Raw genomic sequence first — 105321 nt, 5'->3', positions numbered from 1 at the left:
ACTGTGTTAGGCCTAAAGTAAATCAAAGGTACCAGGCTCAGTATAATATTTTCTATGCCAGACGCGCGTTTCGTCTATACAAGATTCATCAGTGATGCTTGAATAAAGGATATTCATTAGCATACCAAGTGCTAACTCTTCGTCTTGTCTTTCGCAAAGGTTTAGGGTGATATAGTCACAATTATTGCACTTTTAACTTAGGAAAATATCTCATGAATTAGTCAGAATTATGATATGCTATGTGCTTTATGTGATAAATCAAATAGTTTTGAACTTTGTTAACTTTGTGATGCAACCCAAAGTGGAGAGTGCATATATATACCAAATAGTTAATAATCATTTTCATGGTTCATTAGTCAGTTCTATTTTTTTCTTGTTTGTCTGTTTTTCAATACTATAAGTAATAGATACACTATATTTGGTTTATGGAATGATAGGAAGGTGTATATATATGTTTGGCATGTTTCATCTGACTGTGGTTTATGGAATGATAGGAAGGTGTATATATATGTTTAACATGTTTCATCTGACCTTGACCATATTTTCATGGTTCATTGGTCAATGTTGAATTTCTCTGAATTGTTCTGTTTTTTAAATACTTTTTAAATAGCTAACAACTCTTTGAAACTGCACTTTTTTCATATTAATGTAAACACGGTTTGACGTTTCGAATTCATACAGACAATTCAAACTTCATTTAATCAATTTCCCACCTACTGCACAATGAGTTTCGTGTCAAAATAAAAGTTAAAAGAGTTATATTTGTATATTTGTCAGCATGTTATTCATAAATTAACTTGATTGCTTTGTGTATGATTAACCCTTTTTTTAGAAAGAATAAATTAAATATTCCAAAACTGCGTCTTTTGTCTCTTTTACAAAAGTATCTTTGACAGCTACATGTATAGAATAAAGAATGGAAACGGGGAATGTGTCAAAGAGACAACAACCCAACCAAAATATACAAGTCAACCCCAGGCCACCAATTGGTCTTCAACACAGCGAGAAATCCCACACCCAGAGGCAACCCCGAGCAGGCCACGAAACACAATGTACACAAGATCAAGAATATGGACGCCATTCTATGCTCCGAAACAAATAGATGAACCAAAATTATAAAAATATACAAGACCAACAAAGGCTAGAGGTTAGGACAGACGCAAAAATGCGGCGGGGTTAAGCAGGTTTCATGAGCGCTCAATCTTTCCCCCTTCACCTCTAGCCAATGTAAACATATATAACTTAAATGTACACAATTTTGAGTGTCACTGCCAAAGAATAAATTTTGGAGTACCTAACAAATACCTCTGCAGCTGCCCCAAAGAGCCCGCTCTTAACGAAATCTGCAGAAGGGGTCTTTTACATATATGTACTATAGTTTAGTTGCTATCTCCCTTTACGTTTAATATGACGGTGCTAGCTATGAAATTGAATAATAATTAAACTACAAGCCATCCGCTGAATTTCAAAAGGCTTTCTGTTTCTTCAGAAAATAACCATACTTTGCGTAGTTATTATATAAGCAATCCATTCATTTTTTTTCACACCAGAGGTACACCAAAAAATTAAAACAGATTTCCCCATTTTCACGCAAATCTAATTTTGTAACTCGCAATACGACTTTTGTAACTCGCAACTCGACTTTCGTAACTCGCAACTCGACTTTTGTAACTCACAACTCGATACTCGACAAGAAGTGAATCTCAAAAAATAGATCTGCCTTGATATTCAAAATGATTCAAGATAATGATGCTACGAACTTTTGACCAAAATTTCTCTAAAAAAAATGAGACCTGTTAGAGTCAAGAGTGTTTAAAGAGTTGAATGAACATCTGCATTTCCATGAACCCACGTTTTGCTTCGCTTAGGGAGACAATTAAGAATATCTCATTTCAGTAATCTCTAATATATATATTCAAACAAGAGGACACACGCTGAAATGTCTCCCCTGCATTTTTTTTAATCATAATTGAATGAAAATTATGAGGTAAATGTCAAATGAACCCTTCCAGACAGACATGTTAATAAATGAACCATGACAATGAGGTCAAGGTCATATAAACCCTGCTAAACAGACATGTACACCTTACAATCATTTCATTTACCAAATCAGATTGACATTCTGCTTATTGTATCTGAATAACTGACAAAACCATGAACAATTAACATTGACCATTGAAATATGAAAATGAGGTCAAGGTCAGATGAACCCTGTTTGGCATTCTAATTTTAATGGATTGCAGGTGAAAACAGTATATCTAAAGTCTGGCACAACCTCCGAAAATCAAAAAGGTAAAAACAATATATTATGAAAAGACAATTAAAAATCGCTGGTTAAAAAAGTAAAATTTTCGTTTGCAAAAACTAATATTCGTCAGGTCAGCTACTGTCATCTGTCTCGTCTCACTTTGCGTCCGTCGGTCCGCCCTTCTATCTGTCAACTCTTTACATTTCCATCGTCTTAACTAATTATGGTGCTTTAAGATTGTTTTCAGGGGTGGATTTAGGCGGTTTTAACTTGAAACTTTAATTTATCGTAAATGGGCGTATAAAAAAGAAGATGTGGTATGATTGCTAATGAGACAACTCTCCACAAGAAAACGAAATGACACAGAAATTAACAACTATATGTCATCGTAAGGCCTTCAACATTGAGCAAAGCCCATACTGCAAAGTTAGCTATAAAAGGCCCCGAAATAAAAAAAATCAAACAATTCAAACCAGAAAACTAACGGCCTTATCGAAGCATGGACAAAACCATTTCTACAATTGTCATTTGTTATTATTCACATATCTCATATATGCAACTTCACATCTTTTTTTTAGTTTTCAATTTTAGTGATTCCACCATTGATTACCATAATCTCAATACGTTTCATTCTCTTTTTTACACTTTAACAAACATGGCTTGTCTTGCATGGATAGATGGTTCTGATAAGCAAATGAGTAGGTCTGGTAAGGGTCGATTTTTGCCTCAAATTTCAGGTTCATCCAACGAAAGATTTTAGACACTTTTTAAACACTTAAGTGTCTATTGTAGTTGATTCAATAAGTATATGTAAAAGATTTTACTTGATTTACTCATTAAAAACGCCCCGATTCTAGCTTAAATATGAAAAATCAATCAAATATGCCAAAAAATGTCACTTTTCGGTTAGTTTGTGTCAAAAATGAAAGTGGCCGCATCCGTGTTCATCCTCAACCTTTATATATGTTATGTATTATCACCAAATACAACTTACATTTCAATATTAAGAATGAACACGAATGCGGCCACTTTCATTTAGGACGGAAACCGTCTTAAATATAACTAAAATGCAAAAATTGTGAAGATTTCAGTAATTTAGCATGACTTAATGATGCTAGTACCTGATATATGTGCATTATATTGTCAAACACAGCTCATATTCATTTAGCAGAACCATTCTACTGTCCAATAAATAACTAGAAGTATATCTTTTAACAATTTTGTAAAACTGTTATATTTTGGGGCCAAAAAGGGGTCTTACTGAACCTACTCCTCTAAAATTCTATCGGGATAAAATATCATCAGGCAGATCAAATGTTAAAGATGATATTGTTAATTTTTTTCCGTAGGGCGGATCCCGCCATTTTTAAAGGGGTTTCAACCATATGTCCCCAATCAAAAGCACTGATTGTGACAAAAGTAGGGATTCTAACCCCTGAGTGAGGAAGCACTAAATATCACTTTCCATGATGTATGTTTGTATATATTTTTTAAATTCTTAGGAATCCTGTATAAAAGATATAAGGAGATGGGGTATGAGTGCCAATGAACCAACTCTCCGTCCAAATGCCCTTTTTAACTGGTTTGCAACATAATTTCTCTGTTTAATGCTACATGTACCTGCTCAAATTGGCTTTCTTTTTTCAAGTTATAAGTACATTTATTTACTAAAGAAGAAATTATTGTACCAAATAACATTTTGCCAATTAGCCTTATTAGGGTAAAAATATTGTACAAGACAGCTGGTACAAGAACTATCCTGACTATTTGTCAATTTGAATTTATTTTTTTAGTATAGCCTGATTTTAATTAATCTACCTTGTCGACTTTATTAATTCTATCCATGAAAAGTTAACTATACTGTAGTAAAACATGTACGGTTAATAAATGTATATCTTTGTCAATTTTTTATTTATTCTGCTGCAAAGTGAATACAATCATGACAAACATTTTATTATTGTGCTTAAACGTTAACCATGATTGTGATGACATACATGTAGGATAAGTGTGAGTTGAGAGTCTGCTAAGTTTTCATCCATAAGATTTTATATGACAGATTTTTATATGTCAATATTTGTGTTTCAATATAAAGGGAAGATGTGGTATGATAATTGATTGTTAATGAGGAAACTCTCCGCAATAGCCCAAATGACACAGAGGTAAAAAACTACAGATCAAAAGTCGTTTTAATTTTTGCAAAGACAATAGTCAGCTGTAAAAGGCCCTGCAATGACTAATGTAAAACAATTCAAATGAGAAAACTGATGGCCTATTTATGTACAAAAACAAATATGTGACACAGCAACAAAATACAACCACTGAATTACAGGTTCATGACGTGGGACAGGAACATACAGAATGTGGTGGGGTTAATGTTTGAAGGTGCCAACCCTTCCCCTTAAATTGAGACAGTGGTGTAATGGTACAACATATGGGAAGGCTTTTATCAATTTGTATTATTCGAGAAAAATGTGCGAAATGAGTTGAACGAATAGTCATGAATAGTCATGATCCTTGTCTAACAATCTTTATGAAGCAAAAAAAAGTGACGAGCTTTGTACGTACATAAAAGTCTGTCATAAAATTAAAGATTTCAGTAAATTTGCATTTTACAAAACTTTTGTTACTGCTGTATTTCATATGTTATCTTTTATTCTACTGTCAAATACATGCCTATTTAGACTAAAATTACATGCAATAGAAATTAGCCCCAAAAAAAAGGAAGCTATAGATGCAGTATGCATTTTATAAATGTAAATACAATGTATGTACTAGGGCCTAATTTGACCCTGAATTATTTCAAGTGTTTTTTGGCCTAGGACTTTTTAAAACTATTAAACTATTACAAGTAATATACTATGCTATTTGTAATTTCCTTTCTATTTAAAGTACATTTTGTACAAGTCGGAGGATAATGTATTTAATAAAAACACTTCAAGTATTTTAAATTGCTTTCCAGTATTAAATTTTTATACAAGCCCCCCCCCCCCCCCCCTTTTCATTCAAAAACCTTAAGAGGCACATACTCATTTTTTTTTGTAATTTTGACGTTTGAATAATTTTTATACAACCGACATGTCTGGATCATCAAATAAGTATTCTATTGCTTTAAAAACATGACACATTTAATATTAGGGCATTTAAGATATATTTATTATTTAAATGTTGAAAGCTCCAAATTTTGATAGTTGTAATTCTTCAGTTCCAAAGTTGAATATATAAAAGTAGTCATTTTGTCTATAATATATAGCTCATTGCCCTGAAACCTTGTTCACAGGCTTTTAATTTAGAAAGCTCTGGTCACACTAAGTTGGTTAAAATCCGTTAAGTCCTACTATCCTATTAGATTTACTTTGTTTACAAATATAGACTCTAGTGTGAACATTACATATCTTGCCATTTTTGTTCATACACCTTTAAAAAAAAGTCTTAAAAAGGAAGTACATTTTGTATTTAAAGAGGTTGAAATTACATGTACACTGTAAAAAAAACTTTTGGTCATGAATGGACCAGCTGAAAAAGGTTAAAAATAAGTATGTCTGAAGCTGTCGAGAGAATATAACACCCACTTAGCGTAGGTACAATTTTTAAAAGTTTTCATTTATTGTTTTTAACATGTTAAAGAAATGCACTCGGTACGAAATAACTGTGCTGAACAGTTAACAGTAATATGTTGAACAGAGGCCTAATAAGCTTTTAAAATTTAAAAAAAAAAATTTATGACAAGACCGCTTTTCCTGTTAGGTAGTAAAAGTTTTGTTTTTCTCTCATGAAGGTTCTGTAGGATCAAATACATTGTAAGAATAGTGAATGATAATAAATGCATGTAATATGCACAATACATTTGTAAATAAAGAAAATAGACATGACAATGAAGAATAATGGGGTGTTAAATTATAAGAAATACAGAAAAATGAAGAAAAAAAAGTTTAATAGAGATAAATGGTATAAAGAATTAGATAAGAAAGAAATGAAGGACACTCCATCCAGACCATCATGCACCAGTAAGAAAGTTAGTTTTGTAAAATGATTCATTTTTAAAAAATAATTTAAAGTCTAGACGGGAAATGTTCTAAATTTTAAGTGTGCATGCTTAACAAAATCACCAGCATTCGCATTCAAATATTCTAGGTTTACAACAAGAAAATTGTGTTTGCATATATTATATTACTCCAAGATTACTCTCACGTCCAACAGCTGTTTTGGCAGAAAAGCTTGGACAGTCCCACATCTCAGAGTAGTCTCGGACTTTCATAGGCCATTTTTCTAATAGAATTGCCATATAAATCATTAAGACCGAAGTCCAAATTTCTATATTGTTCAAAGAATCTGGTTTCTTATTAACCACAGTCAGGGCACCTCCTTTCAAAACAAAATCACCATCCAAAGTTGAATCAGACCTGCAGCAGATTTTAACAATAAACCTAAATGAATAAACTCACCTCGCCAAATTTTTTCCTTAATGGAGTATGGCAATTATCGTAGAGGATGAACTTTTTGACTCTTTATAATAACACAATATTGCAGTGGTTGTGTCAAGTTATATCGTGAACTGTTATTGCGATTAAATGTTTTTCCGAATGCTTTATAATTGAGGATGAAACATTCTTATATAAATACTTGATCCTGATTTGAAACAGACAGTGTTAGTTTTTACACATCTTATAAAATGCTTATCTCTTGATGGTGGGCGTTTACTAACAAAGAAAGGAGAAAACTTTAATTTCTAGAATTCAACTGTAAAAGCATATAGATATATGCGTTTCCAAAAACTAATTTCTTTTTAATGCATTTTGATATTTTTCATTGTTTGTTAGTATTATCTTTAATAAAACAGTTGTCGCAGTACTGGTGCAGTGGCGGGATCTGGCAAGATGACAGGGGGGTCATGACCCTATAATTCTACGTTAGACCATATGCTAAAATATTCTACTGTGGTACCACAGGGAAGTTGTGTTTTTTATAAACGGCTTTCTCTTGTTTACCAGAGCGGCCGGTTCATCACTGTTACCAGTTTTGAATTTTATCCTCCGAGTACCGAGGAAGCGTTATTCAAGTTATGGCCTAGCGTCAGTGTGGGGTCGTGCTCCTCATTCACTCTGATTTTGCTTAGAAGAACTTTTGATACTTCTGTTACCAGAAGAACACCTACTTGCCAATATTAAAAATGACGGCGGTTTGTATCGACTTGCCAGGCCTCGTTTACTGTTTTTCCCCTGCGGCCGATTTGATTCCACATAAAGATTTCTTGAATTATTTATTATTAGGAGTTGCGGAATGATTGCCTATGAGACAACTCAGCTGTAAAACAACGTTGGTATTAGCATCTAAAGATAACCGTACAACCTTCAATAATGAGCAAAACCGTTACCATATGCGGCCTTTTTTATTCCACACAATATTTCTTAAATTATTTTAATCTTTAATTAATAACATTGATGTCTTTCCGTGTGTTTCATTTATCCCTGTGCCTGTTATATTGAATCTTATTGAAGCAGCATGTAGAACAGTATGTGAACTTCTATTATGATTTTTATTATAACTTGCTCCACAGGAGGCCTACATTAGCGACGTCAGGAATCTTAATTAGAAAACCTTAAAAAGTTATAACATCCTAAATATACCAAAGTGTCAATAGATAAAAGAAAACGACGGAACATGTCATGAAGTATCAGTCGTTGTGTAATGCATATAAAAGTACATTGCCTAATGATTATTTTAATTATTACCAACATTTATGCTTATTCCCAGTGCGAACTCAAAAAATGTTGATGCGTGTTGAATGCAATAATAAATAATTAAAAAAAAGAATCAATGATTTCTAATTCAAACAAAGTAAGATTTGAAACCTAAGACATTTAACCTGACGCATATACACGAGCAAATGATATTGCATAAGTATGACGTGTTTGGTATTTTAGAAGCATGTAAATATTTAAAAGTATATATAGATTATAAGGGAATGAATGCAAAGCTTGAAAACTGGAAAATGCAATATTAAAGAAACGGTAGACAGTGGCAAGGTTTTCATTTTATTTTGTATGTGTTAAGCCTAAATTGGTCCGATTAAGCTTTCGAATATGAAGGTTCATTATTTTATTTTCTTGACGAGCTGTTTCCACTTCGTTAAGACACATAGAATTGTGATAAATAAAGCATCATTTTCCGTAAAACATAAAAATAGGATCGTAGTTAGTAAGTTCACTACAGACCATGTTGTTGCCACGAAAACGATGTGTGTCATTAGATGTTTGTCACATGAAAAATGCTGTGAAGCTAGCTATGATATATTAAATTCTATTTGTCGTCTTGATACGTCTGAGAACTGTTGTGTTGACATGGAGATTGTTGACGGATGGGAAACCTTCAAAACAGATATATATGGTAAGATCACATAAATCTTGCTGAAATTTGTAGAAGAAAATGGTTAATTTGCTTGGGTAGGAAGTAATTTCTAAACCCTTACTCATCATAGATTGAGTGGCACGGTATTTTCCCTTAAAACACAATAGTTAACATGGTCAACCTAATGAAAGTAAATAAAAACTGTAAACATTAGTAATCTATTTCTCCAGTTTAAAATTTTTATGACAAATAAAGTTCTCTTTTTAGTTTTGGTAGTGGATATTATGAAATGTTCACAGTTTTTGATCAGATCTATTAGTATTTTTGTCTGTTGTGTTGTATGTCTGTGACGAAAGATTGAACTGTTTTGGCAGCTGTTGTACAATGAAGGTCACCTTAACCAATGATGTCTATTAGGGTTGCTCTTTCAAGTATGTAAAACATCGGAACTATAAACAACTACATGTTTACATGAAGTTATTTTAATTGAATTGTGACACAGTGGTGACTGTTGTGCTTCCATTCTGACAATTTAACCTATTATGTATGTTTTGTTCACGCATCGTTGTAAACATAATGAAGTTTGATGCGACTGTCATACAAGTGAGAGGTTTATCGCTACAAAACCAGGTTCAATCCAACATTTTCTACATTTGAAAATGCCTGTAACAAGTCAGGAATTCAAGTTGTTGTCCATTCGTTTGATGTGTTTTATCATTTGATTAGGGACTTTCCGTTTTGAATTTTCCTCGGAGTTCAGTATTTTTGTGATTTTACTTTTTATAAAGCAAACATGAGGTCAAATTCGAAAAAAAACTATGCATTTGTGTCTGTAAAGAATATTATATAACGATCAATTTAGTAAAAGCACGGTTATCGTTATAATAACAAGGACAGTTGTTATGATTGCAAATGAGACAACTATCCACTAAAGTTCAAATGATCTGGATGTTGTAAATAACTACCGAGCACACAGTTAAGTTGTCTAGATATGATTAAATGCACCTTGTAAATGACTTAACTTACAGTTAAACAAACAAAATTCATGTATTTTGTATTCAGCAAAATTATTTAATTCTATTTTTTGCAGTTAACATTTTCCAACAGAATAAAATCTTGCTTATATTCAAGAAATTCAAATAACAATACGCCATTAGCACGGCAAAAAAACAAAGCTACACAGAACCCGAAATCAAAACAAAGGTAAATATCAGGTGCTCTAGAAAGGTAGGTAGATTCTTATCCATACAGACACCTGTCATGTAGCCCATGGCTAGAACAAATATTGAGAAAAGCCGCAATTATGATAGCGTCTGTAAATAGTTATCAAAGGTACCAGGATTATAATTTAGTACGCCAGATGCGCGTTTCGTCTTCATAAGACTCATCAGTGACGCTCATATCAGAAAAGTTAGAAAGGCAAGCAAATACCAAATTGAAGAGCATTGATGATCCCAAATTCCAAAACGTTGTCCCAAATACGGCTAAGGTAATTAATGCCTGGGATAAGAAACCTTTTGAAGAGATGATACCCACAAAACGCAAGCTCTGGAATATAGCCATTTTTAAACGGGACTTTTATTTTTAACTGTTCTTTTCAAAAGCAGATGAAAGCACGTTTCAAATATTTTTATCCTGCGTAAAATGTATTAAATCATCATAAATAAAATATTTGACATTGTTTTTCTTTCTTTTTTCTTTTTCTTTGTTGACATATTTGTTTATTTGTATTATAGTTACTAAGACTATAACACAATGGAGACTACTGTATCCCTATTTTGACATTTAAACCTATAATGTGTAGTTGTTTTTTACGCATATTGACTTTTATGCGACTGTCACACAAGTAAGAGATTTGGCTAGCTATAAAACGAGGTTTAATCCACCAATTTCAACATAAAGAAATGCTTTTACCAAGTCGAAAATGACAGTTGTTTTACATTTTTTTGATGTATTTGGGCTGTTGATTTTGCCATTTGATATGGGACTTTCCATTTTGAATTTTCCTAAAAGTTTGGTATATTTATCATTTTACATTTTAGTAGATAAGACTCAATATTTTCAATAATGAATAAAAATTTCAGGTCTAAGTCATTGTGTAGCATTGTTCACTAGATAAGATGTTTTAAACAACTACACAACAATAGTCTTTGAAATCTCAAAACATATATGCTGTGATACTGTAATTTTGAGTATCGGTAACATGACTGCATACAAATGGTAATTTTGGTCTTTTCCTAGAAAGCTAAGACTTTTTTGTTCATGCCTCAGCAATTATGCATAATCTTCACTCAATTTCAGAAACGCCATGCACTGGTTGCGTCAGCTATGGGACGTCATCTTACAAATTCTCTGTGGACAGTAAATCCTGGGCTGACGCTAAGGTAAGTCTCTCCGTTATACTTTATATGTATTACGGATTATCTTATATGTAGAAAAGTTTGGCCTTAGTTACAATGACACAATTACAATTACTTTATTGTTAGGTGTAACATTTAAATTCTGATAAAAAATAAAGCATACATAACACATAAGCTAAATAAAATACACAAAATAAAGCAAAAGTTTATATTATTTTGAAAAATGCAATACGAGTCCTTAATCTTAAACATTGATAACTGTTGTATATTTCGACATCTTAATGTGTAGAAAGGTAACATAAAAGTATAAATTTTTTTTCAATATCTTGTATTGTATGTGTTACCATATAAAATTATTTTTATGGTTTGGAGAAATAATCACATAAATATTGAACACTAACATAAAACAAGTTTGATTTTCAACGGTTTTAAAGGATGACCACATACAGATTTTCCCAAGGAATCTACTTGTATATCGTATGATATCCCTTTGATATTTAATCTGTCCTTTCTTAGCCATATCAATGATTATGATTGTGTAAACAGTCAAAACATTTATACTTTTTGCGCATAGCATTTTCTACACAAGGAAAGGTCTGTACCAAGTCAGGAATATGACAGTTGTATTCAATTCGTCTGATGTTTTTGAGCTTTTGATTTTGCCATTTGTTAAAAGCCTTTTCGTTTTAAATTTCTTTGGGTTCGGTATTTTTATTATTATATTTTTGAAATAATTTAAGACTATACAAAATACTTGGTCTTCTCAATTGATCATTAATACCTTACACTGCCGAAGGAACAGGTGCATGCATTACTATAATTCAACCATTTAAACAATCTACAGACACATGATCTCAATTGTATAATAACATATTAAGAGAAAGAACAACATGATTGTTTGAAAAGTCTGTATGTTATACAACTTAATTATATGTGGTTGACTTGACACTCGTACTAATTCCACAAATAATAGAAAAGGCAAATATAACAGAGGACAGTGGACAGAAAACAGTAAATTGGGTATATGTGCACACTCTGATTGAATCTGTCTTTTGGGGTACATACTCATCGAAACGTCACGAAAACATTTTTTTTATACAAAAGTCAAGACATTGTTAATAATATATTCCCCATCGAGGGAAGTGTTCTAAATAAATTATGATATATCATAACTCGTGTAAAACCTCATCAAAGATACCTTGCCTATGATTTTGAACCTAAGATGCGCGTTTTTTCTACAAAAGTCTCATCAGTGACGCTCGAATGAAATCACTAAAAAGGACAAATAAAGTATGAAGAACAACATCGAAGCCCAGAAATCTCAGGTGCTCCGGTAAGAGGGACAACGGATACCAGAGGGAAATTCATATGAAAATTAACTGACAACGCCATGGCTAAAAAAAAAAAAGAAGACACACAATAGTACACAAAACAAGGGTGATTTATTTCTTTAAGATTGAGGAAGTGTATCGATGCTTCCATTGACCTTTTATAAAGAACCCCCCCCCCCCCCCCCCCCACGTTAGCTTTTCTTGACTAGTTTTATTTTTCCTCAGTTATAGATCAATGGCTGGCCTGGGTTTGAATCCCAGTTACAGTTACATATTTAGGAGAAAGAGTAGGCTAATGCCGACACAAGACATGGCTCGCACCAGCAAGTGGAAAGGGTTTAATATAAGTTGGTTCCCAATCCACTATACATAAATATGGTTAAACTTAGTGTAAGTTTTGGAACAAATCATGCCCAAAGATTACTTTGTCTTCTAAAGGAAAAAATCACGGCGAAAAAAAACATTAGTTAACATTGGTGTGAGTTGGAAGTCTTCTTTATGTTACAATTACTATTGAGATTAGGAATGTGAATCGGTGCATTCCTTTGTCTAGTAAGGATTCATAAAGTACCGGGGTTTCGTTTGGACCCAAAAGATCCAGCGTCAGTTTTGAAAGACAAATTGCAACGAACATAGGTTTTTACCAATTCATAATGACTGTGTATACAATATGTAAGTTCTCAATCGCAACCAGTCTAGCTATAGATCCATTGTTCTATTTATAACTGATAATTTGCAATTTAGAATTATCGTTAAGGTAGTTAAGACTCTTTTTTATGTCTGTTGTGTCGCTATAATGGGAAACATATAACTTTTTACAACAGATAAGCTGTGTGTGCTTGAAAGGTAAATTCCTGGAGGCTGAAACGAGAGAGGAAAACAATTTTATCAAAGCTGAACTGAATACGATGAATACAGGAAGTAAGTAAACATCACAGTTGTAAACACAACTATCAAATTTGTTCATAAACTCATATTTTTGGCCCTAAAATCTAAAATCCTAAAAAAGGTTTGATGAAAACATTTATTAAAAACCCATAAGGTTCAGCTTCACCAACTGCGTCATTAGTGACGTTTTTGTGACATCATAATGTAGGTAAATTACTTTAAAATTATTTTTTGCAGGATTATGCAAAACTAATGACATTTTTTTTTTTTTTTTTTTAGATTACAGTGCCGTCATTCTTCTATATTCTAAAAATGTACTAGTCCTTTTATTTCTCTTTGAAATTACTAAATTTACACGGTTATAAATTGATTTTCATCTCTTTTTTCCCTTGTTTTTGTAAATTAACCCCCACTTTTGGTATGATGTTAGGTGAAATATCTCCGTTTTCATTTTCACAAGGATATATGGCTACTATATGGTGTTCCTCCATAGTGAAAGTATCCAAATGTCACCGTACCTACAAGTTTAAGTTTGCAAATCAAACGCTCTATATGATATATATTGTTTTGCAAATAAAATATATTGAGATGCTTCATTTACCTAAAAAATATAGGCTATCATTTCAGTTCCCTCGAAAACTTTCAGAATTCTTATCAAACATGACAGAATCAATACAATCTTCACGTTTTGCGATTATATCAAGCAATACTATTAGTTGCTGTGCAAATTTTGACGTGTGCACAACATATCTATTTAAGGAAAATAATTTTAACATAAAATTTCGTAATGATGGTGAGATATAATGACAAGGCTGATATTTGTCTCTACAGTAGTTTCATTGAATTTTTGCGTTAGACATAAGATGTGTTTAAAACCGCGACTTTGTTAGTAAGTCTTACAGCAGAATGTTTGTCTTTTTACCTATTATATAGTTATATAATAATGTCTGTCTTTTTACCAACAATATTGTTATATAAGAATTTCTGTCTTTTTACCAACAATATGTGATAGGAAGTAAGGGATATAAGCCGATAATAGTCCATTCTGTAAAGTATTAGACAGGTCTGCGGCCACAGGCCGAAACCTGTCCAATATTTTACAGAATGGACTATTAGAGGCTTATATCTTACTTAAAACATTGTTTAACACGTCGAAAAGGGTAGAACAAAAGAAAAAGCAAGCAAAGATTTTATTTTCATCATTTCTGAAAAGTTTTTGTGAAGAAACTTTCTTTACATTAAAAAATATCCTATATGTTGGCCACTTTAAACAGAAGCTCAACTTAAAAAACGGTAGACAAAAAGAAAGTACGGCTGAAGGTAAACAACATGTACTGCTACATGAAGAATAATACACAGGGTATGCGTATCATGATTTTTGCGTGCTCAAGGACTATTCATAGTTTCTGCTCATAGTTTCCTAATTCCTATTCTTAATGCAAAAACGAAAAAAGAGATGTCGTTATAAGTGATTGTGTTGTTTTAAACTTTGGATTAAAATCAAATATGTATTCAGAATCTATTCAGATACACTATTTTAGTATGGATTACAAAGAGGATATAGTCAAAGCAGCTTATAATGGCAAGTTTTATATATTATATTTCAAAATATTTCTCTCCTGTTAGTTTCCTGTTTCTTCTCTGGTTTTATTTTATAATTGGTGACTGAGAAAAAAGAACAGCATATGAAGACAGGTTCTAGTTGAACCATATCGAGTGCACCGCAGTCGATTTTATTTCAAATATATAATTAATATGAACAAAAGAAAAGATAACAACATGTAATCAGTTATTTTCTTTTGTTAGAATTTTCAAGAGACTGTTATTGTCGAACTCATACATAACCACATGAATATTCCCCTACCCCTTTTCTGGGTTTGTTTCTGCAAGGTCGTGTCGCTCTTTTTTCCCCGTTTATTTGTGTATTGAGTCCCTTGTATTTTTTAGATGTTACCAAACGTAATTTTGTCTCGATTTTCTTTTTGAAAACTTTAATAAAACGATCACTGCGAACATGTGCGAATCGGTCACACGATTGTTTAACTTGTAAATCTACGCCAAAACCTGAGAAAAAAAAATCTTATAGTTCCCTAGTTCATGAAGGAAGTTCTAAATTCGTACTCTGTACAACGGATAAAGTTTAGGTTGTTCATGCCCCTTGTATTTCGGCATGATCTATCAAATTTTAGAAGCATTACTATATTGCTTTTTTCATTTTAATTGTAATTGAAAATGATGTTAGGAAGAATAAGAGCAATATCAGAGGTCATTTTGATTACCTAAAGACGGACGAGAATAAATCAACAGTTACTTATTGAATTAGTGCTTAAACAGACAACACAAAAACATGAGAAAATGGCTGAAATATAAGTGTTGGTAGTGTTAAAATTCAATTTGAAAGTGATTATTTTACTCAAGAAACCGTCTTGATGAGTGACAAAATTATTGTATTGGAAGGCGACTTTAATAAAATGTTTTTTTAATTGTCATTTGTTCTTTGGTTGTATTTTTGTTTACATGATGAAATCAATTGGGGGTATTTACAGCTAATTTCCTAATGCTTGGAAAGTAAAGCTTTGGTTGGATTGCTTGCTTTTTTTGAACAAAATTTAACCTAAGCTTTGTAATTAAGATTGACATCTGTTTACTATATATATATATATATATATATATATATATATATATATATATATATATATATATAGGCATATCTAAACCTGTCTGCCATGTTATGATGTGATTGAACGTTATCCCAATTACAATTGTTCATTATACAAACAAAGCAATCGAGCTAACCAAAGTCTTACTCTACAACATGTAGGAAATTAGCTGTAATAGGTTTTTTTCAGTGATTGAACTATCATTTACCTGTAAGAATCAGTTATGCTACCTTTAGCTATCCAATATTTTTAAGAAAGAAGAGGGCTATTCTTAAACATATTGGACAGCTAAAGGTTACATATTGGTTTCTTACAGGTAAATAATAGTCCAGTCACTTAAATAAAGAACAGGTAAAACAATAGAATGACGTCACAACAATTTTTTAACTGTGCATAGTATATTGGTGTTTTTTTCTCGATCTAATAATATCCTTTGAACGTTGAACCATAAACGTCAAAATCATTCAATCGCGTAGTGGAATTAACTATTTGTGGATTCTTATAAATTCTATATATAACTTGTGGACTAGTTAAAATCTCGGTCTATTTCTGAAATTTATTCTTACATACTTTTTATTTTTTAACCCTGTATGCTAACATTGCCTAGGTAAATTTTTAAATTGTTTGTATGCTCATTGAACGACAAATCCATGTGACGTATGCAATTTTCTGACGTCAGACACACAAATCAATGATTGTGTTTGTAGATAGATGTGTTTGTGTTCTGTTAAATTGTTCCATTTAAAATTGTTATACGATAATGACTGATGTATCCATATTCTGACTATTGTATTTATTGTGTCTGTTTAGTTAACGCATCAATGTAAATATAACGGAAATTGATGAGACTTTCATCAAAGGGAGAGGGTTAGTGCTATAAAACCAGGTTAATCCACCATTTTCTACATTTGGAAATGCCTGTACCAAGTCAGGAATATGACATTTCTTGTCCATTCGTTTTTGATACGTTTTGTTATTTGATTTTGCCATGTGATTATGGACTTTCCGAATTGATTTTCCTCTTAGTTCAGTATTTTTGTGATTTTACTTTTTTTAACACCGGTATACTACTGTTGCCTTTATTTATGCTTATCAACGATATCATATGCATTAAGTTTACGCAACAAATGATATATGATACCAAATTACTCTTATGATATAAATATTGGCACTATTGGTTTTGTTAATATAAACATATCACATACAGGATTTCAAGAATTACAAGCATATTCAATAACCGGTACTATCTTTATATGGGATTATACTCTTGAAGTCAAGATTTGTCTATTGCTCAAAAGGTTACTGTTTCCTATTCAACATCTATATGTAATTTTATAATTCAAAATAGTTCTGTTGTTGTAAACCATCATGCTACTTATGAACATTAACTGTCCAAATTCTACTGCACCAAATCTGCATTTTGACAATTTCTGTCTCTTTAGTGATGTTACAAGATACAATATAGTTCTTAGTTGTAAGTATAATGCTATTGATTCATATTCTCAACACTTTTTTAATTTGTATAAGTTTCATACTCTCAAGCAATTCACTTTTTAAATTGACAAATATATTTAGCAGCTATTCTAGAAATGTAACATTTAAATATTTTGGCCACGAGCATCACTGAAGAGACATGTATTGTCGAAATGCGCATCTGGTGCAAGAAAATTGGTACCGTTAATTTTATTACTACCACTGGGTCGATGCCTCTGCTGGTGGACTATTAGTCCCCGAGGGTATCACCAGCCCAGTAGCCAGTACCGAAGTACTGGCATGAAAATACGGATTGTTTGTGTTATTAAAATTTGCTGTTACTAAATATTAGAAATTATTTTAAATTAAGGAATGTATCTCCCTCATGCAAAGCTCTGATTCCTTTCACTGATTTGGCTATACTTTTTGGACCTTTTGGATTATAGCTCTTCATCTTTTATATAAGCTTTGGATTTCAAATATTTTGGCCACGAGCATCACTGAAGAGACATGTATTGTCGAAATGCGCATCTGGTGCAAGAAAATTGTTACCGTTAATTTTATTACTACCACTGGGTCGATGCCTCTGCTGGTGGACTATTAGTCCCCGAGGGTATCACCAGCCCAGTAGCCAGTACCGAAGTACTGGCATGAAAATACGGATTGTTTGTGTTATTAAAATTTGCTGTTACTAAATATTAGAAATTATTTTAAATTAAGGAATGTATCTCCCTCATGCAAAGCTCTGATTCCTTTCACTGATTTGGCTATACTTTTTGGACCTTTTGGATTATAGCTCTTCATCTTTTAGATAAGCTTTGGATTTCAAATATTTTGGCCACGAGCATCACTGAAGAGACATGTATTGTCGAAATGCGCATCTGGTGCAAGAAAATTGTTACCGTTAATTTTATTACTACCACTGGGTCGATGCCTCTGCTGGTGGACTATTAGTCCCCGAGGGTATCACCAGCCCAGTAGCCAGTACCGAAGTACTGGCATGAAAATACGGATTGTTTGTGTTATTAAAATTTGCTGTTACTAAATATTAGAAATTATTTTAAATTAAGGAATGTATCTCCCTCATGCAAAGCTCTGATTCCTTTCACTGATTTGGCTATACTTTTTGGACCTTTTGGATTATAGCTCTTCATCTTTTATATAAGCTTTGGATTTCAAATATTTTGGCCACGAGCATCACTGAAGAGACATGTATTGTCGAAATGCGCATCTGGTGCAAGAAAATTGTTACCGTTAATTTTATTACTACCACTGGGTCGATGCCTCTGCTGGTGGACTATTAGTCCCCGAGGGTATCACCAGCCCAGTAGCCAGTACCGAAGTACTGGCATGAAAATACGGATTGTTTGTGTTATTAAAATTTGCTGTTACTAAATATTAGAAATTATTTTAAATTAAGGAATGTATCTCCCTCATGCAAAGCTCTGATTCCTTTCACTGATTTGGCTATACTTTTTGGACCTTTTGGATTATAGCTCTTCATCTTTTATATAAGCTTTGGATTTCAAATATTTTGGCCACGAGCATCACTGAAGAGACATGTATTGTCGAAATGCGCATCTGGTGCAAGAAAATTGTTACCGTTAATTTTATTACTACCACTGGGTCGATGCCTCTGCTGGTGGACTATTAGTCCCCGAGGGTATCACCAGCCCAGTAGCCAGTACCGAAGTACTGGCATGAAAATACGGATTGTTTGTGTTATTAAAATTTGCTGTTACTAAATATTAGAAATTATTTTAAATTAAGGAATGTATCTCCCTCATGCAAAGCTCTGATTCCTTTCACTGATTTGGCTATACTTTTTGGACCTTTTGGATTATAGCTCTTCATCTTTTATATAAGCTTTGGATTTCAAATATTTTGGCCACGAGCATCACTGAAGAGACATGTATTGTCGAAATGCGCATCTGGTGCAAGAAAATTGTTACCGTTAATTTTATTACTACCACTGGGTCGATGCCTCTGCTGGTGGACTATTAGTCCCCGAGGGTATCACCAGCCCAGTAGCCAGTACCGAAGTACTGGCATGAAAATACGGATTGTTTGTGTTATTAAAATTTGCTGTTACTAAATATTAGAAATTATTTTAAATTAAGGAATGTATCTCCCTCATGCAAAGCTCTGATTCCTTTCACTGATTTGGCTATACTTTTTGGACCTTTTGGATTATAGCTCTTCATCTTTTATATAAGCTTTGGATTTCAAATATTTTGGCCACGAGCATCACTGAAGAGACATGTATTGTCGAAATGCGCATCTGGTGCAAGAAAATTGTTACCGTTAATTTTATTACTACCACTGGGTCGATGCCTCTGCTGGTGGACTATTAGTCCCCGAGGGTATCACCAGCCCAGTAGCCAGTACCGAAGTACTGGCATGAAAATACGGATTGTTTGTGTTATTAAAATTTGCTGTTACTAAATATTAGAAATTATTTTAAATTAAGGAATGTATCTCCCTCATGCAAAGCTCTGATTCCTTTCACTGATTTGGCTATACTTTTTGGACCTTTTGGATTATAGCTCTTCATCTTTTATATAAGCTTTGGATTTCAAATATTTTGGCCACGAGCATCACTGAAGAGACATGTATTGTCGAAATGCGCATCTGGTGCAAGAAAATTGTTACCGTTAATTTTATTACTACCACTGGGTCGATGCCTCTGCTGGTGGACTATTAGTCCCCGAGGGTATCACCAGCCCAGTAGCCAGTACCGAAGTACTGGCATGAAAATACGGATTGTTTGTGTTATTAAAATTTGCTGTTACTAAATATTAGAAATTATTTTAAATTAAGGAATGTATCTCCCTCATGCAAAGCTCTGATTCCTTTCACTGATTTGGCTATACTTTTTGGACCTTTTGGATTATAGCTCTTCATCTTTTATATAAGCTTTGGATTTCAAATATTTTGGCCACGAGCATCACTGAAGAGACATGTATTGTCGAAATGCGCATCTGGTGCAAGAAAATTGTTACCGTTAATTTTATTACTACCACTGGGTCGATGCCTCTGCTGGTGGACTATTAGTCCCCGAGGGTATCACCAGCCCAGTAGCCAGTACCGAAGTACTGGCATGAAAATACGGATTGTTTGTGTTATTAAAATTTGCTGTTACTAAATATTAGAAATTATTTTAAATTAAGGAATGTATCTCCCTCATGCAAAGCTCTGATTCCTTTCACTGATTTGGCTATACTTTTTGGACCTTTTGGATTATAGCTCTTCATCTTTTATATAAGCTTTGGATTTCAAATATTTTGGCCACGAGCATCACTGAAGAGACATGTATTGTCGAAATGCGCATCTGGTGCAAGAAAATTGTTACCGTTAATTTTATTACTACCACTGGGTCGATGCCTCTGCTGGTGGACTATTAGTCCCCGAGGGTATCACCAGCCCAGTAGCCAGTACCGAAGTACTGGCATGAAAATACGGATTGTTTGTGTTATTAAAATTTGCTGTTACTAAATATTAGAAATTATTTTAAATTAAGGAATGTATCTCCCTCATGCAAAGCTCTGATTCCTTTCACTGATTTGGCTATACTTTTTGGACCTTTTGGATTATAGCTCTTCATCTTTTATATAAGCTTTGGATTTCAAATATTTTGGCCACGAGCATCACTGAAGAGACATGTATTGTCGAAATGCGCATCTGGTGCAAGAAAATTGTTACCGTTAATTTTATTACTACCACTGGGTCGATGCCTCTGCTGGTGGACTATTAGTCCCCGAGGGTATCACCAGCCCAGTAGCCAGTACCGAAGTACTGGCATGAAAATACGGATTGTTTGTGTTATTAAAATTTGCTGTTACTAAATATTAGAAATTATTTTAAATTAAGGAATGTATCTCCCTCATGCAAAGCTCTGATTCCTTTCACTGATTTGGCTATACTTTTTGGACCTTTTGGATTATAGCTCTTCATCTTTTATATAAGCTTTGGATTTCAAATATTTTGGCCACGAGCATCACTGAAGAGACATGTATTGTCGAAATGCGCATCTGGTGCAAGAAAATTGTTACCGTTAATTTTATTACTACCACTGGGTCGATGCCTCTGCTGGTGGACTATTAGTCCCCGAGGGTATCACCAGCCCAGTAGCCAGTACCGAAGTACTGGCATGAAAATACGGATTGTTTGTGTTATTAAAATTTGCTGTTACTAAATATTAGAAATTATTTTAAATTAAGGAATGTATCTCCCTCATGCAAAGCTCTGATTCCTTTCACTGATTTGGCTATACTTTTTGGACCTTTTGGATTATAGCTCTTCATCTTTTATATAAGCTTTGGATTTCAAATATTTTGGCCACGAGCATCACTGAAGAGACATGTATTGTCGAAATGCGCATCTGGTGCAAGAAAATTGTTACCGTTAATTTTATTACTACCACTGGGTCGATGCCTCTGCTGGTGGACTATTAGTCCCCGAGGGTATCACCAGCCCAGTAGCCAGTACCGAAGTACTGGCATGAAAATACGGATTGTTTGTGTTATTAAAATTTGCTGTTACTAAATATTAGAAATTATTTTAAATTAAGGAATGTATCTCCCTCATGCAAAGCTCTGATTCCTTTCACTGATTTGGCTATACTTTTTGGACCTTTTGGATTATAGCTCTTCATCTTTTATATAAGCTTTGGATTTCAAATATTTTGGCCACGAGCATCACTGAAGAGACATGTATTGTCGAAATGCGCATCTGGTGCAAGAAAATTGTTACCGTTAATTTTATTACTACCACTGGGTCGATGCCTCTGCTGGTGGACTATTAGTCCCCGAGGGTATCACCAGCCCAGTAGCCAGTACCGAAGTACTGGCATGAAAATACGGATTGTTTGTGTTATTAAAATTTGCTGTTACTAAATATTAGAAATTATTTTAAATTAAGGAATGTATCTCCCTCATGCAAAGCTCTGATTCCTTTCACTGATTTGGCTATACTTTTTGGACCTTTTGGATTATAGCTCTTCATCTTTTATATAAGCTTTGGATTTCAAATATTTTGGCCACGAGCATCACTGAAGAGACATGTATTGTCGAAATGCGCATCTGGTGCAAGAAAATTGTTACCGTTAATTTTATTACTACCACTGGGTCGATGCCTCTGCTGGTGGACTATTAGTCCCCGAGGGTATCACCAGCCCAGTAGCCAGTACCGAAGTACTGGCATGAAAATACGGATTGTTTGTGTTATTAAAATTTGCTGTTACTAAATATTAGAAATTATTTTAAATTAAGGAATGTATCTCCCTCATGCAAAGCTCTGATTCCTTTCACTGATTTGGCTATACTTTTTGGACCTTTTGGATTATAGCTCTTCATCTTTTATATAAGCTTTGGATTTCAAATATTTTGGCCACGAGCATCACTGAAGAGACATGTATTGTCGAAATGCGCATCTGGTGCAAGAAAATTGTTACCGTTAATTTTATTACTACCACTGGGTCGATGCCTCTGCTGGTGGACTATTAGTCCCCGAGGGTATCACCAGCCCAGTAGCCAGTACCGAAGTACTGGCATGAAAATACGGATTGTTTGTGTTATTAAAATTTGCTGTTACTAAATATTAGAAATTATTTTAAATTAAGGAATGTATCTCCCTCATGCAAAGCTCTGATTCCTTTCACTGATTTGGCTATACTTTTTGGACCTTTTGGATTATAGCTCTTCATCTTTTATATAAGCTTTGGATTTCAAATATTTTGGCCACGAGCATCACTGAAGAGACATGTATTGTCGAAATGCGCATCTGGTGCAAGAAAATTGTTACCGTTAATTTTATTACTACCACTGGGTCGATGCCTCTGCTGGTGGAGTATTAGTCCCCGAGGGTATCACCAGCCCAGTAGCCAGTACCGAAGTACTGGCATGAAAATACGGATTGTTTGTGTTATTAAAATTTGCTGTTACTAAATATTAGAAATTATTTTAAATTAAGGAATGTATCTCCCTCATGCAAAGCTCTGATTCCTTTCACTGATTTGGCTATACTTTTTGGACCTTTTGGATTATAGCTCTTCATCTTTTATATAAGCTTTGGATTTCAAATATTTTGGCCACGAGCATCACTGAAGAGACATGTATTGTCGAAATGCGCATCTGGTGCAAGAAAATTGTTACCGTTAATTTTATTACTACCACTGGGTCGATGCCTCTGCTGGTGGACTATTAGTCCCCGAGGGTATCACCAGCCCAGTAGCCAGTACCGAAGTACTGGCATGAAAATACGGATTGTTTGTGTTATTAAAATTTGCTGTTACTAAATATTAGAAATTATTTTAAATTAAGGAATGTATCTCCCTCATGCAAAGCTCTGATTCCTTTCACTGATTTGGCTATACTTTTTGGACCTTTTGGATTATAGCTCTTCATCTTTTATATAAGCTTTGGATTTCAAATATTTTGGCCACGAGCATCACTGAAGAGACATGTATTGTCGAAATGCGCATCTGGTGCAAGAAAATTGTTACCGTTAATTTTATTACTACCACTGGGTCGATGCCTCTGCTGGTGGACTATTAGTCCCCGAGGGTATCACCAGCCCAGTAGCCAGTACCGAAGTACTGGCATGAAAATACGGATTGTTTGTGTTATTAAAATTTGCTGTTACTAAATATTAGAAATTATTTTAAATTAAGGAATGTATCTCCCTCATGCAAAGCTCTGATTCCTTTCACTGATTTGGCTATACTTTTTGGACCTTTTGGATTATAGCTCTTCATCTTTTATATAAGCTTTGGATTTCAAATATTTTGGCCACGAGCATCACTGAAGAGACATGTATTGTCGAAATGCGCATCTGGTGCAAGAAAATTGTTACCGTTAATTTTATTACTACCACTGGGTCGATGCCTCTGCTGGTGGAGTATTAGTCCCCGAGGGTATCACCAGCCCAGTAGCCAGTACCGAAGTACTGGCATGAAAATACGGATTGTTTGTGTTATTAAAATTTGCTGTTACTAAATATTAGAAATTATTTTAAATTAAGGAATGTATCTCCCTCATGCAAAGCTCTGATTCCTTTCACTGATTTGGCTATACTTTTTGGACCTTTTGGATTATAGCTCTTCATCTTTTATATAAGCTTTGGATTTCAAATATTTTGGCCACGAGCATCACTGAAGAGACATGTATTGTCGAAATGCGCATCTGGTGCAAGAAAATTGTTACCGTTAATTTTATTACTACCACTGGGTCGATGCCTCTGCTGGTGGACTATTAGTCCCCGAGGGTATCACCAGCCCAGTAGCCAGTACCGAAGTACTGGCATGAAAATACGGATTGTTTGTGTTATTAAAATTTGCTGTTACTAAATATTAGAAATTATTTTAAATTAAGGAATGTATCTCCCTCATGCAAAGCTCTGATTCCTTTCACTGATTTGGCTATACTTTTTGGACCTTTTGGATTATAGCTCTTCATCTTTTATATAAGCTTTGGATTTCAAATATTTTGGCCACGAGCATCACTGAAGAGACATGTATTGTCGAAATGCGCATCTGGTGCAAGAAAATTGTTACCGTTAATTTTATTACTACCACTGGGTCGATGCCTCTGCTGGTGGACTATTAGTCCCCGAGGGTATCACCAGCCCAGTAGCCAGTACCGAAGTACTGGCATGAAAATACGGATTGTTTGTGTTATTAAAATTTGCTGTTACTAAATATTAGAAATTATTTTAAATTAAGGAATGTATCTCCCTCATGCAAAGCTCTGATTCCTTTCACTGATTTGGCTATACTTTTTGGACCTTTTGGATTATAGCTCTTCATCTTTTATATAAGCTTTGGATTTCAAATATTTTGGCCACGAGCATCACTGAAGAGACATGTATTGTCGAAATGCGCATCTGGTGCAAGAAAATTGTTACCGTTAATTTTATTATTAAGGTAGCACAATACAAAAAAATTATACTTCCAATTCCCCAGTTTTAAAATGCTATAACTTTCTTTATAATACTTGAAAATTTATAAAAGTGGTATTTATGGATAGCTAACAGATTACTCTTTCAAATTAATGCAATGTTAGTATTATACAATAATTATGTAATCAACTATAATTTTAACTGTGACAACAAAATTGTACAAGACATTTCCAGTTTAATTGCAATTAGCTTCTTCGTGGATACCCCTAGAGGTTGATTTTATTATACGTTGTTCCTAAAGCCATTATCTACAAAAGGGTGTTCTCAGATTTCACAAAGAATGTCTAGATCAAATTTTACACCTACTTAAACATTATCTACTTTTATGTGGTAAGGATGTTTTCACTAATTACAGATTTAAGAGAGAATGGAATACATAGCGATAATTTGAGACACCCTTTTGTAGCTCCTGCTGTGTTGCTTATGATTTCGTTAACATTTCCTGTATAGTTATAGAAATGATAGAGCTAAATTCATTCAAGTGAACTGATCAATATTTTGCCATTAATTGCATAATAATTGATTACATAATGATTGCATAGCAAAAATATTGCATTCATTTAAAAGATTAATCTTTTATCTATCAATGTATACCTCTTTTATTAGTTTATATGCAGTATTAAGAAAGTAAAAGAAAAAATGTATGTAAAAATCCAAATATAAAAAAAAAATAATACAAAAATCCAAATATAAAAAAATAATCAACGTTTGTCCGAACTAATCATAAATTTGCGATAACGCGTAGCGCATGGTTTAACTTTTACTGTTGTTCAAAAGAGTATATTTTTGGTTAATTCGTGGATCAGTTATTCTTTTCAATACATTGACCAAGGGCGTCATCTTTGAGAGTACTCACGAAGCTCTGCAAACCACAGAAATTTTTGTGCGTCTCCCCCAAAGTCTTGTAGACTGTTTCTTTCCATCTTCTAACAGAGACGAAGTTGTGTCGCATCCGGTAAGAGCATGTACAGCAGACATCAGTTTACAAATTATTGGGGGAAAGGTAGGCACATAGTTGGTGAATGAGTAAAATTCTTCGCTTATCCTTTACAATGCTAATGTTTCCCATCTGCACCCACGACTCACTTGTTTTTGTCATCTGTTTAAAGTAGTGAACATACAGAGGATGGGATTCCATATCAAAATGATCAGTCATGGTTTCATTCAGATGGTTCACAATGGCAATAACATGTTTTTTTATTGCTGTTGGTTTTGTTTTCGTGTGTGAATTTGCATTATTTTTAGCAATTCTAACCCTTTCCAGCATTACACCACTAAGGGATGCTAGGAAATGTCTGGTAAGTCAATCTAACAACGCAGACTTTGGATTTGCAAGTTATGCCTACGATGCCACTTGATCTCTTTTTGTTTTTTATAACGGTTCTGTTGCCTGTATTTTTGATTTTGCAGTATATATTTTGTTTCAATGCACAAGTCGAAATAATGCTTCTGAGATAAATGGGTTTGATTTTGTTGTTTAATTTAGTAATTTAATATCATAAAAATGAGGATTATTTTATATTTTGCATAAAAATAAATGATTAAATTAAATTGAAACGTATTCTATTAAATGCAAAATATTAGTAGTGTTAAACGTTACAAAAACTCTTCATTAACGGAATAATTTTGCTAAACTTTATTTGAAATCGTTACAATTATGTGTAACAACAATGTCTATAATAACAGAAAGCATATCACGAATGTTCTTGTAAAATGTAGAACTAAAAACAAGTCAGGAATATGACAGTTGTTATCCATTCGTTTGATGTGTTTGGACTTTTGATTTTGCCTTTTGATTTTTGATTTTCCTTTTTGAATTTTCCTCGGAGTTCAGTATTTTTGTGTAGTTACTTTTTAAAGTCAATTTTTCTTTAAAGTAAGGTAACGGACTTCAAAGCCTATTATACAAAAATTGCACAGTACGATTTTTTTACGACAAGTCAAAATGTAAAGTTCAACCTGTTAACTACTAATACTGTGATTTATAGCCGCATAGTCCGAATGACAATTAAACTCTGTAAATAAGCGTCCTTTCCTTACTTGGTCACCGTACTACTATTTGTTGATATGCAAATTTTGACGTGTGCACAACATATATATTTAAAGGACAATAATTTTCGTAATGATGGTGAGATATAATGACAAGGCTGATATTTGTCTCTGCAGTAGTTTCACTGAATTTTTTCGTTGAACATAAGATGTGTTACAAACTACGACTTTGTTAGTACGTGTTACAGAATAATGTCTGTTTTTTTACCTATTACATACTTTTTAGTTATATATTTATGTCTGTCTTTTTACTAACAATATAGTTATATTATAATTTCTATCTTTTTCCAAGCAATATTTGATAGGAACTGTGAATAGTATATTGGGGTTTTTTTTCTCGAGCGAATAATGACTTTTGAACACCGGTATACTACTGTTGCCTTTATTTATGCTTACTAACGATATCATATTCATTGAGTTTACGTATCAAATGATGTTGTAAACCATCATGCTACTTATGAACATTAACTGTACGAATTCTACTGCATTTTGACAATTTCTGTCACTTTAGTGATGCTACAAGATATAATATAGGTAATCTCAGATTTCGTAGTTATAAGTATAATGCTATAAATTCATATTCGCAATACTACTTTATTTTTCATTAGTTGCATACTCTCAAGCAATTCACTTTTTAAATTGACAAATATATTTAGCAGCTATTCTAGAAATGTAGATAACGCGTATCGCATGGTTTAACTATCACTGTTGTTCAGAAGAGTTGCATATTTTTGGACAGTTTTATTCGTGGATCAGTTATTCTTTTCAATACATTGACCATAAAGTACTAATATCGAAATAACGAAGAAAATACAAAGAACTTCATCTTGTCTACTTATTTTCATTTTTGTCTATCGTAACGTCAAAACATATATAAAAAGCAGGTATTCAGATCAAAAGTACATATTTGTTTACTTCTAAATTTCTAGAAACCAGTGCGTCTGATATGCAAATTAGAGGTATGTTGAATTGTTCAGCACAAATAAAGGCAGCATTATCATACTGTTGTTCAAAAGTCATACATCGATCGATTGAGAGAAACTAAAATAAAAGAAACGACAGAAACACGGTAATGTCAGGGAAAGGTAAAGTTCTGTCATAAAATGGTTGTCACTTTATTTGAAAATTAAGACCCAATAGATAATACAAAGCAATGGGCTATGAATCACTTGTTTTCTTACTTATATATTTTGTTTCAGTCGATGGCTACTGGCTAGGAGGTTATAACTTCAACAAGGATAGAAGTCTTGAATGGATCAGTCACCCTGACCAGCCTATGACATATAGTGACATGTACCCGGGAGAACCAAATGGTCCGTCTTCACAGCGTTGTCTATTATACTGGAGGCAATTTGGATATGCTTGGGGTGATGGGTTTTGTACTGCAAAATTATCTTATGTGTGTGAATTTATCAAAACATAAATAAGCATGAGCATATATTTATTGTACGCTGTCTTTCTTGCTTATTTATATAGTGTCCAAAGCTGAGATCAGGGGAACTTTGTAATAACAGTCAGATCCAAAATTTTGTGGCAAAAGGCAGGCTGAATATGTCAAAGCATGGATGAAAATGTTAATATGTAAAAGTGCTGCAAAGACGACATTTTAATAACAATCGATGGCTGGATGATTGTTAACGTTCTATCTTCGACTTTTGAGTGCGATGTAAAATCGCTAAAACGTTTTTGAAGCTTTGCTAAAATACCATTTCCAATAGCATCACTGAAAATACTTAGTTTAATTTCGAACAATATTTTTGTGCGTAGAGTTTTTTTTTGTTGTGTTGTTCTGTGTGTTATGATTGTCTATGAAACACACTGAAAATGAATATATAGTGTTATCTTAAATGAAAATTCACTACGTTCTATCCCAAATTCATTTATTTAGTTTTGGTGTTATATTTGTTATTGTCATCGGATTTTGTCAAATGTCTTAACGTTTGTAGTTGTAAATCCTATTTTTTCTGTTGTATTCGTGTGATATGGTAAAGATATTTGATCATATAGTTCATTTATTGCATTTTAGTTTGGATCTACGAAACTTAGACGATATATTAAGTTTTATATATAGTGTATTTCAGAAGAAACACCGACATAACTAGATAATACTATTAATTATCTAATTACTACTACAATTTGATATTTATTAGTATTGTAATTTTCATGGTTAATAATTAATGTTAGATAGTCATACAAATCTAATCTTGAATTCCATACAAATTCTTGGGAACTTGTTTTACAAATTCTAATTTGACGTCATTTTGAGCGTTACACTGGGGTTTGGCTAACACGGATGTGTATTTTTGTAATGTGTCCGTTTTTATTCTATAGCTAGTCACCACTTCTGTTGATTCATGTAGATCTATTATATAGTCATTTTATAAAATTTACTGTTTACAAAAATATGAATTATTATAAATTGTAAATAATAATGATGTTCTTGTCCCAGGCGTATTGGTTACAACTTTTTGAGACTTTTGAGCTGTTCATTTTAACTTTGTACTTGTTTTGGCTTTCAAACTTAGCGTCACTGGTTAGTCTTGTGTGGACGTAATGAACGTTAGGCGTATTAAAATTTTAACCTGGTACCTTTTGTTGGCTATTATTCATTTGTTTCTCTGTCCTATATTTTCTCCAATTTATTTGTATTGTAGTCCTGTCATGTAATGTTGTGATTTTAATGTTATATTTAACATCGCCACAAAACCAGGTTCAACCCATCATTTTTATTTTAAAATGCCCTGTACCAAGTCAGGGAAATGGCCATTGTTATATTAAAGTTCGTTTCTGTGTGTGTTACATTTTAATGTTGTGTTTCTGTTGTGTCGTAGTTCTCTTATATTTGATGCGTTTCCCTCAGTTTTAGTTTGTAACCCGGATTTGTTTTTTTCTCGATCATTTATGAATTTCGAACAGCGGTATACATTGTACTACTGTTGTCTTTATTTAGAAATTTAAACTGCTGAAATTTTATATATTAAATGTTCACACTTATTTATTAGTATATATAAATAGTTATATATCAGAAATTTGGATTATCAAATGAACTATTTGGATGTGTGCATCTAAAATGTAGTGCAAATTACAAAACATGTCACTTAGATTCATAATATGTCCAAATTCTGTACCATCTTGAAATCAGGAGTGATCAGATAGAAACCGAATACTACCAACATAAGTGGGATGCTAGCTAAATGCCAAAAAATATCGCATTTCCCTGTCTATCAACAGGGAGAATAACAGATTAATAATGGAAGCAACTGAAGACTGTTCTAGTAAACGAGTAAGGCAGTTAAGAGCGAAACAGAGGAACCAAAATTGGACTCCCAGATAAATATTGAATCTGATGTGGATGAAAAAGCACCCACAATGATGATTTTGTCTATTATTTCCATTTACCAGTGGCATTCTGTCCTAATTTTCCAACTCGTCGGAGTATTGTTGATGTAAATAAAAATGTAATAAACCTTAATACTCTTATAATTTTACGAGAAATGTAGTCACGAATGTATTTACGTTGTTAGTTTTTTTCTATTTCCAAATAACTTTATTCCTCCAAAAAAATACGATTGGCGCTGATTTTCGATGTCTTCTGATAAAATCACTCTCCGATTAGTAATGTAGGCGTTAGAACACTAAGATATTGAAATCCGTTTTAACCTATGGAACTCGGCTGAAGTATCGATTTGTAAGCCTGGTATCCTTGATTATTTTAGCTACATTTCTGAAGGACAAAATTCAAAGAATAACCAATCGGTACTGATTTTCGAACTCATTCATGACATTGCTGATAATAATCTTATTTTTTTCTCAATTTGCTGTAAAAGTGGAAACAAAATCGATTTCTATAATTTTAATATTTTTGGGGATATACCTAATAAAATGATTTGAATGGACATCCGCATTTCTATGAACCCACGTTTGGCTTCTCTGAGAGAAAAAAAATAAGAATATCTCATTTTAGTAATCATTTATATAAAAACATACAAGAAGGCAAACACGGAAATGTCTCGCCTGTGTATTTTTCAATTATACTGTCGATTCATTATTATTCGTTGGATAATAATTTTCGTGGATTTCGTGGGTACAAATGAACCACGAAGGTAAATGTTCAACGAATGACATTTTTTTATATAGACGTGTATCCAGACTTCCGCAAAACCACGAAATTATATATCCACGAACATGCAAGGTTTCCGAAATCCACGAAAATTGGTACCCATGAAAATAAATGAATCCTCAGTAATTGAATAATAATGATGAGGTCATGGTCAAATGAACTCTGCCAGACAGACATCTTAATCTCCAATCGTTCCATTCACCTAATATAGTTTACCTTCTGCTTAATGTAACTGATAAACTGACAAAATCATAAAGGTCAACATTTATCAATAAACCATGAAAATAAGGTCAAGGTCAAAGTAAACCTGCATGATAGACATGTACACCTTACAATCAATTCATTCACCAACAAAATTGACATACTGCTTATTGTATTTGATTAACTGACAAAACAAGGATGACTAACGAACTATGTAAATGAGGTCAAGGTAAAATAAACTTCGCCAGACAGTCGTGTACACCTTACAATAATTGATTACACTAAACATGTATGATCTTTTGCTTAATAGTGTACCTGATAAATTGACAAAACCTAAAAAAGTTAACATTTACCAATGCAATGAACCATGAAAATAAGGTCATGGTTAAGGAAACCTGTATGATGGACGTGTACAAATTCCAATCATTAAATACACCAGATAAAGATGATATACAGCTTATAGTATCTAAGATAGGGACTTGACCACAAAACTTTAACCTTAATCACAGATCAATGAAATGAGGTCGAGGTCAGGTAAACCCTGCCAAACGGACAAATAGGCATTGCACGGAACTCATATATCAAATATATACTTTTGTCGCAGGCTAGTTAAAAATTACTTACAATGAAAGGCCAATGATGCTTATTCACAAATGTGAATTTAAGAAAAAATAACTTGTCAGAATAACAGTTGCATGTTGCAGCTTTATTTTGTCATCTAATAAGAATGGGATGAAGTCATTATCAAAATGAATTAATAGATAATTGGATTTCTTCTAGTGAAAATATGCGACATCTTTGTCGATAGGCTGACAATAACAATCTTCTAGAGGTATATGAAAATGCCTGGACTCAAGATGTGAAGATTAATATTTGAAAAAAGATACAGGTTTAATATACAATAATATATGTTGAGAGTATTTTTTTCACTCGTTTACATTTTCCCAGGCTAATAAGATACTTTAAATAAAAGCTTGGACCCCTCTGTCAGCTGCCATAAAGTGATGAGTGTTTATGTTTACCAGGTGATATGAAATAAAAGATATTATTCAAATTGTAAAACAAATTCTTTCTTGAAGAAGTCCAAATCAATACAACTAGAAATTTGAGCATATATTGTCCTATAGTTACAGAGAAGATTATAAGTTAAAACTTATGTTTTTTACTAATACATCCTTGTTTTAAAATTGGCTTTATGAATCAATTATAAGAAGTGTTATAGAATTGATGAAACATGAGTTTAACAATGTAGTTCATTCAGTACCGGGAAAAATTGAATGTAAAACTTAATTCGAGCATATGAAGAGTTGGATTTGAAGGTAACCTCCTTTTTGTGAGGTTGTTACATTCGTTTAAAATATCCTTACACTATGTTAATTATATAATGTTCTATATTAAACATCTAAAAAATCACTTTAAAAACGTAAAACTTAATGAATTGTAAAATGTACGCCTGAGAACGGAAGTGAAATGAAATTTAATACTTCCATGGTCTGCATGACCTTTAATGCAACCCTATTATACTCATCTGTGAAATCTGGTCTCCAATCCTTATGAATATAGTGCATTCAGTATTTGATATCTTAACATGGAAATTAAGAAATGGAAGGATAAAAAGGGCAGCAACCTCTATTGGAAGAGATGCTGATGTACTCTCATATTAAAGTTAGATATAACTTGAAGAGATTTGAAGATGTGGTATGAGTGCCAATGAGACAACTCTCCATCCAAATAACAATTTATAAAAGTACTTATGTATTTGAGAAATTACTATTGATGTGGATGTTGAGGGTATTCTTACAGTCTCATTAACATCCTTAAAGCAAAGAAAAATGTTTGATAAGAAACAAAAGTTGCTTCTAGTAGCAGAATATTGATATGAACTACCTTACATGTATATAGCAAATTTACAGATCTAACATTGTTGGGTTGATGTTTAGACGAGTTGTATATACATAATGTACACAGCCATGTATCACCATCATTGCTGGTGATCCGATGGATAAATCTGTTGTAGAGTTGTCACTGACTCAGACGTACTTATAAATATAATTATTTTCTGTGACTGTATCTTGCATTAATTTGTAGGATCCTTTACTATAGATAATTGAGCTGATCTGTGACAATAACATCTCCATGCCTTATATATCATGTACTGTAGTACGACGCTAGATTAAAACTGATGAGGAAAGGTAACACACGGCCACCGAAAGCTTTATTATTGTGAAGCCCAGGTGGTCGTGTGGTATAACGGGATGGCTGCAGTGCAGGCGATTTAGTGTCACGATATCTCAGTAGCATGGGTTCAAATCCCGGCGAGAGAAGAACAAAACATTTGCGAAAGCAAATTTATAAATCTAACATTGTTGGGTTGATGTTTAGACGAGTTGAATTTACATTATGTACACAGCCATGTATCACCATCATTGCTGGTAATCCGATGGATAATCAGTTGTAGAGTTGTCACTGACTCAGACGTACTTATAAATATAATTATTTTCTGTGACTGTATCTTGCATTAATTTGTAGGATCCTTTACTATAGATAATTGAGTTGATCTATGACAATAACATCTCCATGCCTTATATATCATGTACTGTAGTACAACGTTAGATGAAAACTGACGAGGAAAGGTAACACACGGCCACCGAAAGCTTTATTATTGTGAAGCCCAGGTGGTCGTGTGGTCTAACAGGACGGCTGCAGTGCAGAAGTTTGGTGTCACGATATCTCAGTAGCATGGGTATCTATAGTAAAGGATCCTACAAATTAATATAAGATACAGTCACAGAAAATAATTATATATTTATAAGTACGTCTGAGTCAGTGACAACCCTACAACAGTTGTATCCATCGGATCGCCATCAATGATGGTGATACATGGCTGTGTACATAATGTATATACAACTCGTCTAAACATCAACCCAACAATGTTGGATCTGTAAATTTGCTTTCGCAAACTTTTTGTTCTTCCCTCGCCGGGATTCGAACCCATGCTACTGTGATATCGTGACACCAAACTTCTGCACTGCAGCCGTCCTGTTAGACCACACGACCACCTGGGCTCTTAAAAATAGAGCTTTCGCTGGCCGTGTGTTACCTTTCCACGTCAGTTTTAATCTAGCGGCGTACTGCAGTACATGACTCAGAAGTACTTATATATATATAGATAATATATATATTATTGATTGATCGATTGATGTTTAATGTCACTTTCAGCATTTTGTGTTTTTCTCTGTCAATTTTTATTGGTGGAAGAAGACTTGCCAAGAGAGAACCATCTACCTTCGGTAAGAAAACTAACAATCCTTGTCAATTAAGATTGGAATTGAGAGCATCTGGTACTTGAACGGAAAACCTCAGTGTTGACATGCTAGTGGTCCAGCATTTGGACTACTTAAACCAATCAGGAACCGAGTTAAGTTTATACTAGCCACAGATATTCTAAGGAGATAATGCATATCTGAGCCAGAAGTTAACTTCAAACCTTAAGCAGAGGCAATTTAAAACATTTCCCATTACTATGTTGTGTCCTCTTCCAACCATGAATCGATAAATATGAATAAAAGGAAATAAAATCAAGAGAAAACAATACATTGTATATATTTAATGGTGTAGCTCAATATAAAACATTCACAGAAATGCTTCAGTAAGGCACATTTTTTTCTGCTATAATCTTACTAAAAAGCATTTTTTAACATGATATAGGATTTTCACATGTGCTAGCTGTTATAAATAGAATCAAAAGCATAAGACTATTAAAGTTTCTAATAAATAAACAAATGTGTGCGCTAGAGCAAAACAAAAATGTAGAAAGTGACATACGACTTTTGTTTGGCAAAAAAAAAAAGGCTTTACATTAAGGTTCAAAACAAAAAAAAAGTTAAAATAACAGTATTAGACTATTTATTTTTGACACATTTTTTTTCTATAAATTTGACCTCTTTTTCCCTTCTTCCTTGTGATATTTCTTCCTACTTCTGCTGAAAGTCTGAAAGAAGTTAACATAGGACTTCAATTAATTGAATTTCTCTGTCAATGCATAAACCTTAGATTTATAGCTAAAAAAACATGAAATAACTATAACTTGAAGAAAGTTACATAGATGAGGGGAGGAGGGGTTGGGATATCACTGAGCACTATATTGTACCTGCTCACTCCATGGCTTATAAATATACATATATATACATATATATATAAATAAAATGAATAAATTCAACAATAAAAATATTTATTGCACTACATTGTATTACCTTGCTGAGAAAAAAAAGATTACAGAAACTAAGGTATTAATGCTTTCATTTGATCTTGAACTTAAACCTTGTGCTGTTTGGTTCAAACACAAAAACAACAAACAAACAAACAAATAAATAAATAAAACATCTCTTCTTGGCAGTGGCTACCATAACTTGCATTCTACCCTAGCAAAAATAATCCTGACCTTGCAAAATATAAATTTAAAAGTTTAATCTATTCCATGTAAAGGAGTATTTTTCTAATATATTAATATAATAAATCAAAAATCAAATTCTGTAACAGTCAAGGCACATTTAACAAAAAATAATAGTTCAGTATATTGGTCCCTACAGAAAGGTTGGATAAAGACAGCAACCAAACAATACAAAAACAAACAAAATCTAGTGGTCAATTCAAAGTCTGCATCATCAGACTGGTGTCTAAACAAAATGCCAAGTTTTGAATCACCCTATGTCTAACAAATATGTGCTTGCATTTAAAAAAAAAATAGATATCATTCTATCTCAACTTTATCTACTTGTGATTTTACTTAAAACACCCAAACAAAAAATCAAAAATCAATACAAAAATATTCTGTTACTGTTTTTACTCAAAAAATTGTAAAGGCACTGTTTATGTTAATAGTACATGTGTACTGCGTTTTTCAAAATGCATAGAAATAGACTCATAATATTTTTAATCCATGATACTGTAATATTATTCTTGTAATTCTTTAAAAGACTTCAATAACATAACAAACATGATTTTTTTTTACAATATACTAAACCAAATTTAAAATACTAAATTCAATGCATATAGTGCAGGCCCGTAGCCAGGAATTTCCAGGGGGGGGGGGGGTTCGTTGGACTCATAAACTCTACTTTAACAGTCAACATTTGAACAAAACGTTGACTTTAACAGTGCTTATTTGATTTCAAGGGGGGGGGGGCGTCCAAACCCCCCGAACCCCCCTGGCTACGGGTATGTGGTGTAAACTCATAATAATCTTATTTGAATTTTATTCACTTTGCTGAATTTTGAAGAAAAAAAATCATCAGACAAAAATTCTACTAAGTAGATAAAAAAAAGGAAATAATCTAATGCCAAAATAAAGTGACCCTGCCATTGAGTTGTGTAATTGTAATCTTTTTTTGCTTTAATTATTATAATGTATATAAATAAATGAATGAACAATTGTAATATACAATCTAAATTCAAAATTAAATTCATAATAAAACTAAAGAGGTTTTGTATGTAATATTATATTGCATATATAATAAACAAAGTAAATGATGTAATACAATTTCTTTGAACACTAATAACAATATCTTTTAAAGCTGACTGTCGACTGGTGACTGGTATCTACATCTTAAGTAATGTTCTGGAAAAAAGTATAAGAATCATTATTAGTCAAGAACACATTATATCGCAACTGTTGGACAGAAAGTCACAGTACATAAAGTCATAGACGAAAAGTCATAGACGAAAAGTCATAGACGAAAAGTCACAGACGAAAAGTCACAGACAAAAAGTCAGACAAATAGTCAGACAAAAACTTTCAGACAACTAGAGGCTCTTAAGAGCCTGTGTTGCTCACCTTTGTCTACAATGTATGTGCATACACGTATTAAACAAAGGACACAGATGGATTCATGACAAAATTGTGTTTTGATGATGGTGTTGTGTTTGAAGATCTTACTTTACTCAACATTCTTGCTACTTACAATTTTCTCTATCTATAATAAACTTGACCCTTGACCCTTTAGTTACAGAGGAAAATATTTTGTACAAATTTACAAAAATTTACCAAATTCATAAAAATTGTTTAAAATTGACTATAAAGGGCAATAATTCCTTAAGGGGTCAACTAACCATTTTGGTCATGTTGACTTGTTTGTAGATCTTACTTTGCTGAACAGTATTGCTGTTTACAGTTCATCTCTATCTATAATAGTATTCAAGATAATAACCAAAAACGGCAAAATTTCCTTAAAATTACCAATTCAAGGGCAGCAACCCAACAACCGGTTGTCCAATTCATCTGAAAATTTCAGGGCAGATAGATCTTTACTTGATCAACAATTTTACCCCCATGTCAGATTTGCTCTAAATGCTTTTGGTTTTAGAGTTATAAGCCAAAATCTACATTCTACCCCTATGATTTATGTTTAGCCATGGCAGCAATCTTGGTTGGTTGGCCGGGTCACCCGACACATTTTTTAAACTAGATACTCCAATGATGATTGTGGTCAAGTTTGGTGAAATTTGGTCCAGTAGTTTCAGAGGAGAAGATTTTGGTAAAAGTTAACGACGACGACAGACAACAGACGACGGACGCCAAGTGATGAGAAAAGCTCACTCGGCCCTTTGGGCCAGGTGAGCTAAAAAATCACAGACAAAAAGTCACAATTCAGTTTTGAAAATTATTTTTCTTTTAATGAAAAAACTCTTATTTTTAAAAACATTTTTTGTATTTTTCTTGAATTATTACATATACTGCAACATTGTAAACAAAGTTTATTTAAAAAAAATCAATAATGATCAAAACAATTGTTCAAAGTGTCTTGGTACTTACATGGCCACGAGAAAAATAGGCAAAAAAGAATAAAAAAAGAGAATAATGGGGTGCCAAAATATAAAACAAAATGGACACTGGCCAATTCAGATGGGGATGGGGAACCACCCTATTTTTTGGACGATCAATGCATTTGGATGGGGAAATATGGTTGGACCAACACCCCCTTTTATTCTGGGTTTGAAACCCCCTTTAGAAAATGGCTGAATCCGCCCCTGAAATATATGAGAAGAAATACAATGAATAATGAATAACAAGCAACAATATACAAAATACAGAAAAAATTCTCTTAATAATTAAAAAATATATAAGGGACCCCATTTAGACCCTCACAAATGGTGATACATGTAAACAACAAATGTTATTTCATAAATTAGATCAAAGTATGATAAAAATAGTCACTTAAAATTTTTTTTAAAAATAAACCAAATTTGGATGAACCTTGATACTAAAAAGAATAAATTTAATTTCTAAACACGCTTAAATAAGAATTTGTTTCTATATTATGACAAAATCTCTTATTCTATGTTTATTCTCTTTTAAATTTGTACTTTCTTTTATTCTTTATGGTGTGATGTACTTACTTATTTAAAGAAGGTATCAAATGGGTCATTGGCAGGTGGTGGCGCCTGTAAAATGGCATAAATTGGTTAATAAATACATAGTTTAAATAATAAAGTTGACTCAGTTGTTCTATCTTCATTGTAATTATTAGTTTACTTTCTGTTATTGTAATGTTCTCACAAGGGGTGCCACATGTGGAGCAGGATATGCTTAAAAAGTTCCATTCCACAGCACCTAAGATCCCCTCCCCCTGGTTTTGGTGGAATTCGTGTTCCTCAGTCTTCAGTATTCCTTCTTATGTTTTGTATACTTTTGTTTGTATTTTCCTTGTTTTTTGGTTTCTTGCCATAGCATTGTCAGTTTGTTTTCAAATGATGGCATAGAATATTCATTTGGTTTCTTTTGCCTCTTTTTTAGTGTCAATAAACTCATCATAGATACCACGACTAAATTTTGTGTTTACGCCAGACGCGCGTTTCGTCTACAAAAGACTCATTAGTGATGCAACAGCTTGCACTTAAATATGGGTTATTTATCAACTGTCTAAAATTAATTGGTCTGCATACTTTAAAATTGATAAGTGTTACAATAATCATAATCCAGTCTTACACTGCTTATATCCCAAACCAAATATTATGTACATGTATCATTGTTTCTGCACTACAATCAATAAACTTTGTAATTAACAAAATATTTCTGAACATTAATCCAATCCACTTTTGAGCATTTACTTTACTATTTGATTGATTATGGGATTTTCAATTAAATTTGATCAAAATAAGAGGTGCCACTATGTAAAAAGAACTGCTTTCACATCAGGAGTATTTGAGTTCACCTCTAATTCTGAGGGGTTTTGCGTTTTCTGTGGATGTTTTTGTTTTGTCCATACTCCTTCTGTCTCTCTTCTGTCCTGATTTTTATTGTCTGTTGTTATCTTATTTCCCACTATTTTATAAATGTTATCAATTTACAAAGAAAATATACCGGTATACAAATCTATTAAGTCATAATTAAGTACCAACCCCTTTGGTATATGAAAACCATATTGATCATAAAGATAGTACTTTACATTTATATGATAGTAACATAATATTCTCAACAATTCTTTTAACTCTTTTGATTATCACTATAGTGAAATTGAAAAGCTCTTTACACAAATGTCAAAATGTTAATTACTGGAAAATTTTTAAATGTTCTACTGTGTGATCAATCACCTCCTTATTTCTAAACCATGGCTTTCTACAAAGTTTTCAGTCTGACAAAGCATAATTAAATTAACATTGTATATATAAAACTATAAAAATTTGGGCCCCCCTTCACACTATGTACATCCATGTTAATATTTGTTAAGTGTTAAACCAATATCCCAATATATAAAGGAGGATCACACCTGTACAGAACAGAATATTGTGCAACACAAATATATTATCACAATAAATACATTTTTTTAAAGATCATACTTTGGAGCCAAATGTCAAATTTTGGAAACTTGTTTTTTCTCAACTCATTTGCCAATTGTTTTTGATTGGTTAATTCAATCTCCAAAATAGATAAAAAGTTCTATAATAAAGAACTTGGTATGTATCAACTGTTTGAAAAGAACTAAACTAATATTCAATACAAGAATATGTGACCATAGGACAGACTGACTGCTTTCTCACTATCATATGTTTGTTTTCTGTGATAAGCAAATCTGGGTCAAGTTCCTAATTAGGCATATATTTTCAAAAGTTAATTTAATAAATAACATACATGTATCTGTACTAAGATTTAAGTTGATATGATGCATGACAAACTTCGTTTAACATAAACTTAAACCTAAATTTTAACCTACCCAAGGCACAACTTTAACCTGATATGAACTCAGACATTTTGACAAGAAAAATCAAATGCCTTCTGCTACTAAAGGCGGGGCAGAAAAATACTGTATGAAAATAATATATGGTGGAGGATATGGAATGAATGTATATTTGGTCAGTTGCATACATTGTATATAGCAAAAGGGCAATAGGGTTTGGAAATTGGTATATGTTATACATGCTATAATAAATATAAAATTTATGCAAATTATTTTTATAGGTGCTATTCTACTTTAAACAAATTGACAAAATTGATAGTTTTGGACCTTTTGTACACTTAAGGATCAACCAGTTATATCAAGTCTACAATTGTTAAATGTTAGTAAGCACACTTCAAGTTCCAATGTTTGTATTCTATAAAGTATACTTACTTTTGGTTTGTTACTGCTAGAATCTGTTGAAACTTTAATATTTTTTTGAACACCATTACTCTTAAAATCAAAGGCAAGAAATGGATCTGTGGATGAATCTAAATGCTCACTTTTCTGTCCTTTTGTTTGAATACTAAATGGCGAAGAAAATGGATCAGTGGAATTATTGTCAAAAACTTTAGAAAATCCATCGGATGAATTAAAAGGATCACAGTCTGCAAAGGGATCATTGCTCTGAAACGGATCTTCAATCACAAAACGACTACTTGACCCGGATGAATTTGAAGATTTGATACTCAATTTATCATCATCGGCAGATGAAGCATTTAAATTATTATTTTCTTCAACTTTCTTTTGAGTATTTGCACTTAAGTTACTTTGACTAGACTGAAATTCTCCAAGAGATTTTTCATTCAGACTTCTGCTCTGAGGTCGGGGTCGCGGAACAGGTATTATACTTGTCTTTTGAGATTCTGATGACATATTTCTAGGTGGTAATGCTGGTACAGGTTTATCACAGGAGTGCTGTTGGTGGGATGTGCCTGATAAGGGGCGTGGTGGGGGTGCAGGGGGTATTGCAGCAATTTTATCAATTTTCCTCTCTGGTGGCAGTGGCGGTGGAGGTCCTTCCGGAGAAGGCATATCAAAATTGTCACTGTCACTATCTCCATTGTTTGCAGACGACACGTGCAGATGATCTGGTTTATTTTGAGTATTGGCATTGTTTTTGCAAGCAGGAAATGCAGCATGTTGCATTGCTTTGAGAGGATTGTTAATAAAGGATGTATCAAAAGGATCATGACTTGCTGGTGTTGTCTTGAAGTTTGCAGCATCTGGTAGAGAAAAAGAATCGAAAGTGCCAAAAGGATCTTCTGAACTTGCCTGTACTTGTGGTTGATTAGCTTTTGCTAATTCGTTAATTGGTTTTTTGGTAGCAGCACTTTGTTGGGCAAACAGTTGTTTTGGAGTCTTGTCTGTGCTCTTGGTTTTAATTTGACAAAGATCTCCAAAAGCATCTGCTGGAGGTTTAGGAGAGTCTCTCCCTCCTTCACCTTGCATCTTTTGCGGAGCTAAAAGTGGTTCCCCAAATGGATCATTGGTAGGTGCTGGCATTCCTGAATTTGCAGCTCCCCATGGATTAGGTTGATTAGGTGCTGGACCTCCAAAGCCAGGTCTCTGTGGAACAGGTGGAAAACCTCCCTAATGAAGAAAAAAATAATATACGATAATCAAATGACAAACAGTTTGTTATGTTTCAGGTTAAAAACAGATGCTCAAATCTTTATAAACTGTCAATATTTGGTGCATATACTTTCAACTGTTTTGCAATTTTCAGTCTAGGCACTACAAAATTAGTCAATTCAACTATCAAAATTAAAATTCCCTCCTAGCTATCTGTCTGCATACTTAGCTTAAATAACTATATCAAGGTTGCCCTTTTTGACTGTAAATCAAACATTATTTCATATTAAGAAAAAAATATCTTATATTTGGTCAATAAAGTGTTCACCATTCTTCATGATCAAAATCTTTCCTTTTTTGGTCATTGATACTGATATTCATACATAATCAATATCCATTAGTTATTGCCCATTTATTCAAATGTTGAAATCTTCTACGAAATAGGTTAACTATTACAACTAAAATTCAAAGTAAATAAATTTTGTTGGACAGACAAAGTGAATGCAATTTTCTTGGTGTAAGTCTAACAACGCCGATACCCGCAATCACTGGAGATATGGGATGGTATCCGGTTCATCATAGAATTCAGGTCAATATTGTGCGTCTTTATTGTAGACTAGTTAAATTACCTGACACTAGAATATGTCGTAAAGTTTTCGTCTGGGATCAAAATATATCTACCAGATATCGTGATACGTGGTTCAATCACGCAAAGAAACTGTTTGATTCATGCGGACTCAGCGATGTATTTTTTCTAGAGAATCAACATATTATAACGCCATACTTAATCAATTCTGTGAAAACGCATTTAGAAAACGAACATAAACAATCTTGGTTAAACAATATTCAGCAAATGCCTAAACTGAGAACGTACAAACTATTTAAAACAGAATTTGAAACAGAAACCTTTCTAAAACGTTGCTTAACTAGAAGTCAGCGATCTTCTATTTCACGTATGCGTTGTGGGACATTTCCTTTAGAAATCGAAAAGGGACGAGTTAGAAACATTCCAGTAGAACGCAGAACTTGTAAAATGTGCGATACAAACTCCGTTGAGGACGAAATACACTTTTTGATCCACTGTCCAAAATATACAGAGAAAAGAAACAAACTGTTTGAAAATATTTGTGTAACATTCCGTAATATATCTGGTCTTTCTGACACTGATAAACTGTGTGAGCTTCTTTCTAACCACAAACTTAGCAAACTCGTGGCAAATTTTATAGCAGACTGTTATCATATCAGAACTTTAACACTATGATCATTTGATTTGAAATTATTTATCTTATCTTTTTTGCGATTCGCTTATATAGTATAACATGACACTAAATTTTATGAACAATGATAAAGTCTCTTAATTATATGTATGTTAAATAACGATTCAAACAGTGCATCATAAGCCTATTTGGCTGGCTGAAGTTTTATATTATGTATTTAATGTAACGATATACTTTATATTCAGGTTGCACTATAATAAACAATTCTTCTTCTTCTTCTGCAATGATTGTTTATTACTGTTATCGAACTGAACTAACTAATCAAAGTAATGTAACATGTCTTCTGATTGGTTGAAAGATTTTTGTTTTTCAGTTTATAGACATAATTGTGTCATTTGACCTTGACATCATCAAAGTTTTTTCAGGATTTATTCCTAATAAAATGGAATTTATAATTAAATTATACGGAATGACATATCTTTATTGTCTCAAAAGTGTGATGCAGACTTGCTATTTGAGTTAATCAGTGTGCACCACATTTAATAGATCATAGACCCCAAAAAAATAACAGTCTTTCCTTTAATAAATAGTACCAAGTTATAACTTGCCAAAGAGACTAAATCAAAGAAAATTACTCCTTTGAAATTGTTTATATGATACTGTATAACTTTTAAATTGTTAAAGGGATATATTTTTTTTTTAAAAAGATTATAGCATTTGAATATTGGAAAATTTATTGGTTTACATGTCTTCTGAGGCATTCCATCATAGATATCAATTAGTAGTTTTATCTTAATCCCTCTGATCTTTTCATACTAATCTGTTAATGTAGGATTATAAAAGCTATACATTTGTACATCAATTTGTGTTTAGTTCAAATACATGATGATAAGTGAAAAAAAGTCATCAAAGATACCAGTCAAGGTCGTTAAAAACTTCCATCATCAAAGATACTAGGATTAAAAATTTGTAAACCAGATTTGGGATTCATCTACAAAAAACTAATGGCTAAGTTGTTGACTTTATTTTCCTTGGAATTTCTCATCGTTAAGACGTGTGTACAGCATCAAATTCATTTGAGATAGAAAAATTAGGAGATTTGGTATTGTTGCCAATGAGTCAACTATCCATCATAGTTCAAATAAAGTTGATGAAAGCAATTATAAGCAACTAAACATCATTTAACAATGTCAATATATCACATCACCAAAATACATATATCTGCATTTCAATCAGTACTTAAAAATATGGTTTCATCACTTATTTTTGTGACTTTGAAACTATAGTCTTATTTCACTGACTTACATGTATTGTCTCAACTATTTTAAGAAATGGTACTTTTTTACACTGTTTGAAATTGAAATTGAGGTTTTCTGCATTCTGCATTATTCAGTTATTTATAATTTGATGAGCTGTTAGAAATAAGTAAAAATATCGTTGTAACCTTAAAAGTACATAATATTTGGCTGTCATTATTGAAAGACTCCTGGACCTGGTGTAAAATAAACTCAGAGGAAGTTTGGTTGCATCCTTCATAGCATCCTTGAAATTTCATATCCTACCTACTGCTTTTAATTAATTATCTAAACATATTGGAGAATCATTACCGCAGGTTGTCCAAATGGATTTGCAGCAGGAGCTCCAAAGCCTGGCTGAGATGTTGGTACTCCAAATCCTTGTTGACCTGGTGCTCCTCCAAATCCTTGTTGTCCAAATCCAGTTTGAACTGTAAGTGGTGCCCCTGGTTGAGCACCAAACCCTGCCTGACTTTGTGCACCAAATCCTTGCTGAGGTTGACCACCAAATCCTTGTTGTTGAGGTTGAGCACCAAATCCTTGCTGAGGTTGACCACCAAATCCTTGCTGAGGTTGACCTCCAAATCCTTGCTGAGGTTGAGCTGCATAACCAGCATGCAGCATTCCTGGATTTTGTGGCATTGTAGGCTGATTTCCAAAAAGTCCTAGAATAGCATTTTTATCGACTGGAGAAGCTGGTTTATTACCAAACAGGTCAATATCTTGAAGGTCAGATGATGTGGACGTGGGTTCTCCACCAGCTGTGGAGGTAGATGTGGGAGAACCCCATGGATCATTGGATGGAGATGATGTTGGTGGATTTTCACTTTCAAAAAATGTTTCTAGCTTGTTCATTTGCTCTATACCCTGTAATACAAAAATATGTCTTATTTAGGGTTTTTGAATTGCCTCCCTTGATTCAGCTTTGCTGTCTTGTAAACTATCATTACTAGAATCTAATTTAGCATCACCAAAAATACAATTGACACTCCTAATCCTCTTTCTGGTAGCCTTTGTGTTATAACTGACAGAATTTTCCTTTTAATGCTTTTTGGATTTCTATAAAATGAGTTCAAACTTCCAAAAAGAAGTTTTCTAATTTTTCTTTCCTTTTTTGTTTGCATTTTATTAAGAGCAGCAAAATTGAAGCAAATTTTCCAAAAGTTTTTGTTTTTTTAAATAATGTGTTGTCAATTCAACTCAATTCTTTATATAAATGAATTATGTTGGTTTTTTTTTATTTGGGAATTCTGGTGCTGAAGGAAGCTCTTTTGATAGTGCTGGTTAAATTCATCAAAAATTCTTTTATTTGTGGAACTATTTAGATATTGGCGTATTGTACAGACATATCTATTGTTAAAAACTGTAAGTTAATCTCTAAATGTTCTTACTACTTCTTGTCTTTAGGTTGTTGTCTCATTGATGTTTACCCCACACCTCATTTAACATATACATGTATTTCAAATTAATATCTATAGTTACCTGACCAATAGTCTCAAGTTCACTTTCTAAATCGACCAAAGAACTTCCAGCTCTCTCTTTGACTAGTCTGTTGTTTGTAGGGACCTATGAAATATGAAATACATGAAAGTTTAAAAACATTAATAACAGCCATTTTCCGGTGTTGTGCAGGAAAGGGTCACCAGTGGAGACAATGAAAAATGTTGTGAATGTGAAAATGATTCAAAATAAAACTGATATCTGTGAATTAATGTTGGTACCAAATTTCATAGTTTGCACAACAAAATAACCTAAAATTCTGTTTTCAGAACTTATCTTGATGGTTTTAGATCATTTGCTTGTATCACTACACCAAAATACATAAAACTCCTTTTCAAAGAAAACATATTTTTAAAAGCAATGAATTATCAAAAAATCCCTCTTCACCATATAAAATGTCAATATGAATGCTGACAGCAAAATGGTTTAAAAAATTGTATCCACAAGTCTTAATTATATCATATACTTAGAGTTGACTGGGCATCTAACTTATTTTCAAAACATCTGTTTGACATAAAACACAACAAAAAACTAAATGTGTTAAACAACGTGAAGATAATAGAACAAAAAGTTTGCAAACAAAGGTAACAACAGTAACTAGCTAGAATGTGCAAAATCAGAAAGCTGTACAGAAATGGTGTGTCCTAGTTCCTAATAAGAACTTAATTCCACATTGAACTAACAACAACTTCTTACAACAACCAAAATCACCACAACATCATGACTTACTTCATAGATAGGTTCTGATATTTCATCATATCCATTATAAATATATAGTTCCTAGGAGTGCAAATATCAAAGTAATAAAAAATATCAAATATGATATACATGTAACATTATTGAGGCAACATAAAAAGATATACTGCAAAAAAATCATAAAGTAAAAATAAATTGTGTATGATACAACATACATATCACAAAACCTTTCTGACCAGGGAATAAGTTAGAATTAGAAATGGTAATATTGTGTCTTCTAAACTTCATATTAAATAAAAACACAAATTGTCTCCCCTTTTTGGGAAACATGAGTTATCTCCCTTTAACAGTGTCATACTATTTCAGTAAGAGTCTAAGACTAACATTTTTCTATTTCAAACCATTACTCATGTATAAAAACTTATCATAACGTTAACTATATCACAAACTAAAGTATCATGAGCTTAAAACATAATATGCATCTATTGGCCTTATGCAAAACCAATGTGGCCTACAACTTCAAAGCTTGAAATCAAACAATTACATTTTTACATTTTTTTAGCATGGAAAGTTATTGACTTTGATGTTATCTTGTTTAGAAAGAGTCTGCTTAATTTAGTTTTTTTTTAAACTAATGCCTTTGAGTAATTGTAATAGAACTTACAAATTATTCATCACTTTACAAAATATTTCAGTGCTTTTTTTTCCAAATCTTTTGATGTTTGTAATGAAAGATCTGCAACAACAGCAACTTGTTTTTTTCAATTGAAACCATTTTTAATTCTAAATTCTTTTGATTTTAAATTATTATGACACTCGCAGAGAAAAAAAGCTAATTCATTACAACAGTATATTTTTAAAGTCTCCAGGCATTAGTATTTAATTTTTTATACATATTTTGATTTGATTTGATTTGATTTTCATGGTAATTTAATTTGTTGATCAATTTACAGAATGAAAAAGAGTCTAAATCCTAAATCATGTAGATCTAATTGCCTTATGGGCCAAGGGTGGATAAATTTCTTGGGTGTTTTTAGTTGTTTGTGGGTTTTTTACAGAACACTTACGACAAGGTTAATTACAAGTTTGTCATTTGAATTTTGAGATAAAGAGCATCCTCGATTTTAATTCCATTGCCCAACAGAGTTGGAAAGGGAATATATCATGAAGATTTTTACACTTACTTATAAAAAGAGATAGTGAACCGTTTCACTTGTTGGTCAGATGATTCCTGTGTCTGTCTCTTTAAAGTTTTGCATGAAAGTTCAATGGCAAAAGATCATTTTGGGGCTTTTCTGGTTTTATTAATGACCATTATTTGTTAAATTTTAACCTGCTGAATAAAGTCCTCTAAGAAAACTTATAGTGGCTATCAATTTGCTTTAATTGCAGAAAAATTGAATACTCATGGTTTTGCTTAAGTCTGCATAGAATCTGCATACAAGCCTCCTGAAAATTTCTACTTGTTTAATTAAATATTTAAATAAGTGGTTCACCTTTATCCAAGAGTTCAATAAAAGTTAGTTTACCATGTATAATGTTATTCTTGATGAAAAAATTTAACAGTGAAGCCATACAGGGGACTTATTTGATTTTACCTGAGAAAAAGTCTAAATTCAGGAACATTTTAAAATTGAATCACACAATTTTATGTGATATGCATCATTATTTTGGCTACATGATTTATTAAGTCAAAATGAATGATACTTCAATTCAATATTTTATTTTATTTTGCACACCCTGACATTGTTTTCAACAATCAGTAGATATTTCAGCATAGACAGTCATAGATAGCTTTTGATTAGTTTTATCTGAACTTGCCTTATTGACAGAAGGCTATTTAACAGGTAGGAATAAATAGCATAACCTAAAAATACAGGCACTTTAGCACTAGTACTATACATTACACACACAAAAAAATTGACAAAAATGCATAGTGCAATTTTTTTAATGATAAAAAAATTGCACCATGCATTTTTGTCAATTTTTTTGTGTGTGTAATGTATAGTACTAGTCTAAATATATATCCAAAATTCAGAAAGATTGAAGCAATCACTTTTACAAATTTAGCCAATACACATCCATACCCCTGTTGACAAGTCCAGAGATGTTCCGAAAACTGTAAATATTACCTTTTTGCACTTAGCCTAATCACTCATTCCAAATCAAAATCAGTTTAAATACAACATTCAAAAATTTATTTCACCTCTCTTCTTTCATTTCCACCAAAAAAATTATAAGAAATGAGTGAGGAAGGGAAAGAAAAAAAATTAAGGAAAAATACACTCTAATTAAAAGGAACTATATTTGTGGACAACAAAAAGCTCATTAATTGTGGTCTTGTGCATAATCAAGGTTACCTCCCTTTACTCATGTAATTTTTTTTTTGCATAAAAAAATTTAACAAATACTAAAAAAATAATTAAAAATAAATCAAGTATAGAGAAGCAATATAATACATGTTATCAGATTAAAGTAGAACTTTCAAATTTCTGTATGCAGGCACGCTTAGATGGTGTAGTTCACACATCTCATTAAATAGAAAGTCAGAGATAGGTATTTAATGGCAAGATATTGCGCACCACCTGCTTATATCCAGCAACTTACATTCCCTTGCAATGAATAAAATTGATATAAATTCAACGTAAGCATGAAAAAGTGACTATATTACTAGCATTCGAAAACTTTCTTGCAATGTGCAAGCACAGGGGAAAATGTTAAATCAAAATCAAGAGCAAGAAGGTATCAACATATAACCCGAAGTTTGAATATTAGATCATTCACTCTATATTTTTTTCAATCATTAAGCATGCATATAAAAAGTAAACATAGAAAAGAGTAGAATTTTTTCTGCTTCTTTAAAATCTGGGATAAAATTTTTAGAATGTTAAAGATGTGATAAGAACCTGACATGACACCCATCTCTTCAACAAAGTAGCAAGAGGTAAACAACTTACTAGTTAACATTTTAAAATTGCTATAAAAATAGTTGGAGAAAAAGACATGTTCTTATCTTTAACATGTGTGTTCTCAGAGGTCTTGATAAGTTCTAGCTCGAAGCAAACATCCACATTAATCTAGAAAAATCTATTTGGGACCTGTTACAAAAAACATTTTGGAAACCCAAAATGTTAATAAAAAATTAATTTTCCTTTAATGTTGATTTAATCGTTAGTGTTATCCAACAAGGAAAAAATGTTGTTTTTCATATACATGCATTGTCAGGAGCGCAGCCTAAAAATGTTAGAGAGCTGATACACTGTAATAAGAAGGCAAAATTATGAAATCAAGCATGAACTTAAATTTCTAACAGACTGAAGAAAAAACAGTCTTTGCATGAGTTTGTTCAGAAGAAAGCAATATCATATGTATGATCTAAATTGTTCTGAAATGCAGGAAATGTCAAACCTTTTGGTCAGTCCATGATGTAAAAACCTCCTTTTTGTGTTGATGACACTTTCAAGGAAAATAAATTAAAAACAATATATTGCCTTAAATCATATGAAATTAATAAAATGTCTGGTGATTGAAAAATATGGTTTTAATTAAGTCAACTTTTGTTTCTTCAGTTTTCTGGCTTGATTTTCAACCAACTATAACATTTTTTCAATTTGTTCTTTTGGCACTTAGATATTGGACATTCATCCATTTTTTTATATTTAGACCACACAAAGCAATGAATTTAATAACTCATATTATGAAAACCCTCATTAAATTTGGTTTACTGGTTCCATATTCATCAACACAAGGCTTGCTTGGAGTAAAATATATATGACTTACTGAATAGACAGGTTCTTCATCTGTATTTGATTCTGTATTTAATTCTCCATCTAATTTGATGACTGTAAGATAAAAAAATTATTTATAGACATTAAAATTAAAAATGGAAATGCAGAAGGTGTCAAAGAGACAACAACCCGACCATAGAGCAGACAACAGCCAAAGGCCACCAATGGGTCTTCAATGCAGCAAGAAACTCCTGCACCGGGGGAGTCCTTCAGCTGGCCCCTTTTTCTAGGAATGCATTATTGCATATTGCCCAGAAACCCCCTTTATTTCTCAACATTTTTTTAAAAACAATAGTATATAAGATACAACTGGACAAATGGTAGAGAAAATAGGTTTTAATTGGAAAATAAAGACCAGAGGGTTTGGCCTATATCATTCCCTTTCAAAAAACAGACTACACATTCCTCATGAATTGTTCATGGGAGGTTTTTCTTTTAAGATAACTGTTTTGCAATGAAATCTATATGCTAGCTTTTTACAGCATCCAAATACCAAATATGGTAATGAAGTTCCTTTACTTTCAGAAACTTCAGATTAAATTAAATTTTGTTCATTTTTACGTGATGCTCCAATCAAATTTCTTTTCCCTGTGTCCCAAGTCTGCAAAATAGTAATTAAGGTTTATCAAGTCAAGAAGATTAACCTGGAATTATGTCACCACTTACATCCTGGCCTTTACACCAATCATGTGATCATTTAATTTATGTGATAATGTTACAGATTCCTGTGTGTAACAATCTTAAGAAGCTTCATATTTCAGGTCCTCAATCTCAACTTGTATTACCTAAACATGTATATAACTGGTGCATTCTCTCTCTTTACCATTTTGTTTCTCTTATCAAAGCAAAATATCCCTTTAAAGATATCTTACCATTTGGATCTTGTTTCTCTTCTTTATTTTCTGGGGATTCTTGCTGCTTTTTTGCTTCCTCCATTTCTTTCTTTTTTCTTTCAAATATTACTTGAAATAAATCTCTCAGTGTCAAGACAACAGCTTCAGACTATTTAAAATATAATGAAACATATCTTTTATTCATTGATCATATTCTATCAAATATGTAACTGAATATGCACTAGTTTTTGCTTTTCTGTCTGCTTTTGTATTATAATAATTTTAAAGATTTAATCTAGATGAAAATAATCCTAGATCTATAATATATACTCTGTTACCTCTTTCAAAGGCTGCATAGTTTTGTAATGGTTTTTTTTTAATTTCATCAATTCGTAGTTGTAAACTTACCATGTGCGATTTTTATCAAAGGGAGATAATATTTGAAAAATTAATTTGTATAGTTATTCTCCAAAGTTCATTTGAATATCAAGAAGCTCAATTTCATGAAAAAAACAATAAAATCAACCTACAACCAAAAAAACTTCTGAATAGATATTATCTTTAAAGGAAAATCCCTCTTTTATTCATAATTGATGCCAGCTGACAGATCTATATTCTTATGTACTATTTTCTGTCAAATCATCAAATGTACAGGTTTTTTTTATGAGTATGACAAAAGAAGCTTACTTTCAGTCATACCTACTATTCTAAACTAGAGGCTCTAAAGAGCCTGTGTCGCTCACCTTGGTCTATGTGACTATTAAACAAAGGAAGCAGATGGATTCATGACAAAATTGTATTTTGGTGATGGTGATGTGTTTGTACATCTTACTTTACTGAACATCCTTGCTGCTTACAATTATCTCTATCTATAATGAACTTGGCCCAGTAGTTTCAGTGGAAAATGTTAGTAAAAATTTACAAATTTTATAAAAATTGTTGAAAATTGACTATAAAGGACAATAACTCCTTAGGGGGTCAACTGACCATTTCGTTCATGTTGACTTATTTGTAAATCTTACTTTGCTGAACATTATTGCTGTTTACAGTTTATCTCTATCTATAATAGTATTCAAGACAATAACCAAAAACAGCAAAATTTCCTTAAAATTACCAATTCAGGGGCAGCAACCCAACAACGGGTTGTCCGATTCATCTGAAAATTTCGGGGCAGATAGATCTTGACCTGATAAATAGTTTAACCCAATGTCAGATTTGCTCTTTATGCTTTGGTTTTTGAGTTATAAGCCAAAAACTGCATTTTACCCCTATGTTCTATTTTTAGTCATGGTGGCCATCTTGGTTGAATGGCCAGGTCATCGGACACATTTTTTAAACTAGATACCCCAAAGATGATTGTGGATAAGTTTGGATTAATTTGGCCCAGTAGTTTCAGAGGAGAAGATTTTTGTAAAAGATTACTAAGATTTACGAAAAATGGTTAAAAATTGACTATAAAGGGCAATAACTCCTAAAGGGGTCAACTGACCATTTCGGTCATGTTGACTTATTTGTAAATCTTACTTTGATGAACATAATGGCTGTTTACAGTTTATCTCTATCTATAATAATATACAAGATAATAACCAAAAACAGCAAAATTTCCTTAAAATTACCAATTCAGGGGCAGCAACCCAACAACAGGTTGTCAGATTCATCTGAAAATTTCAGGGTAGATAGATCTTGACCTGATAAACAATTTTACCATGTCAGATTTGCTCTAAATGCTTTGGTTTTTAAGTTATAAGCCAAAAACTGCATTTTACCCCTATGTTCTAGTTTTAGCCGTGGCGGCCATCTTGGTTGGTTGGCCGGGTCACCGGACACATTTATAAACAAAATACCCCAAGGATAATTGTAGCCAAGTTTGGATAAATTTGGCCCAGTAGTTTCAGAGGAGAAGATTTTTGTAAAAGATTACTAAGATTTATGAAAAATGGTTAAAAATTGACTATAAAGGGCAATAACTCCTAAAGTGGTCAATTGACCATTTCGGTCATGTTGACTTATTTGTAAATCTTACTTTGATGAACATTATTGTTGTTTACAGTTTATCTCTATCTATAATAATATTCAAGATAATAAGCAAAAACTGCAAAATTTCCATAAAATAACTAATTCAGGGGCAGCAACCCAACAATGGGTTGTCCGATTTGTCTGAAAATTTCAGGGCAGATAGATCTTGACCTGATAAACAGTTTTACCCCATGTCAGATTTGCTCTAGATGCTTTGGTTTTTGAGTTATAAGCCAAAAACTGCATTTTACCCCTATGTTCTATTTTTAGCCATGGCGGCCATCTTGGTTGGTTGGCCGGGTCACCGGACACAATTTTTAAACTAGATACCCCAATGATGATTGTAACCAAGTTTGGTTGAAATTAGCCCAGCAGTTTCAGAGGAGAAGATTTTTGTAAAAGTTAACGACGGACGACGACGGACGACGGATGACGGACGCCGGACGCCAAGTGATGAGAAAAGCTCACTTGGCCCTTCGGGCCAGGTGAGCTAAAAATGAATTTATAATGATAAATAAACTATTTATTAAAACAGTTTATGCAAACCCTGTCTATTTAGTATTTGTATTCTGAATTGAGCATTGAAAATGAATGAGTTGTGTAAGTAAGGTAATGAATAAAGTGCTGATATATATTTTACATACTGCTTTTTCTGTTTTGATGCCATAGAATAAATGTTTTTTCTCCTCTGTACTGAAGATATAACCAAAGGCCCTGGAATCGCTCATATCTCTGGATATGAAAGATACTTTGTGTACTGGATGCGAGTGTTCTACTACCTATCATATATAAAATAATTTCATTAAAATATTATCCAAAATACAATGCACATGGAAGCACAAAAAATCACTTGTTACATAAAATATATTTTATTATCTAGCACATTGTAATATTGAAAAGAATGTTTGAAAAAGAATAATTTGACAACAACAATGTCATCGGGTATTCAATCTTATATATATCATGTATATTGTACGAACTTTATAATGTGCATCCAGACATCTTCCAAAATGTACACAAATATAAATAAATACAGAAAGGCTCAATGAGGTATATGCATATTCAAATTGACAAACTTAAAGTCTTTTTAGACCATTTTGGCGTTCAACAAATAATTAGAACTTGATTAATTAGCGTGTTAATAATTCTAAACCCCTAATAATTACTTTTTTAGGTTTCTCAAAGAACTTAAATCTTTCTTTTCATATTACAAGTGTTACTTTGTCTTTGTTTACCATAACCTACATATGTACACCTGTCTTAAATACAGTGATGTGTGACCTTTAATTTTGTCATATCTTTTAATTTATTGAAACTAAAACAAACATGTTCAACTATGATTCTCAATATATTTCAAACTGATTTGTACATTAAATCAAGATAATTACATGTCAAAAACCTTAAATTTGAAACTCTCTTTTACCCATCTAGAATTTTAATCTTTCTTTTACTCACTCCATGTCTAACATCAACAAGTTTTATTCCTTCCTCGGAAACATTGACAATAATTCTTTGTTTGTGTACACCTAAAGCTTTGATTTCTGCTTTTAACTTCTGGATTTTGTCCTGGCACATTTTGTCTCCTCTTGCCTCAGGGACCTCCTCAGTTCCTATCATCTTGGCATTAAAGCTAATTCCTTCCCCTTGAAATCTGAGTGGATCATTTTTGTCTGTAAAAAAAGAATCATATTTTTAAAAAAAACATTGGACAATGGACAAAAAATGATGGAAACATGGGGACATTCAGAAATCATAAGTCACAGAGAAACTAACAATGCCATGGCAAAACACTATAAAACAAGAATGGCATAAGTAACAATTATTTGTGTATTAAGTTTCAAGTTGATTCGTCTTCAACTTCATCAAAAAACATCTTGACCAAAGAATTTGACCTGAACATGCTGAAGCAGGACAGACTGATGAACGGACAGACAAAAAAAAACCAAAGGAACAAATACACATACTGAAAAACATAATGCACCTAGGTGGGGCATAAAAAAGACAATACATTTCAAAAATCAAATATTTCAAGGTTAAAAATAAACAAAACTTGTACCTATTTTTCTATTTACTCTGAAAACAAGGGCGGGTTTCTGAGGTGTTGTTGTAGTGGTGGCAGCTGTTGTTGTGGTTGGGTCTGTGACTGTTACCGTGGTTACAGTAATGGTTTCTGTGGCAGGAGTGGCTTCTTCTGCTGTCGACATGATGTAAGATGAAGGCTTAAAATATGAATTTTCCTTAGTTTACTTTGTGCAGATCAGAATCTTTCTAAAGTGCCTAGAAGAAAAAAAGGTACCATTTATAAACCAAACTAAAACTTCAGAATTAATTAGTATCATTATCATTGTTATCATATTTTCATACTGATAGAATAACTTGAAACCTGGTACCAGAAGTCAGATTATCAAAACTGGCAGGTTTTTTTTATCAAAATTGTTTCCTGTATGTACATGTATAATTTTTATAATTGGGACTATATTAAGAAGAGCCTTTCATACTTGTTTTACAGGGAAGCTGTGAAACTGACTTCCTACACACAATTAAACAATTCAGTGGTGGATCAAGAAATTTTCATAAGAGGGGACAGTCCCCAGCTCCAGCAAAACTATTATAACTAAATGTACATATATATCATGAACAAATATTGATTTGATAGAACTTCACAAGAGTAGAGTTTTGAATCTCAGATTACGACTAATCCTGAAATTCCACTATCTTTGTCTCTAATTGATTTTTTTGCATGGGTCTTACCGCAATCAATTTTTCATATATTTATGGAATACAGTTAATTATGGAATTATAATAGTCACAATTGACTGTTGGTAAAATACGGCTAGGTAAAACTCTCCTCTTATATCAGGGTTACCGGCAAATATTAGGTCAAAGTTACTTTGGTTTTTTTATCTATATATAGATATATGGAATTGTTTTCATCTTTTCAACATATTTTTTCCTTGAGGGAGAGTAAAATTGAAGAAGGGTCTCTAAGTGCAAACAATTCTTCCAAAAACAAAAACAAAAACTTTAATAATACTACTGACGTCTTCCAAGTATATCATTAAATATGAAAATATATTTTAGCATACTATATATAGCTATTAATTTGACACATGTTTATTATTTAATCAGGTCAATATTAACACAATAAATAATTAATCCAATTTACACAGAACATAACATTTATAGCCACAGGGGTATCAAAGTAGTTGTTTCCGTACATTCCCATTAGAAATAATGTATTACAATACATACATTTTTGCACATATCTACTATAAGAGGCATACATTACACCTTAAATATCTTGTTTTAATCCTTACTTGTTTAAAAGATTGAGAAAATTAGTATGTACAGTCTAAAATTTGGGTTTTTAAAAATGATGATGTCATTTATCATATTCATTTATTTCATCGTTCAAAGTTTTTGTAATTTTTTTTGTAATTTTTTTTATTATTGAAAATGTTGCATTTCTAATTACATTTTTTTTTTACAAAATCCAAAAATTAATTTGGCATCTTCCAACAGCGAATAAATAAACCTCGAACACTGAAAACTATTGAAAGCGAAATGTACATGAATATATATGTATATATTGATATGCTTTTACCATATATATGAAACTTCAAGAATGATTGTTATAAAGCCTTTCATACTTGTTTTGCAGGGAAGCTGTGAAACTGACTTCATACACACAATTAAACAATACAGTGGTGGATCTAGAAATTTTCATAAGAGATCATGACAAAATGTTTAACAAATTCATAAAATTGAAACATTTTAAGTATTTTGATATCCACGTATGAAGTTTAGCTAAAGGACCGTTAGGCAATTCACTTATCCTAAAAAAACACTTTCATAATCATGATAATAAAATTTTGAACACATATGACATTTATCGGTATGTTAATTTATTCAAACATAATGACGCAAACAGACTGGCCTTGAAGCATAATATGACAAAATTTATCATCTAATAAAAGTTTCTTTTTCAAGGAGAAAAAAAGTGAAATAACAAAAAACCTTGAAATCCAAGGAGAATTTAAAACAGAAAGTCCCTTTATCAAATTGCAAAATCTAAAGCTTTAAAACAAAACACATCAAACTAATGAAAAACGACTTCCATATTCCTGACTTCGGAGAAATGTATTTAAAGCCAACTTTGATCTCTTAGAAGCATCAAAATTATTGCAATAATATTTTGAATTATTCAAAAATGTTGATTTGATTTTTTATGCAGCATGATATATTGATATATTAAGAGTTCCTATAAAAGTATATAGAACAGGCTATTATTTGAACTTGGAATTATTTTTAATTATGGAATTCGCATAATTTCTTGTGTTTAAATTTTTTTATAAATTCCATGTTTACTTTGTATTATCATCTTTTGAGCGGTTTTATAACACTTTCCATACAATGTATTTTGGTTAGATAGTGTTGTGCGCAGCACAGTACATTCTATTGAAAATATACTATTTTCTTTGTAATAGAAAGTGAATTGTGCACAGCACAGAACATTTCAGTACAGAATAATCATGGAATTTATTAAATATTTCAATAACAAGAAATCAAGCAAATTCCATAGTTAAAAATAATTCCAAGTTTAAATAAAAGACTGTTATAGTCACTTATACACATTTTTATGTAGGGGCCAGCTGAGGTCCACCTCCAGGTGCAGGATTTTCTCACTGCATTGAAGACCCATTGGTGGCCATCAGCAGACAATTGTTTGGTCAGGTTGTTGTCTCTTTGACATATTCCCCATTTCCATTCTCAATTTTATTAAATGATATGGCATTGTAAATTTAGAAGAGTAGATCAAGAGTTTAAACATAGCAGACAAGGCCAATGATGAGATACATACTATGATGACAATAAATCATACTATTAACCTGTTTGGACCAGGTAAACAACAACAGGATGCATCTCTCTACTATATACTTGTAATAACGGGATTAAACCCATATACAATACAATAATGCATTCATAAACAAATAACATCAGTTGGCAAACTTTCATATTTCAACGTATTTCAGTTTATATACATATATGCATGTATCTAATACTTCCTGTAAGAAGACAAGTACATGTATATTTGTATGTAACTTTTCTTCTAATTATAGTACTTCATCCCAATATTGCAAAGTCTGATTGTGTAAACACTTTAAAATACTTTGATAATAGCAAGTTTTGATACATAAATTTGATTTAAACTACATGAGAATTTGACCTTATTAGCATTTTACCCACTTTTAATGAGCACCAAGTATGGGTGAAAGTGGTAGGGGTCTCTTGGTAAGAGCTGAAATACAAATTTTACACAAGACAAGCACGATAGGATGAAAATGAATATTCTGCATCAGAAAATTCAAAAATCAATCATGTATAAAAGTGCAAATAAATTGTTGGTGCAACAAAGCAGCATAAAAAATACATCCATAGCAACAGCCTCATGAAAATAAAAATTCAATATACAAAATATTCTCCTCCCCCTGACCCCCTCCTCCAATTATCAAATTTTCATCCCCTAAACACAAACTTTAACATGTAAACTAAGCAAACGTTTAAAAGTCAATAGACCATGACAGAGGGGGCAGAGCCAATTAGTAATCTCCATGAATATGAGATGGACCAATACTTATACAATTGAATACCAACTATCATGGACCATCACTGACCTTATCCCAAGCTAGTACATTGTTCAGTATGACACCACCAGAAACAAAACCCCTAGGTCTTGCTTTTTTTACTTCATGGAGGTGTGACAAAAAGGGGTATGCAGTATATCAATAGGACAAAACACGATAATCATCAATGCAACAGTCAGGGTAAACTTCAATGGAAAAAAATAGGGACAAGTAGGAGTCAATATTAATGTAAACAACACTTGAGTAGCCACCTATTTAACCTTATGAACATCCATGAAATATTTGCCACTGGACATTAAGCAACCAATAATCAATTACAATATAATATTCTGAAAATTCTTATAATTTAGTACAACCACAAACCTTTTTCTGGTACAATCCTAGGCTTCTTTAGGGGAAAAAAGTGTTACATGTAAATAAATCCTATGTAATTTTACATGATAAAAGTTTTATGCATGGACATGATGAAGTAGACTAGAGATCGGAGATAATTGAGATAAACCACATAACTCTTCCTCGACAATCAGAATTAAATCCTTTATCATTAAACAAAGATTGAAGGTTCATTTGATAGTGATTAAAACTGCATAATATATCTATATGTATCTGTAACAATTGGGCGTTCTGGTGGGTAACACCGAGCCAAATTTTGAGGGTGTGCTTCTTTTGATATATGATAATGTTTCAACAACTTATAAATCATAGAATTTTAGGGGATTAGTAAAAAAAAAAACCTAAACCATTTGAGTTTATTTTACGTTTTCTTCATTCTTTTTCAAAAAGAATCCTAATCACATTTTGAAGTTGGTCTGTTGTATTCTTGGCCTAAATACATGTACAAAAAAAATGGTGTATGTGGTCGTAGTTTTCCTTCATGCTTCACAGATATAAAATAAGTTTATAACATGCATATAATGATTTAATTATACATCTCTTTATTATCTGATAAACTTAATACAGTCACATGTATATCTATTTATAAAGATAAATGTCAATGCATGTCAAGATTTAGTCTAGTGAGCAATGCAAATGAAAGTTGCAGATGTAGGTTAAGAAATGCACTTAAACAGCACAGGTTGAAGTTAAAAGCAATCCACATGTCATGCATGTCCATGATAAAAATTTATTGAAAATGGACATTTTTTTTTTAGATATGATCCCTAAATGTGACCACAACCATGACCACACAAAGAGGACATACCATCTTTTTTCATAAAAGTCATAGGACATTTTATTTGTTTGTTACATGTATCTAGAGTGACAGTAATCAGCCATTGGTTAAGCTTCCAAATATATACCATTATATACTTATATGACTGTTGATTCATTATCATTCACAGGATACCAATTTTCATGGATCTTGTGGGTACAGGTGAACCAAATGTTCTAAGAAGTACAAATTTTCTATTGGCTCAAATGCAGACTTTTGTAAAAATGGGTTACAAACCATGAAACCAAATATCCACTGAAAAATGATTTTTTTATCATCAACAAAAATGTGTACAAACAAAAATACCAGTAAACAGTCAGAGCTCAGACATAAACAAGTCGATTTTTGTTTTTGACTTAAAGAAGTCAAAACATGTATTTATTGAAGACCTGTTGGTGACCTTCTGCTGTTGTTTTTTTCTATGGTCGGGTTGTTGTCTCTTTGGCACATTCCCCATTTCCATTCTCAATTTTATACATATATTTATTATAAAAATTTGTTTTCAATTTTAGACTTATCTAAGTCAGAAAATGACAGACTTATTTAGGTCTGTTTATGTTGATGAAAAAACTTAATTTTACTTGGTGGCCAAAGTACACCACCTACATGTATGACAGCAAAAACCTGTCTGAGAGTTCACAAGGACTTGAGCTATCTATATTTAATTACCTAATTGAATATCATTACTAATAAAGGGCTGCGCTTTAGCGCATGATACGCCCGTTGCTCTTTTAACTTGTCTTTTATGCTTTAAATGAATTTATATGATCAACTATAAATATATATACAAATCAAAAGGGATGTTACATTAATATATTCACCAAAGTTTCATAAAATCCCCCTTTTTTAAGTATAAAAATTCATTACTTAAGAAAACGTAAAATCTAAAATTTATAAAAATGGAAAGGGAGCTTACATCAATAGATATAAACAATTCACCAAAGTTTCATGGACATTGGTGAAAGCCTTTTTGAGTTATTGTCCGAAGTGTTGAAAATCTCCCTTTTATTTATGAATAAAGCCCCATAAATCCAAAACTTAAAATCTGAAATTTATAAAAATTGAAAGGGAGCTTACATCAATAGACATAAACAATTCACCAAAGTTTCATGGACATTGGTGAAAGCCTTTTTGAGTTATTGTCCGAAGTGTTGAAAATCCCCCTTTTTTTAGCTCACCTGGCCCGAAGGGCCAAGTGAGCTTTTCTCATCACTTGGCGTCCGGCGTCCGGCGTCCGGCGTCCGGCGTCCGGCGTCCGGCGTCCGTCGTCGTCCGTCGTTAACTTTTACAAAAATCTTCTCCTCTGAAACTACTGGACCAAATTAAACCAAACTTGGCCACAATCATCATTGGGGTATCTAGTTTAAAAATTGTGTCCGGTGACCCGCCCAACCAACCAAGATGGCCGCCATGGCTAAAAATAGAACATAGGGGTAAAATGCAGTTTTTGGCTTATAACTCAAAAACCAAAGCATTTAGAGCAAATCTGACATGGGGTAAAATTGTTTATCAGGTGAAGATGTATCTGCCCTCAAATTTTCAGATGAATCGGACAACCCGTTGATAGGTTGCTGCCCCTGAATTGGTAATTTTGAGAAAATTTTGCTGTTTTTGGTTATTATCTTGAATATTATTATAGATAGAGATAAACTGTGAACAGCAAAAATGTTCAACAAAGTAAGATCTACAAATAAGTCAACATGACCAAAATGGTCTGTTGACCCCTTTAGAAGTTATTGCCCTTTATAGTCAATTTTTAACCATTTTTCGTAAATCTTAATTATCTTTTACAAAAATCTTCTCCTCTGAAACTACTGGACCAAATTAAACCAAACTTGACCACAATCATCATTGGGGTATCTAGTTTAAAAATTGTGTCTGGTGACCCACCCGCCCAACCAAGATGGCCGCCATGGCTAAAAATAGAACATAGGGGTAAAATGCAGTTTTTGGCTTATCACTCAAAAACCGAAGCATTTAGAGCAAATCTGACATGTAGTAAAATTGTTTATCAGGTCAAGATCTATCTGCCCTGAAATTTTGAGATGAATCGGACAATTCGTTGATAGGTTGCTGCCCCTGAATTGGTAATTTTAAGGAAATTTTGCTGTTTTTGGTTATTATCTTGAATATTATTATAGATAGAGATAAACTGTAAACAGCAAAAATGTTCAGCTAAATAAGATCTACAAATAAGTCAACATGACCAAAATGGTCTGTTGACCCTTTTAGGAGTTATTGCCCTTTATAGTCAATTTTAACCATTTTTCGTAAATCTTAGTTATCTTTTACAAAAATCTTCTCCTCTGAAACTACTGGACCAAATTAAACCAAACTTGGCCACAATCATCATTGGGGTATCTTGTTTAAAAATTGTGTCCGGTGACCCGGCCAACCAATCAAGATGGCCGCCATGGCTAAAAATAGAACATAGGGGTAAAATGCAGTTTTTGGCTTATCACTCAAAAACCAAAGCATTTAGAGCAAATCTGACATGTGGTAAAATTGCTTATCAGGTCAAGATCTATCTGCAACAACAAAAGAAAGAAAGTTTTTAACGACCTCAGCTGGCTATACAACCCTTGCACAATCAACTGAATTTTGCAGAAATCATGAATAGGATAGATTGCCCTTATATGATAATTTTTTATTACCTTTTTGCTTTTTTTGGCAAAGTGGGGGGGGGGGGGGGTTGCGCAACAACAAAACTACTTCACAACTTTCTCATTACTTTGCATTTCTTGTTAGATAAATTTTACAAAAATTCTCCCCTGAAACAACTGTTGAATTTAAACAAACTTGGTTTAAATCACCACTAGGATATCCAGGGACCACTGTGTATGATGACCCTGCCTGCCCACATGGCTGAAATAAAACATAGGTTTCAAATGCACTTTTTAGTATTATATCTCTGAAACTAAATGACAGTACAACAGTTGCATTTATCATGCAACAATTGTAAATAAAAATATCAGGTGAGCGACACAGGGTCCTTGGATCCTCTAGTTATGAATAAAGCCCCATAAATCCAAAACTTAAAATCTGAAATTTATAAAAATTGAAAGGGAGCTTACATCAAATAGACATAAACAATTCACCAAAGTTTCATGAACATTGGTGAAAGCCTTTTTGAGTTATTGTCCGAAGTGTTGAAAATCCCCCTTTTTTTTATGAATAAAGCCCCATAAATCCAAAACTTAAAATCTGAAATTTATAAAAATTGAAAGGGAGCTTACATCAATAGATATAAACAATTCACCAAAGTTTCATGGACATTGGTGAAAGCCTTTTTGAGTTATTGTCCGAAGTGTTGAAAATCCCCCTTTTTTTATGAATAAAGCCCCATAAATCCAAAACTAAAAATCTGAAATTTAAAAAAATTGAAAGGGAGCTTACATCAATAGATATAAACAATTCACCAAAGTTTCATGGACATTGGTGAAAGCCTTTTTGAGTTATTGTCCGAAGTGTTGAAAATCCCCCCTTTTTTATGAATAAAGCCCCATAAATCCAAAACTTAAAATCTGAAATTAAATAAAAACGAAAGGGAGCTTACATCAATAGATATAAACAATTCACTTAAGTTTCATGGAAATTGGTGAAAGCGTTTTTGAGTTATTGTCCGAAGTGTGGACGACGGACAGACAGACGGACGGACGGACAGACAGACGGACGGACGGACAGACGGACAACGGTATACCATAATACGCCCCGTCTAAAAGACGACGGGCTTATAAAAACAGATGTTTTACCTCATTAAGTGTGGTTCCAGGTGGTTGCATTGTAAGGTTAATTAACATTATCAGCTCCGACTGTTTTTGCCTCTTATTCATATTTTTCTTTAGAAGACAAAGCATTGTCTTTCAATGTTGTCATTATTTGATTTAGATGCATACCTTTTTATAAATATGCGTGGGTCTTAAAGTTAACCAATTTTGATAACTTATCGACTTGTAGGAGTCGATATTTGCAACTTTTTGATTCTGGTCAATTATTTCTTGCTTAACAATATTTGACTTATTAAAGTCGTATTTTGTCTTGCATTAAAGGGAGACAAATCCTAAAACTTACAAATTTAGACCTCTATGAGTCAAAAGCAGATTCAGACTTATCTATGTCTGAGCTCTGACTGGTAAATGAATCCACAGGAGCTAACTTCCTGTAGTGGCTAGCACATTTTCACTGTGCATCCAACATTATGGCTAATCTTTACTTCACATGTTTAATTAGTTATCAAAGATACCAGGATTATAATTTAGTACGCCAGACGCGCGTTTCGTCTACATAAGACTCAACAGTGACGCTCATAACAAAATATTTATAAAGCCAAACAAGTACAAAGTTGAAGAGCATGGAGGATCCAAAATTCCAAAAAGTTGTGCCAAATACGGCTAAGGTAATCTATGCCTGGGATAAGAAAATCCTTAGTTTTTCGAAAAATTCAAACTTTTGTAAACAGGAAATTTATAAAAAAGACCACATTATTGATATTTATGTCAACACCGAAGTGTTGACTACTGGGCTGGTGATACCCTCGGGGACAAAATGTCCACCAGCAGTGCCATCGACCCAGTGGTGTAAATAGTTATCAAAGATACCAGGATTATAATTTAGTACGCCAGACGCGCTGATCACTGTGAAATTTTTAATTGTCTGTTTTGAAAGATGAACAAAAGTGGGGAGGGGAGGTGCTCATATAAAACAGGTTCAACCGCTGTCATATGGTATTTTGAACCCCATGGTAAATTGACCCCGGGGTCAAAATACCGCTATGGTAAATTGAACCCCCCCATGGTAAATTGAACCCCCCCTGTATGGAAAATTGAACCCCCATGGTAAATTGAACCCCCCTGTTTTTTTCATCCTAGATGATTATTAGAACATTTTACATTATTCTAAAGCTTATCATAGATTAAAAAATCATTCATACAAGAAGGGAAGGTACATTTTCCATGCTTAATTAAATGAAATATCTTTCCTTGGTATAACTGCTCTGAAGTCTTTACCAACAAAATGTCATTCAAAATACTTATTGACACATTATAACTAGACCATATGTAGCTTGAATGCTTTAATTATTTGTAATTATAACATATGTATATATAAATATAAGGGTAGTTTTGATTTTCCATGGTAAAAAAGGGGGAGGGGGTCAAAATACCATGGCAAAGTAAAATTTTCAAAATGTCTTTTCCAGCAATTTAAATACATACAAACTACTTATTGGTGAATTGTAACTACATAAAAGAGTAAGAATTGCCAGATTTTTGGAAATTAAAGGTCTAGAGTAGGGGTTCAATATACCACAGGGGGTCAAAATATCATGGAAAAGTAAAATTTTCAAAATTTCTTTTCCAGCAAGTTTAGTACATACAAACTACTTATTGGTGTATTTTAAATACATAAAAGAGTTAGATTTGCCAGATTTGTTTAAATTAAAGGTCTAGAGTAGGGGTTCAATATACCATACCGCAGGGGGGTCAAAATACCATGGCAAAGTAAAATTTTCAAAATATCTTTTCCAGCAAGTTTAATAAATACAAACTACTTATTGTTGTATTCTAACTTCATAAAAGAGTTAAAATTGCAAGAATTTCTGAAATTAAAGGCCTAGAGAAGGGGGTTCAATATACCGCAGGGGGGTCAAAATACCATGGCAAAGTAAAATTTTCAAAATATCTTTTCCAGCAAGTTAAATACATACAAACTACTTATTTGTGTATTCTAACTACATAAAAGAGTAAGAATTGCCAGATTTTTGGAAATTAAAGGTCTAGAGTAGGGGTTCAATATACCACAGGGGGTCAAAATATCATGGAAAAGTAAAATTTTCAAAATTTCTTTTCCAGCAAGTTTAGTACATACAAACTACTTATTGGTGTATTTTAAATACATAAAAGAGTTAGATTTGCCAGATTTGTTTAAATTAAAGGTCTAGAGTAGGGGTTCAATATACCATACCGCAGGGGGGTCAAAATACCATGGCAAAGTAAAATTTTCAAAATATCTTTTCCAGCAAGTTTAATAAATACAAACTACTTATTGTTGTATTCTAACTTCATAAAAGAGTTAAAATTGCAAGAATTTCTGAAATTAAAGGCCTAGAGAAGGGGGTTCAATATACCGCAGGGGGGTCAAAATACCATGGCAAAGTAAAATTTTCAAAATATCTTTTCCAGCAAGTTAAATACATACAAACTACTTATTTGTGTATTCTAACTACATAAAAGAGTTAGAATTGCCAGATTGTTGGAAATTAAAGGTCTAGAGTAGGGGGTTCAAATATATACCACAGGGGGGTCAAAATATCATGGAAAAGTAACATTTTCAAAATTTCTTTTCCAGCAAGTTTAGTACATACAAACTAATTATTGGTGTATTTAAATACATAAAAGAGTTAAAATTGCCAGAATTTCTGAAATTAAAGGCCTAGAGAAGGGGGTTCAATATACCGCAGGGGGGTCAAAATACCATGGCAAAGTAAAATTTTCAAAATATCTTTTCCAGCAAGTTAAATACATACAAACTACTTATTGGTGTATTCTAACAACATAAAAGAGTTAGAATTTCCAGATTTTTTTAAATTAAAGGTCTAGAGTAGGGGGTTCAATATACCGCAGGGGGGTCAAAATACCATGGCAAAGTAAAATTTTCAAAATATCTTTTCCAGCAAGTTAAATACATACAAACTACTTATTTGTGTATTCTAACTACATAAAAGAGTTAGAATTGCCAGATTGTTGGAAATTAAAGGTCTAGAGTAGGGGGTTCAATATACCACAGGGGGGTCAAAATATCATGGAAAAGTAACATTTTCAAAATATCTTTTCCAGCAAGTTTAATACATACAAACTACTGATTGGTGCATTTTGACTACATAAAAGAGTTTAGAATTGCCAGAATTTTGAAATTTTAAAGGCCTAGAGTAGGGGGCTCAATATACCGCAGGAGAGTCATAAACAATGATAAAATACCATTGCAAAGTAAATTTTTCAAAAAAAAATTTCCAGCAAGTTTAATACATACAAACTACTTATTGGTGTATTCTAACTACACCAAAGAGTTAAAATTGGCAAATTTTTTGAATTAAAGGTCTAGAGAAGGGGGTTCAATATACCACAGGGGGGTCAAAATACCATGGCAAAGTAAAATTTTCAAAATATCTTTTCCAGCAAGTTAAATACATCCAAACTACTTATTGGTGTATTCTAACTACATTAAACAGTTCGAATTGCCAGAATTTCTAAAATTAAAGGCCTAGAGAAGGGGGTTCAATATACCACAGGGGGGTCAAAATACCATGGCAAAGTAAAATTTTCAAATATTTTTTCCAGCAAGTTTAATAAATACAAACTACTTATATTTGTATTCTTACTACATAAAAGAGTTCGAATTGCCAGAATTTCTGAAATTAAAGGCCTAGAGTAGGGGGTTCAATATACCACAGGGGGGGTCAAAATACCATGGCAAAGTAAAATTTTCATAACAACTTTTCCAGCAAGTTTGATACATGCAAACTACTTATTGGTGTATTCATACAACATAAAAGAGTTAGAATTGCCAGAATTTTTTGAATTAAAGGTCTATAGTAAGGGTTCCATATACTGCAGGAGAGTCAAAATACCATGGCAAAGTAAATTTTTCAAAATATCTTTTCCAGCATGTTTAGTACATACAAACTACTTATTGGAGTTTATTACTATATTAAGGAGTAAGAAGGCTTAAATTTTTGCAATTCAAGGTATAGAAGGGGTATATTGAACGCCTTACTATAGACCTTGAATTTCAAAAGTTCAAGCTATTCTAACTCCTTAACATAGTTATAATACTCCAATGAGTAGTTTGTATGTATTTAATATACTGGAAAAGATATTTTGAAAATTTTACTTAGCCATGGTATTTTGACCCCCTGCGGTATATTGAACCCCCTACTATAGACCTTGAATTTCAAAAATTGAAGCTATTCTAACTCCTTAACATAGTTATAATACTCCAATAAGTAGTTTGTATGTATTTAATATACTGGAAAAGAAATTTTGAAAATTTTACTTAGCCATGGTATTTTGACCCCCCTGCGGTATATTGAACCCCCTACTATAGACCTTGAATTTCAAAAATTGAAGCTATTCTAACTCCTTAACATAGTTATAATACTCCAATAAGAAGTTTGTATGTATTTAATATACTGGAAAAGAAATTTTGAAAATTTTACTTAGCCATGGTATTTTGACCCCCCTGCGGTATATTGAACCCCCTACTATAGACCTTGAATTCCAAAAATTGAAGCTATTCTAACTCCATAACATAGTTATAATACTCCAATAAGTAGTTTGTATGTATTTAATATACTGGAAAAGAAATTTTGAAAATTTTACTTAGCCATGGTATTTTGACCCCCCTGCGGTATAATGAACCCCCTACTATAGACCTTGAATTTCAAAAATTCAAGCTATTCTAACTCCTCAACATAGTTATAAGACTCCAATAAGTAGTTTGTATGTATTTAATATACTGGAAAAGAAATTTTGAAAATTTTACTTAGCCATGGTATTTTGACCCCCCTGCGGTATAATGAACCCCCTACTGTAGACCTTGAATTTCAAAAATTCAAGCTATTCTAACTCCTCAACATAGTTTAATATAAGACTCCAATAAGTAGTTTGTATGTATTTAATATACTGGAAAAGATATTTTGAAAATTTTACTTAGCCATGGTATTTTGACCCCCCTGCGGTATATTGAACCCCCTACTATAGACCTTGAATTCCAAAAATTGAAGCTATTTTAACTCCTTAACATAGTTATAATACTCCAATAAGTAGTTTGTATGTATTTAATATACTGGAAAAGAAATTTTGAAAATTTTACTTAGCCATGGTATTTTGACCCCCCTGCGGTATAATGAACCCCCTACTATAGACCTTGAATTTCCAAAAATTCAAGCTATTCTAACTCCTCAACATAGTTATAATACTCCAATAAGTATAGTTTAATATACTGGAAAAGATATTTTGAAAATTTTACTTAGCCATGGTATTTTGACCCCCCTGCGGTATATTGAACCCCCTACTATAGACCTTAAATTTCAAAAGTTCAAGCTATTCTAACTCCTTAACATAGTTATAATACTCCAATGAGTAGTTTGTATGTATTTAATATACTGGAAAAGATATTTTGAAAATTTTACTTAGCCATGGTATTTTGACCCCCCTGCGGTATATTGAACCCCCTACTATAGACCTTGAATTTCAAAAATTGAAGCTATTCTAACTCCTTAACATAGTTATAATACTCCAATAAGTAGTTTGTATGTATTTAATATACTGGAAAAGAAATTTTGAAAATTTTATTTAGCCATGGTATTTTGACCCCCCTGCGGTATAATGAACCCCCTACTATAGACCTTGAATTTCAAAAATTCAAGCTATTCTAACTCCTCAACATAGTAATAAGACTCCAATAAGTAGTTTGTATGTATTTAATATACTGGAAAAGATATTTTGAAAATTTTACTTAGCCATGGTATTTTGACCCCCCTGCGGTATATTGAACCCCCTACTATAGACCTTAAATTTCAAAAGTTCAAGCTATTCTAACTCCTTAACATAGTTATAATACTCCAATAAGTAGTTTGTATGTATTTAATATACTAGAAAAGATATTTTGAAAATTTTACTTAGCCATGGTATTTTAACCCCCCTGCGGTATATTGAACCCCATACTATAGACCTTGAATTTCAAAAATTCAAGCTATTTTAACTCCTCAACATAGTTATAAGACTCCAATAAGTAGTTTGTATGTATTTAATATGCTGGAAAAGATATTGTGAAAATTTTACTTAGCCATGGTATTTTGACCCCCCTGGGGTATATTGAACCCCCTACTATAGACCTTGCATTTCAAAAATTTAAGCTATTCTTACTCCTCAACATAGTTATAATACTCAAATAAGTAGTTTGTATGTATTTAATATACTGGAAAAGATATTTTGAAAATTTTACTTAGCCATGGTATTTTGACCCCCCTGCGGTATATTGAACCCCCTACTATAGACCTTGAATTTCAAAAGTTCAAGCTATTTCAACTCCTTAACATAGTTATAATACTCCAATAAGAAGTTTGTATGTATTTAATATACTAGAAAAGATATTTTGAAAATTTTACTTAGCCATGGTATTTTGACCCCCCTGCGGTATATTGAACCCCCTACTATAGACCTTAAATTTCAAAAGTTCAAGCTATTCTAACTCCTTAACATAGTTATAATACTCCAATGAGTAGTTTGTATGTATTTAATATACTGGAAAAGATATTTTGAAAATTTTACTTAGCCATGGTATTTTGACCCCCCTGCGGTATATTGAACCCCCTACTATAGACCTTGAATTTCAAAAATTCAAGCTATTCTTACTCCTCAACATAGTTATAATACTCCAATGAGTAGTTTGTATGTATTTAATATACTGGAAAAGATATTTTGAAAATTTTACTTAGCCATGGTATTTTGACCCCCCTGCGGTATATTGAACCCCCTACTTAAAAGCACAAATTAAAAAAAATGATAGCCAATAAATTGTAAATTAGATTATCTGCAATACTATTTATCAAAAACAGGGGGGTTCAATATACCGCAGGGGGGTTCAAAATACCATATGTGAAAAATGACCCCGGGGTCAAAATACCATGCGGTATAATGACCCCGGGGTCATTTTACCGCATGGTATTTTGACCCCGGGTTCACTTTTTAGGGGGTTCAAAATACCATATGACACCGCCATCAAACTTGGGAAGCTATCTGGACCATTGAATTACAAGTATATCTTCTCTGGGTGTTTTGCAGAGAAGCAGAAAATACCAATTCTTTGGTTTGACCCAACTTGGTTTAAAACTTATATCATTGAGTTTGGAAGTAACAAATGTAGGTAATATTACTTTTAAATTGGTTTTAACAGCAGAAAAAATAGTATGTGCCTTGTGCAAATGTTGTGCTTGTTCAAAAATTTTTAAAATCATTAAGGGGAGACACTTAAAACTAGAGTTGGGTTGTTAATATTATTTTTTAGGGCAATAAGCTAATGTAAATGCATATACATATGTAGGTTGGAGTGACCCTCATTAAAGTGAATGCTCATTAACAATACATAGATATAGGAAGATGTGGTGTGAGTGCCAATGAGATAACTCTCCATACAAATAACAATTTAAAAAGTAAACCATTATAGGTTAAAGTACGGCCTTCAACACGGAGCCTTGGCTCACACCGAACAACAAGCTATAAAGGGCCCCAAAATTACTAGTGTAAAACCATTCAAACGGGAAAACCAACGGTCTAATCTATATAAACAAAACGAGAAACGAGAAACACGTATATATTACATAAACAAACGACAACTACTGTACATCAGATTCCTGACTTAGGACAGGTGCAAACATTTGCAGCGGGATTAAACGTTTTAATGGATCCAAACCTTCTCCCTTTTTCTGAAACAATAGCATAACATCACAACAAAGATGTTATGTACATGTACATCTGAATCCAAAATAAATTAAATGAGAGATATATGAGGTACATTTGTATACATGTATACAAAAACCAAGTACATTGTATGTGTCAAAAGTACACTGATGCCCCACTCTCATTATTATTTTCTATCTTCAGTGGACCGTGAAATTGGGGTAAAAAATCAAATTTGGCATTTAAATTAAAAAGATCATTTCATAGGTAACATGTGTATTGAGTTTTAAATTGATTGAACTTCAACTTCATCAAAAACTACCTTGACCAAAAACTTTAACCTAAAGACAGACGGACGAACGGACAGATGGACGAATGGACAGCTGAACAGATGCACTGACCAGAAAATATAATGCCCTCTACTATCGTAAATGGGGCATAAAAATAAGATGATTCTACAATAGCTGAAACAATAATAAAATAATTCATCAATTTTGCAGTAATTCATATGTACCGATATTTATGTTACATGTCAGTCTTTTTAAAAAAAAATCTCATTTTTTTTTAACTTTGAAAAATTGTGGTTAACCCATTTTCAATGATGCTCTTCTGAAGAGGTTTGGAGAATTTTTGTTTATATGTAGATATAGGAATTGAAGATGTGGTACAACTGTATGTAAATGACATGGTATAGTAAAAACAAGTTGTAAATGTAGTGTAACCATCAACAATAAGTACAAAAGATTACAATTGTCAAGTGTCAACATTGAAAAATTATTCTTATACAAGGAGATTTGACAAATGTAATAATTAATATTACCTGCATCTACATCATTGTACATGTGTACAGTACAAGAAACTTACATTTACATGATTGATACACAAGAAATTAAAGTATTCAATTCTGATTCCTTTAGCAGTGTATAAAATCTTAATCTATGTGAATATTATCTTTTTCTTCTTCATAACATAATAATTACTTTGTGATATTCCAAAGTGGTACACTTTATCAATATTATATCGTAAAAGGGGGCGTGTAGCATGTACATTTCAGATACACACTATTATCTCGGCAATTAACCGTTCCTTATTAGGAAATTACAAGTTGAAAACATGTGAATATTTTTCTAAACTAGTAGAACATTTCCTGGTTTGTATTTTACCAATTTTAAGGATTCCAAAGTGAAATGAAATGGTTCAACAACTTTGACCCCGTTTCTGAAGTTGAGATCAGGTGATCCAAAAATAAAGCGAATTTCTGTGAACAAAACTGTGAATAAATTAGGATGAAGGAACACATAATTTTTAAGAAATTCAAAAATCTATTAACTTTTGTCTGACAGTTTATAGAAATGTTCACTTACCCTTTGTTATTCATGTACCCATTTTCTCGTGGGCGATCATGCATCAAAACAAACCAAAATCAAACTAAAAAGAAACCAACCACGGTAAGGACTTGAATATTCGAAAATGAGTATTAAAATCAACATGGTATTTTATTCTATATTAAAGAAAGAACAGAAGTCATTGAGTATTTATGTTTTACATGCCAGCAACACTTAAAGCCATAAACTGAAACGATGGACATAACCTGACTGAAATGAAATTACGGATTGCCGGATTGATTGATGATTCTCAAGTTTTCTTTTCGTCCAGTGACAAATATTTCATGCGTTTTGACTGAACAAAATTTTCAATTGAGAATTTCATGTTTCTTTTTGTAATTTTTTTTAAGTAAAAACGTTGACCGAAATTTAAAAAATATGCGCATGGTTAATGCTTTTAAAACCCTATAAAATTACTAAAAGAAGCATATTTACTTTAATATAATTACATTTTTTGACTAGGATCATGGAAACACGATTTCTATCAAGTTTTTCATTAATTCACCTGTGTACTTTCTTGTTGAACCTCCGTCCTCGTGTCGTCATAAATATTACATTTCATTTTGATCAGATTTCTATATATGATCCAAAAACAAAAAACGGTAACGAAATGCCTGACTTTATAAATTATAAATCAGTTTCGGATATAATTTACCTTCATTAATTTAAAACGTCAGGAACTACAACCTTCACGGTCATAGAGAGCGAGTTGGTAAACTATATATATACATACCGTAAGATGGGACAAAAGGAACCTTCCCCCTTTCCCTCCCTTGTCTGTCAAAGGCCCCTAAAACAATAAAATTTGAAACATGAATAAGTCTTTTATCTCTAATGTGATATTTTTGTAATCTTTTCGTGTGTGAAATTGAAAAAATCTGGTAAAGGGCAACTATATTAGATCTCATAACTTTTGATCAAAACATATCAGACTATTACTATTTTAGTTTATATATACTATTGTCAATTTGATAAATGATTATATTTCAAGTTTTAATTTCAATTATTACTTCTTCAAAACAATTACTGATCCGCATCAGTGCTTTTGTCGCATATATAAGTTTTACCATATTATAATAGGAATATATCGACAATTTATCTAAAGAAGCTTAAAACAGTTCAAAGAAAATAAAAGGGAAAGGTAAGATATCAGCGTTATACAAACATATTTCAAGCTTAAATCTTTTTTATTTACATGAACTGAGGTGCTTTCCTTTCGTAGGCAAATATAGACGGGTGGTTATGAGTGCTGCATGCGTATACTTGGTGTATATTTAAAGAAGATGTGATATGTACGCCCAAGTGAGACAACTCTTCACAAGAGACCAGATGACACAGAAATTTACAACTATAGGTCACAGTAACGATCAACATTGAACAATGCCCATATCTCATAGTCAGCTAGAAATGGCCACAAAATGCCACATATAAATCAATTCAAACGATAATGCCTAGTAAGAGTGTCTGGATTTTATTTATATTTTTAGAGGGAGTCTGTCATTTCTGTATGCATACATTTTATAGCAGTTATCCTGTTTTCTTTATTTGTAATTTTTGTATTTTTTTACCGTAGCTATAATTTTCTTAATATTTGAAAATTCCATTCTTTATTCCTTTTTTTTGTTGTTCTATTTCTCACTGTCATTAATGTTTTGCCAATTATTATCTAATCCGTAAATCCATTCGGACCTCTTTATCTTTCATTTTCGTCAGCTCATACTTTCAACTCATTCTAATCTAGCATTTTCTAAGGTTATGAGTTCATTTCTTTTTTTTTTTTTTTTTGCTCAGCAATCCGTTTGTGTGTTGATCTATGGAAGAAATAATAAATCTGAACTTATACACTTATGATAGAATTTTTCTTGTCCAATCTGCTATACATTTGGTGGCAGTTTAATAACAATTGCTACTAACCATTTTATACATATGACAGAAGGTATTAACATTGATATTCAACCTTCCACCACACTATGACTTACTAGTACAAACAGCAATAAACCCCTCGCAGAAAACATACTTACAAATAACAACGAATAATACAAAGCTCAGATAGCCTTACTTCGTACAGGCATATTATTTGATTCTGCGAAACTTATCTTACATATATATTTGGTGTTGGTAGTGGAACTGTCCAGCATATTTCTGATATACTTTCATGCATGATAATTTTTAAATGTCATCTCGAGGGAATAAGGAAAGGGTTCAATCCTTTGATAACACAGGTGCCCCATTGTTATTTACTAGGCGTACCGTTGTTTATAATAGCAATAGAAAACATGACTTTTTACACTTTCAGATGGAAAAGGAAAAGAAAGTCAATATCGAAATATGCGCTGCTTGTCTAAGGGACAATGATAATGTTGAAGCCAAACACTGGTGTTGTGACTGTGCCGAAGCATTATGTGAGGATTGTGGGAAGGTCCATAAAAAGTCTAGATTCACAACCTCGCATAAACTTATCCGTCTCCGGGATGTTAAGAATACTAAATCATTTCTAATGGCTACGTCTTTCTTATGTGATCTTCATTCCGATTTAAGAGTGACCTTCTACTGCAATAGACATGACCAGCTGATTTGCCAAACCTGTTTGTTACAAACACACAAGGACTGTAAATATATTACTGCAATTGAGCAGCTAATGCCAGAGAGACCGCGCAGTAGTAGTAACGACTATTTTGATGTTCTACAAAAGCAAGCATTAAAACTTGCCGACTCTTTAAACCAACTGATAAATACCAGGAAAGAAAATCTAGCAAACCTTGATCAACAAAACAAGACAATTCAAGAAACAATTAAGAAAACAAAGTCTGAAATCATAGATCATCTAACAAAACTAGAAGAAGAACTACTAAACAGTCTCAGTGTGAAATACGACTCCTGTGTTGAACAAATAGATGATGAAATTTCCCAGCTTCAACATAATAAAGACCTGATGTCTATTCACGATAGTGATATTGAATTAATGAGAAAGAATGGTTCTGAACCTTATAAGTTCACAATTGTAAAGAAGTTTGAACAGACTAAACCAAGAACTGAAGATATCATAAGTAACTTCAGAGATAGATATAAACCATTGGAAATCGATTTCACCCAAAACGAAGAACAATTGGCATCGCTTTACAATGCAATGGGTTGGGTCGATATTAAAGTTATCAATCGAGTCAAATCTGCTTTCACTGAAAAAACAACTTCACCTAGGCCGACCAGCAAACAATGGGAAAGTCCAACAGAGAGCAAGATTGTACCTAGACCTGTATCAACTCGATCCGTTAGTAATTTCAAAGAAAGTGAACTGTCGTTAATAAAACTTGTACCTCAAACTCCCTCGATTATACAGCTAGTACTATACAAAAAATTCCCGACGTCTTCATCTTTAGGAGAAAATATCACAGTTTCACGTGGCTGTTTTATCTCAGGGAAGCATATGCTTTTATGCGATGCGCAGAATAGATTTATATTTGTATGTAACCTGTACGGGTCAATGACCGAGAAAATTCCATTGCTGTACTTTCCACATGATGTTGCCCTGTTTGACAGGAATACAGCCGTTGTCGCAGCAGGCGAGAGGGGTATACAAGTTTTTGATATCACCGACAGTGAATGTAGACCAGATCGATTTATAAGACCTGGCGGGAAATGCACTGCGATTTCCTGCATTGACGATCAAATCATCGTCCGGAGTGGACACTGCAAAATAAGCATTCTCGATCGCGCGGGAATTTCCATTTTCAAAATAAACACCAAATATGACCCGTTGCTTTTAAGCGCAGGAATAAACGGCTCCATTTACTGGACAAGTAACAACGGCGATGAAGTCCAATGCATTGCGCGAGAGCGGTCACAATTTATCTGCAGATCTGAAACGTTGGTTGGTCCATCTGGACTCGCTACAGATGGCTTAGGTCACGTGTTTGTTGCTGGGTACGAATCTGGAAATATCCATCGGTTGTCAAACAGAGGAACTAAATCCATGGTCTTAGACGAAGGAATACATCATCCTTGGGGTCTGGCATTTGATCAAGATTCTCAAAGGTTAATGATTATTAATGACGACGGAGTATCTATTGATATTTATACAGTTTGCAAGTAGACGACAATTTATTGTTTTATATTACAATAAAAATAAGAATACCTATTATTGCAATCAATGCCCTTGATGGTCAGCACGACATGTATAGACACAAAAGAATACACTGAGATTTGTTACTGAAAAACATTTCTTTTCACATTGAAATGAAATAGTCATGGTTCATGTAGATATAGACTAGTCCAAATAATTATGACGTCTTGAAAATTATTTGGACTTGATATAGACATGATAGAGCTACATTATATTAATCAGACAAAGAAAGATAACTCTAATCAATTTAACGACATAAAACTTAAGCTTGACATTTGAATTATCGTCCTTTGTTTGTCACTGAAAATGATGGATGTCATGAATCAACAAAAACTAATGCTGATTTTTTTCTTAAATGAACAGATTTATATTGAGGAGGTGCAGTAATGTCTACTGGAATTTGGTTGAAACTGGTGCAGACAAATTTGCGTTTCAAGATTTTTTTTTAGTAAAAAGGTTTGATGTTGTCTTTTAAATCGGTGTTTTAGCTTGATGCACTTATTGCTGAGTGGTGATTGTGCTTCGGTCATTGCATCATTTATATTATATTATAACTGTCGCTTCCAAGCCCTTATTGGAATTCAGATTTGTCGTGTGTACCTGTGTTTTTTATGACGTTGCCGAACAGGAAAACTGCTCGGAAGTGCATACGTCAATATTACTTAGGCTTATTGGATGGCGATTGTCACATATAGACAGATTATAAATACTTCGGTGAAAGTATTCATTTAAACGGTATTACTTTTAAGTGTGTTGTTTGTTAATTTATTGTTTGTAATAGTAAGAGTAAGTTATTGCCCTTAAACCACGATGTTTACCATTTTTGTGGTTTTGCCTGTTTTTATTTGTTTGTAAACTATTATAAATAGAGAGAAACTCTAAAATGGAAAAAGAGATCAGCAAGACAAGATTTACAAATAAGACAACAAAGAAATTGTCAACCCTTTAATGTTGCCATAAAATGACAATTGTTGCGTTTTTGTCTAATTTTTTTTAAACTATATTTATAAAAGAAGAAAAAAGTTCAGCTACATTTTTTTAAACATGGCCAAATTATCTGTCAACTCCTTATTGGAGTTATTGTCCCGAAATCAGTTTTTTTATTAGTTTGTATGTATTTTGGGCCACTAACTAAAGTAAAAAAGAGAAACTTCACAAATCAAAAATAAACAGTTAGACAATTAGGGTCTGCAAATAAGTCAAATATAGCTCCATGAAACTGTCGGTAAACTCAGCAAAGGAGTTATTGCCCTTAAATGAGATTTTTGAATTGAGAGTAAATATTAATTTCTACTTTGTCAGTCCACTAATCATAGGAGTTATTCACCTGTACGGATGAGGATTTTGTACGCAATTTTGCACTTTGGGCAAAACTATAGTAGAAAGAAATTATAAACAAAAAAATTAATCAATAAAAAAGAGAATTTGAGTCATGAATAAAATTGAGAATGGAAATGGGGAATGTTTCAAAGAGACAACAACCCGACCATAGAACAGACAACAGCAGAAGGTCACCAACAGGTCTTCAATGTATATTGAGTATTCTAGTGTTTAATGTTGGAGTGTGGCCATTTGATGAATACTTAGCTGAGCGACAAATGCTCTCAAGAACCTCTTGTTAGATAAAGATGATAGTGTTCGATTGCTACAGCTGATATAACAGTTTTGTACAAGATATTTGTCATGCCTTCACCCTTTGACGTATCATATGTGCCATTATCAGATTTCTCATTAAACCATTACATAAATGAGGTTTGGGTTGGGTCAACCATTTTTGTATTCTTTAATATTTTATGTCATTTTCTCTATTTCTTATATTTTCGTCCCATTGTTCCATATTCTTTATATTTACGCACCCAATTATTCTCTACTTTATCTTTATTTTTTTGTAGGATTGGCTCATTATTCTCCTTCTCTATTTTGTGGACCCCATCAATACCCTCGTCTATGGTCTTCAGTAAGTTCTAACAGTTCGACGTATTTCTTGAATGATATAACACTCAGACAAAACTTTCCGGCAATACCGAATTTTGTTATTTCTTAAAAAGTTTTAAAATAGAAATTGCATTCTAGAGTATTTGAATTGTCTGCTATCAGATTTTGGTATATAAATGATAATTATGAGGAAACAATCAATTTCCACTTTAATTTTAATCAAATAAAGATAAGTGGTTATAAGGACTGTAGATTATGAATGGCTGGTTATGTATGTGTTTTAAGACAATTATACTATAAATTATAAAAGGGATTGTTTTTCATTGCTGTTCTTTTCCTATACCAGATACATATCAGTCATATTGACTGTTCTGTTATTTGAAGAAGAAAGTATCCTAAAAGTAACCTATACACTGGTAAAGATCACTAAAATTTAATTTTCCGTGGGCAAGGTTATCTGTCCTCGTGTATTTTAGTCATTTTTTTTTTGTATACTAGTAAACATTTTAAAAAAATGACCTTAAAAATAATTTATAACAATACATTTGAAAGAGTTAAAATGTGGCAGACTTCTCGACCGTCCAACTTTGGTATCTACCACTGATCTGTTTGACAGACTTCTCGACCGTCCAACTTTGGTATTTACCACTGCTCTGTTTGACAGACTTCTCGACCGTCCAACTTTAGTATCTACCACTGCTCTGTTTGACAGACTTCTCGACCGTCCAACTTTAGCATCTACCACTGCTCTGTTTGACAGACTTCTCGACCTTCCAACTTTAGTATCTACCACTGCTCTGTTTGACAGACTTCTCGACCGTTCAAATTTGGTATTTACCACTGCTCTGTTTGACAGACTTCTCGACCGTCTAACTTTGGTATTTACCACTGCTCTGTTTGACAGACTCCTCGACAATCCAACTTTGGTATCTACCACAGCTCTGTTTGACAGACTTCTCGACCGTCCAACTTTGGTATCTACCACTGCTCTGTTTGACAGACTTCTCGACCGTCCAACTTTGGTATCTACCACTGCTCTGTTTGACAGACTTCTCGACCGTCCAACTTTGGTATTTACCACTGCTCTGTTTGACAGACTTCTCGACCGTCCAACTTTGGTATCTACCACTGCTCTGTTTGACAGACTTCTCGACCGTCCAACTTTGGTATTTACCACTGCTCTGTTTGACAGACTTCTCGACCGTCCAACTTTGGTATCAACCACTGCTCTGTTTAACAGACTTCTCGACCGTCCAACTTTGGTATTTACCACTGCTCTGTTGACAGACTTCTTGACCGTCCAACTTTGGTATCTACCACTGCTCTGTTTGACAGACTTCTCGACCGTCTTACTTTGGTATTTACCACTGCTCTGTTTGACAGACTTCTCGACCGTCCAACTTTGGTATCTACCACTGCTCTGTTTGACAGACTTCTTGGAAACTTTCACATGTTCTTGTTATTATATACAAGCAACATAGACCATTCGGACAGAAAAAACATTGAGCTTTCATTAGTCGAATCATAATGGTTTCCCTCGGTCTCATTTTGTAGCATAGTACGTGATGTAAGAAGGCATGTAGATGGTATAATTTACAGGTCCTGTGTTTATAGTTGTACAGGCTGATAAACTTACCTTTCAGTCAAAAAAAAAATAATTTTACGTTCTAAATATGTGAAAAATCCATGACAGGCATTCTCTTTCGGAGAACCAAGGGTTATATAGAACTAGCTTCACCATTAACATTAAAAAAAAATTATTTACTTCGTCTGAATTTCAACCTTATACTGATTGATCTAAGTTTTATGCGGTAGCAAAAATTAAGAAAGAAAAAGTAAAAAATATCCAAATTCATACGGATTTAAAGATTTTCTGAAATTTTCGGTAGCTGACTTCTAATATATCAAAGTTTTATGATTTGACAGACAAATATTTGATTCCTATATCTCAAAATAAATTATAGTATCTTGAACCTATCGTTGTGATATACTATCCTAACATTTTATATCTCCTCCTGGGTGTTTACTGAAGATAGTTCACTTTCACTTTTATTGCCACTGCATGATCAGTACTTTATATAAAAGTTCGAGGACTAAGGTTGGATAGAATGAATACGCATTTCTCGAGATCTTTCCGTTCGATGTCTTTCTACAGCTATAGACATTCGGAACGATGTCTGTATAGTCAGTAAGACGTTTCTCTTTTTTTATGGTTTTGCATTTCTGTTCTAAATAATATATTTAAGCTGAATGGGGTTTACAGAATAGAGAATTATAAGCAAAAAGTGCAGAATAAAGATCTAAAAACATAAAGAAAACAGAAAACAGACTAAGAAAATAAAGAATAAAGAATATAGGATGTTAAAATATATTTAAAAAAAAGAGTTATATATATAGGCAGAAAATATAAAGAATAGAGAAAAAAATCCCAAAATTTCAAAGAATACAGAAAAGAAGGACCCCATCCAGACCCTTATATATTCTGCCTTTCAGAGTGAGACATACATTTACTCGATTTTACGATTTGGATTTCGAAATTGTCTAATTTTCCATTATAATGTTTTTGATTTAATTTTAAAAAAAAAAGCTTACTATTTGTTTTGCCACGAACTTTACACATTTCGTTTGATTAATTTCTTTCGATGAATTTTGAACAGTTGTTCCAAAACAGTTTCTAGCATAAATAGAAGAAAATTGGGGACAACAATGTTGAGACAACAAACCAACAGCACAACAATTTAATCTGCTTACTACAGTATCGAAAACAATATGGAGTCTATAGTCTAGATAACATTTATCTTAATTCAAAACAGTAATTAGAACTTTACTAAATGCCATTAAAATGAGAAACATCAAAATAAAAGTTGAATTTATTGTAAAAAAAATATCCCAATAATTTAATTGAGAATTACTCCATTTATAGTTAATATCGGCACATTGCTATATATATAATGTTGCGACAAAAAAGTAGACTTATCTGATCGAAAGCGACATACAAATATTACTTAGAAAATTGAATGATTTTGTAATCATCAGATCGAAAAGAGCTGTCTCCTATTAGAAAATGAAATGATCACGTTTTGTATTGTGATAACAGCAAGTTGGCATACCTTGACCTATAATGGTTTACTTTTATAAATTGTTACTTGGATGGAGAGTTGTCTCATTGGTACTCATATCCCATCTTCCTATATCTATATAGTAACCCTTTGTAAAAGCTGATTGCCTATAAAATTATTCGCCTTATTTGTACCTGCATGAGCAACACGACAGTGCCTTGTGTGGGGCAGTATCTGCCTACCCTTCCGGAGCACCAGAGATTACCACCGGTTTCTGGTGGGGTTCGTGATGCTCTTTCTTTAGTTTTCTATCGTCAAAATTGTATTTGGTGATGTTTGGCTGAGAATAACCGAGGACAAAGTTTCATACACAATGAGTTTATTAACTGTAATGTACAAATAAGATTTATCTTTTTTTTTTAATTCAATGCAATTTTATATGTATACGAGCGGTTTTGGAACGGTATAGTCTGACGATAGGAAATTAAGAAATCAATTTAATTAAACCGAAAGTGTTTCCATGTACGCTAAAAATAAGTTGAAATTAGAAATTAGAATTTGAAACCAAATATACATGACCCGCTAATTTCCTAGAAGCATTCTACATTCCACTACATCATGATAACAACAGATCGATATGATTGATTACAAGAGGTTTCGGACGAAACTAAAATGATGAATAGATATAAACATTAAAAATATCATAAAACAAATTTAAAATGTATGCGTAACTGGTTTTTTTTACGCCGAGACATTATAAGTACAACGTAGAATAGCGAGCGATGGCGAACAGTTAAGTGCAATCATAGAGTGCATGCGTTCTGTAACAAGAATTTTGAAAGTTTAATTTGTCCATTTAAGGTGAGAAACTCTTTATTTCCTTGTCAAAAAGTTCATTGAAGAATATCAAGTACCTACTTCCGCCGAGCTCTTGACACCGAAACTTCGATGAATAAGGATGTTTTTACGCAGACCGAACGTTGTCACGTGACGGAAGCTGTGTTCATCCTTCGGAAACTAGTTGATGAGTGAGCAGAAAAACCAGAGAAATTCCAATACTAGCACTAGATTAATTAATTTGTTATTGATTGAATATTCATATTCAAGTTGAGATTATCCATGGAAAGACTTAGACAATAATGCTACCCTCTTTTTTATGTTTTTTTTTTAATCAATACTAAATATCTTTAATATAACAACTTATTTTTACTTATTTAATGTGTTCTTGCTCTGCTCTTTTTTTACTGCCCTGGGGGGGGGGGGGGGGAGGGGCCCATAAGACAAGATCTAGAACAAGAACACAATAAATAACACCTGTGATGGAAAACTCTAATTGCGTAAACAAATTTGACATGTTTGTTATTAGGTCCGAGAACACAATTATTTCGTAGTGCATTTCTTTTAGAACATAAATGAAAATAAAAAAAATCCCACCTGCGCTTTCTCAAAGAAACTTTTACAGTGTGTTGTACTACTTATGGGACAAATTATATCAAAATTATAGAAAACTTCATCGGCTCTAACTCAAAATATGGACAATTTTATGTTTAGGGCGTCTTGAAATCTTTTGACAGCTTCCGAAGTGCTAATTTTCAACCTTTTTCAGCTGGACCAAATGACTACTTTCCTTTAAAATTCTGGACCCAAATTTTTTTACAGTGTAATTTCACCCCCCTACTTGCAATTTGAGGCATTAAACATGGAGAAATAAATTTGGAAGGGGTATAAAAATTAATGGCAAGTAACCCACTGTCAACACTAGGGACTATATTTGTGGTCTCGGACCATTATCTGCTAAATAGTCCCTCTTTTATTTTTTTAATGTACAAAATGTATTTTATTTGAAAGTCATTTTTCACCAGAGAGTTGTAATATCATAAGGATTATTCATGAAACAGAGAAGAAAAATCAGAAAGTCTCGCGTTATCTTAATTATATCGTTATTATGTCAAGTCATTGCACATCATCATAATCATGTTTCTATGACAAATCGTTTAAGACGCGCTCACCTTTTTATTACTTTTAAATAAACTTTTGAAACCATATTTACTTTCTATGTTTTAACTTTTAAGAGTTCTTAATTGTGAACTTAAAGTCAACTCTAGTTTCAAAACGTTGTACGGACTTCGACGTGATTCGATATGTCATCGAATATATGTGTCGCAGATGACCTCGGATTCATGTGATCCCCTTGTAACCACGGTAACGTCATCTTTCCTAGTTTGTGACATTGCGTTTTATTTGTTATAAACAACACATTGGTTGCCACTAGTGGAGCAGGAACTGCTGACCCTGTTAGTGTATGATGATTGTGTGGCTCACACTTTAATAGTCTTCTGTGCTCACCTTCTGTTTAGTTTTGAAATTTAAATGATTTTTTTTACCCATTGTGTTGTCCTTTTTTTATTAATGATTTTTTTACTGCTTTTCTTTTTTTTCATACTAAAGTTCTTCATTTTAACATTCCCAATTCCCTTGAAACGATGCTAGAATTTGCAACAGTTCGATCATATATCATTTGTATATCATGCCGACATCTATAAGCTCGCCAAATATTACCATTGGGGCCTGATAATTATGTCGTGAAATCATCAACTTAGCAATGGTTTCTTGTGATTGCTATAGATAAATTGTTTTATTTCTTTGAATTTTGTAGTGCAATTATTAAATGCAAAGTCCTTTTATTTTCGATGGGAAATGGTGTAAATATTTTGCTTTCACGCTGTTGGAAAATCATGAGTCGGCTATTACATTCTCAAACTGTCCTGCTGTTTATCAATATTAGCGTCCTTCGTGACTAATTATATGAAAGTATTTGTCCATCTAATCTAATGGAGCTTCCAGAGACTGCAACAGAAATCCGTGTATCAGCTATATACAATGTCGGCTAATGTAGTATTACCGGTATTTTATTGATTATGAAATATTTCATTTTTTACTACATGTAGTATCTTCTACAAGTCTGGCAATAAATGACAAGTACATGTACATGAAAACTTGCTAACACTAAAGTAGCAAATGATTTAAGATTTTCCCAGTGCTTTTCAAGCCATATATCTATCCGAATATTGCACCGTGATAAATTAACCAGTTCGTGTTGGCTGTACCAGGGTTGTAAATTTCATTCTGACGTCGATATAACCATTTTGTGTTGAGTTTTAAGACACAAGAGCCATATTAAGTCATAAAATGGAGAGATATGTATACAGTTTTTATTTACGGTTTATATTTACATCGGTCGTCATCTTTGTAAATTAAGTGAAGTAGCTGCGTTTTACGATCACTCTACCAACATTATAATCAAAAGCTTGTAATTTATATTCATACTTCGGAAAACGACAGCTCCAAAGACGGAATAGAATGTATTTATATAAAAATTGTCGTTCGACTATAATCACTTTCTAACATAGGCATAGGTATTGAAATATAGCTACCTTTATAACTAGTCTGATACCAGGTTCTTTTTTGGAAAGATAATCGTTTAGGGTCATAAAAAGAAAGTATTGTAAGAAAAAGTATACTGACCTTCACAAAGAAAATTCATTACGTCGCGAAAAAACACATTTATGGCAGCTCTAACCAGGCTCGAAAAAAATGCGTATACCAGTTAGTATGATAATACTCGGGTGTCGGACGTCACAAGCAAATCCCAAGTATACCGTCAAACGTAAGAAAGTTTAAGACTGCATGCAGAGAAAAAAATTAATCACGAAGACGTAGGTACTACAGTTAGTTGAGGAACCCGGCACATTTATATAAAAAAAAAAAAAAAGACGTTGAAAACTTTAGGTTGGTCAAAATAACAGGGAGCCTTTATTTACCAGTGCATGTCGTACTATATCCTGCAGTGAGAGCATGTATTCTGTAAAAACTCAATGATCGTTCCTTTTCAGATGTTTACTCTGAAGCGCTTCGTGAGTGACTGGCTATGTGATTGGTTCTATGTAGGAGTTGCTGCTTCTTTGCCAAGTTGGCGGCATTTCGGGACGTATGGGATCTGAATAATGTGCACAACTGATGTGAGCTTTCTTCCTACGTTATGCATGTTTGTTGCCTTCCGAATATGTGAATTTAATGACTCGTACTTGTCCGATTGGCTACAAAATCAAAACAAAATGAACAAATATCCAAATAAGGTAAAATCAAAGTTCATAAAACCATAAATGAAAGACGCATAAATATGACTTTTTGTCGGAATGTTGCTGTATCATTGGCGAATGTAATTAAGGATAAATTCTACTGTTTTTCTCCTTTGGTTTTTAAAACAGATTTTAAATATTACTCGTTTTTAAAATAAATCAATGAAAGTCTAGTATTTGACTACATTCAAATTAAATACATCTTCCTTTAATTCTCCGTTGATAAAATTTAGAAATTATTAAGAATCCAACTACTTCCGACAACTTTGCACTTTGTATGACTTAAAAAGAAAGTATAACATTACAAGTTTTTAGTCGTCTTGTCAAACAGTACTGATATGTAAGAGAGTAGAAATGTATTCAAAAAAAAACGTGGGTATTTTCTTGGTAGTGTAAAGATCCTCACGAATTCAAGTATTTATAAATCCTTGGCTTTCGTTTTTGATGAATTGAAAAATGTTCTACTGATTCTCAGAATAAGTTTTTATTGATAACGAGAGATAAACAAATTCCGTTATATGTAGACAGCAGAAACTCAGTCAATCTAACAGTGTGAACTAAATAAATTGTCGATGGTATTTTTATATGCGGTGTCATAAACAGCAATGGCAACAAGTATTCCATAAATAATTTGACATCACAGCAAAGATACGAGTTCTAATTTCACTAGCGAACATCTTGACCAAAGACACGCGGCATGTTATCACTCGTACAGACAAACAATGATTTAAAATACTAAATGGTTAAGTCAAAAGCAAATGATACATTGTTAAGAATGGACTTTCCTCACTCCTAAAACAATACTCCAAATTCTTTTTATCAAGCATTACAAGCCAAACTAATATATTATTAGTTCAATAAAAACTAATGTCATTTCGCTTTCGTTCAATTGCGTTGTTAGTTTATTGTAGTAAAAGTATTTTCACATAAACATTTTAAACAATCTTTAGCGGAGGCATCCATCTCCTCAGACACATTCGTATTTTTTAGATACCTTTCTTTCAGATATATTCATGAATTGAACATTTACTTAATGCTTGCAAATGGGACCAAACAATTTACTTCTAAGTCTATACAAACTTTAGAAAAACTCACGGCGCTATTCATTTTCTGTTCAATCCATGTGGTGATAAAAAGGGACAATTCGAACATGTGATATCGTATTCAAATACAAATACAACTACAAATAATTTTATTTTGAAATAAGAGCCCCAAACCTAAATTCCAATATCAGCACAAACTATACAAAACACAAAATTCAATATGGATTGGTACAATATAGTCAGAGTATCCTAAAATATACTTTCCTTCTCCGATAACTTGCACACGAGAAATTCCTCTAAAAATATATATTTCTTTAAAAAAAAAAAAAAAAAAAAAAACCATGCAACGAATACCTGTAAAGTAATAAAAGCTTACTATACGATTTGGGTTGGTTCATTGTTGTAGGTCGTACAGTAACCTATTATACTTATCTTCATTATAGTCCTATGGTATTTTGGTGGATATATGTATCATGACAATCAAAACCCATCTAGAAATACAAGAAAAATGTGTCTGAAGTCACGAATGCCCAAGCTCAAGCTTGCTTATAATATGTTAATATATATACCGGTACTTTTTGGACAGACGGAAGAAGGAAGGAAAGACGAACAGACGGACGGACGGAAGGTCAAGGATAACACTTATACCCCCTGCGCCTAGAACTATCAATTCCAATATTACTATCCACAGCGGTCAGTGGTATATTATATAAAGAGTAAACTTGGAATTGATATTTAAAAATAGTAAATACAATTTATTTGTAAAATTGAGAATGGAAGTTGGGAATATGTCAAAGAAACAAAAACCCGACCAAAGAGCATACAACAGTATATTTGTGTTTGTATAATAACAGAAATACACAAATATAATGAAATTAATAAAAAAATAAAATAAAAATAAAAAAAAATATTTGGTAAAAAAGGGGAAGTGGTAAAAATTGGTCCCCATGTACGTATATGTGTAAACTATAACTGGGATCGTCTGTCAAGTTTTTTTAATGATACGGTACCTAACATGTGCTCTGTAAAAGGTGCAAAGGGAGACGGTACAAGTTATTTCATTACATATTACACTAGCTTGCAACGGACAGGATGCAGAGGAACATTTTAATTACTTTATTGAAAAGCACTTTACGCCCATATGGACCAATGGCTTAAAACATTATACATAATATACAGTTTACATAGAACAATGAAAATAAACAATGGACACACTTTGAACTATAATGTAGTCCTTTTAATGTAAAAGTAATACATTATTCATGAATATTCGGATGAAAAACGTAATGTTTAACAACACCCATCCTTTTAATTATTTGGTTTCGTGGTGGATTGTTGCTATGACCTATTAATGATATACAGCTCGTACTTATTCTTGGTAAAGTTGTGTAATAATATAGTAATTATTTCCTTAATCGATCAGTTTTTAGATTCGAGGGTCAATTGTGTGTCTTACAACCATTAGTGACTGAACATTTTTTTTACCAAATATAACCTACTTTTCATCATGTTTGGTAAGTATCTTGTCACAACGATATGATCCCGTCATTCAAGATTCTGCCCTGTGACGTGTTGCAGGTGTGCGCCACACACATTCCACATTTCTTGTTTATATCAACAGAAGTGTCAAAACGGGTTTCAATTTTTATTCAAAAAATATAAATATATATCTATATAAAACATATCATATTCTCAATATATACATAGTGTGTCCGGCATTTTCGTCGGAAACGGGAAAAAATTGAAACTTTACAATAGTTATTCAAAGCACTTGATCGGCAACATAAATAATATTTTCTTTATCTTTTTTTTATAAATATTTTAATGCACTAATTCAAAGGTTAGACCATGCCAAATTAAGTTAAAGGACTACAAAAATTCTTCATCAAATTCAAAATTTTCTGTAAAATAACTTCTCTTTGAAAATGTAGTTATAAAGTCCCAATTATTATTATTAATTATTATTAAATAATTAAACAGAAATTAATTTGGCTTGGCCTGAAATATATTGGCACAAAAAAAATGTTTGAGCACAAAAAGGTCAGGTACCCGTGGACTTTAAATTCCATAATTAATTGGAATGAATCAGTATCCATGGTGATTTTAAGATAAACATTAATGAACACATTCAGATACCAATGGGTTTGATAAGTTCATAGTGTTTGTGCCAGTGGAATTATTCTCACTTTTGACGTCTCCGTTTATTTCATTAAAATAGGGTAATGTAGTAGTATGTTCAAACTGTATCCCGGTGAACTGGTCTGCACCTCTTTGGCACCTGTCGATATGATGAAGATAAGTGCTGTTCCCTTCTTCTAGGTACTGGTCAAATTCATGTCTATCAACCTCGTTCACACAAAGTCCAGGTTGAAAGTTCATATTTGAGTTAGAGCGAACTGAGCAGGGTATATATGTATTTGGAGCAGCATGTGCTTCAGAAAACTGATGATGTGGATATTGGCTGATACTTGTGACTGGCTTAAAGCTTGAAGGTGTTGCAGCATGCGCATTGTCTTGTTTTTCAACAAACTGTCCACTATAAAAAGGTTGCCGACTAACTAATGCTCGGAGAGTCGTCAAACTGTCTGAGCTTGAAGTCAAACATGTGCTTGTTGGTGAATAAAATGGTGGTATCGGTTTCAATGGCTGCATCGATGCTGACCGTAAAACGTCTGAAAAGGGAGAATTTTTCGGTAGATTCGAGTTATAATCCATTGTTAGAAAGTTTTTCGATATTTGGGTATTTTCTGATCTCATATCTCTCACTGCTGGGTTTGGCTGTCCACTTGCTGCTGAAACGTTCCAAAATTGTTGCAGATACAATGGCGTTGACGATATTGCTCTTTCCGGTGTCTGGTTTCTCTTACCAGACGACCGGAAACTGTCACCAGAAGAGTCCGTCTCACTATAATGTCTGTTTTCCACACTGGGTTTATTATAATCTACATTTGAATTGGAATAGTTGTAGTTTCTGCTTGGTTTGTCGACTGATTTTATTTTCTTATTATTTTTCCGTCTTCTTGGCTTGTATTTATATTCAGGATGGTCTACCATGTGTTGCTGACGTAGTCTTTCAGCTTCTTCCAAAAATGGCTTCTTTTCGTCTTCTGGTAAATCTTTCCATTTCTTTCCTGAAATATACAGAAATCTGTCAATATCTACTATGTCCATTGAAAATGTTAAAAAAAAACATGAGTCATTGTGTGTGGTAATTTTCGTAAACATCTTTGAACAAAAGACCCGAAATGAATTAATTCTTATTCAAAGATGAGAATCAAATAAAAAATGCATTGGTATAATCAGAGACATATATGTCACTGGTATTATTATTTAAGAGAAAAGGGAAGAATACCCCATGCACTTATGACATTACTGAGGCCCATGAAATGAAACGCAAAAGAAAAATGATCTTACACGAAAAAAAGATTTCAACATGTACTCCTTCAGTTTGTTCAGTTTTAATCTATTTACAAGTTTTGGGTTTTTTATTCAAATTTGAAAATTGATTAAGTAACTTTTTTCATTTGTGATATGAATATACCAAATAACTGTTTAAATATCATCCTTTTTTCATTCACTTAATGACATCAAAATTTATTTTTAAAAATAACAGAGTACATGTATGTAAATAAATTTTAAAACTGTGAAATTTACAAACTGACAACAGCCATAATGGTTTGACATTTGTAAATTTACTATTATCACCTAAATAAACAATGGAAGGCGAAAAATAAATAAAGCAATAATAAATACCATGGATTATTGAATCATAAATATTTTATATCTCAATCCCAGTAATACTCTAAAAATCCACGAATTAATCGGGCACGACCAGAACTGGACACGGAAGCCTTAATTTGCAGAGTAGAAACGGAATCCTATAATAGGTTAATTTCATTCTTACAAATGTACTTTAAACGAAAATTAAAAAGTTTTTATTCAAATTTAGATTTGTTTTAAATTGTCACTTTTGAATAACAATACTATGAAAACATTTTAATTTACTAAGAATAAGATGAAACAAGACACAAAATTAAGGACGTCTTACGGAGTGTTTTTGAAAGAAATTGTTATAAAATATATGTCTGTTTAATGTCAAAGAAATTAAGATAACAGCATATCAAGAAATTTCTCAGGTTATTCTCAAACTAAGTATAATATAAAAACATTGATAATTAAAAATTGATAAGGTAAATTATACAGCATTTTTTTCTGCAACTCGCATGCCCTTGATTATAGATAAAGTAAACTAATTGAAGATGAAAAAAAAAAAGGAAAAAGATAAATTTGGAATGTCAACTCTTTTTTTTTCTTCTTTCTTTTGAGTTGGTTTACATTTTGTCATGTTGTGGCATTTTATGTCTATACTGTATGGGTTATCTCATTGTAAAGGACGAACATTGACCCATAGTTTCATTTTTGGAACTTCATGGATAATTGTTTCATTGACATTGACATTGACAATTATACCACATCTCCTTATGTTTATACTAATCTTATAATGAAATAAAAAATTGAGTTAAAGTTATAATAAGACAACAGTTAAACAAATAATACAATGCATATAAAATAACCAATGCATCGTATGTTTGTATAACAAATGGAGTTGTGTAAAGTGGTCAGGAAAAAGTAATTATAACTATATATATGTATATTATACAACATACCCAGCATTTTACTCAGGTCAGCATTGTGGACGTCCGGATTTTCGTCAGCCAGTTTCTTTCGTTCTGTTTTCGCCCATACCATGAATGCGTTCATCGGGCGACGTATCCTTTCTTCTTTTTTGTAAGGAGAGCAACCTGTATCCCTTTGGTCACTAAAATATCCATAAGGTTCCGTCCAATAATGGTAACCCTCCTGAATGTTGCCCAACGGCGGAGAATACATTCCAAAATTATCAGCTATTCTCATTTGCATTGTTCTTATATATTTATATATCTCCTGAAGTGTTAATATCAAAACATTTACTGAAGACAACTCTCTTTGGACGACTTATTTCTTTTTATAGTTAGATTGAAAAGTTGATTTGAGCTGATCAGCTTATACACTTTTATCACTAAGTTTCTCTCCTGTAATAACAATTTGACTTCTTGACAAGGCGTGTATATACTCAAACCGATAGCATTACTTTATGCAAATACTCAGACGCTCCGCCCATTTTCAAAAGTTTTCAAATAACAAATTTTACAATTACTCATTATGAAGCGTAATGACACACGACACAATGTTTTGTTTCCTTTGTGTTGCTATCAAAACTAGTTCTCTAATTAAGGGAAGTTAATAATAACGAGGAAATATTTAAAAGTAAATTAAATGTATATATCTATTTATAACTAATTAAGATGTATTGGTACTATCTTTTCAACCATGTTTATTTATTTAGAAATTAACTAAAGTGTATTCATAAAAAAATTAAATAAAATTTGTTTATCGTTTTGTAACTTAAAATGTTCCATTTGATCAGAGACATATATATACATATTGGTATATATATGTATACAATTTGACCCATGTGAAATTTTAGTCTGTATACATCCGTTGACCTTGTCGTCAATTAAACTCAAATTAACAATATATTTCATTCATTAATTTGATGTTAATATTTTTTTTCAACGAATGAACTGTACTTTTTTATACCTATTTTTTTTATTTTGAATAAATAAAAATCATTCTTCAATATTTTAATTTATATATAAAGAAACATCTTCTTCTTCTATATAATTGCATACAAATTGCAAACGTTTAATTTCTGTGGAATATTTTCATGCATATATTTGTACAGACTAACCAGCCTGAGGAGTGACCCTCACTTTTATACTTTTAAAGTTGAATAGTATATATATATATTACATTTGTACTTAAAAAAAATGATTTCAGTTTCTATATATAATCAATACAAACAATAAAAATAGACATGTGTTCTTTTTTATTTTGTAAGTGGGTGTCTCTTAGTGAATGTGTTATATCAAAGTAATTTTCAGACATCACAAGTTTTAAAGAAGGTAGGGGATGAGGGAGGAGGGATGGGATCTGTGTGTGAATATGGCATGCCTATTGGTGAGAAAAAAAAATCCAGTAAAAAATTTATTTGGTTTTAATATGTTTTTAATTACCGTGATAATGAATAATAATGTTTGCACTTTAACAAATCCTTGACAAAATATGTATACATGTATAAATCTACGAATCGCAACGTTCGGTCCGAATTTTTATTGACTGCTAGCTTATACATAATTCCCTTTATTATTTTCACCAAAACCTAGCCAAGAGACATTTCACCCTTAATAAATAATTAGGTAATGATCAAGTAAAAATAATTATCTGCTTTGTAGTATGAGAGCGATAGGAAATGAGTCCCACTATATAATGATATGCCGGCGTTTTTGATGAAAATGCATGTATTCCAAGAATTCTTAGAAAAATCGCGGTATTCTTGAAACAAGAACGCTTTAGTCTTATAGGAAAAAGTCCCTGTGTTTCTCAAAGCTGACGTCTCAGGATAAAAAGCGTTGTGTTGAATGGAGAAACATTTGTTAGGCAAAGAATTCTTTTATAAATGTTAATAAATTCATAAAAAATATTACTATATTTTTTTCCAATGTTTAAACCCCGATGGTAGGTACTCCGATTTACCCATTTTCTTCTTTTAAAGGTTAAAAATTCCCGTAAAGGAAGCTGGTTTGGCAGTGCGGGTATATTAATCATTAATTCGTAGACATGTTCATTTGGGAAGGGTACGTAAAATACTATGCTCAGTATGTAAAATGAACCACGCCCTCTGTAAGTTTGAGAACAATGGTCCGTGTAACACTTATTAATTCAAAGTTCTAAAAGTTTTGAAATTTTGGATTTTTGGAATTTTGATCAAAGTTTTAAAATATCAAAATTTCAAATTGTGTAAAATTTTTGAAATTTTGAAATTTTAACCAAATTATTAAAATATTAAAATTCTAAATATCGTTTATAAATTTGATAGTTTAGGAATTTGATAAAACTTTTAAAATACTAAACCTTACGTGTAATTTTGATTATTTCACTTTTTGAAAGTTTGATCTTTTAAATTTTTGATTAAGATATCAAAAATAGAAAAGGGGCAAAAAAAGGGGTACCTGTAAAAAGCGAAAGGAAATAAAAGCGGAACGAAAAGAAACAATATGAATTAAAACCATACTGATACTTAAAAGTTAATGTATGAATTAAACCAAAGACAGACAGTTGTAAGCATTGAAAAATTGGATGACAAAATACTGAATATTTTTCAAAAGAAGAGAATTCATTTCAAAACAAGACGTACGGCTCTGATATTGGCCATTTTACTTGCTGGTTTTTCTAGCACCCATATTTTAGGAGAAACAGGAGTAACAGTAAAACCTGATCAACTCACTACAGGTCAAATAGTATGGTTAGGCATGTATATATTTTTTTCTACTGAACTCTAAGCAATAAAAAGGCTCAATACACGGTGTATTATCTCTTTTGATTTCAAATTTTTCTGTTTTGCTCTACGACTTCTTACTTTCTGCAATGATATTGGCTAAATAATATATCATTTCATGTACATGATGAACGATCATCTTTAACGTTTTAATCTGTTCTTTGTAAGTTTTTGGCCCTAAATATTCAGCTTTGAACGTTCCCTAAAAAGGTCAATTCGGTGGTAACCATCGGATCGCCATCAATGATGGTGATACATGGCTGTGTACATAATGTATATGCAACTCGTCTAAACATCAACCCAACAATGTTAGATCTGTAAATTTGCGAAAGCAAATTTACAGATCTAACATTTCGCAAATTTACAGATCTAACATTGTTGGGTTGATGTTTAGACGAGTTGTATATACATTATGTACACAGCCATGTATCACCATCATTGATGGCGATCCGATGGATACATCTGTTGTAGGGTTGTCACTGATTCAGACGTACTTATGTATATATATATATATATATAATATCTTACATTAATTTGTAGGATCCTTTACTATAGATAATTTAGCTGATCTGTAACAATAACATCTTCATGCCTTATATATCATGTACTGTAGTACGCCGCTAGATTAAAACTGACGTGGAAAGGTAACACATGCCCACCGAAAGCTCTTTTTTTGAGAGCCCAGGTGGTCGTGTGGTCTAGCGGGACGGCTGCAGTGCAGGCGATTTGGTGTCACGATATCACAGTAGCATGGGTTCGAATCCCGGCGAGGGAAGAACCAAAAATTTGCGAATGCAAATTTACAGATCTAACATTGTTGGGTTGATGTTTAGACGAGTTGTATAAATATATATATATATATATATCTTATTTACGCTGAAATTAAGAGTACTAAGATCAAATATTAGTAGATTGGAGCCAAGATACTGTTACAAGGTATCTACATAAACTCATCATAGATGAATACCAGGATATAAATTTTGCCGGTTTTTGCGCCAGTCGAACGTTTCGTCTACAAAAGACTTATCAGTGACGTTACTTTGATACTTCCACGAGGGACTTCATTAAAATATTCTGTGCAAGCAGAGGAAAAAAGAAAAAATCTGAATTCAAATTTTCTCGCATCATTATAGTGTTAAGTTTTGAACCAGATAAGTTGATTATTAGCGATGAAAAACTTAATAAAATTGTTAGCGCTTCGACAAAACAACCACATCCCACTTTTAAAGTTAAATAGTTGCTCTCTTTAAAGACAACGCGTCTGGACTGGTTATCATATACGTAGCTCCATTATGGGTCCTAAATCAACCACTGTTTTTAAATAGTAAATAAAAGGAAAGGGATTTGTTTTTGTATCAAGGGATATTATTGTTCCGTATTTGCATTTTGATATTAGAGCATTTATAAGTTATCGTACGACAATCGACTTTGAGCAAACTAAAAGAATACAGGTACATCAGTCCAGTCAGAATGGGTCGTGTAAATAGAAGCCACATTGTCAGCTGCATGATGGATTTTTCCATTATTGGCCATACACCAATGTTGCTCTCGAAAAACCAGTACAATGTAAAACGCTGAATTTTAAGTAAAGAATTCACCTACGGAACGCTGAAACTGAAATTTGAAAGTCAAGAAAAATAAGAACCGAATCAATTGAAGAGGTGTTTGGCCAAAGTGAAGTTAAAACATATCAAAATCCAGTTGTAAGGGCTACTTTGCACTAGGGAGTTGAATCCTACGTTTCTTTGTACTTTGTATGTTAACAACCTATTTTAAATTATCGATTTTTGGTTGCCAGTGACAAATATTTCATGAATGTTCCGGAACAAATTAGCAATAAATACAACAGGGAGAGAGTGTGCATAATGAAGACATTACCTTTCACTTAGTTTAATTGAGGTCTGGAGCTGGCTGGCGTATGGCAGTAACTGCTAGCTTTATATATAGTAGTCCTTTGTTAATTTATTATCATTGTCATTTTGATTAGTTTATTTTGTTTCCTATTTCTGACATAGGACTTGTATTTCCTTTTCAAGTGTTTTTTTTTTTATCCCTCCTCCTTTATTTCCAAAACTCCCAATTTTTGGTTTTCTATCAATTTCTACAAATTCCGGTTTAAATAGGTTCAATTTTTTTTTTCATAGATGCACAACCTTAAAATTTCAGGATACTGTTATCCCATATGATGTCTAATATGTTTCATAAAAAAAAACCGAAGTTCTTCTTTTCATTATATATTTAGTAATTAAAAATGATTTTATATATTTCGTGCTATAACGCGTATTCTGATTGGCTGACGTTATTTTGTTGAGCCCATGGCCATAATTTAGTCACGTGACTGTGACGTCCACAACGTTTTTCATGGTTTTTTACGGTTTAAAATGGAATTTAGAATTAAATTATAAGAAATGACTGTAATATTTTTTCTGTCTATTCGAAATAACATAAAAAAATGTGGTGCACACTGTTAAGTAACTCGTAGACTTGCTACAATTCCCTTTCTAATATTTCTCTCTTACTAATTTATATGTTTACTGATAAGTGCCAGCCTACTGATTGCCCTTGGAAAAACCTTCCTCCTGCAGATGTCAGTACAGATGTCAGTACTCCTAGTTATAGCAGTAAAATTATTAAAGGGGCAAAATTGAAAAAATAATAATAATTAGGAAGGGACATGTAGCAAGTCTAAGTAACTCGCTACGCGCGTTATTCAGTGTGCACCAAATTTTTTATGTTATTTCTTCATAGACAGAAAAAATATTACAGTCATTCCTTAAATAACTAAGAATGATTGTTATCAGAGCAGTGTTTACATCAGTGTTTACAGGTACCCCTCTTTTCGCCCCTTTTCTATTTTTGATATTTTAATCAAAAATTTATAAAAAATCAAACATTCAAAAAGTGAAATTATCAAAATTGCACGTTAGGTTTAGTACTTTAAATATTTGATCAAATTCCTAAACTATCAAATTTATAAACGATACTTAGTATTTTAATATTTTAAAATTTGGTAGCAAAATTTCAAAACTTTAACACAATTTTGATATTTTAAAACTTTGATCAAAATTCCAAAAATCTAAAATTTCAAAACTTTTTAAAACTTTGAATTGATAAGTGTTACACGGACCTGGTGTTACACGGACCAACAATAAACTGTTATGTAACACTGTGAGGTGTCCGTAGATAACCTGCTGTAAACATAAATTAGTCCCTGTTAACAGAGACCATATTTTCTTGTTGTAGCATAAAGAGGTAAGGTCATTTCTTGTTGTAGCCTAAAGAGGTAAGGTCAATTTCACCTGAATTCACTGGATTTTATCAAGAAATCTTTTAACCTTTTGTATCAAAATGCAACAGAAATATACAGTCCTGAATGATATTTTGAAGTCGTGCTAATACAATGAAAAAAGATTTGGTGTATGATATAGATTCGCTAATATTCAAATTCGAGTAGGAGTCGATAATTTTCAGAGGTGTATGAGTCAAGACAGGACAAGCTGCAATTCACCTTAATTTTTAGACTTTAAGGCTAAAAGAATAACGTTTTTTTTCTACATTTTATATTAATATAAGGCGATACAGGAAGATCACTTATGATTGTCATTTTCAAGAGCATGTCCCACTTTTACGTCGCTTAGTTTCATTTATACTATATTACTGTACCCAGAGATCATGCCTTACCTATATTTCCCGCTTTTCTCTCGATTTTAAAACTCTACAAGAATCTATACATACTGAATTTATTATAAATGTGTAAACACGTATGAACTATTTGCCACTGAACGTTAAGTTCAACAACCAGTCAATCAATAGTGTTTTACATGCAAACATGTTTATCATATCTAACTCTTTTTTAGTCTCGGTAAACTTTAAAAACTCAATGTATGATCTTTTTGCACAGGTTTTGAAAAAATTGGTGACTGGCTATTGTTCCAAAAGACCCTGTCTCGCCGCTTTTAGTTTGTTAAAAATGTACTTCTGTAAACATGCGCTCTTTTTATATGTTTTAAAACAAGCTAAGGGGGATATATCAAAGATGAGATATTCCATCAAACCGAACACTACTTCTTCTTTTGTGTTTATTCTTTAATTTCTTAGCACAAGCATTGCTTTTATAGATATATTTTAATGAAAAAGAATTTAAGATTATGTAACTGCGACCTATATTTTTTATTGGGAATTGTTGTAAAATTGGAAAGTAGTTAAGTTAAGTTCCCCACAATCTATTTTAAACTTCGAAATAAAAAAAAATAATGCAATCTATATCTATATATATCTACATCCTAGCTTTACGTTTAACAAACTAAATAAATAGATGTTTGAAGATGTCTAAAACCACAATTGTTAAAACAGTGTGTTTTTACAAAATGATATCAATATACATCGTAGGAGCTAGGGCATTTCAAAGAAATACGCCAAAACTATCCTTTGAAGGAACGCTAATAGGCCTATATATTTTAATTAGAAACAAATTAACTCATTTGGTTCATAATATGCTTTGCTACAAAATTTTACTAATTGCATGACTTAATTTTTTGATGCATCAATTTCCACTTCAAAAGTTGTGAATATCGATGATTATTTTGATGCAATGGAAGTATTTGAGAAAAAATCTTCGAAGTAAGTAATTCAAACGAATTAGAATTTATTTTTCATTAAAGATCAATTGATCAGTACGATTTTTTCCGTAAACAATGAAAAATAAACAATAACTGTAAGTATATATTTGTTTTTTGGGAGTTTTCCCTCAATGTTTGCAATAACTTATTTCTTTTGATTATAATTACACTCGCAAATGCATATACACTGTAAATAACTATCCATATCAGGCCTTAGATGAAATGAATAATGTCTACAGTACAAAATGAAAAACAGTCCCTTTTACAAAAAAAAACCCTAAATAGCCCGTCCTTCACATAGACATGGTTCTGAAAAATTCGAGTGCTTGGTTTTCTTCCGATCTGCCTTCCCCACTTCAATATCTTTCTTTGAAATTTAAACAGTTTTCTATTGTTTTCTATTGTTTCTTTAAAAGTCTTCATATCATGGATGGATCTATAGGAAATGCACTTTCTTTAGACAAAGAAAGCAACTTAGTAAACGAATTGTTTAAAAATATACTTATGTAATGTATACCACGAAATAAGACAGTCGCTCATACTTGGAATTATTTCTAAACCAAGGTCATTTAACAAAAACAATTTCAAACTGTTCTAAATTTCTTAATATTTCAATATTAAAGCTTCATGCGTGATCTTTGGGGTTTTAACAATATCATAGTTTATTTCTAAAAATATTTAAATTGTATAAAAATTGCAGAATAAAATCTTGATGTCTTGGAAATATGTGTAATTGTTGATTTGTTTTTTTTATCCTTAATATCCGAGTTCTGTCGTTCATTTTTAGAAGATTCAACAATGATTTATCCACGATGCAATAGCATTTTTTTTAACTTGAAATATCTTTATTTCATAATATTAAGATAAATCAATTAAAAGCACTCCTCAACTTTGACTAAAGATGGGGATCGCAATTTATAAAGTTTCGAGGACCTTTTAAAAAGTACAACCAGACTGAAGTTACTAATAAAATATAAATAAAAAAATATGACATTGTATTTGATATAGAAATTGTGTGTACTGTTTATTTATTTGTTTCTTACTGTTTATTATTACTGATATCTTTATCAATTTCGTGGCAGGTTTTTTACTATTAGTTCTATCATATTATTTATTTGTTGTTATGTTTTTTATTCTTTTTCTTATTCGTATTAACATTATTGATAATTTCTTGGTAGTATTTAAATATTTGCCATTTCTACTCTATTGACTGGTTATGAAATCCTTTTAGTAAACGTGACGTTTATAAGGTGTCTTGCGATGTATATTTGTTTAAATTAATAGATCATAGATAATTTTCAAAATCAAAAATGAAGTATCTTACTTACTATTTTTGTTTGACTCAGAACATCTTTTCGCGAATTCTTTTTGATTCAGTTTTGAATTTATATGGACTGCATTTACGGGTTTAATTTGTTTGATATTTTCCAAATTGACTAGCACTTTAGTACTTGGAAATAAAATAAAGATGATGGTGATCAGCCTTTTCCTTTGAATTTTTGTATGCACACTTATAAATGAAACAAATCTTATTCACAATTTTCTTTATCTATACATGTACTAACTTTAACTGGATTTAACATGGTAGACATAGTACTCTCTTGAATCCTACATCTGACAGCCAGAACTGCGTAAACTAGTAGTTGAAAATTTGTTTGATATCAACAAATACACTTTTCAAAAAATATGTTTTAGTTTTATTTCCAGTTCTGAGGCCTGTTTATCGAAGCAGTCTTAGGATTAGGACGTGTCCTAAAACCAACTTAGGACATATCTTAGTCCTAAGTGGGTTTAGCAAACATGTCGCATTTTAGGAAAATCCTAGGAATTGTCATAACTTTAGGATATCAATGTAGGTGTCTTAAGATGGTCTTCGGATGGTCCTAACTTTAGGATATATTTCGGATGGTTATTTCATAAACAAATATGGCCTGCATTAGTTCTATTTGATTTTTATGGCGGGAGGGGCATATAATGAAAAATATGGTCATGCTTGTTTGTTGTTGTAATCTTTGTTCCTTCTTTTTATATTTCACCCAATTCGGTTCTGCTTTTTTTATTAGTTTGTCCTGACTTAATTTACATAAATTGTCATCTGCCGTTTTTTGTGGGTTTTTTTTTTTTTTTTTTGCAAAGTTGCTCATCCTGCGTTTATTTAATTCCAAACTCCTGTCATGCTTTTTTTCAAATCTCACCCTTTGCCCTCCCCTTTTCTAAAAAAAAATAATTGTAGATCCCTTGAGGTTCATCATAACAAATGGACAAATATAAAACGTAATTATATTTTTTTTGGGTCGTATGTTTTGTTTCATAGAGGTTAACTGTACAGTTATAATAATAATAATAAATATATGTATTTAATTTACCCTTTAAAAAACACTAATATTTTTTTTTTATAATTATCAATTTTTTTTTGGATTATTATAGTAATTGATCAAATTTGATACACTATCCCTTTTTGTCATTTTTAATTTGCTATTTTCTTTTACGCCAATATACTTAGGACAGCGGTTAGGACATCCTTGCTAAGAGATTCCTAAGATAGCTTCGATGTGCATGCTGAGACGGCCGTAAGTCCGTCCTAACTTCATCCTAAATTCTGTTCTAAGAAATTCTGAGGACCTATTTTAGGAACGTTTCGATAAACAGGCCCCTATTTCATTCAAGTTTCTCTAAATCTATCATGATAATTCCGAACTTGGCTTTTATATTCCAAAATTACTCGGCTATGCAGTAAGACAAGAACCATTGTGTAATCACCTTACTGGTATCCCCCTTTTCAGGAACATATATAACCCTATTTTTCTATTTTATTTTATTGATTTTGAAATCAGTAACAAATACCACACATATATGGCAAAACGGCCGAATGTTACTTATGTCCGAAATTATTTTAGCTCTAGGAACCATATTTATAGCGTCGCGCCCAATGGCGCGACCAGCATTACACTTAGAAATAAATGAATACTGTCATCAAATATTCGTGAAAGATATAGACATTAAAGATATAGCAAATATATATTCGGGAAAGCAAATATTCGTCAAAGATACGACAAAAATTCGTGAAAGATACAGTATATGTTCGTTAAAGATAAAGCAAAAACTCCTGAAAGAGACAGCATATGCTCGTAAAGATACAGCAAATGTTTATCAAAAATACAGCAAATGCTTGTAAAAAAAAATAAGGCAAATACACGTGAAAGATACAGCAAATGCTCGATCGACAAATGTTCGTCAAAAAAAGTGAAATACTCGTGAAAGATACAGCAAATGCTCGTCGAAGAGATAGCAAATTTCTCGTCAAAGATAAAGCAAATATCCGTAAAAATATAAGGCAAATATTTGTGAAAAATACAGCAAATGCTCGTCAAAGATACATCAAATGTTCGTCTAAAAATAAGGCAAATACTCGTGAAAGATCATCAAATATTAGATTCTCAACATATTTGCATTTTTTTCACACATAAGTTTAACAGCGATAAATCTAAACTTATACACCGGAAGACCGTGAGGCGGCAACCCATTGTATTATTGCCACAGACATTTCTACCCATGCACGCGTGACTTTCGTTTTTGACTGATAACCGAACGGAATGAAATGAACAAGAAATTTAAACAGAGAACTTACGAATCTAAATGTATAGAAAAACTAAGGATTGACAATTAGAACAAACGTTTAGAGGAAGCTGGCATTTGGTGTAATATTCTCTTAGCTTGATTCCACAGGGTAAAAAAGGTAAGGGGATACCAAAAAACTTAATGATAATTGTTCACCAAAAGTCTGAAAAAGGATATCGCCTGGCCAAAAAACATGGTTTCTTGCTCGAACCACATCGGTGTTGCTAATTTCCTTTTTGAGGGGTACCTACAGATGTTTTACTGAACACTTTATTTCTCTTAAGCGGGTCATAAAATCTGATTCGATATGTGAATGAAAACGGTTTCTAAAATGTGGATATTGTGGTAATAACAGATGAGAGGCATTTATTTTAATATATTGTGTTTAACATTTTAATATATTGTGCCTAGCATTTAAAAAAAATTGGGTTATCATTTTGATATTTTGTTCTTAACATTTTACAGTTTATGTTTATACAGTGTAATGCTGTTTTATTATAGCATAAATTATTTGACTTTTATTCATTTTCTTTATAAATTAAAACTATTTCTTCATTTCAGTTATTATGTATAATCCCTAAACTGGCCAGTGATTCTACATAATCCCTGAAAATTTAAGGGATTCTACATAATCACTGATTATACAAATTCACTGTAACATATACACACATTATATATAACAACAAACCAGAGTATACTGATTTGTACCGATATGATATTTTACCTTTACGGTAAGATTGAATTCCCTGTCGTTTATTCATCATCCATGAACAAACTTGTCTCAGAAAAAAATATAAGTACCTTAACTTCACTTTCAGGTAAAGAGATGTGATTTTTTTCTGAGACAAGTGCGTGTGACCAGCTATAAGAACTTGCGGTCATCCGATGTTCAGTACTTCAGTACTTTGATTACCTTAGCTATTTCCAAAAATACACTTTCTGTGTAGGAACTAACGCTCTATTTTTTTACCATGGTCGTGACATGTGCAAAATTTCCATCGTCTGCTCACTTTGGTTTAAGAATGACAGTGACATTGACATGTATGAGCATATTATATCATAACTGACGAGGTACATGTATCAGAAAGATTGTAAATTATTATGTTTGAAAACGATTTTCAAGTTGTATACAAAAAACTTATTAAGGGGTCAATTAAGGCGCTTTAATGTCTCCTTTTATACACCAGTCGACTTTGATACAATTTTTAGAATGAGACATAAATTCTCTTCTTTTGGATTCCTGGAAATAACTGGGTTCAAAATTCACGATTTTGACTTTCGTATCGACTAAACTAGAATTTATAGAAACATTTCCTCCTTAATTTTATTTCTCCGCTGATTTCCATTTTTTTACCCGTTTAATGACCTTTATTTCCTCTCCACCAAATGACACAGTTACAAGTTTCCTCCTCAAAAAATAATTATTAATATTCTCCTACGCATATATTCCATATACGTCACAGTTATGATTTTCAATCACTCTCACATGATTTAAGATTTTGAAAGTTGGGGGACTGTTATGAAAAGTGCTGTGCGTTTTTCAAGAACAAATGCGTCAATTGTTAAAGGGGTCCGTATTTGGCTGTTGCAAAATTCCTGTTCTTTTTAAAAGTGTCCGGTTTCCCAGTATCAGTCTTTACTTCAGCTCTCCACACCTGTCGACATACGGCACCAAATGGGTATATTGTTTATTTGTTTTCATCTTAAAATGAATGAAATGTATGCCACTAAATGATAGGCAGCCAATCAATCAATTATTCAATCAATCAATCAATTGTGCGTATCGATGCTTCTATGTTATTGATTCCCTTATGCAGAAATGTCTCATTGGCAATCATATATTATATGTATGGAGGAAATGATATAATGGCCAATTTCACGATCTTGCATA

General features: G+C 32.4%; 4 protein-coding genes across 12 annotated transcripts; 2 read left to right on the top strand and 2 right to left on the bottom strand.

Moving 5' to 3' along the window:
- The first annotated feature begins 6113 nt into the window (after window positions 1–6113).
- Window positions 6114–28748, top strand: LOC139524329 (perlucin-like protein). Its single transcript, XM_071319121.1, has 4 exons — window positions 6114–6252; window positions 10895–10977; window positions 13109–13205; window positions 28510–28748. The coding sequence occupies exons 1-4, from the start codon at window positions 6114–6116 to the stop codon at window positions 28731–28733; spliced, it is 543 nt and encodes a 180-aa protein (XP_071175222.1). The 3' UTR covers window positions 28734–28748.
- A 6475-nt stretch (window positions 28749–35223) lies between these two features.
- LOC139514712 (disabled homolog 2-like) lies at window positions 35224–73521 on the bottom strand. 9 transcript variants are annotated; one of them, XM_071304317.1, is made up of 12 exons: window positions 73439–73521; window positions 55820–56040; window positions 55219–55433; window positions 54408–54542; window positions 51787–51916; window positions 50907–50968; window positions 50535–50582; window positions 46413–46496; window positions 45243–45797; window positions 41237–42436; window positions 39027–39071; window positions 35224–37248 (listed from the first exon to the last, which is right to left on the bottom strand). In XM_071304317.1, exons 2-11 carry the CDS (start codon window positions 55965–55967, stop codon window positions 39027–39029), a joined length of 2622 nt encoding a protein of 873 aa, XP_071160418.1. In that variant the 5' UTR covers window positions 55968–56040; window positions 73439–73521; the 3' UTR covers window positions 35224–37248. The 9 variants fall into 9 exon arrangements, with proteins under 9 accessions (XP_071160418.1, XP_071160386.1, XP_071160460.1 ...); XM_071304285.1 differs by lacking the exon at window positions 50535–50582 and adding an exon at window positions 47160–47210; XM_071304359.1 differs by lacking the exon at window positions 50535–50582 and adding an exon at window positions 47160–47210 and having other exon boundaries at window positions 42119–42436.
- A 1021-nt stretch (window positions 73522–74542) lies between these two features.
- On the top strand, window positions 74543–77594 carry LOC139514786 (uncharacterized). Its single transcript, XM_071304415.1, has 2 exons — window positions 74543–74600; window positions 75756–77594. The coding sequence occupies exon 2, from the start codon at window positions 75756–75758 to the stop codon at window positions 77547–77549; it is 1794 nt and encodes a 597-aa protein (XP_071160516.1). The 5' UTR covers window positions 74543–74600; the 3' UTR covers window positions 77550–77594.
- An 11792-nt stretch (window positions 77595–89386) lies between these two features.
- On the bottom strand, window positions 89387–92897 carry LOC139485928 (transcription factor Sox-17-beta.1-like). Its single transcript, XM_071270605.1, has 2 exons — window positions 92423–92897; window positions 89387–90886 (listed from the first exon to the last, which is right to left on the bottom strand). Exons 1-2 carry the CDS (start codon window positions 92673–92675, stop codon window positions 89871–89873), a joined length of 1269 nt encoding a protein of 422 aa, XP_071126706.1. The 5' UTR covers window positions 92676–92897; the 3' UTR covers window positions 89387–89870.
- Window positions 92898–105321: the final 12424 nt, after the last annotated feature.

The sequence above is a fragment of the Mytilus edulis genome, chromosome 1 (genome assembly GCF_963676685.1).
Source record: "Mytilus edulis chromosome 1, xbMytEdul2.2, whole genome shotgun sequence".
NCBI lineage: Eukaryota > Metazoa > Mollusca > Bivalvia > Mytilida > Mytilidae > Mytilus > Mytilus edulis.
This window is presented reverse-complemented; position numbering and strand designations above follow the sequence as displayed.

What these genes read in the sequence shown, in the direction of transcription:
- LOC139514786 (XM_071304415.1), top strand. Translation starts at nt 75,756, where the DNA reads ATGGAAAAGGAAAAGAAAGTCAATATCGAAATATGCGCTGCTTGTCTA.
- LOC139514712 (XM_071304285.1), bottom strand. Translation starts at nt 55,967, where the DNA reads ATGTCGACAGCAGAAGAAGCCACTCCTGCCACAGAAACCATTACTGTA. An exon ending in AGAGAAACAAGATCCAAATG is followed by an intron (nt 50,969 to 51,786) that starts GTAAGATATCTT and finishes TTTATCTTACAG; the next exon opens with TCATCAAATTAGATGGAGAA. An exon ending in CTAGCAGTAACAAACCAAAA is followed by an intron (nt 39,072 to 41,236) that starts GTAAGTATACTT and finishes GCCATTTTACAG; the next exon opens with GCGCCACCACCTGCCAATGA.
- LOC139524329 (XM_071319121.1), top strand. Translation starts at nt 6,114, where the DNA reads ATGACAATGAAGAATAATGGGGTGTTAAATTATAAGAAATACAGAAAA. An exon ending in AATCCTGGGCTGACGCTAAG is followed by an intron (nt 10,978 to 13,108) that starts GTAAGTCTCTCC and finishes TTTTTACAACAG; the next exon opens with ATAAGCTGTGTGTGCTTGAA. An exon ending in GAATACGATGAATACAGGAA is followed by an intron (nt 13,206 to 28,509) that starts GTAAGTAAACAT and finishes ATTTTGTTTCAG; the next exon opens with TCGATGGCTACTGGCTAGGA.
- LOC139485928 (XM_071270605.1), bottom strand. Translation starts at nt 92,675, where the DNA reads ATGCAAATGAGAATAGCTGATAATTTTGGAATGTATTCTCCGCCGTTG. An exon ending in TGACCTGAGTAAAATGCTGG is followed by an intron (nt 90,887 to 92,422) that starts GTATGTTGTATA and finishes TGTATATTTCAG; the next exon opens with GAAAGAAATGGAAAGATTTA.